Below are 113,484 nucleotides of genomic sequence, written 5' to 3' on the forward strand. Positions count from 1 at the left end.
GTGAGTAGAACTATAAAAAAAACATATTAACACTATGCTCCAATGAAATGCATCATAACACAAACATTTCACATATGGGTTGGGTGAACTTGTCACCAACTAGTCCCAGCTATCTCTGTGTCAGGCCGTAGCATGGGGTCCTGGTCTTCCTGTCATATCATACATTACTTACCATTGCCCAAGGGCCTCCTCTGGGCTCCTGGTCTTCGAGTCCCATATCCGTGCCAGGCCGTAGAATGGGGTCCTGGTCTTTCCTATCTCTGTGCCAGGCCGTAGAATGGGGTCGCGGTCTTCCTGTCAGGGACTAATTGGGTCATCCAATATTCACCCACATCAACAACAAAGGATGCAATGCGGCATATTCGTGAAATCTAATGCAATCATCCTATTGCATAATCATGATGCATGAAACATGATAAAAACATTTAATTTCTCAATTTAAAAGATTTAGTTTAGTTCCACTCACCTCTGGCTGACTCTGACAACACCGAAGCAGCTGAACTCACTGCTGGGGCCCTCGGTTCTTCGGGTCCGAACCTACACAGGTGGACTCAAATGAGGGACCAAACATACTAGAACATAACTATAAACTACTCCCCAAAAACCCCCTAAAACATCATGAAACAATCATGCAAAAACATGTAAAGGAGGGCTGAACAGGGCACTTTCGGCGGCAGGTTCGGCGGCCGAAAGTCCCTCCAGAGCCGAAAGTCAGGCAGGTTCGGCGGCACCTTCGGCGGCCGAAACTCCCAGACAGAGGCGAAACTCATGCATGTTCGGCTGCCGAAACTCCCAGACAGAGACGAAAGTCTCCTTTCGGGGGCAGGCTTCGGCAGCCGAAAGGCTTGGCTCCCCAGCCATGTTCGGCGGCCGAAAGTCCTTCGGCTGCCGAACCTAGTTTCTGCCAAAGGGCAGAAACTTGGCTCCTCTTGCCTCCAATGCCTCCCAAACCTTCCAACATGCATCAAACCTATTCTACAACACACATACACAAGCATACATATTCCTAGGGGCCTCAAACCATTATAAACCCCATCTACAACACATCAAGCATCCACATTGTTCATGAACACACATTAAACCCATAAACTCCAAAAACATATCCATAGCCTATCATGCATTTCTAACCCATAGATCTACTTAAAACTTAAAACATGCAATGAGCTTAAGATCGGCTCTTACCTCTTGAAGATAGATAGAGAGACGACCTAAACTCGGAGGTGGGAGAGATTGGGTTCTTGAACCTCCAAGCTCCAAAACTTTGCTCAAAAGCTCAAAATCTTCAAAATGAAGTTAAAACTAATGAAAATCTTGAAAGATCTAGAGGAAGAACATCAAAGATCGGTAAGGGACAGCGGAGAGCTCACCTTGGCCGAAAATGGGGAGAAAAGCTCGCCCATGTCGGCTAAGGGACCCCTTTATAGTGGCTGGCCAGGCCACGTTCGGGAGCCGAAAGTGCCTCCGCATGCATGCCATGTTTGGCGGCCGAACTTGAGGTTCGGCGGCCGAACTCGGACTTCCCTCTCTTATGCCTTCGGGGGCCTAAAGCACTCCCGAAGTGCATGCATGTTCGGCGGCCGAACCTGAGTTTTCCTCCAATGCTATCTTCATGCAAAAACTCATTTTCTTTCATGCTTAAAACACAAAAACATATTAAAACATTTTATAAAAACATGGTTCTACCCTTCTAGAGGTCTCCGACACTCGAGATTCCACCGGATGGTAGGAATTTCGATACCGGAGTCTAGCCGGGTATTACATGGACCTTCACCTCGGGAACCTGCTGAGGAAGAGGCTGCCCCTCTCCCTCTGCCTCTGCCACTGCCCTGTGTCATGGCTGGAGCTGCTGGCTGAGCCACACTACCAGAAGCCGTCTGTTGGGACTGTGCCATAAAAGGTGCCCTAGGACACTCCCGTGCCATGTGTCCCTCCTGCCCGCATCTGAAGCAGGCTGTAGTCCCATACCGACATACTCCCTTATGTAGCTTACCACACCTCAAATATTCTACACCATCTGAACCCGAGCTCCAGCCACCACCTAATCCCAGACCAGACTTCAACCAATTCCAGAACTTGTTCTTCTTTGGCTTTTTGGTGGTGCTACTCCACCTCTTGCTGTCTAAAGTTGTTGCACTCAGAGAAGAGGGATCTAGCTTTCCTCTACTTGGGGTCTTGGAACCCGAAGACTGTCCCACTGGCTGCTTAATTTTCCCCTCAATGATGGCACTAGCCTCCATCTTTCTTGCTGCATCGACTATAGCGTGGAAGCTCTCCCTATCTGTTGCAAGGATCAGGGAGGAATACCTAGAGTGGAGTCTCATGGTATACCTCTTTGCTTTCTTTTGATTTGTGTCATAGGCCTGACCCACATACGGTAGCAGCTCTAAGAACTTATTTGTGAACTCATCAACGCTCATATCCTCTGATTGCCTCAACTGCTCAAACTCAACCACCTTCAGCTCTCTCGAACTATCTGGAAATGCCCATCCAGCAAACTCATTAGCAAACTCTTCCCAGGATAGGCTATCCAGTCTTGGGTCCACATAGTTCTTAAACCATTCCCTTGCCTTCATACATTTCAGTGTGAACCCGGCCATCTGAATGACTCTATTGTCATTTGCCCCCAGCTCATCGGTTATCATTTTCACCGTTCTGAGATACTCAAACGGATCATCACCTGTTTTGTATTTGTGAGCATCCAGCTTAAGGTAGTCTGTCATCTTTACCGTGCTCCCCCCATATGAGCTAGGTTTAGGTACTTAGACTTCAGGAGCTACAGGTTCAGGGGGTGGTGGAGGAGGTGCAACATTCCCTTGATTAGGGTTTGTTACATTTGGGTATTGGGGGTATGGTGGATAGAAAGGTGGGTAAGGCATGAAAGAAGGGTAAGGGTTAAAGCTGGGGTAATCCGATATACCTCCCATCGAATACCCGAGGCCCTGTGGGAAGGGTTGATATTGGGGTGGTTGAACAAACCCCGAGGCCTGAGTGCCTCCTTGAGATTCTCCCATGCCCTCTTCAGACATGCTTACACCTAAGCTTCCATCCCTTCTTTGATCAACATCCATCTCATCCCCCTCAGCTGACACTCCTCCCTGAACTGCTCCCCTCCTACTTGCATCAAAAGAGCTTCTAGGGTCCCTTGACACTCTTTTTATGCTTGATCTACATGACATTGCCCTTGGTAAAGCAGGGGGATGGGCTTCTATGCCCTTATTCTCTAGTGGTACTCCAGTCAATCGTGCAGATCGACGAGTGCCTCTCATTCTGTTTTCTGAAACACAATATCACATAGAGAAAACATTAGCATCATATGGTTCATGTGGAAACACATGAATCCACACATACATAGCATATCATTAATGCACATGCATAAAATCATGGCATTTCACATCATCATATAGACAGGACTCTACATCCTATCCTAGTGGACATGATTTTTCCTATTGTGCTTGCCCTTCTATAACCTCTATGAGCCCGACATTCTCTACGTCTGACCATATGAACCTAGGGCTCTGATACCAATCTGTAATGACCCGAAATCAGACCGCTACCGGCGCTAGGATCCAGATCGACTTAAGGTCGCCGGGACCCGTAGCAAGCCTAACATATAACCTGTCATACCTGATAAATCCCATACATGATCATACATTAACATAAAAACTTTAAACTTTTCCATACTCCAAGCTTGACCTGAGCATGCATTAAAACATAAACATAAAACCCTTACTAGAGCCCTCATCAAATGCTCTAGTGGGTCAACATAACATATGTCAAGCTGGTTTCATAACTTATAAAGACATTATTAAAACATTTAAGATCATGTACAAAAAGGGGATTAACAACATAAACACTAGGGTCAAGCACAATACTAAACCTCAAATCATTACATTGCATTACCACATCTTTCATTACATACAATTCTTTCCATTACATTATCTTTCATGTCCGCCCTAACTATTACATAAACATAACACCTTTACTCTTGCTGACTTCCTGGTCTATCCCGAACCTGCAAACCTAGGGGTTAAGGGAAAGGGGTGAGCTACTAGAGGCCAGTGAGCAGAATAGAGAAAACAATATATTAAAATTCATGCTTTCATGAAATGCATCACATCACAAACAAATCACATCAAGGATGGACTTGTCACCAATAGCCCTCGACATAACATTCCAATGTGCCAGGGGCGTAGAATAGGCCTCACTAGTCTTTCTTTTAACATAACATAACATTCCAATGTGCCAGGGGCGTTGAATGGGCCTCACTAGTCTTTCTATTAACATCGTGCCAGGGGCGTAGAATGGGTCTCACTGCACTTCCATACCGTATCATCATCATCATAACATATCAAGGGCTAATGGGTCATCAAACATCCATCCACATCAACATCATAGTATGCAATGCAACATATTTGAGAATTCTAATGCAAACAACCTAGTATACATCATGGCATTCGTGATGCATGAACATGCTCAAAATTTATTTATTTTTAAAACATAAAGATCCATTCTACTCACCTTAGGCTGACTTTGAGCAGACTCTGAAGCAGCTATCTCACTGCTGGGGTCCTCGGTTCCTTGGGTCCAAACCTACACAGGTCGACTCAAATGGGGTACCAAACATACACTAACATAACTCTAAACAACTCCCCAAAAACCCCCTAAAACATCTCAAAACATACATAGAAAACATGCAAAGGAAGGCTAAATAGGGCACTTTCGGCGCCAGGTCCGGCGGCCGAAAGTCCCTCCAAAGCCGAAAGTCATGCACCTTCGGCGGCCGAAGGTTCCTTCCAGATCCGAAACTCATGCATGTTCGGCGGCACCTTCGGCGGCCGAAACTCCCCTTCAGAGTCGAAAATCTAAACTTTTGGGGGCGAGTTTAGGCGGCCAAACATGCCACCACAGGCAAGTTCGGCGGCCGAAAGTGCCTTCGGCTGTCGAACCTGAGTTCTTCCAGAATGGCAGAACTCAGCCCTTATGCACATCTTTTGCCTCCCAAACCTTCCAAACATGCATTTAGCTATTCTACAACATGCATAAACACATTTTCAAGCATTTAGGGGCTTAAAGCTAACCTATACCCCAACCAAACACATCTAGCATACAATAAACATACATTTCACCATTAAACTCACATAACCATAACATTTTTACAACTAACCTAAACATGCATTTCTACCCCATATACCTTCATAAAACTTGCTTAAAACATCAAAGAAGGCAAGGATCAATGCTTACCTCTTGAAGATCGAGAGAAGGTGTGACCCAACTTGGAGATTTGGGGAAAACAGGTTCCGGAGGTCTCTAAGCTTCCAAACTTCGACCTTTGCTTAATAACTTCAAAACCAAGTTAAAACTTGTTAAAAACTTGTAGGATATGAGGAGAAAACACAAGATCATCAAAGGGGTGGCGGAGACTCACCTTGCCCGAAAATAGAGAGAGAAAACTCGCCCATTTTCGGACAGGAGGCCTTTTATAGGTGGCTGGCCAGACCACCTTCGGAAGCCAAAAGTGCCTCCGCAACTCCACCATGTTCGGCTGCCGAACATAAGGTTCAGCGGCTGAACCTAGGTTTTTCTCCTTAGTCCTTTTCTTTCAAAACTCAATTTCTTTCTTTGTTAAAACCATAAAAACATGTAAAAACATTTATAAAAACATGACTTTACCCTTCTAGAGGTTTCCGACATTCGAGATTCCACCAGAAAATAGGAATTTCGATGCCGGAGTCTAACCGGGTATTACATTCTCCCCCCCTTAAGAACATTTGTCCTCGAATGTTCACAAACAAGCATAGCATGGCATAAAACACATAACAACACAAAGAAACCCACATGAAACAAAACACTAACCTTAAAAGAGATAGGGGTATTGCTGGAGCATAGACTCCCGTGTCTCCCAAGTACATTCTTCTATGTTGTGGTGGTTCCAAAGGACCTTCACGATCGGGATTTCCTTGTTTCTTAACTTTCTGATCTGAGTGTCTAGGATCTGCACTGGTTACTCAACATAGGTGAGATCTCCTAGGATCTCTATATTTGGCTCACTAAGAACCTTGCCCGAATCTGACACAAACTTCTATAACATAGAAACATGAAAAACCGGATGGATTCTCTCCATGGAAGCAGGTAAGTCCAACTTATACGATACATTCCTGATAGAGCATATTTTAGTCCATATTTTCATGATCTTATTGATGTTTATTTGCACCTATTCTACCTAATTTTGTGGTTTTAATCATGTTTTGCAAGTATTAGGTGTGAAGAAACAATTTGGAGAAAATGCTCTTAAAAATGCCAAAAGAAGCCAAAACTAGAGAAGCAACCTTCGGAGGCAACTTTCGCAAGCCAAAAATCAGTCACCTTCGGCGGCAACCTTCGGCGGCCGAAAGAGGACTCCAGAGACGAAAGTCGACCACCTTCGGCGGCACCTTCAGCCGTTGAACCTTGCATCCAGAGCCGAAAGTCCAGCCTCCGAAACTCACTTTAGGCAGCCGAAAAAGCACTTCAATGCTCTCTTTCCTTATTCAAGAAGCCATATCTCAAGTTGCCATATTTGAGGAGCCAAACAAGGGAAGTATTTTGAGATCCAAATCTTCAAGATTCACATTCAAATATTGGATTTCAAGATCAAGCTATTTAAGTAAGGCAAATCCAAAGATCACATGTTTCCCACTTAGTGTCATGCACATTCAAAATTCAAAAGGAGGCTCCACCTTCCTTATTAGTGCATGGGCAGCCTCTTAACTCTTTAGGCAACATCTTGAAGACCTTGGGCAGCAATTAAAAAGACCAAAGAGCCCCCACTTGCCTCCCAACGCATGCAACTCGTTTTTGCCTTCACACATGCACAAAGAAGGCACATATGGGACCAAGGGCACTTTGGACAGCCTCTAAAAGACTCATGGACTGCCACCAAACCCTAGGGAGCCTCTCAAGATCTATTTAAAGGCTTCAAGAAGACAAGAAGACAGATTTGGTTCTACCACTTCTCAAAGAAATTCGGCAAGGCCTCTCCAAGGCTCTCTCTCCACCTTAGTGCTTCATCTTTTGCTTTCTTTTCTTTTATTTTCTGTTTTGGTTCAGCCATGAGTGGCTGAAACCTTTATTCTAGTTGAAGTTTGGTTGAAACTAAGGTTGTTTAATGGGTTGTGAGATCTGAACAGAAAGTGTTTGCTTTTGATTTATTCAATATTCATGCAATTGTGCTTAATTCCAAGATTGCTTTGTTGTTTTGATCAAATTGGCCACTTGATTCTTAAATGCAAAGTTAATTAATTGTTGATTAGGATATTTGTTAGTCCATAATTGCTGGAAATATTCTGATCTAAGAACACTTGGTGTAAAAACCAAGGAATTGTATGATCTAGCAACATCTCATGCATTTGAGTAGCTAGGGTTTGGATCTTTCTTGTTCTTCATGCAATTGGCAGTTGTTTTGATGCCTATGGCCCAAGAACGTTCCTTGGCAATCTGTTGGTTAGTAATTGATTAGAGGACGTTCCCTAATCAGTTTGTTCATAAGAAAAGACATGGTGGTGAGAAGCGTCTTCCACTCCCATAACCAACCTATTGAATCAATCAAGATAACCATGTTTCAATGATCAACACAAACAACCAAAGTGGATCCATATCTTCAACTAGACTTTTCTCATATTGATTTCCCTCTTTTATTTTGATTACTTGCTGTTATAATTACTTTCAATAGTTGTTAGTCAAATCATCTCAAAACCCCCTTTTTACTTTCCTTGCACTTTACTTTTGTTCTATTTGCAATTACTTGCTTTCTATTGTGTTTTCCATTAGTTCTATTGGTCTTGATTGAGATAAATAAATAGGTAATCAATTCTCTGTGGATACGATCCTTCACCACTATCTGCAATTGTAAATTATAGGTAACCAAGAAGGTTATTTTTGACCGGCTTCGACAACCGCTCCTGTCAATTCCCAATCTTTTGCAAGATCTCAAAGGGTCCAATGTATCGTGGAGCTAGCTTACCTTTCCTCCCAAAACGAACCACCCCTTTCATAGGAGACACCTTGAGCAACACCATATCTCCCTCCTGGAACTCTACTTGCCTCCGGCGGACATCTGAATTACTTTTCTACCGACTCACAACAGTTCTGATTCTCTCTTTGATTATGGGCACCACCCTGCTGGTGATCTCTACTAGCACAGGACCTACTAAGGCCCTCTCTCCCACTTCTTCCTAGCAAACAGGTGACCTGCACTTCCTCCCGTACAAAGCTTCACATGGAGCCATCCCTATGCTAGCATGATAGCTGTTATTGTAGGCAAACTCCACCAAAGGTAGATGCTGCCTCCAAGAACAGCCAAAATCTAGCACACATGAGCATATCCTCTATCGTATGGATGGTCCTCTCTGACTGTCCATCAGTCTGGGGGTGGAAAGCAGTGCTGAAGTCTAGCCTGGTACCCATAGCATTTTGCAGACTCCGCCAAAACTTGGAGGTGAACTGGGGTCCCCTATCTGACACTATTAATATTGGGGTCCCATGCAACCTGATAACTTCATCCACAAACACCTACGCCAATTTGTCCACAGAGTAGTTACTCCTGATAGGGATGAAGTGAACAGATTTCATCAGTCTATCCACAACCACACATATGAAGCCTAGTCTAGTGGACGTTGCCGGTAACCCCACCACGAAGTCCATCGCTACATTCTCCCATTTCCACTCTGGAATCGGTAGTGGGTTAAGCATTCCAGTCGACTTCTGATGTTCCAGTTTCACCCTCTGACATACTTCACAGGCGGACACGAAAAATAGACTAAAAATATATATTTTTTCTACAAAATTAAATAATACTATATTAATGGGATTAATCGAGTTAAATTGTATTAAGAATAGAATTGAAGGACTAATACTATATGTAGCAGTTTTACAGGAGAATAAGGGTATATTTGGTTTAATGGTTAAATATAATTTCTAGTTGTTCCCAAAACTTTAATTCTCAATACAACATGCCAAATTATCAAATGTTTTGAAAATTTTATTATAATACAAATTATATTTTATAATTTCTTAAATCTCATTCAAAACACTTATATCTCCTTTTATGTTGAAGCCTGAATTCCCTACGCCATAGTATACTCATCAAATAGGAAACAAAGGATGTAAGCTCACCCTCTGCCAAGAGACAAGATTTTAATGTTCCATAATGTCCAATAGAAAAACACTAATATATATTCTATTTTTACTTTTTTTTCCTATAATTTGTTCACAAAAATGTATTAGAAAATAAAAATTTGACAATCGAGATTTTTAATATGAAAAATTATAACAATACCCTTTGATTAAAAATTGCTAAAACGTTTGAAAATTTGGTATGCCGTGCCACAAAATAAGATTTTAGATTAAATTATAAAATGGCATAGAATGTTTGGATTTTCATATCAACAACCCTATTTAGAGAAAAAATAGTTATTCTATATGGCATGTCAGACTACGAAAACATAATAAAGAATGACACGTGTTATACCATGCAAATACAAACACTTTTCCAGCTTTAATTTTTAAATTTAGATAAAATCAATAAATAAATGTTTGGTATTTGGCCTTTATTTTTAAGAATTAAATATTTGGATAAAATCAGAAAGACTTACAAAATTTGACTTCTCATACTAATTTTCCTATATAAAATAAATAATATGGGTATATATTACGTTATTTTTTGTTGAAATAGAAAAAGTATTAATTAATTATACAACATATATAGTAAATAAAATATAACTTATTCATGTAACAATTAATTTAAAATTAAAAAATAACATAATAAATAATAAATTCTAAAAGATAAATTTCATTTAAATAGAAAAAATAAAGTCAAATCAGCTACAGGCTCAAAAGAATTAAAAAGGACATTATACTTAGAGTCGAATTAAAATGCAGATGATAGCAACAGGCTCAATATTTTTCATGTTCTTGTTTATGTATTCCTTTTCTTGCTTCTTTAAATTTAATATTTAATTGCGGATACTCTAAATGCAAGAAAAGTTGGTCCAAAAATAATTTCGCCCTCTCTCCTCATGTGGTGACTGAGCCTAAAGGTGGGTAATGTAACTATCTTTTGCATCATCAACTAATGAGAAATGAAAGGCCCTCAGCTTAATATGTTCTTCGAAAACTCATTATGTCTCATATTGGAGCATGCAATACGGAACTCAAGCACCCATAAGGATCTTCTGTTTCACGTCCTCAAAAGATAAGGAGTAGATTAATCAATCATGACTTTAGCTTAAGTGTTGCACTTAGTTCTTAATAGTTGATACAAAGTGGTTGGGAATCAACAACATTGTTGACATCATTGATTGCTTGCTTATTAGCCATATTTTTCTCAATTTCAAATTCATTAAAAGAATTGTTTGGGTCAGATATTGTTTCTTCTGTGCCCATGATTTGTTCCCTCGACAGCAACCAATACCTCTTTGTTAGACTTGGAGGATGAAACATTTTTGTATCTCGATTTGATCTCTTTTCTCAACCTCCTCACGGTTTTCTCGATTCCTTGTTTGAAGTTGAGTCTACCCAAAGGATTAGAATGTGCCATTCAAAAGAATTACTAAAATAATTAAAACTATATCTTAGCAATGGCGCTAAGATTTAGTAGGTGTCGAGGCCACCAAAAATAAATTTCTAATTTTCTAAATCAAACTAAATTGCGATAGTGGTGAGCAGGGTTTGTCCTATAGAGATTGGAAGGAAGTTAATTCACTTGCAAGACAAAATAAAAATAAAAATAAAATGGGAGTTTTAAAAAGCAAGGAATTAAAGATTACTTTAATGAGAATTAACCTAAACCAACTAAAAGAAGTAAAGTAATTAGATTTAAGCGAGAAAATCAATATGAGATTAATTCACTGAAAGTTTAATCTCAGTTTTAGTCTTATTGGTTGATCATAGATGCAAAAATAATTTCTAATTATTTATAGATAAAATAGTTATAGATGTCGAAGAAACTTTAGTCACTCAATCTTAATTTTTAAACTAGCTAAGAGATATTCGTTAACTAGCTTTAGCTTTTGAAAAGTAGTAGGAGACGCTATTATAATTTAATCCAATTACTACATGAGGAATTAGAAGAACTTGATTCTAACTAATAACACAAAAGCTCGATTCATTTTAGTCTGATTATTTTGTTCCTTAGGAAGGCTTTACTTAAACTAATTCACCACTAATTTCATATTAAACTAAAATAATTATGAATTTAATCAACTTGAATAATAATATATTATCCTATTGATTGAGCAATGACACCTTATTGCTACTGTAATACCCGACTAATTCAGACATCGAAATTCCTACCGTCCGGTGGAATTCAGGGATGTCAGAGATTTCTAGAAGGGTATTAGAAAGATTTTCTAAATGTTTTTAAGTATTTTAAGGTTTTAAATAAGAATAGGATTGAGTTTTGAAGAGAAAAGGCTATGGGGACAAAGGCCAGGTTCGGCCGCCGAAGGTAAGTTCGTCCGCCGAAAGTGCTCAATGTTCGACCCCCGAAAGCTCAAGTTCGGCCCCCGAATATTGCATGGTTTTGCATGCGATTCAGTAGCCGAAGCTGAGTTGGACAGCCAGCTATTGTGCACTCCTCAGTCACTGTTTTGGACAGGTGTTGCCTTCAGATCATGATCAGAGGGTTAGGCCACGTCTCCCATGACTCATTTGCAAGCTTTAATCAACTCGTGCAGAGGGTTGAGTGTATTCAAAGGGTTTGAAGGTTTTGAGAGAAAAGTGAGGTTTTTGTGGTTTGAAGTTGGTGAAGAGGTGTTGGTCCATAGATCAGCTTGCAGGTTGTTCCTCTTCTGATTTCAGGAGGTAAGGGAAGTTTTTATGTTTGTTTTTAATGAGTTTTTAACAGTTTTTAAAGAGGTAAAGGGAGTTATGCATGAGTTGCATGCTTAGGTTAGTTTTTGTTTTTAATGATGAAAGTTTGTATATGTGTGTTATGTGTATTGTTTTGTTGGGGTTTTAAGTTAGTTTTGGACCCCTTGGAGCATGTACATGAGTATATGCATAGTTTGAGAGGTTGAATGCATGATTTGGGGAGTATGGAAAGAGTTGGGAGGCTGGTTGAAGCTTGAAGCTGAGTTCTTGAAGAACTCAGGTTCGGCAGCCGAAGGAGCATTCGGCCGCCGAACCCCTTACATGGTGGCTTTGGTTGCCACAGCTTGCCCCTGAGTGTTTTTGAGGTTCGGCTTTGTTTGGAGGATTCGGCCGCCGAAGGTGCCGCCGAAGGTTAGAGACTTTCGTCTCTGGAGTGTGTTTTGGCCCCCGAAAGGGTTCGGCCGCTGAAAGTGGAGATTCGGCCGCCGAAGGTGTTTGAGTTTCGGCTCGAGAGAGGACATTCGGCCGCCGAACCTGCCGCCGAAAGTGTTCTGTCCAGCCTTCCTTTGATTGTTTTGCATGCATGTTTTGAGGGGTTTTGGGGAGTTGAATAAGAGTTGTTTATCACTTGTATAGAGTATGTTTGGTACCTCATTTGAGTCCTTCATTGTAGGGTTGGACCCGAGGAACCGAGGTTTTTAGCAGTAGTAGCTGCTTCAGAGTTAGAGGTAGCCCAGAGTTAGCCAAACAGTGGCTACAGGTGAGTGGAACTAAACCTTATATTTTAATTTGAGAAATGACACGCTCTTAGCATGATCCATGCATCATAAAATGCCATGTTATGTAATAGGTTGTGTTGCATTAGAATTCACGAATATGCTACATTGCATAAGATTATATTTGTGTGGATGAATGTTGGATGATCCACAGCCCTTGATATCAGTGAGATACTATGAGATCAGATGAGATATGGCACGAGATAGCCATACCAGGTCGCTCCTGGATAGTTCAGGTCGCTCCTGGTAATATGAGTTAGACAGTTTGACCTGACTCAGATAGAGAAGTCCAGGTGAGGCCTAATCGCCCCTGGCACAGTTGGCCTTATGATTAAGTCAGGTAAGAGAAGTCCAGGTGAGGCCTAATCGCCCCTGGCAAGTTGGACATATTATTATATGTATACAGTAAAGGGCTATTGGTGACAAGTTCATCCTTGAGATGATATGTTTGTGATGTGATGCATTTCATAAAAGCATGTAATTAATAAACTGTTTTAATGTTCCTCCTCACTGGGCTCTAGAGCTCATCCCACTCCCTTAATCCCAGTTTTGCAGGTTCTGAGATAGCTATGGGAAGTCAAAGTCAGCAAGAGTACAGAGGAAAGTTATGCATGAATGTATGTTGTAATAGCATAGTGGACATGATGTAATTAAAAGATTAGTTGTAATGTAATGTATAGATTTGTACTGTCATATACTGGACAGACTTGTGCTTTCCCTAGTGTCATTGCTATAGTGTGATGTATGATTAATCCCTTGTACATGAATCCTGTTTTACGTTTCTTGATGAGAAATGTGTGAGTTAGGCTTAATGTATGGCTTCGATGAGATACCAGTGGTATGTGTTACAGATTAAAAGGGTTTCAATCCCTTGAACCTCAGCAGATAGTAGTCCCTGGTATAGGCCCTGAGGGCCATTTCAGATTGACATATCTGAGTAGCAGTAATTAAGCCTACACAGTTTTACAGGATTGTTGAGTCGTGTTGTATCATGTATGGGATTTATCAGGTACACAAAGAGTATTGTTGGCTTGCTACGGGTCCCGGCGGCCTTAAGCCGATCTGGATCCTAGTGCCAGTAATGGTTCGGGCCGTTACAGAGGGGTACCAGTTTCTGGGTCGTTACAGATTGGTATCAGAGCATAGGGCCTCAAGAGTATGATGTGTTGAGCAAAGATGCTCAAGGAGTAGAGATACCCCACATCGGAAAGAGGTGTTGTCTGGTATAGGAAGGGAAGCACAATAGGTAAAATCATGTCCACTAGGGTAGGAGGTGGAGTCCTGTCTTGCTTGATGATGTGAAATGCCATGATGAGCTGCATGTGCATTATTAATATGTTTGATTTGTGCTGAGGATTCATGTGTTCTCACATGGATCATTTGATGATATTTTTGTGTGTAATGTTGTGCTTTTCAGAGGCAGGATGAGAGGAACTCGTCGATCTGCTAGATTGGCTGGAGCTCCGCCGGAGAATGAAGGCATGGATGCCTATCTCCCTGTTCTGCAAAGGTCAACATCAGATAATTTAAGCAGAGAAGGTATATCAAGGGACCCTAGAAGGTCTGTTGATGAGAGTAGAAGGGGAGTTGTTCAGAGTGATATGTCAGGGTTTATAAGAGTCGTAGAGGAGGATGAGCAGAGCAGAGATGGTAGCTTTGACGTGAGCAGGTTAGGAGGAGATATGGGTGAGTCCCAAGGAGGCACTCAGGCCTCGAGAGTTGTTCCACCTCAGTATCCACCCTACCCGTGGGGGGCAGAGTATCTGATAGGTGGTACATCAGAGTTTCCTAGGTATAACCCATATCCCACTTTTATGTCCTATCCTCCCTTTTACCCACCATATCCACAGTATACCATGTTCCCACCTTTCTTTGGTTATCCAAGTTCAGCAAACTCTACCTCAGGGCATGTTGCACCTCCTCCACCACCAGTAGAATCAGTAGCCCCAGTTGGCCAAACACCTAAGCCTAGTTCACCTGGAGGTAGTAGAGTACAGATGACAGATTATTTGAGGTTGAATGTTCCCACATTTGAGACTGGTGATGACCCTGTTGAGTATCTTAGAATGGTTAAGTTGATAACTGATGAGTTGGGAGCCAGTGAGAGTAGAGCCATTCAGATGGCAGGGGTTACATTGAAATGTGAAAAAGCAAGGGAATGGTTCAACCAGTATGTGAACCCGAGGGTAGAAAGCTTATCTTGGGAGCAGTTTGCTCACGAGTTTGTAGGAGGGGTTTTATCAGACAGGTCAAGGGAGAGTTTCTGTGATATAGTAGATATGGCACAAAAGAGGGAAGCTAGTGCCAAACTTGCAGGGACAAGTGATGTTCATCTCTCCCCTCTGCATGAGGCTAGTACAAAGAGTAAGAAAGGAGGTAGAGGCCTCAGGAGATCAAAGAAGAATAAGTTTTGGAAGCAGATAAAGTCTGGTCTGGGAATAGGTGAGGGATCGAGCTCTGGTTTGAATAACTTCAAATGTTCAAGGTGTGGTAGACCGCACAAGGGAGTCTGTCTAGTAGGGACAACGGCATGTTTCAGGTGCGGACAGGAGGGACATATAGCACGTGAATGTTCCACCGCGACTTTGATAACACAGTCCCATCAAACAGCCTCAGACAGAGTGGCTCAGCCAGGAGCTCTAGCCATGGCGCAGGGCAGAGGCAGAGGGAGCGGGATCACTCCTTCTTCCACAGGTTTCCCAGGTGAAGGTCCATCAGTACCAGCACGGGTCTTCACTTTGACGCAGCAAGAGGCTCACACATCGGATATGGCGGTGACAGGTACTTTTCACTTCCATATGTTTTGATGTGTCTATTGTTAGAGACTCTGATGTTTCGCTTTCCTTAGGGCCTTGAGAGCCACAGAGAGTAGGGGTTTGATAGCTTCTGGGATTAGAGTGTCCTCTTAGGGTCAGTGGTGTGATCCATCAGCGGCAGAGTCAGTCTGCCAGTTGAGTTTAGTGCTAGTTGTGAGTAGGTGCCTTCCAGCTGACCTAGTGGTTCTAGAGTGACTGTTTGATGTCATTCTAGGGGTGGATGGGCTAGCTACTCATCATACTGCCTTAGAGAACAGAGGCAGAGTAGTCAGGCTTAGAGATCAGGATGGGTCACAGGGCGTCTGTTAAGGGGACAGTGTAGAGATGCCTAGAAGTTTGATGTCAGCCCTAAAGGCTCTTAAGCTGTTCATGAGAGGTTATCAAAGGTTTCTTGCTCGTGTCGAGAGCATAACAGATAGTTAGATCAGGGGGGGACCAGTTTTAGTGCCCACAGCCAGAGAAAAGATTTAGATGTTGTCCCAGACAAGTTGCCAGGTTTACCACCTGCTAAGAGAATAAAGTGAAAAAATAGGAATGGTATCTAGACCCAGCACCATTCCTAGTCTTCTTTGCAGGATGGCACCAGTCGAGTGAAATAGATAGTAAAAGCCAGATGAGTAGTTGCTAGAGTTGGTAGACAAGGATTGTATCCGACTTAGTACCTCATCCTGGAATGTTCCAGAGTTGTGATGGGAAACGAAGGATGAATCCGTGAGACTTTGTTTCGGCTGTAAGTCGTTGGACAAAGTCACTACCAGCACGTATCTGTTACTTTGGATTGATGATCTACGTGAGACCAAGTAAGAGTAGCCAGTGGTCTTTTCTGGATAGATCTGAAATCCAGGTACTATCAGGTAGGATAAGAGTAACCAAGAAAGTAAGAACAGCGTTCAGAAAGGAATATGGACACTAAGGGTTACAGGCTAGTAATGCCCTTATAGCATTCATGACTCTCATAAGTAGAGGTTTTAGTGTGAGTCTGAATCATTCCGGTATTGACAATACCGTGATGAGATCTAGAAACATAGAGGAGAGTGCCCATTATCAGAAACTGGTGTTGCAGATTTTGAGAGAACATAGCTTAGTTACTAAGTTCTTTAGATGTGAGTTCTCGTGGAGAAGTAGTGCAGTCTAGAAGAGTTCAGTACCCGAAAAGGAAATGAGATAGACCCCAGGAAAGTAAAAGTTATAGCAATTGGCTTAGACCCATCTCTGTGACAAGGATGAGTGGTTACTGGGTTTTGGCAAATTGCTACAGAAAGAGTAGTCTAAGACATCCTTAACAGATGTCACACTAATGTTCAAGAAAGACCCGAAGGTGTGTGGTCTGACTAGTGTAACAAGGGTTGTGAAGCACTAAAGTAAAACTGACGTCAGTGCGGTACAGTACAGTACAGTACAATACCAGTAGTAGCTTTGTCTACCAATATAGGCTTTCACAGTGTCTTATGATACATCCCTTGTGCAACTAGAGTATGTGGTAATGCAAGTGACAAGGTAATTGCTTATGTTTTGAACAGGAGTGGAAGAAGCATGAGTTATATTATCCTACACATGGTTTAGAGATAGTAGTTGTCTCGAGATGTGAAGGTAATACTGTATAAGATAAAAGATGAGATCTTTATCGATCTAAGAAGTGGGTAGTGATAAGTCTGAAGTAGAAAGTAGTGGAAAAGAAACTGATCAACGACTCTGAGTATCCAAACCAGTATCTATAGGATAAGGCAGATAAGATGTTAGCTGCTTTCAGTTGGAAGTCGCTTACCAGTTTATCCTATAAGCACAGGTATTATTTCAGATTGATGATCAGTTGGATCAGCTGGCAGGAGTCAGTTGTTTTCCAAGCTAGATCTGAAATTTGGGTGCTAGCTCTCATCAGCAAAAGGTAGGTCAATTTAATAGAAAGGGAGCAGAAGAGAAGAAGAAAGGCGACCAAGGATCAGAGTGGGTAGAGGAAAGTTACCATGTATTTATGGTGTCTCCAAGACATGGTGATCCAGTAAAGGTTGAGAGAAGAGGTTAAATCCTTAGAACCCTATAAAGGATTAGAGGAGTAGCATTGATCTGCTTCTCAGAAGAAATTCATTTGTTTTCCTTGTTTCTTTTATTCTGGATTAGTGTTGGATCCGATAGAGGTTTTGTATGAACCAAAGGTGGAGATCTCAGGGAATCTCACCTGTATCGCATAGTTAGAGCGGATCATACACACTTAGCTCACAGAATAGAAGAATAGAAAGATCTGAGGAGAGAAGTCCCTTAGAAGCACCCCAGGAGTGTCGTAAGGATAAGAGACCCGAGAGTTCTTACTCTAGCGATTTCTGTGTTTCTCTTTAGATAGCAGTTTTCCGCTTTGTTTGTTTTTGTTTGTATGTTTGTTAACATTCGGGGACGAATGTTTTAAAGGGGGGAAGAATGTAATACCCGGCTAATTCAGACATCGAAATTCCTACCGTCCGGTGGAATTCAGGGATGTCAGAGATTTCTAGAAGGGTATTAGAAAGATTTTCTAAATGTTTTTAAGTATTTTAAGGTTTTAAATAAGAATAGGATTGAGTTTTGAAGAGAAAAGGCTATGGGGACAAAGGCCAGGTTCGGCCGCCGAAGGTAAGTTCGGCCGCCGAAAGTGCTCAATGTTCGGCCCCCGAAAGCTCAAGTTCGGCCTCTAAATATTGCATGGTTTTGCATGTGATTCAGCAGCCGAAGCTGAGTTGGACAGCCAGCTATTGTGCACTCCTCAGTCATTGTTTTGGACAGGTGTTGCCTTCAAATCATGATCAGAGAGTTAGGCCACGTCTCCCATGACTCATCTGCAAGCTTTAATCAACTCGTGCAGAGGGTTGAGTGTATTCAAAGGGTTTGAAGGTTTTGAGAGAAAAGTGAGGTTTTTGTGGTTTGAAGTTGGTGAAGAGGTGTTGGTCCATAGATCAGCTTGCAGGTTGTTCCTCTTCTGATTTCAGGAGGTAAGGGAAGTTTTTATGTTTGTTTTTAATGAGTTTTTAACAGTTTTTAAAGAGGTAAAGGGAGTTATGCATGAGTTGCATGCTTAGGTTAGTTTTTGTTTTTAATGATGAAAGTTTGTATATGTGTGTTATGTGTATTGTTTTGTTGGGGTTTTAAGTTAGTTTTGGACCCCTTGGAGCATGTACATGAGTATATGCATAGTTTGAGAGGTTGAATGCATGATTTGGGGAGTATGGAAAGAGTTGGGAGGCTGGTTGAAGCTTGAAGCTGAGTTCTTGAAGAACGCAGGTTCGGCAGCCGAAGGAGCATTCGGCCGCCGAACCCCTTGCATGGTGGCTTTGGTTGCCACAGCTTGCCCCTGAGTGTTTTTGAGGTTCGGCTCTGTTTGGAGGATTCGGCCGCCGAAGGTTAGAGACTTTCGTCTCTGGAGTGTGTTTTGGCCCCCGAACCTTGCCCCCGAAAGGGTTCGGCCGCCGAAAGTGGAGATTCGGCCGCCGAAGGTGTTTGAGTTTCGGCTCTAGAGAGGACATTCGGCCGCCGAACCTGCCGCCGAAAGTGTTCTGTCCAGCCTTCCTTTGATTGTTTTGCATGCATGTTTTGAGGGGTTTTGGGGAGTTGAATAAGAGTTGTTTATCACTTGTATAGAGTATGTTTGGTACCTCATTTGAGTCCTTCATTGTAGGGTTGGACCCGAGGAACCGAGGTTTTTAGCAGTAGTAGCTGCTTCAGAGTTAGAGGTAGCCCAGAGTTAGCCAAACAGTGGCTACAGGTGAGTGGAACTAAACCTTATATTTTAATTTGAGAAATGACACGCTCTTAGTATGATCCATGCATCATAAAATGCCATGTTATGTAATAGGTTGTGTTGCATTAGAATTCACGAATATGCTACATTGCATAAGATTATATTTGTGTGGATGAATGTTGGATGATCCACAGCCCTTGATATCAGTGAGATACTATGAGATCAGATGAGATATGGCATGAGATAGCCATACCAGGTCGCTCCTGGATAGTTCAGGTCGCTCCTGGTACTATGAGTTAGACAGTTTGACCTGACTCAAATAGATAAGTCCAGGTGAGGCCTAATCGCCCCTGGCACAGTTGGCCTTATGATTAAGTCAGGTAAGAGAAGTCCAGGTGAGGCCTAATCGCCCCTGGCAAGTTGGACATATTATTATATGTATACAGTAAAGGGCTATTGGTGACAAGTTCATCCTTGAGATGATATGTTTGTGATGTGATGCATTTCATAAAAGCATGTAATTAATAAATTGTTTTACTGTTCCTCCTCACTGGGCTCTAGAGCTCATCCCACTCCCTTAATCCCAGTTTTACAGGTTCTGAGATAGCTATGGGAAGTCAAAGTCAGCAAGAGTACAAAGGAAAGTTATGCATGAATGTATGTTGTAATAGCATAGTGGACATGATGTAATTAAAAGATTAGTTGTAATGTAATGTATAGATTTGTACTGTCGTATACTGGACAGACTTGTGCTTTCCCTAGTGTCATTGCTATAGTGTGATGAATGATTAATCCCTTGTACATGAATCCTGTTTTACATTTCTTAATGAGAAATGTGTGAGTTAGGCTTAATGTATGGCTTCGATGAGATACCAGTGGTATGTGTTACAGATTAAAAGGGTTTCAATCCCTTGAACCTCAGCAGATAGTAGTCCCTGGTATAGGCCCTGAGGGCCATTTCAGATTGACATATCTGAGTAGCAGTAATTAAGCCTACACAGTTTTACAGGATTGTTGAGTCGTGTTGTATCATGTATGGGATTTATCAGGTACAAAAAGAGTATTGTTGGCTTGCAACGAGTCCCGGCGGCCTTAAGCCGATCTGGATCCTAGTGCCAGTAATGGTTCGGGCCGTTACAGAGGGGTACCGGTTTCCGGGTCGTTACAGCTACAATCAATAGAACAATAATAAATAATAGGTACAAAAACAATATAAATACCAAGAAACATTAAGAAAATAATAAAACCAAATAGATCTCACAACTAAATGAACTAAAACTTCAATTATCCTTCAACTCAAAAGAGAATTTAGCTACATATGTTTATGGTTGAAATGCAATAAGAAAAATGTTTTCAGGCTCTCAAAATTAATCAAGAGTAAAAGATGATGTTGTATATCAAAATAGCATCCTTGTATAATACTAAAAATCCTAGTTTAGCCTAAATACAAGTAACCAAAATTAGATGGAAAAGTGTATTTAGGTATATCCATGATTTCACTTACATTTTGTGCTTTATTTTTCCTAAAACAATTGAGTTTGATATGTTTTTGCGGATAAGGATCATCAAATTGTGTGTCAAATATGGAATTAGACTCTGATTTCTTTCGTTAGATATGTTATGCCCATAACGTAGTGCATCTGAGACTTAGAGTTTAAGCAAGACTTTGTTCCTTATTTCCTTGTGTCTTTCATTACGCCCATGACTCCCTTAATTTCAGAATTCAGAGTCTAGACATAATTTTTCTCTTTTTATTCTTCAGTCCTTTATTATCTTACTAAAACATCAAAAGTGAAAAAAATCAACCTGTTTAAGTCTTTCTCCAATAAATAATCTTTAGCTTTAAGAATTACATGAGAAATTATCTACATGTCATCATAACCACAACATGAGATTTGGATGATATAACCTATGGTACATTTTGGGAATCTAATTTTAGCTTAGAACATTCAACGTTTCCAAATACAGAGGTTCTAAAAAAATTGCTTAATACCAAATATATAAAATATTATTAGTATTTAGTTAAATTTGGTAAATTTTAGCCTTATAAAGCAGCATGTAGAAAGATAAATCAATTCATCATTCTAAAATCTTTATTAAAAATAAAAGAAGGGAGGAAGCAAAAAAAATAATGGATACTAAAATAATTTTCTCAATTGTATCTCTATTGTTCATAAATTTCTCTCTTGTTCAAGCACAGCCAGCTGTTTTTGATATAACAAAATTTGGTGCAGCACCTGATGGAAAAGCAGATGCAAGTAAGGTATAAACATATAATTCACCCATGAATATTAGGATATTAGCTAAACTTAAAATTCTTACCTTTCTCTTTCCTTTATCTTTTAGGCTATAGCGGATGCTTGGAAAGAGGCTTGCGCAGCAGCAGGATCTAGCAAAATATTGATTCCAGCAGGGAAATTCTTGGCAGGTATAGTGAATGTTACAGGTCCTTGCAAAGGGGCAATAGAGGTAGAAGTTCAGGGAACCATGCTAGCCCCACCAGAGCTTGCAGGGGGGGATGGTTGGTTTAATTTTAACCATATTGATCAATTCACACTATCCGGAAAAGGAACTTTAGATGGTCAAGGACAAGTTGCATGGAAGGGAGTATCTTGTGACAAAGATCCAAAAAATTGCAAGAAACATCCTATGGTACTTTTTTTTTAGTTTACATGATATTACAAAATCTTACTAATTTAAATTTACCATAAATTGTAATTACGTACCAAAACTTTTCTAAAATGCTTTTATTGCTTTACATTTTTCATCAGAATATAAGGTTTAACTTCATTACCAAAGGCTTAGTTCGTGACATAACGTCTCTTAATAGCAAGTACTTTCACGTCAATGTATTGGGATGTGACGACTTCACATTTGAAGGCTTCAAAGTCAGTACACCTGAAGGTAGCCTTAATACGGATGGAATTCATATTGGGCGATCAAAGGGAGTGACTATATCTAATGCCAAAATAGGCACGGGTGATGATTGTATCTCTATTGGTGATGGAACCGAAAATCTAAAAATCACAAAAGTGGCATGTGGACCTGGTCATGGCATCAGCATAGGGAGCTTGGGGAAGTATGAGAACGAAGATCCTGTTTCCGGAATTACTGTTTCCGATTGCACCCTCACCGGTACAACTAATGGTGTTAGAATTAAAACTTGGCCTGCAATGTTTCCTAATACTGCAACTAATATTCATTTCCAAGATATTACTATGGAAAATGTCTCCAATCCTATTATTGTAGATCAAATGTATTGTCCATGGAACAAATGCAATAAAAAGGTGATAACTGTTCCAAAACAATATATTATTATATGATAATTATTGTTTGTATAAATAATTATTTCTTCTCTTTTTTTTTTTTCAGGAACCATCTAAAGTGAAGATTAGTGATGTTAGCTTCAAAAATATAAAGGGAACTTCTGCAACTGCTCTTACCGTTCAACTTATATGCAGCAGTGGAGTCCCATGTGAAAAAGTGGAACTTGCGAACATTGACTTGACATATAGTGGTCCTGAAGGCCCAGCAAAATCTGAATGCATTGATGTTAAGCCAACAATTGTAGGGAAGATTCCAGAGGGATGCAAATAGAAAGTCACATCTACTGTTACATATTTTTTTGTAGTTAATTATATATAGAGGAACATTAAGTGCTCTCCTACTATTAATGTCCGACAATTATTGAGAAAAAAAATTATTTATTATTTTTTTAATCATACCTTGTTTTACAATTTTTTAACTGATAAAAAAAGAAATCAAATATTGCTATTTTTTTTAAAAAAAAAATTTGCTAATATATTTTATTATGCGGCATTCTATTTTACATAGCAAAATTATGATTAATTTTATCCGTTGTTTGAAGCTAATAATATAACCCATTATCATATATGGTGTTGATGCTAATTTAAATAAAATTAGTAGTTCAAAATAAAATAGAAAGTTTATTACTGTTTAAATTTTGTTTTAAAAGTTTTAAGTAGAATTTTTATGTGGAAGAAATTATTTAAAGGGTTTAATTTTAACTTATTTTTAACTAATAGTCAATTACAAAAGGAGAATAATCAACGGAAATAGGGTAGCATGCACTTAGGCTAAATTGTGGATGGTTGAGTTGAGTGAATTTTGAGAGAGAGAGGAAAAATAATTAGTGGCTGTAAATTATTTTTTATCTTATAGTTGACATATGTTGAATACGTTATTTTATAGAAAATTACACTTACACTACTATATTATTTCATATTAGAAATAAGTTCAATTAAGTCTATATACTTTTCCTCAAGACCAAATAAGCGCAATTCAAAATTTAGGACCAATTAAGTTCTTGTATTTTTGTTGCGGGCCAAATAAGTCCTAACAATATAATATAATATTATGTTTTAATAATTAAATATTTTTTTATAATTTAAAAAATATTAAACTTAGTTTTTTTAGTTACCATAAAATTTAAAAAATATTAAGACATAATAAATAAGTTTTAAAATTAAAAAAAATGAAGTTTTATCATATAAAAAATATTATTATTAAAAAAATATTTTGTTATTAAAAAATAATATTATATTAAATGATGGCTTATGTGATCCTTGAATAATAGTACAGAGGCTCAATTGACCTAAAATTTAAATTTGACTTATTTGGTTCTCGAGTAAAAGTATAAAGACTTAATTGAGCTTATATCCGTTTCATATTTGCCCGTTAAATACTTTAAATACTTGAAATATAATTGTAATCTATTGAATCCTTAATCTTACAAAAACTGCAAAAATTAAATATAAATTAACCATATAATGGATTATTTATAAAAAGAAGTCAGAAATAGTTTCACTTATTATTAACTGTACTTGAAAATTAGCTAATTGGACTATAAATTTTCATTAAAATGATAACAATATATTCTTCTAACTTTATCAACTTATAAAAATTTATAACACTGCTAGCAAGAATTAGTGCACAACCAACAAAATGTATGATCAATTTTTACTTTTTTTTTTTATAAACCATCGATAATATGACTAATTTGTGTTTAATTATTATCATTTTTATAAGTTTAAGTGTTGAATAGATTGCAATTTTAGTGAAGGTATTCAATAAGTTAATCTCAATTAGTATAGAGATATAAGTGTATATTGAGATATAAAGAGACAATGTTTGTTCATATGTCTTTTATGATATATAGAAAAGAAATATTCTCTGTATTGAAGTGGAAAAATAGACTAAAAATATATATTTTTTCTACAAAATTAAATAATACTATATTAATGGGATTAATCGAGTTAAATTGTATTAAGAATAGAATTGAAGGACTAATACTATATGTAGCAGTTTTACAGGAGAATAAGGGTATATTTGGTTTAATGGTTAAATATAATTTCTAGTTGTTCCCAAAACTTTAATTCTCAATACAACATGCCAAATTATCAAATGTTTTGAAAATTTTATTATAATACAAATTATATTTTATAATTTCTTAAATCTCATTCAAAACACTTATATCTCCTTTTATGTTGAAGCCTGAATTCCCTACGCCATAGTATACTCATCAAATAGGAAACAAAGGATGTAAGCTCACCCTCTGCCAAGAGACAAGATTTTAATGTTCCATAATGTCCAATAGAAAAACACTAATATATATTCTATTTTTACTTTTTTTTCCTATAATTTGTTTAACAAAATGTATTAGAAAACAAAAATTTGACAATCGAGATTTTTAATATGAAAAATTATAACAATACCCTTTGATTAAAAATTGCTAAAACGTTTGAAAATTTGGTATGCCGTGCCACAAAATAAGATTTTAGATTAAATTATAAAATGGCATAGAATGTTTGGATTTTCATATCAACAACCCTATTTAGAGAAAAAATAGTTATTCTATATGGCATGTCAGACTACGAAAACATAATAAAGAATGACACGTGTTATACCATGCAAATACAAACACTTTCCCAGCTTTAATTTTTAAATTTAGATAAAATCAATAAATAAATGTTTGGTATTTGGCCTTTAGTTTTAAGAATTAAATATTTGGATAAAATCAGAAAGACTTACAAAATTTGACTTCTCATACTAATTTTCCTATATAAAATAAATAATATGGGTATATATTAAGTTATTTTTTGTTGAAATAGAAAAAGTATTAATTAATTATACAACATATATAGTAAATAAAATATAACTTATTCATGTAACAATTAATTTAAAATTAAAAAAGAACATAATAAATAATAAATTCTAAAAGATAAATTTCATTTAAATAGAAAAAATAAAGTCAAATCAGCTACAGGCTCAAAAGAATTAAAAAGGACATTATACTTAGAGTCGAATTAAAACGCATATGATAGCAACAGGCTCAATATTTTTCATGTTCTTGTTTATGTATTCCTTTTCTTGCTTCTTTAAATTTAATATTTAATTGTGGATACTCTAAATGCAAGAAAAGTTGGTCCAAAAATAATTTCGCCCTCTCTCCTCATGTGGTGACTGAGCCTAAAGGTGGGTAATGTAACTATCTTTTGCATCATCAACTAATGAGAAATGAAAGGCCCTCAGCTTAATATGTTCTTCGAAAACTCATTATGTCTCATATTGGAGCATGCAATACGGAACTCAAGCACCCATGAGGATCTTCTGTTTCACGTCCTCAAAAGATAAGGAGTAGATAAATCAATCATGACTTTAGCTTAAGTGTTGCACTTAGTTCTTAATAGTTGATACAAAGTGGTTGGGAATCAACAACATTGTTGACATCATTGATTGCTTGCTTATCAGCCATATTTTTCTCAATTTCAAATTCATTAAAAGAATTGTTTGGGTCAGATATTGTTTCTTCTGTGCCCATGATTTGTTCCCTCGACAGCAACCAATACCTCTTTGTTAGACTTGGAGGATGAAACATTTTTGTATCTCGATTTGATCTCTTTTCTCAACCTCCTCACGGTTTTCTCGATTCCTTGTTTGAAGTTGAGTCTACCCAAAGGATTAGAATGTGCCATTCAAAAGAATTACTAAAATAATTAAAACTATATCTTAGCAATGGCGCTAAGATTTAGTAGGTGTCGAGGCCACCAAAAATAAATTTCTACTTTTCTAAATCAAACTAAATTGCGATAGTGGTGAGCAGGGTTTGTCCTATAGAGATTGGAAGGAAGTTAATTCACTTGCAAGACAAAATAAAAATAAAAATAAAATGGGAGTTTTAAAAAGCAAGGAATTAAATATTACTTTAATGAGAATTAACCTAAACCAACTAAAAGAAGTAAAGTAATTAGATTTAAGCGAGAAAATCAATATGAGATTAATTCACTGAAAGTTTAATCTCAGTTTTAGTCTTATTGGTTGATCATAGATGCAAAAATAATTTCTAATTATTTATAGATAAAATAGTTATAGATGTCGAAGAAACTTTAGTCACTCAATCTTAATTTTTAAACTAGCTAAGAGATATTCGTTAACTAGCTTTAGCTTTTGAAAAGTAGTAGGAGACGCTATTATAATTTAATCCAATTACTACATGAGGAATTAGAAGAACTTGATTCTAACTAATAACACAAAAGCTCGATTCATTTTAGTCTGATTATTTTGTTCCTTAGGAAGGCTTTACTTAAACTAATTCACCACTAATTTCATATTAAACTAAAATAATTATGAATTTAATCAACTTGAATAATAATATATTATCCTATTGATTGAGCAATGACACCTTAATGCTACAATCAATAGAACAATAATAAATAATAGGTACAAAAACAATATAAATACCAAGAAACATTAAGAAAATAATAAAACCAATTAGATCTCACAACTAAATGAACTAAAACTTCAATTATCCTTCAACTCAAAAGAGAATTTAGCTACATATGTTTATGGTTGAAATGCAATAAGAAAAATGTTTTCAGGCTCTCAAAATTAATCAAGAGTAAAAGATGATGTTGTATATCAAAATAGCATCTTTGTATAGTACTAAAAATCCTAGTTTAGCCTAAATACAAGTAACCAAAATTAGATGGAAAAGTGTATTTAGGTATATCCATGATTTCACTTACATTTTGTGCTTTATTTTTCCTAAAACAATTGAGTTTGATATGTTTTTGCGGATAAGGATCATCAAATTGTGTGTCAAATATGGAATTAGACTCTGATTTCTTTCGTTAGATATGTTATGCCCATAACGTAGTGCATCTGAGACTTAGAGTTTAAGCAAGACTTTGTTCCTTATTTCCTTGTGTCTTTCATTACGCCCATGACTCCCTTAATTTCAGAATTCAGAGTCTAGACATAATTTTTCTCTTTTTATTCTTCAGTCCTTTATTATCTTACTAAAACATCAAAAGTGAAAAAAATCAACCTGTTTAAGTCTTTCTCCAATAAATAATCTTTAGCTTTAAGAATTACATGAGAAATTATCTACATGTCATCATAACCACAACATGAGATTTGGATGATATAACCTATGGTACATTTTGGGAATCTAATTTTAGCTTAGAACATTCAACGTTTCCAAATACAGAGGTTCTAAAAAAATTGCTTAATACCAAATATATAAAATATTATTAGTATTTAGTTAAATTTGGTAAATTTTAGCCTTATAAAGCAGCATGTAGAAAGATAAATCAATTCATCATTCTAAAATCTTTATTAAAAATAAAAGAAGGGAGGAAGCAAAAAAAATAATGGATACTAAAATAATTTTCTCAATTGTATCTCTATTGTTCATAAATTTCTCTCTTGTTCAAGCACAGCCAGCTGTTTTTGATATAACAAAATTTGGTGCAGCACCTGATGGAAAAGCAGATGCAAGTAAGGTATAAACATATAATTCACCCATGAATATTAGGATATTAGCTAAACTTAAAATTCTTACCTTTCTCTTTCCTTTATCTTTTAGGCTATAGCGGATGCTTGGAAAGAGGCTTGCGCAGCAGCAGGATCTAGCAAAATATTGATTCCAGCAGGGAAATTCTTGGCAGGTATAGTGAATGTTACAGGTCCTTGCAAAGGGGCAATAGAGGTAGAAGTTCAGGGAACCGTGCTAGCCCCACCAGAGCTTGCAGGGGGGGATGGTTGGTTTAATTTTAACCATATTGATCAATTCACACTATCCGGAAAAGGAACTTTAGATGGTCAAGGACAAGTTGCATGGAAGGGAGTATCTTGTGACAAAGATCCAAAAAATTGCAAGAAACATCCTATGGTACTTTTTTTTTAGTTTACATGATATTACAAAATCTTACTAATTTAAATTTACCATAAATTGTAATTACGTACCAAAACTTTTCTAAAATGCTTTTATTGCTTTACATTTTTCATCAGAATATAAGGTTTAACTTCATTACCAAAGGCTTAGTTCGTGACATAACGTCTCTTAATAGCAAGTACTTTCACGTCAATGTATTGGGATGTGACGACTTCACATTTGAAGGCTTCAAAGTCAGTACACCTGAAGGTAGCCTTAATACGGATGGAATTCATATTGGGCGATCAAAGGGAGTGACTATATCTAATGCCAAAATAGGCACGGGTGATGATTGTATCTCTATTGGTGATGGAACCGAAAATCTAAAAATCACAAAAGTGGCATGTGGACCTGGTCATGGCATCAGCATAGGGAGCTTGGGGAAGTATGAGAACGAAGATCCTGTTTCCGGAATTACTGTTTCCGATTGCACCCTCACCGGTACAACTAATGGTGTTAGAATTAAAACTTGGCCTGCAATGTTTCCTAATACTGCAACTAATATTCATTTCCAAGATATTACTATGGAAAATGTCTCCAATCCTATTATTGTAGATCAAATGTATTGTCCATGGAACAAATGCAATAAAAAGGTGATAACTGTTCCAAAACAATATATTATTATATGATAATTATTGTTTGTATAAATAATTATTTCTTCTCTTTTTTTTTTTCCAGGAACCATCTAAAGTGAAGATTAGTGATGTTAGCTTCAAAAATATAAAGGGAACTTCTGCAACTGCTCTTACCGTTCAACTTATATGCAGCAGTGGAGTCCCATGTGAAAAAGTGGAACTTGCGAACATTGACTTGACATATAGTGGTCCTGAAGGCCCAGCAAAATCTGAATGCATTGATGTTAAGCCAACAATTGTAGGGAAGATTCCAGAGGGATGCAAATAGAAAGTCACATCTACTGTTACATATTTTTTTGTAGTTAATTATATATAGAGGAACATTAAGTGCTCTCCTACTATTAATATCCGACAATTATTGAGAAAAAAAATTATTTATTATTTTTTTAATCATACCTTGTTGTTACAATTTTTTAACTGATAAAAAAAGAAATCAAATATTGCTATTTTTTTTAAAAAAAATTTGCTAATATATTTTATTATGCGGCATTCTATTTTACATAGCAAAATTATGATTAATTTTATCCGTTGTTTGAAGCTAATAATATAACCCATTATCATATATGGTGTTGATGCTAATTTAAATAAAATTAGCAGTTCAAAATAAAATAGAAAGTTTATTACTGTTTAAATTTTGTTTTAAAAGTTTTAAGTAGAATTTTTATGAGGAAGAAATTATTTAAAGGGTTTAATTTTAACTTATTTTTAACTAATAGTCAATTACAAAAGGAGAATAATCAACGGAAATAGGGTAGCATGCACTTAGGCTAAATTGTGGATGGTTGAGTTGAGTGAATTTTGAGAGAGAGAGGAAAAATAATTAGTGGCTGTAAATTGTTTTTTATCTTATAGTTGACATATGTTGAATACGTTATTTTATAGAAAATTACACTTACACTACTATATTATTTCATATTAGAAATAAGTTCAATTAAGTCTATATACTTTTCCTCAAGACCAAATAAGCGCAATTCAAAATTTAGGACCAATTAAGTTCTTGTATTTTTGTTGCGGGCCAAATAAGTCCTAACAATATAATATAATATTATGTTTTAATAATAAAATATTTTTTTATAATTTAAAAAATATTAAACTTAGTTTTTTTAGTTACCATAAAATTTAAAAAATATTAAGACATAATAAATAAGTTTTAAAATTAAAAAAATGAAGTTTTATCATATAAAAAATATTATTATTAAAAAAATATTTTGTTATTAAAAAATAATATTATATTAAATGATGGCTTATGTGATCCTTGAATAATAGTACAGAGGCTCAATTGACCTAAAATTTAAATTTGACTTATTTGGTTCTCGAGTAAAAGTATAAAGACTTAATTGAGCTTATATCCGTTTCATATTTGCCCGTTAAATACTTTAAATACTTGAAATATAATTGTAATCTATTGAATCCTTAATCTTACAAAAACTGCAAAAATTAAATATAAATTAACCATATAATGGATTATTTATAAAAAGAAGTCAGAAATAGTTTCACTTATTATTAACTGTACTTGAAAATTAGCTAATTGGACTATAAATTTTCATTAAAATGATAACAATATATTCTTCTAACTTTATCAACTTATAAAAATTTATAACACTGTTAGCAAGAATTAGTGCACAACCAACAAAATGTATGATCAATTTTTACTTTTTTTTTTTATAAACCATCAATAATATGACTAATTTGTGTTTAATTATTATCATTTTTATAAGTTTAAGTGTTGAATAGATTGCAATTTTAGTGAAGGTATTCAATAAGTTAATCTCAATTAGTATAGAGATATAAGTGTATATTGAGATATAAAGAGACAATGTTTGTTCATATGTCTTTTATGATATATAGAAAAAAATATTCTCTGTATTGAAGTGGAAAAATAGACTAAAAATATATATTTTTTCTACAAAATTAAATAATACTATATTAATGGGATTAATCGAGTTAAATTGTATTAAGAATAGAATTGAAGGACTAATACTATATGTAGCAGTTTTACAGGAGAATAAGGGTATATTTGGTTTAATGGTTAAATATAATTTCTAGTTGTTCCCAAAACTTTAATTCTCAATACAACATGCCAAATTATCAAATGTTTTGAAAATTTTATTATAATACAAATTATATTTTATAATTTCTTAAATCTCATTCAAAACACTTATATCTCCTTTTGTGTTGAAGCCTGAATTCCCTACGCCATAGTATACTCATCAAATAGGAAACAAAGGATGTAAGCTCACCCTCTGCCAAGAGACAAGATTTTAATGTTCCATAATGTCCAATAGAAAAACACTAATATATATTCTATTTTTACTTTTTTTTCCTATAATTTGTTTAAAAAAATGTATTAGAAAACAAAAATTTGACAATCGAGATTTTTAATATGAAAAATTATAACAATACCCTTTGATTAAAAATTGCTAAAACGTTTGAAAATTTGGTATGCCGTGCTACAAAATAAGATTTTAGAAAATTATAAAATGGCATAGAATGTTTGGATTTTCATATCAACAACCCTATTTAGAGAAAAAATAGTTATTCTATATGGCATGTCAGACCACGAAAACATAATAAAGAATGACACGTGTTATACCATGCAAATATAAACACTTTCCCAGCTTTAATTTTTAAATTTATATAAAATCAATAAATAAATGTTTGGTATTTGGCCTTTAGTTTTAAGAATTAAATATTTGGATAAATCAGAAAGACTTACAAAATTTGACTTCTCATACTAATTTTCCTATATAAAATAAATAATATGGGTATATATTAAGTTATTTTTTGTTGAAATAGAAAAAGTATTAATTAATTATACAACATATATAGTAAATAAAATATAACTTATTCATGTAACAATTAATTTAAAATTAAAAAAGAACATAATAAATAATAAATTCTAAAAGATAAATTTCATTTAAATAGAAAAAATAAAGTCAAATCAGCTACAGGCTCAAAAGAATTAAAAAGGACATTATACTTAGAGTCAAATTAAAATGCAGATGATAGCCACAGGCTCAATATTTTTCATGTTCTTGTTTATGTATTCCTTTTCTTGCTTCTTTAAATTTAATATTTGATTGCAGATACTCTAAATGCAAGAAAAGTTGGTCCAAAAATAATTTCGCCCTCTCTCCTCATGTGGTGACTGAGCCTAAAGGTGGGTAATGTAACTATCTTTTGCATCATCAACTAATGAGAAATGAAAGGCCCTCAGCTTAATATGTTCTTCGAAAACTCATTATGTCTCATATTGGAGCATGCAATACGGAACTCAAGCACCCATGAGGATCTTCTGTTTCACGTCCTCAAAAGATAAGGAGTAGATAAATCAATCATGACTTTAGCTTAAGTGTTGCACTTAGTTCTTAATAGTTGATACAAAGTGGTTGGGAATCAACAACATTGTTGACATCATTGATTGCTTGATTATTAGCCATATTTTTCTCAATTTCAAATTCATTAAAAGAATTGTTTGGGTCAGATATTGTTTCTTCTGTGCCCATGATTTGTTCCCTCGACAGCAACCAATACCTCTTTGTTAGACTTGGAGGATGAAACATTTTTGTATCTCGATTTGATCTCTTTTCTCAACCTCCTCACGGTTTTCTCGATTCCTTGTTTGAAGTTGAGTCTACCCAAAGGATTAGAATGTGCCATTCAAAAGAATTACTAAAATAATTAAAACTATATCTTAGCAATGGCGCTAAGATTTAGTAGGTGTCGAGGCCACCAAAAATAAATTTCTACTTTTCTAAATCAAACTAAATTGCGATAGTGGTGAGCAGGGTTTGTCCTATAGAGATTGGAAGGAAGTTAATTCACTTGCAAGACAAAATAAAAATAAAAATAAAATGGGAGTTTTAAAAAGCAAGGAATTAAAGATTACTTTAATGAGAATTAACCTAAACCAACTAAAAGAAGTAAAGTAATTAGATTTAAGCGAGAAAATCAATATGAGATTAATTCACTAAAAGTTTAATCTCAGTTTTAGTCTTATTGGTTGATCATAGATGCAAAAATAATTTCTAATTATTTATAGATAAAATAGTTATAGATGTCGAAGAAACTTTAGTCACTCAATCTTAATTTTTAAACTAGCTAAGAGATATTCGTTAACTAGCTTTAGCTTTTGAAAAGTAGTAGGAGACGCTATTATAATTTAATCCAATTACTACATGAGGAATTAGAAGAACTTGATTCTAACTAATAACACAAAAGCTCTATTCATTTTAGTCTGATTATTTTGTTCCTTAGGAAGGCTTTATTTAAACTAATTCACCACTAATTTCATATTAAACTAAAATAATTATGAATTTAACCAACTTGAATAATAATATATTATCCTATTGATTGAGCAATGACACCTTAATGCTACAATCAATAGAACAATAATAAATAATAGGTACAAAAACAATATAAATACCAAGAAACATTAAGAAAATAATAAAACCAATTAGATCTCACAACTAAATGAACTAAAACTTCAATTATCCTTCAACTCAAAAGAGAATTTAGCTACATATGTTTATGGTTGAAATGCAATAAGAAAAATGTTTTCAGGCTCTCAAAATTAATCAAGAGTAAAAGATGATGTTGTATATCAAAATAGCATCTTTGTATAGTACCAAAAATCCTAGTTTAGCCTAAATACAAGTAACCAAAATTAGATGGAAAAGTGTATTTAGGTATATCCATGATTTCACTTACATTTTGTGCTTTATTTTTCCTAAAACAATTGAGTTTGATATGTTTTTGCGGATAAGGATCATCAAATTGTGCGTCAAATGTGGAATTAGACTCTGATTTCTTTCGTTAGATATGTTATGCCCATAAGTAGTGCATATGAGACTTAGAGTTTAAGCAAGACTTTGTTCCTTATTTCCTTGTGTCTTTCATTACGCCCATGACTCCCTTAATTTCAGAATTCAGAGTCTAGACATAATTTTTCTCTTTTTATTCTTCAGTCCTTTATTATCTTACTAAAACATCAAAAGTGAAAAAAATCAACCTGTTTAAGTCTTTCTCCAATAAATAATCTTTAGCTTTAAGAATTACATGAGAAATTATCTACATGTCATCATAACCACAACATGAGATTTGGATGATATAACCTATGGTACATTTTGGGAATCTAATTTTAGCTTAGAACATTCAACGTTTTCAAATACAGAGGTTCTAAAAAAATTGCTTAATACCAAATATATAAAATATTATTAGTATTTAGTTAAATTTGGTAAATTTTAGCCTTATAAAGCAGCATGTAGAAAGATAAATCAATTCATCATTCTAAAATCTTTATTAAAAATAAAAGAAGGGAGGAAGCAAAAAAAATAATGGATACTAAAATAATTTTCTCAATTGTATCCCTATTGTTCTTAAATTTCTCTCTTGTTCAAGCACAGCCTGCTGTTTTTGATATAACAAAATTTGTTTAAAAAAATGTATTAGAAAACAAAAATTTGACAATCGAGATTTTTAATATGAAAAATTATAACAATACCCTTTGATTAAAAATTGCTAAAACGTTTGAAAATTTGGTATGCCGTGCCACAAAATAAGATTTTAGATTAAATTATAAAATGGCATAGAATATTTGGATTTTCATATCAACAACCCTATTTAGAGAAAAAATAGTTATTCTATATGGCATGTCAGACCACGAAAACATAATAAAGAATGACACGTGTTATACCATGCAAATATAAACACTTTCCCAGCTTTAATTTTTAAATTTAGATAAAATCAATAAATAAATTTTTGGTATTTGGCCTTTAGTTTTAAAATTAAATATTTAGATAAAATCAGAAAGACTTACAAAATTTGACTTCTCATACTAATTTTCCTATATAAAATAAATAATATGGGTATATATTAAGTTATTTTTTGTTGAAATAGAAAAAGTATTAATTAATTATACAACATATATAGTAAATAAAATATAACTTATTCATGTAACAATTAATTTAAAATTAAAAAAGAACATAATAAATAATAAATTCTAAAAGATAAATTTCATTTAAATAGAAAAAATAAAGTCAAATCAGCTACAGGCTCAAAAGAATTAAAAAGGACATTATACTTAGAGTCAAATTAAAATGCAGATGATAGCCACAGGCTCAATATTTTTCATGTTCTTGTTTATGTATTCCTTTTCTTGCTTCTTTAAATTTAATATTTGATTGCAGATACTCTAAATGCAAGAAAAGTTGGTCCAAAAATAATTTCGCCCTCTCTCCTCCTGTGGTGACTGAGCCTAAGGTGGGTAATGTAACTATCTTTTGCATCATCAACTAATGAGAAATGAAAGGCCCTCAGCTTAATATGTTCTTCGAAAACTCATTATGTCTCATATTGGAGCATGCAATACGGAACTCAAGCACCCATGAGGATCTTCTGTTTCACGTCCTCAAAAGATAAGGAGTAGATAAATCAATCATGACTTTAGCTTAAGTGTTGCACTTAGTTCTTAATAGTTGATACAAAGTGGTTGGGAATCAACAACATTGTTGACATCATTGATTGCTTGATTATTAGCCATATTTTTCTCAATTTCAAATTCATTAAAAGAATTGTTTGGGTCAGATATTGTTTCTTCTGTGCCCATGATTTGTTCCCTCGACAGCAACCAATACCTCTTTGTTAGACTTGGAGGATGAAACATTTTTGTATCTCGATTTGATCTCTTTTCTCAACCTCCTCACGGTTTTCTCGATTCCTTGTTTGAAGTTGAGTCTACCCAAAGGATTAGAATGTGCCATTCAAAAGAATTACTAAAATAATTAAAACTATATCTTAGCAATGGCGCTAAGATTTAGTAGGTGTCGAGGCCACTAAAAATAAATTTATACTTTTCTAAATCAAACTAAATTGCGATAGTGGTGAGCAGGGTTTGTCCTATAGAGATTGGAAGGAAGTTAATTCACTTGCAAGACAAAATAAAAACAAAAATAAAATGGGAGTTTTAAAATGCAAGGAATTAAAGATTATTTCAATGAGAATTAACCTAAACCAACTAAAAGAAGTAAAGTAATTAGATTTAAGCGAGAAAATCAATATGAGATTAATTCACTAAAAGTTTAATCTCAGTTTTAGTCTTATTGGTTGATCATAGATGCAAAAATAATTTCTAATTATTTATAGATAAAATAGTTATAGATGTCGAAGAAACTTTAGTCACTCAATCTTAATTTTTAAACTAGCTAAGAGATGTTCGTTAACTAGCTTTAGCTTTTGAAAAGTAGTAGGAGATGCTATTATAATTTAATCCAATTACTACATGAGGAATTAGAAGAACCTGATTCTAACTAATAACACAAAAGCTCGATTCATTTTAGTCTGATTATTTTGTTCCTTAGGAAGGCTTTACTTAAACTAATTCACCACTAATTTATATTAAACTAAAATAATTATGAATTTAATGAACTTGAATAATAATATATTATCCTATTGATTGAGCAATGACACCTTAATGCTACAATCAATAGAACAATAATAAATAATAGGTACAAAAACAATATAAATACCAAGAAACATTAAGAAAATAATAAAACCAATTAGATCTCACAACTAAATGAACTAAAACTTCAATTATCCTTCAACTCAAAAGAGAATTTAGCTACATATGTTTATGGTTGAAATGCAATAAGAAAAATGTTTTCAGGCTCCCAAAATTAATCAAGAGTAAAAGATGATGTTGTATATCAAAATAGCATCTTTGTATAGTACTAAAAATTCTAGTTTAGCCTAAATACAAGTAACCAAAATTAGATGGAAAAGTGTATTTAGGTATATCCATGATTTCACTTACATTTTGTGCTTTATTTTTCCTAAAACAATTGAGTTTGATATGTTTTTGCGGATAAGGATCATCAAATTGTGTGTCAAATATGGAATTAGACTCTGATTTCTTTCGTTAGATATGTTATGCCCATAACGTAGTGCATCTGAGACTTAGAGTTTAAGCAAGACTTTGTTCCTTATTTCCTTGTGTCTTTCATTATGCCCATGACTCCCTTAATTTCAGAATTCAGAGTCTAGATATAATTTTTCTCTTTTTATTCTTCAGTCCTTTATTATCTTACTAAAACATCAAAAGTGAAAAAAATCAACCTGTTTAAGTCTTTCTCCAACAAATAATCTTTAGCTTTAAGAATTACATGAGAAATTATCTACATGTCATCATAACTACAACATGACATTTGGATGATATAACCTATGGTACATTTTGGGAATCTAATTTTAGCTTAGAACATTCAACGTTTCCGAATACAGAGGTTCTAAAAAAATTGTTTAATACCAAATATATAAAATATTATTAGTATTTAGTTAAATTTGGTAAATTTTAGCCTTATAAAGCAGCATGTAGAAAGATAAATCAATCCATCATTCTAAAATCTTTATTAAAAATAAAAGAAGGGAGGAAGCAAAAAAAAATAATGGATACTAAAATAATTTTCTCAATTGTATCTCTATTGTTCATAAATTTCTCTCTTGTTCAAGCACAGCCAGCTGTTTTTGATATAACAAAATTTGGTGCAGCACCTGATGGAAAAGCAGATGCAAGTCAGGTATAAACATATAATTCACCCATGAATATTAGGATATTAGCTAAACTTAAAATTCTTACCTTTCTCTTCCCTTTATCTTTTAGGCTATAGCGGATGCTTGGAAAGAGGCTTGCGCAGCAGCAGGATCTAGCAAAATATTGATTCCAGCAGGGAAATTCTTGGTAGGTATAGTGAATGTTACAGGTCCTTGCAAAGGGGCAATAGAGGTAGAAGTTCAGGGAACCGTGCAAGCCCCACCAGAGCTTGTAGGGGGATGGTTGGTTTAATTTTAACCATATTGATCAATTCACACTATCTGGAAAAGGAACTTTAGATGGTCAAGGACAAGTTGCATGGAAGGGAGTATCTTGTGACAAAGATCCAAAAAATTGCAAGAAACATCCTATGGTACTTTTTTTTTAGTTTACATGATATTATAAAATGTTACTAATTTAAATTTACCATAAATTGTAATTACGTACCAAAACTGTAATACCCGGTTAGAGTCCGGCATCAGAATTCCTGTAGTCCGGTGGAATCTCGGGTGTCGGGACCCTCTAGAAGGGTAATACATATGTTTTTAAGCGTTTTAAAGTATGTTTTAATGTTTTAAGTATAAAGGAAAATGAGTTTTTCAAAGAAAAGCAACAAGGGAGAAAATGGCAAGTTCGGCCGCCGAAAGTGAGTTTCGCCGTCGAACCTTGCATGGTTTCGGATTCACGTTCGGCTGCAGAAGGTGGTCTGGCCAGCCACCTATAAAAGGGCCAAAGGTCGGTGGTAGGATGATATTTTGCTTCCATCTTCAGCCAGAGGTGAGTCCAAGCCCTTCCCAAGTTGACTTTCATGATCTTCATGTTTTTCACCAAATCTTTCAAGGTTTTTAAGAGTTTTGATGTTGTTTTGATGTTTTGAGCAAAGAAGGTAAGTTTGGAGGTTTGGAGATTTTGAGAGAGGATTCCTTCATATCTCCACGTTGGGATCGTTTATTCTCTTGTTTGGAAGAGGTAAGTGAAGATCCTGAACTTCCTTTCTTGATTTTTGAAGGTTTTATGGAAGTTTTATGGGTAGTATGCATGATTTGGTTCAGGTGAGGCTTTTGAAGATTTTTGTGTATAAGCATGTTTAAGTGTTGTTTGATATGTTTTTTTGAGGTTTTAGGATAGCTTTGGACCTCTTTATGCATGATATATGGTATATGCTAGTTGGGAGTAGTTGATATGCATGTTGGGTAAGTTTTGGGTGAGTTTTGCATGAAACAGAGCAAGTTTCTGCCCAACAGGCAAAGTCAGGTTCGGCCGCCGAAGGAAGGTTCGGCCGCCGAACCCCTTGTGGAGGCAGTTTCGGCTGCCAAAGCTTGCCTCCAAAAAATTGGACTTTCATCTCTGGAGGCAAGGTTCGGCCGCCGAAGGTGCCGCCGAAGGTTAAGTTTCGTCTCTGGACGAGACTTTCGGCTGCCAAAGGTGCCCCCGAATGTTAGTAAGAGACTTTCGGCCGCCGAAAGAAGAGGTTCGGCCGCCGAAAGTGCATGAGTTTCGTCTCTGGACAGGACTTTCGGCCGCCGAACCTGCCGCCGAAGGTGCCCTGTCCAGCCTTCTTTTGCATGTTTTATGTGATAGTTTTAGGATCTTTTAGAGGGGTTTCGGGGAGTTTCTTAGAGTTGTTCTTGTGTTAGTTTGGTCCCTCATTTGAGTCCACCTGTGTAGGAACGGACTAGAGGAACCAGAGAGATCAGCAGTGAGCACTGCTTCTGAACCTGCAGAGTTAGTTTAGAGTCAGCCAAGGTGAGTGGAACTAAACTTAACTATTTTAATATGAGAAATTAAATGCTTTTAGCATGTTTCATGCATCATGACCATGTTATAGGTTGATTGCATTAGTTACCACGAATATGTCGCATTGCATACTATGTTGTTGATGTGGGTAAATGCTGGATGATCCAATAGTCCCTGGCAAGATGTCCAGTGAGCCTTTGACTACGCCCTGGCATATGTTATGTTTACAGAAAGTCCAGTGAGCCTTTGACTACGCCCTGGCACAAAAAGGGACGCCAAGACCAGGTGCCTAATAAGGCCCTGGGGCAGTGTAAGTTATGTTATGTTACAGGAAGTCCAGTGAGCCTTTGACTACGCCCTGGCATATGTTATGACGATGGGACTACTTGGTGACAGGTTTACCCTTGATGTGGCTTGTCTGTGCTATGATGCATTCCATGAGATCATGTTTTGATCACCTGTTTTATAGTTCTGCTCATTGGGCTAGTATAGCTCATCCCTCTCCCTTAACCCCAGTTTTGCAGGTTCAGGGTCCAGAAGTGTCAGCAGGGAACAGAGAAAGAGAAGAGATATGTAATAGTTAGTGTGGACATGTATTTGTTAAAGAGATAGTGTATAATGTACAGTGTATAGAATGGTGCTTGATTATAAGAGTTGTAATCCTTTTGTATACATGATATTTTTATGTAAATGTTTTATTGTATAGGTATGAAAACCAGGCTTAACACAGTATGAGTTTAGCCCACCTAGAGCAAAGTTGAGAGCTCTAGTAGGGGTTTACAGTTCAGAGTGAGTGCATGCACAGGTTAAGCCTTAGAAAAGAAGAAAGTTTTAAATTTTTACTGAAAATGTATGATCATGTATGGGATTTCACAGGTTCACAGAGTTCACAGCAGGCTTGCTACGGGTCCCGGCGGCCTTAAGCCGATCTAGATCCTAGCGCCGGTAGCAGTTCAATTTCCAGGCTGTTACAGAGTGGTATCAGAGCACAAGGTTCACTTGGTCGGACCTATAGAGAGAGAGTCGGGCTCATAGAGGTCACAGATGGTCAAGCACTATAGGAAAACATGTCCACTAGGATAGGATGTCAGTCCTGTCTTTATGATGATGTGAAATGCCATGATTCATGCATGTGCATTATATTATATGTGATGTATGCTTGAGGTTCATGTGTTCCCACATGGACTATATGATGCTGATGTGCTATGTTATGTGCTGTTTTCCAGTGAGTTAAGATGCAAGGAACTTGTCGATCTGCAAGATTGACTGGAGTCCCACCAGGAAGTGAGGGTACAGCTGCTCGTCCTCCTGCATTGCCAAGGGCAAGATCTTACAGGTCAAGCAGTGAGGGAACGTCACGAGACCCTAGAAGGTCTTTTGACGAGAGCAGAAGAGGGGTAGACAGAGGAGGAAGATCAGAGGAAGTGAGAGAGGCTGTGGATGTTGACCAGAGTAGAGATGAAAGCATGGGTATGGAAAGGTCTGAAGAAGGTATGGGGGAGTCCTAGGGAGGCGCACAGGCCTCGGGGTTTGGCTATCCACCCTTTCCACAGGGCCCCGGGTATCCGATGGGAGGTACGTCGGATTACTCCAGCTTCGCCCCATATCCACCCTATATGCCTTATATGCCTTATCCATCCTTTTATCCACCATATCCCATGTATCCACCCCCACCTTTTCAATCAAGTCCAGCACAACCTGAATCCAGAGAAACAGTACCTCCACCTCCACCACCTAAACCAGCAGCCCCTGTTGTTGAAGCACAGCAACCTAGTTCTTCAGGGGGAAACAAGGTGAAGATGACAGAGTACTTGAAGTTGGATGCTCCTAAATTCAACACGGGAGACGATCCCTTTGAGTATCTCAGTGCAGTCAGAATGATAACTAGTGAGTTGGGAGCTGAGGACAGCAGAGCCATTGAGATGGCAGGGTTCACATTGAAGTGCAAGAAAGCTAGGGAATAGTTCAAGAACTATGTGGACCCCAGAATAGACAGTATGACGTGGGAAGAGTTCGCCAATGAGTTCGCAGGGTGGGCTTTTCCTGACAGTTCCAGGGAAATGAAGGTTGTGGAGTTCGAGCAGTTGAGACAAACAGAGGAGATGAGCGTAGATGAGTATACGGATAAGTTCCTGGAATTGTTACCATACGTGGGTCAGGCGTATGATACCGATCAGAAGAAGGCAAGGAGATATGCCATAAGGCTTCATCCCAGGTATTTCTCCTTGATCCTTCCAGCAGAGAAAGAGAGTTTCCACTCGATAGTGGATGCAGCTAGGAAGATGGAAGCCAATGCCATTATACAGGGAACAGTGAAATAGTCTAAGGCACAGTCTTCTGGTTCTAAGCCAGTTTCCTCCTCACAGAGTACAGCAGGTGCGAGCAAGAAGAGATGGGATAGACCAAGGGGTAAGAAGGGCAAGTTCTGGAACAGGATTAGATCTGGTCTGGGAATGGGTAGTGGCTCCAGCTCTGGCACAGACAGTCAAGTATGCAAGAAATGTGGGAAACCACACAGAGGAGTTTGTCTGATGGGAACTACAGCCTGCTATAGATGTGGGCAGGAGGGACATATTGCACGGGAATGTCCTCAGGCGACCTTAATGGCACCATCCCAGCAGATGACCTCAGGCAGTGTGGTACAGCCAGTAGCTTCAGCCGTACCTCAGAGTAGTGGCAGAGGCAGAGGAAGAGGGTCAGCCTCTTCATCAGGGATGGGTTCCTGAGGTGCAGGTCCGTCAGCCCCAGCACGGATTTTCACCATGACTCAGCAGGAAGCGGACACGTCGAACACAGTGGTGTCAGGTAATCTCATCATTGGGTGTTCCGAGGTGTATGCTTTGATGGACCCCGGTGCTTCTCACTCTTTCATTGCTTCTAGAGCCGTAGAGAGATTGGGTTTGATAGTCTCTGAGTTAGAGTGTCCTCTTTGGGTTAGTGGACCCAAGTGTGATCCATCCTTGGCAGAGTCAGTCTGTCGGTTCAGTCCAGTATGCATAGAGAGTAGATACCTTCCAGCTGACCTAGTGGTTCTAGAGTTGACGGATTTTGATGTCATTCTAGGGATGGACTGGTTATCTACGTATAATGCTACCTTGAACTGCAGAGACAAGGTAGTCAGTTTCAGAGACCAGGATGGGTCAGAGTGTGTCTTCAGAGGAGACAGAAGGGGGACACCTAGGGGTTTGATATCAGCCCTTCAGGTTCGTAGGTTGTTGAGGAGGGGTTGTCAGGGGTTCCTAGCTCATGTGAGGCAGCTAGACAGTCAGGTTAGAGAACCATCCTCTGTGCCAGTTGTTAGAGAATTCCCAGATGTGTTTCCTGAAGAACTTCCAGGACTACCACCTGATAGGGAAATAGAGTTCGAGATAGAGTTGATGCCTGGTACCAGATCGATCTCTATTCCTCCCTACAGGATGGCACCAGCAGAGCTGAGAGAGTTGAAAGGGCAGTTACAGGAGTTGGTAGATAAGGGTTTCATCAGCCCGAGTACCTCACCTTGGGGTGCTCCAGTACTGTTCGTCAGGAAGAAGGATGGATCTCTTAGACTTTGTATCGACTACAGGCAGTTGAACAAAGTCACTACCAAGAACAAGTATCCTCTACCTAGGATCGATGATCTATTCGACTAGCTGGCAAGAGCAGGTTGTTTCTCTAAGATAGATCTGAGGTCCGGATACCTCAGTTGAGAATCAGGGAAGAAGATGTATCCAAGACAGCTTTCAGGACCAGATATGGGCATTATGAGTTCCTGGTAATGCCGTTCGGGTTGACTAACGCCCCTGCAGCATTCATGGATCTCATGAACAGAGTTTTCAGGGAGTACCTGGATCACTTTGTGATTGTCTTTATAGATGATATCTTAGTGTACTCCAAGAATGCAGAGGAGCATGCCCAGCATCTGAGGATAGTCTTACAGACTTTGAGAAAGAATGGCTTGTATGCCAAGTTCTCTAAGTGTGAGTTCTGGCTGAGGAGCATTTCCTTTTTGGGGCATGTAGTATCAGATGAAGGCATAGCAGTGGACCCCAAGAAGGTAGAGGCAGTAGCCAACTGGCCTACTGATAGGCGGTTGTCGAAGCCGTAAAAAATAAACCTATTAAACGATCAACAATAAACTTGTAGATAGTGGCAATAGGGTCGAACCACAGGGAATTGACACTATGAATTTTCCTAATAATGACTTGGTCAAGTAAATAACAAGTAAATAAAACAGGGGGGTTTGAGTTGATGGATTAACACTAAATAGCAAAAGAAAGCAATAATTTAAAGATGAGTAAATCAATAAGAGAAAAGCTTCTAGTTGAAGTATGGTTCTTATTTCAGATTGTTTAGAATTGATCCTTGATTCTTTAACTCTCCTATTTATTCCAATAAATTAGTTTTGGATGTGGAAGACGCTTCTCACAATCCAAATTCCTCCTTAGTTCTAGTTTGATTAGGAAACGTTCGCTAATCAAACACTAGTTAACAAGTTGCCAAGGAACGTCCTTGGGGCATTATAGCATCGAACAACTGTTAACTGCATTAAGACTTAGATAAACCTAATTCTAACCTTGCCAACCGCGTGGTCAAGTTTAGATCATGCAATTTGATTAAATGTGAGTTTAAATATTCTAAGCAATTACGGACCAAAATTATTTAAACAATTATTACTCAAGCAATTAAAAGCAATGGGCCCTTATTGATTCTAAAAGTAAAGCAACAATTATAGCAAGATCAAATTGCATAAATATTGGAAATAAATAGAAGTTTAACAATGGAGATTTAAATCTCCCAATTCATCACAAAATCTGAAATTCACCAACTTCAACTAGAATAGAAGGAGTTTAGCCACTCATGGTGGACTAAATACACAAAAAGATGAAAAGAAAAGAAAAGTGAAGATGCTGGAGAGTTTCTGGCGAGTTGAATTGCTGATCAGAAGATGCTTTTGCTGGTTTGGAGGCTCTCCTTTTATAGCTGCAGATTTCCATCCATCTAGGGTTTTAAAATCCCTTTTTGATTTGGTGTTTGACTCCTCTTTTGATGTTGAATTTAATTGCAATTGGAATTCCTTGGATGAGAAGTTCTTTTCGTGGCTCTTGGATTTGTATTGATAGTGATTGAGTTGGATTTGGACTTCTGAAAATTCGGATTTCTGTTTTCTGCCCAATTTCCCGCTCTGCTGTCAGTTTCTGCTGTGAAAGTGATTTGCCCGGTGATTTGACCAGTTTCTTCAAGTGATTGGGCAAATCACAGACCTGATCACGTTTCTACGAGTCAGTTCTCTCTGTCTTCTGCGAGTGATTTGGCCAGTGTCTTCGAGTGTCCTGGGCAAATCACTGCCCATATCACTTCTGCCTGTTGCCTCCAGGTTTCTGCTTCAGCTTGATCTGGGCAGATCACTGGGCAAATCACTGACCCAATCACTTTTCTATCAATTTTCTGCACTTTTTCTCCAATTTTCCAATTTCTTCCTTTTCTGTAAAAACAAGATAGAAACCATAAATTAAACTAAAAAATGTGTAAATAAACAATAAAAAAGATAATAAAAATGTGACTAATTTATGCTTGGTCAAATACCCCCACACCTAGCTTTTTGCTTGTCCTCAAGCAACAAATAACTTAGCCAATCAAGCCCCCTTTTTCCTTAGAGCCTAAGTACCACTTAATCAGCCCCCCCTAGACTCCTAATCTGAATTATCACAGTATAGAGTACATGCACTAAGGTCATCCTCTCCTTTCCTTGTTTCCTTTCACCTACCATGGTCAAGAGAAAGGTTTTTGAATCAATCATGCTTATTCCTTTATGTTAGTTTTAATGCAACCCCTAGGAGTGACTTGCCACCTTCTCTCTTTCTCTTTTTTATTTAATTTATATTTTTATTTTCAGCAGCACTTATTCTTATCCTTGCCTGAAAAAGTCACTAACCTTTTTACGCGATTGTGTACATGGGTGATACACCCCCGGTTACTCAGTTAGTCACTTGTTCAAGTGGCTACTAGCTCTGTTCATAGTCTAGACCATCGAAACTTATTTGCTTGAAAAAGTTACTGACCTTTTTACGCGATTGTGTACATGGGTGATACACCCCCGGTTACTCAGTCAGTTACTTCTCCAAGTGGCTATTAGGCTCAGTTCATAGTCTTAGACCATTGGAACAAGTTTGTGATTTGTGCTTTGTGCTGGTTTTTCATGATAATTTGGGCAAATCAGCTCATAGGGAGTTACACTAACTTTGTGTTTGCATGTATTTGTATTTTTATTTCCCTTGACCTTAGCAAATTTAAGGATTCAATTCAAGAGAAAAACTCCCTAAGTGAAGGTAACATACTGTGAATGATTCAATTTAGGCTTAAAGGGGTGGTAGATCAATGGGGTCATGAGATAAGGAGACTCTTTTAACCTTGTTATCTATGTTGAGTAGAGCAAAAGCTAAGACAAAAATTCTGTGTGTGTGTGCAAAAAGGGGTAAGAATAATGCAAAAAGAAAAAAGAATAATGCAAAAAGAAAAAAGAAACAAAAAGAAACAAAAAGAAATCAAAAGATGGTGTGATCAGTGAATAAATACTCTCCAGTACCCCCACACCTATCCCAAATATTGTCCTCAATGTTTGAATATATATATATATATATATAGAGAAATGAAGAAGAAAAGGGAAAGGGACTTCCTGGCCTGTGGGTGATTTGACCAGTGACTTGGGCAAGCACTGGTCAAATCACTGGGCAGATCGCTATCTGTCATGGTGCTGGGGCAGAAAATGGTCCACCAGCAGGTCCAACAAGTGCTCCATCCTTTGCATTCGGTCCTCAATCCTACTGAGACGAGCCTCTACTGTCTGGTTGGGGGTTTCGTCTTCAGGTGGCTGAGGAGCATCCTGCTGTGGGGCTGCTGGAGGTGGTTCATTTGCTGGTTCCTGCCCTATTGCCTGTGTTGTCCCCTCTGCTGGTGCTGCTGTGGAGGTCGGCTGCTGAGTGCTGGTGCTTATGGAGGTTTTTTTCCTTTTGAAAATGCGCTCATGGCGAGGTGTTATTGGACCTGCAGGTGCAATGGAAAAAATGTCCCCCACCTTGCAAAGCAACCCCATGTCATCTAATGTGCGTAGGTCCAAGGGGGTTGTCTTGGAAGTGGGGGAAAGGTCAGTATGTGCTGGGTGCAATAATTTGAGATTCACTGCAATGGCAGTGATCAAGGGGCCAAAAATCAGTGGTCTGTTATACTGAATGATGCTGGATAGTTGGGTGGCAACCCAGTATCCAAGATGTATTTTCCTGTGTGTGTTCATGCACCAAAGGATGTATAACTCAGTCCTGGTCAGGATGTTGGAAGCATCCTTCCTCCCAGAAAATGTATAAGCCAGGAATCTGTGGAGGTATTTCATGCTGGGGTTTCTGAGGTATAGGTCCTTGGACCTGGTGGGTGAGTATGAGTCTGGTGGATTATCACTTAATTCCAAGTACACAGAGCTTGGATCAAACTCAGCAGGGAAGTCCCAGGAGGACTGTGGGCATTCACAGCCCATGGCGATGCCAAATTCTTGCAGGGATAAGCGAAATCGCTGACCCAGTAGCCTAAATCCAACGGTGCCTGGTGTGTGTAGATTGTGCATGGCAGCCTTATCAAAATAAAATGTGGTGAAGAACTCATGTGTGAGTTCAAGGAAAGAGGGCATGCGTAGGAAGAAAAAGGTGTCCCAGCCAATAGCAGATGTAACGACCCGGGAATGGACCGTCACCGGCGCTAGGATTCAGGTCGGCATAAGGCCGCCAGAACCCGTAGCAAGCCTGCTATACTCTCTGTGTACCTGTAAAAACTCATACATGATCATATATTTTCTGTGAAAATAAAAACTTTTCTTTCTCTGAACTATGGCTTAACCTGTGCATGCACAATCTCTATACTTTGTACTCTGTACCCCTGACTAGAGCTTGCTCTAGATGGGTTAAATCATACCTGTTAAGCCTGGTTTTTCACCTGTTTGTAAAACAGTTATATAACTTGATCATGTATACAAAAGACTTATAAAATAGAATAACTAAGTCAAGCACACTTTAACTATTTACACAACTAATACATCTCTTTAATATTACATATCCACTCTAACTATTACAAGCTCTCTTTTTTTTTTTATGCACCTCTGACTTGCCCTTGTACAACCTGTATACTGAAACCTGCAAAACTGGGAATAAGGGAGAAGGATGAGCTCTATAGCCCAGTGAGTAGAACAATAAAACCTGTCATTAAAACATGATCTTATGGAATGCATCATATCACAGACAATCCACATCTAGGGTAAACCTGTCACCACATAGTCCCAGTATCTAATCCGTGCCAGGCCGTCGACTGTGGTCTTCCTGTAATGCATACATACATCCATACATACATACACACATATTTTAAATTTCCAGGCCAGTGATGAGGTCCTGGATTTTTCCTGTATAAATAATAAATCTGCCAGGCCATCACATGGGGTCCTGGACTTCCTGTATAAAAACAAACCTGTCAGGCCGTAGAATGGGGTCCTGAACTCTCTATACCTGCCAGGCCGTAGAATGGGGTCCTGGACTTCCTGTCTGGGACTATTGGATCATTCAGCATTCACCCACATCAACAATTAACTATGCAATGCAACATATTCGTGATTTCTAATGCAATCATCCTATGCATACTCATGATGAATGAAATATGCTAAAAACATTACATTTCGTAATTCAAAGAATTAAGTGTAGTTCCACTCACCTCTGACTGACTCTGACTGACTCTGCAGGCTCCTGAAGCGGTACTCACTGCTGAACTCTCTGGTTCCTCTGGTCTGTGCCTACACAGATAGACTTAAATGAGGGACCAAACATACTCTAACATATCTCTAAACATCTCCCCAAAAACCCCTTAAAACACCTTAGAACAACCATGGAAAACATGCAAAGGAAAGCTGGACAGGGCACTTTCGGGGGCACCTTCGGCGGCCGAATGTGCATGACAGATCCGAAAGTCCAAATGTTCGGGGGCAACCTTAGGCAGCCAAAACTGCCTTCAGAAGAGGTTCGGCGGCCGAACTCCCACATTCGGCGGCCGAACCTGAGTTCATCCAGAACTCAGCTTCGTGCACAACCATGCCATCCAAACACTAACCCTCCAAACATGCATCCCACCTCTCCAAACATGCTCTAACACTTAATCATGCATATAGGAGTCTTAAACCACATTAAAACTCCAACCAACAACACACATCAAGCATACATATAGCATAAACGATTTATGCACCCTACTATGCACAACTTATGCATACACATGCATAACTCCCCTTCTCCTTCATCAAGCTTATGTAAAACATGATAAAAACTAAGGATTCACACTTACCGCTTGAGGAACAAAGGCTGGTGTGACTCCAAACTTGAAGAGATGGAGATTCAAGCTTCACACGTTCTTAAACTCCACAACTTCTCAAAACTATCTTAAACTCACTTTAAACTTGTTTTTCTTTGAAAGATTTGATGAGAAACTAGGTAAGTCACTAAGGGGAAGCATGAACATGTCTCTGACCCAAAGGAAAGCTTAAGCACCTCCTTTCTCGGCCAAAAGCACCTTTAACAAAGAACCACCGCTTCACATTTGGTGGCTAAAGCTACATGCAACACCTCACCACCTTCGGAGGCCGAACATTAGAGTTTATGGGGCCGAACATGGGGTACTTTCGGCGGCCGAACTTCAACTTTCGGGGGCCGAAAGTGGCAAAGACTTCCTTAGCCTTTTCTCTTCAAAACTCATTTCTTTTCTAAAACAAAAGCGTAAAACATGTAAAAACATTTTAGAAAACCTTCACTCTACCCTTCAGGGATGCTTTGACATCCTAGATTCCATCGGACGGTAGGAATTTCGATGTCTGAACATGCCGGGTATTACAGCAGAGATGAGGGAACATACCTGGGAATGGAGTCTCAGTGATCCAAGGGTGCCATGGTGGATGTGCTTACCTGGGTGGTAGGGTATAGATGAGATTTTAATCAGCCTGGTGCGTTCAGAGACTTTGTTGAATGTTAGTGCTCGGACGATATGATCTGGGTGTGATGGCTTGGGCAAATCGTTGGGCAGATCACTGGGCATATCGCTGAGTGTGTCGCTGGGCACATTGCTGGGCATACCATTTGGCAAGTACGTGGGCGCATCAGTGGGCACATTGCTGGGCACATCGCTTGGTACATTGCTGGTGAAATCACTGGGCGTACTAGTGGGCGCATCAGTGGGCAAATTGCTGGGCACATCGCCTTCCTCATGACCTGCGGGATGTGTGGCAATGGTGGTTTCTGGTTCTGGCTCTGATCTCGGCGGTGGAGGTGGCGACTGAGTTCTTGGCCGTTTCTGGTCGTGGCCAGAGGAAGGGGTGGCTTCTGGTGGCGTTTCGCCTTTAGGGTTCGCCGTCGGGACTATTGTGGATGGTGGTGGCGGCGTTCTTTGCCGTTTCTTTTGCCAGCGATATGTCTGGACGGCCGGTGAGTCGGTGCGTCCGGTCGCTGGTTCAGTATCCGGTGGCGTTTCGGTGCTGGTGGTGGCTGGTGGAGTGGTGTCCCACGCCTCATCGTCACTGTCGGAGGGGATGGGTTTCAGCAGCCCTAGTTTCTTCCACATGAACGGTCCGCCGGTGGCCTTCATCTTAATTCTTACCATGGTGGTCTTGGGTTTGCCGATGGGTCAGTGGTGGTCGGAGGAGAGAAATCTTGAAGAAGAAAAGATAAAAGACAATAAGTAGCGTAAAAAGTAAAAAATAAAAGAAAAGAACTACTTAAAGTGATTTGGGTATGTGAACTGCCCTGATCATTTAATGCTGGTCCTCTGGATTCTTGACAGGGTGATTTGACCAGTGATTTGGGTAAGCGATGGGCAAATCACTTGGCCAGATCGCTTCTCCTTTGCAGTTGCTGGGCTGGTACTGTTCACGCCCTTTTCTGATGATGTGCTTGATTTTGCGATTGGACCGGTGATCTTGGTCAAATTATCTGGGCAATTGGGCAAATCACTGCCCCGATCACTTGTAACTATGGTACATTCAGTCGATTTGCCCAGCGATTTGGGCAAGCAGTGGGCAAATCACTGGGCAAATCACTACATCTGGGCTGCCTCCCAGTAGCGCCCTGTTTTCTGTCTTGGGTTGGACTTCAGTGTTTTGCTCAGCAGTCTTGGGAAGGGGGATCCAAGGGAACCTCCTCCACAACATGGACAGTAAAACCTTCATAGAATCTCTTCAAACGATGCCCATTAACTTTGAAAACTTTGCTTGTTTGTGGACTCCGTATGTCAACAGCTCCATGTGGATAAACACGCTCAACCAAGAATGGCCCAATCCACCTAGACCAAAGCTTTCCAGGGAATAATTTGAACCTGGAATCAAAAAGCAAGACCTTATCACCAACTTGGAAGTGTTTTCTGGAGATATTTTTGTCATGGAAGACTTTGGTCTTTGCTTTGTAATCCCATGAAGCTTCATATGCATCACGCCGAATCTCTTCAAGCTCTTGAATTTGCAATTTTCTGTGGACTCCATCCTCTTTTTCATCAAGATTACAGCTCTTCACAGCCCAATAGGCTTTATGTTCAAGTTCCACAGGTAGATGGCAGGCTTTCCCATAAATCAGCCTATATGGAGACATCCCAATTGGAGTTTTATATGCTGTCCTATATGCCCATAAAGCATCATTGAGGCGTACACTCCAGTCCTTGCGATTTGGGCAGACTGTTTTCTCCAAGATGGACTTGATCTCCCTATTTGACACTTCAGCCAGCCCATTTGTTTGAGGATGATATGTGGTAGAGGTTCTATGGATGACATGGTGCTTCTTTAGGAGAGTTTCTACCACCTTGTTGCAAAAATGGGTGCCTCGATCACTGATTATGGCCTTGGGCAGTCCAAATCTTGAGAAAATGTGGGATTTTACAAAATCACACACTGTTTTTGCATCATCAGCCCTTGTTGCTTTGGCCTCAATCCACTTGGACACATAATCCACAGCAAGAAGTATGTAGGTGTTGCCAAAGGAAGGTGGGAATGGTCCCATGAAGTCTATGCCCCATATGTCAAAGATTTCACACACCATGATGGGGGCTTGTGGCATTTCACTTCTTTTGCCAAGGTTTCCTGTTTGTTGGCATCTTGCACATGACCTACAAAATAAATAAGCATCTCTAAATATGTTAGGCCAAAACAACCCACTTTCAAGAACTTTCAAGGCTGTCTTGCGTGGCCCAAAGTGTCCCCCACAACTGTAAGAGTGGCAGAAAGTTAGGACAGAAGTGATCTCGTGATTTGGGATGCATCTCCTTATGACTTGGTCTGCACAATGCTTCCATAGGTAAGGCTCATCCCACACATAATACCTTGTCTCTTTCTTGATCTTGTCTCTTATGTGTTTGGGCAAATCAGTGGGCAAATCACCTGTGGCAAGGAAATTAACAATATCAGCATACCATGGTTCCTCTTCTTGGATAGCAAAGAGGTGCTCATCAGGGAAGGTTTCATTAATGGGGTATGGCTCCATTTCTGAAAGAATTCTACTGAGGTGGTCAGCCACGAGGTTCTCCTTTCCCTTCTTGTCACGAATCTCCAAGTCAAACTATTATAGCAACAATATCCAACGTACTAACCTTGGTTTGGACTCTTTTTTCTTTATTAAATACCTCAATGCAGCATGGTCTGAGTATATGATCACCTTGGTCCCAAGTAGATAGGACCGAAACTTCTCCAATGCAAAGACAACAGCCAGCAACTCTTTTTCTGTGGTTGAATAATTGCATTGTGCAGCATCTAGGGTGCGTGAGGCATAGTGAATGACATGAGGAGAGTTACCTACACGCTGTCCCAACACTGCACCAACAGCAAAGTTGCTGGCATCGCACATGATCTCAAATGGAAGAGTCCAATCAGGTGGCTGGATGACTGGGGTAGAAATTAGCAGTGATTTGATCAAATCAAATGCTGTTTTGCAGCTGTCATCAAAGTTAAATGGCACATCCTGCTGTAACAACCTGCACAAAGGCTGAGTTATTTTGGAAAAATCCTTGATGAACCTCCTATAAAAACCAGCATGTCCAAGGAATGATCTAATCTCCCTAATGCTGGTTGGATAGGGCAGATTTTTGATGGTGTCAATTTTGGCTTTGTCTACCTCAATCCCTTTTGCTGAAACAATATGGCCCAAGATTAAGCCATGGCTGACCATGAAGTGGCACTTCTCATAATTGAGAACCAAGTTTGTCTCCAAACACCTTTGAAGTATATTCTCCAGGTTGGCTAGGCATTCATGGAATGAGTTGCCATACACCGTAAAGTCATCCATGAAGACTTCAATGATCTTCTCCACATAGTCAGAAAAAATGCTCATCATGCACCTTTGGAAAGTGGCTGGTGCATTGCAAAGACCGAAGGGCATCCTCCTAAATGCGAAGGTGCCAAATGTACATGTAAAGGTGGTCTTCTCTTGATCTTCAGGTGCAACGGGAATTTGATAAAATCCCGAATATCCATCTAGGAGGCAATAATGACTTTTTCCAGCAAGTCTTTCAAGCATTTGATCCATAAATGGCAAGGGAAAGTGGTCCTTCCTTGTGGCTGTGTTGAGCTTCCTGTAGTCCATGCAAACTCTCCACCCATTTTGCACACGAGTGGGTACTAGCTCTCCTTCAGAATTAGGGATAATGGTAATCCCAGTCTTCTTTGGTACCACATGAATGGGACTCACCCATTTACTGTCAGAAATGGGGTAGATGACCCCAATATCTAGGAGTTTCACTATCTCCTTCTTCACAACCTCCATCATTGGTGGATTCAGCCTTCTTTGTGCCTCACGAACAGGTTTGCACTCATCCTCCATAAGTATCCGATGCATGCATGTTGATGGTGAGATACCCTTTATGTCCTCCAAGGTCCACCCAATTGCTTTCTTGTGCTTCCTCAACACATCAAGGAGCTTTTCCTCTTCTTCTTGGCTGAGCTGGTTGGAAATAATTACTGGAAGTGTATTTCCAGCTCCTAAGTAGGCATATTTGAGGTGGCTAGGCAAGGGTTTCAAATCTGGTGCTTCCTCTATCTGCTGGTTTTCTGTCTGTTTGCTGTCTGATTTGGGCTGTGATTTGAGCAGATTGTCTGGTGAAGTGGGCAAATCACTGGGCAAATCACCCACATCCAGCAAGTTACAGCAGTCTGCTATTTTTTCTGCTTCAGTGATGTTGCTGTCCACTTCTCCTTTCCTGCAAAGACCATCATAAAGTAAATTTTCTTGATCAAAATCAAAAATTTCTTGACTTAAATCATCAATAACATCAAGGCCATAAACAGGAGAAACATCATTGGGGAATTTCATGGCATCATAAACATTAAATTTGATAACTTCCCCTTCAAACTGCATAGTCAATGTGCCATCATGCACATCAATTTTTGTTCTTGCTGTACTCAAGAATGGTCTTCCAAGTAGGATATCAGAGGTGGTGTTGCTCTTGTCTTCCTCCATGTCAATAACATAAAAATCTGCTGGAAAGACTAATTGGTCCACTTGCACCAACACATCTTCAAGAACTCCTTTAGGTTAGACAATGGATCGGTCAGCCAATTGGATTACAATGCTGGTGCCCTTGAGTGTACCTGCATTCAACAAGTTAAAAATGGAAAGTGGCATAACATTGATTGATGCTCCAAGGTCACACATGGCCTTCTTTATTCCCACATTGCCTATTTTGCATGAAACCGCGAACATTCCTCTATCCTTGCATTTGGTTGGAAGTTTCCTTTGGATGACAGCTGAAACACACTCCCCCACACTTACCTTTTCACGTTCAGCAAGTTTCCTTCGGTTGGTGCATAGCTCTTTGAGAAACTTGGCATACCTTGGAATTTGCTTCACAGCATCAAGTAGGGGTATGTTGATTTCTACCTTGCGAAGTGTCTCCAATATCTCTTTTTCCTCTTTCTCCTTTTGGGACCTTGCAAATCTCTTTGGGAAGGGAGGAGGTACCTTGAATTTCTCCATAGGTTGCTGTTTCTGCCTTTGGCTGGATTCTGCCTTTTCTGGTGATTTGAGCAGATCACTTTCTGCCTTCTCTGGTGGTTTGGGCAGATCACTGCCGGACAGCTCAGTTTGACCAGCGATCGGGTCAGTTTCTACTAGTGAATTGGGCAAATCACTGCCCTGATCACTTTCTGGCAGAATTTCTTCCATGGCCTGTTTTTGTGATTTTTCAACCCTATTGTCTTGCAACTCCTTTCCACTCCTCAATGTGATGGCACTAGCATTTTGCCTTGGATTTATCTCAGTTTGGGAGGGTAGCTTCCCTTGAGATTCATATTTGCTCATGTTAGTGGCCATTTGGCTCACTTGTTTCTCAAGATTTTTGTAACGACCCCAAAAAGGACCGTCACCGGCGCTAGGATTCAGGTCGGCTTAAGGCCGCCAGAACCCGTAGCAAGCCTGCTATACTCTCTGTGTACCTGTAAACCTCATACATGATCATACATTTTCTGTACAAATAAAACTCTTTTCTGACCCAAAGCTTAACCTGTGCATGCACTATCTCTGTACTCTGTACTCATGTACTCTGTACTCTGTATCCCTGACTAGAGCTTGCTCTAGATGGGCTATCTCATACCTGTTAAGCCTGGTTTTCACATACAGGAAAACATACAGACATATACAGATCATGTATAAAACATACATCACTAGGTCACTAGGTCAAGCAACAACTATTACATCTCTTTAATATTACATGTCCACTCTAAGTTATTACAGATCTCTTTACTTTTCTGTACTCTGCTGGACTGTCCCTGTACACTGTACACTGAACCTGCAAAACTGGGGTTAAGGGAGTGGGATGAGCTCTATAGCCCAGTGAGTAGAACAGTAAAACATCTCAGTAAAATATGATCTCATGGAATGCACCATATCACAGACAAGCCATATCAAGAGTAAACCTGTCACCACATAGTCCCAGTAACTCTGTGCCAGGGCGTAGAATCGAGCACCTGGTCTTCCTGTCATATATGTATGTGTATATAACACCTGTGAACTTACCATTGCCAGGGCGTAGTCAAAGGCTCCTGGACTTTACTATATACCTGCCAGGGCGTAGTCAAAGGCTCCTGGTCTTTGCTATACGTGCCAGGGCGTAGTCAAAGGCTCCTGGTCTTCCTGTCTGTGACTATTGGATCATTCAGCATTTACTCACATCATCAAATACCAATGCAATGCAACATATTCGTGAATACTAATGTAAACAACCTATGGCATAAACATGATGCATGAGATATGCTAAAAGTAGTTTGTGATTCAATTAAAAGTCATAAGTTTAGTTCCACTCACCTCTGGCTAACTGGACTGCCTGACTCTGCAGGTTCTGAACCTCTGGAGCAGGACTCACTGCTGCTCTCTCTGGTTCCTCTGGTCTGTACCTATACAGATGGACTCAAATGAGGGACCAAACTCACTTATCAATACCTCTATTAACCTCCCCAAAAAATCCCCTGAAACTCACTTAACTAGCCATGCAAAGCATGCAAAAGAAAAGCTGAACAGAACACTTTCGGCGGCAGGTTCGGCGGCCGAATGTCCTCTCCAGAGACGAAACTCAAGCACCTTCGGCGGCACCTTCGGCGGCCGAATCCCCCAAACAGAGCCGAACATGCAAAACACTCGGGGGCAAGCTGTGGCAGCCTAAGCCACCATGCAAGAGGTTCGGCGGCCGAATGAACCTTCGGCTGCCGAACCTGAGTTCATCCAGAACTCAGCTTCACGGCAAACATCTCCTCCCTCCCGTTCACCACTCCAAACATGCATATACCAACTCCTCAACACACATATACATAAGTATATGATCACAGGGGTCCAAAACGAGCTAATAACCCCAAACAACAAATCAAACATAACACATAACCATGTAGCCATGCATAACTCATCCAAACTATCATGCATAACCTAAGCATGCATCTCCTTCCACAAATCCCCCTAAAACCTTCAGAAAACATAAAACATAGGCAAGACCATCACTTACCTCCTGGAACAAGAAGCTAAACACTCTGAACAAGGGAAAACGGCTCACCTCTTCTCACACTCTCAAACTCTCTCAAACTCACGTTTTGCTTCAAACCCTTCAAACCTTGGTGAATGAGCAAACTCCTGCATGAGCTGCTCAAAGCACTTGCAGATGAGTCATAGAAGACGTGGCTAAATCATGGCAAGAATCTGAAGCCAACATCTGTCAACACACATGACTCAGCTCACTAGCCAACTCAGCTTCGGCTGCTCACTCACATGCACAGGCATGCAACCTTCGGGGGCCGAACTTCCCTTCGGAAGCCAAACACTTTCGGCGGCCGAACTTACTTTCGGCGGCCGAACTTGGCTCAACTGCCTTAGGTCATTTCAACTCAAAACTCAAACCTAAAGACCTGTAAAACCATAAAACACCGCATAACACATAGAAACCATAACTCCTATCCTTATATAGAATCCCAACACCCCGGAGTCCACCAAACAACAGGAATTCCAGTGCCGGATTCTAGCCGGGTATTACATTCTCCCCTCCTTAAGAACATTCGTCCTCGGATGTTCCTAAAACATACAAAAACAAAACATAAAGAGGAAACTAACCTCAAAACAAATATGGATACTGCTGGAGCATAGACGCCCGTGTCTCCCATGTGCACTCTTCTAGGTTATGGTGGTTCCATAGGACTTTCACCATTGGAATCTCCTTGTTCCTTAGCTGTCTGATCTGCGTGTCCAGAATCCGCACTGGCTGCTCGATATAGGTGAGATCTGTCTGAATCTCCACCTCAGGCTCACTCAGAACCTGATTCGGATCTGCCACAAACTGTCGTAGCATAGAAACATGAAATACCGGGTGAATTCTCTCCATAGAAGCAGGTAAATCTAGCTTATACGACACATTTCCGATCCTCTGCAACACCTCAAAGGGTCCAATGTACCGTGGAGCTAATTTACCTTTCTTCCCAAACCGAACCACTCCTTTCATTGGAGACACTTTCAGCAATACCCAAGTACCCTCTTGAAATTCTAACTGTTTTCTGCGAACGTCTGCATAACTTTTCTGTCTACTTTGAGCTGTTCTGATTCTCTCTCTGATCATGGGCACCATTCTACTGGTAATGTCTACTAACTCTGGCCCTGCAAGAGCCTTCTCTCCTACCTCTTCCCAACAAATAGGGGATCTGCATTTCCTCCCATATAAGGCTTCATAAGGAGCCATCCCGATGCTAGCATGATGACTGTTATTGTAGGCAAACTCCACCAAAGGTAGATGCTGCCTCCAAGAACCGCCAAAGTCTAACACACATAGGCGAAGCATATCCTCTATGGTCTGGATGGTCCTTTCTGACTGTCCATCAGTCTGTGGGTGGAAAGCAGTACTAAAATCTAACCTTGTGCCCATTGCACTTTGCAGACTCCGCCAAAAGCGAGAAGTAAACTGAGGTCCTCTGTCTGAAACTATAGACACTGGAACTCCATGTAATCTCACTATCTCATCCAGATAGACCTGAGCCAACTTATCCACAGAATAGTTACTCCGTACTGGAAGAAAATGAGCAGATTTTGTGAGTCTGTCCACAATCACCCATATCGAGTCTATCCTGTTGGACGTTACTGGTAAACCCACTACAAAATCCATGGCTATGTTCTCCCATTTCCACTCTGGAATCGGTAATGGGTTAAGCATTCCGGCTGGTTTCTGATGCTCTAATTTCACCCGCTGACAAACCTCACAGGCTGTCACGAACTGCGCCACTTCTTTTTTCATGGCTGGCCACCAATAGACCCTTTTCAGATCCTGATACATCTTGGTAGCTCCTGGGTGAACGCTATACCTCGCATTATGAGCTTCACTCATAATGTCTTCCTTCACACTGCCCTTATCTGGTACACACAGTCGACTCCCATAGCGAAGGATCCCTTTGCTGTCAAATCTAAACTCTGTGTTATTGCCTGACTGCACAGTCCTGGCAATTTTCATCAACTCAGGGTCCTCATGCTGTCTCTGAGCTATCTGCTCCAGAAACACAGGTGTCACTCTCATCTGTGCTATCAATGCACCTGTACCAGACAACTCTAGCTGTAATCCCTCGTCAAAGAGCTTATACAGCTCCATCACAACTGGTCTCCGCTCTGCTGCTATATGGGATAAACTGCCTAGTGATTTCCGGCTTAGGGCGTCTGCGACAACATTCGCCTTACCCGGATGATACTGGATCTTACAATCATAATCACTGAGCAATTCGACCCATCTTCTCTGCCTCAAATTCAGCTCTCTTTGACTTAAGATGTACTGTAAACTCTTGTGATCAGTGAAGATCTCGCATTTCACTCCGTAGAGGTAATGCCGCCACATCTTAAGTGCAAAGATAACTGCTGCCATCTCCAGGTCATGGGTGGGGTAATTCAACTCGTGCTTCTTCAACTGTCTAGAAGCATAAGCTATTACTCTATCACTCTGCATCAATACACAACCCAATCCCACTCGAGATGCATCACAGAACACTGTGAAGTCCTCATTACTCACAGGCAGAGCTAACACTGGTGCTGTGGTCAATCGCCTCTTGAGCGCCTCAAAGCTCTCTTCACAATGGTCTGACCAGATAAACTTCTGGTTCTTCTGCGTCAATTTGGTCATAGGAGCTGCTATCTTCGAGAAGTTCTGAACGAACCTCCTGTAGTAACCTGCCAGTCCCAGAAAGCTTTTAATCTCAGTCACTGTCGTGGGTTTGGGCCAGTTAGCTACAGCCTCTATCTTCTTGGGGTCTACCTGAATACCCTCTGCTGATACCACATGTCCCAAGAAGGCAATGCTCCGTAACCAAAACTCACACTTCGAGAACTTGGCATATAACCCATGCTCTCTCAGTGTCTGCAGTACTATCCTCAGATGCTGGGCATGCTCCTCTGCATCTCTGGAATACACTAGAATATCATCGATAAACACAATGACAAAGTGATCCAGAAACGCACTGAATACTCTGTTCATGAGATCCATAAATGCTGCAGGGGAGTTAGTCAACCCGAACGGCATCACTAAGAACTCATAATGCCCATACCTGGTCCGGAAAGCTGTCTTAGGCACATCTGCCTCTTTGACTCTCAACTGATGATACCCAGATCTCAGATCTATTTTCGAGAAACAACCTGCTCCAGCTAGCTGGTCAAATAGATCATCAATCCGAGGTAAGGGATATCTATTCTTGATAGTGACCTTGTTCAACTGTCTGTAGTCGATACAAAGTCTAAGGGATCCATCCTTCTTTCTGACAAAGAGCACTGGAGCACCCCAAGGTGAGGTACTAGGGCGGATGAAACCCTTATCTACCAAGTCCTGCAACTGTTCTTTCAACTCTGTTAACTCAGCTGGCGCCATCCTGTAGGGAGGAATAGAGATAGGTTTAGTACCTGGCAGTAATTCAATTTCAAACCCTATCTCCCTATCAGGTGGTAGTCCTGGCAAATCATCTGGGAATACATCGAGAAACTCTCGAACTACTGGTACTGTGGCTGGTTCCCTCACCTGACTGTCTAGCTCTCTCACATGAGCTAGAAACCCCTGACAACCCCTCCTAAGCAAACGACGAGCCTGAAGGGCTGAAATCATACCTCTGGGTGTACCTCTCCTGTCTCCTCTGAAGACACACTCTGACCCATCCTGGTCTCTGAGACTCACTAGCTTCTCTCGACAGTCCAACGTAGCACTATATGCAGATAGCCAATCCATCCCTAGAATGACATCAAAATCTGTCAAGTCTAGAACCACAAGGTCAGCTGGAAGGCATCTACCCGCTATGAACACTGGACTGAAACGACAGACTGACACTGCCACTGATGGGTCACATCTAGGTCCACTGACCCAGAGAGGATACTCTAACTCAGAACTGATCAAACCCAATCGCTCTATGGCTCTCGAAGCAATAAAGGAATGAGAAGCACCGGGGTCCATCAAAGCATACACATCTGAACACCCAATGATGAGATTACCTGACACCACTGTGTTCGACGTGTTAGCCTCCTCCTGTGTCACTGTGAAAATCCGTGCTGGGGCTACCGGATTTCCACCTCGGGAACCTGCTGCTGAAGTAGAGGCTACCCCTCTCCCTCTACCTCTGCCACTAGTCTGAGGCATGACTGGAGCTGCTGGCCGTACAACTGGCTGTACCACACTGCCTGAACTCATCTGCTGGGACGGTACAAAAGTCATCTGCGGACAATCCCGAGCAATATGCCCTTCCTGTCCACATCGAAAACAAGCTGTAGATCCCAACCGACAAACTCCTCCATGTGGTTTTCCGCATCGTCTGCAGACTGGAGCTGTGCCAGAGCTTGAGCCACTACCTATTCCCAGACCTGACTTGACTTTATTCCAGAACTTACTCTTTGTTCCTTTCGCTCTATCCCATCGTTTACCACTTGGTGTGGGGGCTTTAGAACCCGAAGCCTGTGCCTGTGACTGTTTCTGAATATTGGCACTAGCTTCCATTTTCCTGGCTGCATCTATAATCGAGTGAAAACTCTCCTTTTCTGCGGGAAGGATCAAAGAAGAATACCTGGGATGCAGTCTCATGGTATATCTCCTCGCCTTCTTCTGATCAGTATCATAGGCTTGACCCACGTACTGAAGCAAATCCAGGAACTTATCTGTGAATTCATCAACACTCATCTCGTCTGTCTGTCTCAGCTGTTCAAACTCTATGACTTTCATCTCCCTGGAGCTGTCAGGAAAAGCCCACCCTGCAAACTCATTGGCGAACTCTCCCCATGACATGCTGTCCATTCTAGGCTCTACATAATTCTTAAACCATTCTCTGGCTTTCTTGCATTTTATTGTGAAACCTGCCATCTCAATGGCTCGCCTATCATCTGCGCCCAATTCACTGGTTATCATCCTAACTGCTCTGAGGTAGTCAAATGGATCATCTCCCGTGTTGTATTTCGGAGCGTCCAATTTCAAGTACTCCGTCATTTGGACTTTACCTCCAGAGGAGCTAGGGTCATGTCTATCAACAACAGGGGCTACTGGTTCTGTTTGTGGTGGTAGAGGTACTGGTTCATTTGGCTCTAGGTGTGCTGCACTTGGATGTATAGGGGAAGATGGATACATAGGGTATGGTGGATATGATGGGTAATACTGAGGATATGGCATATATGGCATATATGTAGGATATGGGTCAAATCGAGAGTACTCCGACATCCCCTCCATCGGATACTCTGGCTCCTGAAACAAGGATGGATAGCCATAACCTGAGGCCTGAACGCCTCCCTCGGAATCGCCCATACCTTCATCCATAGACGGATCAGTTTCCATAGCCTCCCTTTCTTCCTCTGATCTACCTCCCCTAACTGTTCCTCTTCTGCTCTCGTCGACAGACCTTCTAGGGTCTATGGACATACCTTCCCTGCTAGATCTCTGAGACCTTGCCCTTGGCAATGCAGGAGGACGAGCAGCTGGTCTCTCATTCTCTGATGGGACTCCAGTCAATCGAGCTGATCGACGAGTTCCTCGCATCTTACTCTGGAAACACAACATATAACATACCATTTTAGCACATAAACATCACATAGCATACACATACAATACTCATGGCATATCATAGCAGATAGGACTCAAGACCCTATCCTAGTGGACATGATGTTTCCTATTGTGCTTGACCACTTCTACCCTGTCTGAGCCCAACACTGTCTCTATAGGTCCGATCATGTGAACCTAGGGCTCTGATACCAATCTGTAACGACCCCAAAAAGGACCGTCACCGGCGCTAGGATTCAGGTCGGCTTAAGGCCGCCAGAACCCGTAGCAAGCCTGCTATACTCTCTGTGTACCTGTAAACCTCATACATGATCATACATTTTCTGTACAAATAAAACTCTTTTCTGACCCAAAGCTTAACCTGTGCATGCACTATCTCTGTACTCTGTACTCATGTACTCTGTACTCTGTATCCCTGACTAGAGCTTGCTCTAGATGGGCTATCTCATACCTGTTAAGCCTGGTTTTCACATACAGGAAAACATACAGACATATACAGATCATGTATAAAACATACATCACTAGGTCACTAGGTCAAGCAACAACTATTACATCTCTTTAATATTACATGTCCACTCTAAGTTATTACAGATCTCTTTACTTTTCTGTACTCTGCTGGACTGTCCCTGTACACTGTACACTGAACCTGCAAAACTGGGGTTAAGGGAGTGGGATGAGCTCTATAGCCCAGTGAGTAGAACAGTAAAACATCTCAGTAAAATATGATCTCATGGAATGCACCATATCACAGACAAGCCACATCAAGAGTAAACCTGTCACCACATAGTCCCAGTAACTCTGTGCCAGGGCGTAGAATCGAGCACCTGGTCTTCCTGTCATATATGTATATGTGTATATAACACCTGTGAACTTACCATTGCCAGGGCGTAGTCAAAGGCTCCTGGACTTTACTATATACCTGCCAGGGCGTAGTCAAAGGCTCCTGGTCTTTGCTATACGTGCCAGGGCGTAGTCAAAGGCTCCTGGTCTTCCTGTCTGTGACTATTGGATCATTCAACATTTACTCACATCATCAAATACCAATGCAATGCAACATATTCGTGAATACTAATGTAAACAACCTATGGCATAAACATGATGCATGAGATATGCTAAAAGTAGTTTGTGATTCAATTAAAAGTCATAAGTTTAGTTCCACTCACCTCTGGCTAACTGGACTGCCTGACTCTGCAGGTTCTGAACCTCTGGAGCAGGACTCACTGCTGCTCTCTCTGGTTCCTCTGGTCTGTACCTATACAGATGGACTCAAATGAGGGACCAAACTCACTTATCAATACCTCTATTAACCTCCCCAAAAAATCCCCTGAAACTCACTTAACTAGCCATGCAAAGCATGCAAAAGAAAAGCTGAACAGAACACTTTCGGCGGCAGGTTCGGCGGCCGAATGTCCTCTCCAGAGACGAAACTCAAGCACCTTCGGCGGCACCTTCGGCGGCCGAATCCCCCAAACAGAGCCGAACATGCAAAACACTCGGGGGCAAGCTGTGGCAGCCTAAGCCACCATGCAAGAGGTTCGGCGGCCGAATGAACCTTCGGCTGCCGAACCTGAGTTCATCCAGAACTCAGCTTCACGGCAAACATCTCCTCCCTCCCGTTCACCACTCCAAACATGCATATACCAACTCCTCAACACACATATACATAAGTATATGAGCACAGGGGTCCAAAACGAGCTAATAACCCCAAACAACAAATCAAACATAACACATAACCATGTAGCCATGCATAACTCATCCAAACTATCATGCATAACCTAAGCATGCATCTCCTTCCACAAATCCCCCTAAAACCTTCAGAAAACATAAAACATAGGCAAGACCATCACTTACCTCCTGGAACAAGAAGCTAAACACTCTGAACAAGGGAAAACGGCTCACCTCTTCTCACACTCTCAAACTCTCTCAAACTCACGTTTTGCTTCAAACCCTTCAAACCTTGGTGAATGAGCAAACTCCTGCATGAGCTGCTCAAAGCACTTGCAGATGAGTCATAGAAGACGTGGCTAAATCATGGCAAGAATCTGAAGCCAACATCTATCAACACACATGACTCAGCTCACTAGCCAACTCAGCTTCGGCTGCTCACTCACATGCACAGGCATGCAACCTTCGGGGGCCGAACTTCCCTTCGGAAGCCAAACACTTTCGGCGGCCGAACTTACTTTCGGCGGCCGAACTTGGCTCAACTGCCTTAGGTCATTTCAACTCAAAACTCAAACCTAAAGACCTGTAAAACCATAAAACACCTCATAACACATAGAAACCATAACTCCTATCCTTATATAGAATCCCAACACCCCGGAGTCCACCAAACAACAGGAATTCCGGTGCCGGATTCTAGCCGGGTATTACAATTTTGCACAGTACTTGCTAAATTCTTCACAATCTCTTCAAGAGATGCATTGGAGTTCTGAGGTGCGGCTTGAGCTTGATTCCTTTGCTGGTAGCTTGGATATTGGTTTCCCCTTGCATAACTGAAATTTGGATGGTCCCTCCAATCTGGATTATAAGTATTTGCATAGGGATCATACCTTCTTTGCCCATTGAAGCCTCCAACAGCATTGACTTGCTGGTCCTCCTCTTGAAGGGAAGGACATAGATCAGTTGGGTGGTTGTTGGTACATATTCCACATGTCTTGGGCTGCTGAATCTGCTGGACTTGTTGGGTTTGACTCACAACAAGGCTACGGACAGCATTGGTGAGTTCAGAAAGTTGGGATGATAAAATGGAATTACTCACCTCATTTACATTCCTTGTTGGCAGCTCTTGGTCTCCAAATTGTTGAAAAGCTGCAGCCATGGAGGAAATTAAGTCCCTCATCTCTCGAGGTGATTTTTTTTCAATTGTTCCTCCACAGGCTGCGTCAATAAATTTTCTCTCTGAGGGTAGCAAACCTCCATAGAAGTACTCAATGAGAGATTGGTCAGAAATATCATGCCGAGGGCAGCTTGTGCACAACTTTTTGAACCTCTCCAGTACTCATACAAGCCTTCAGAGTGCTTTTGCTTTATGCCACTTATTTCTCGACGGATGCCTATGGCTTTTGAGGTTGGAAAGAATTTTCTCAAGAATGCTCTTACCATATCAGCCCATGATGTGATGGATCCGGGTGGCAGGTAGAATAGCCATTCTTTGGCATAGTCTTCAAGGGAAAAAGGGAAGGCTCTAAGCTTGATATCGTCTTCTGGAATGCCTTGAGGTCTCATGGTTGAGCACACAACGTGGAATGCCTTCAAATGCTTGTGAGGATCTTCATTTTCTAGGCCTCTGAATTTAGGAAGGAGATGAATCAGACCTGTCCTTAGCTCGAATGGTGCTGTCAATAGGGGATATTCAATGCATAAGGGTGCTTGATCTCCTGCTGGTTCAGCTAACTCTCCGAGAGTTCTTTCCCGTGGCTGAGGTGCTTGGATGGGCGCGTTTCCAGCTTGTATTTCAGCTTCTACATGTGCAGCAGGTGGTGCTGTCATTGCTGGATTTTCTGCCATAACCAGAAGTTCAGTTTCTGGTGCAAATTCAGCAGTAGTAGGTGCGGTGATGGAAGTTTCTGCTGGTGCAGAAATTTCTTCAGCAGGGGCAGTAGGTGGTCTGTGAGATGGTGTTGTTGATGAAGATGGTCTTGAGGCTTGGTTCCTCAAATTTGCTTGCTTCCTTAAGCTCTTGGCAGTCTTTTCAATCTCCGGGTCATAAAGAAGAGTGTCTTTACGGCCAGACCTGGTCATAAAGGGAAAATACGTTAGTTTAAATCAATTCCCCGGCAACAGCGCCAATTTTTGATAGGCGGTTGTCGAAGCCGTCAAAAATAAACCTATTAAACGATCAACAATAAACTTGTAGATAGTGGCAATAGGGTCGAACCACAGGGAATTGACACTACGAATTTTCCTAATAATAGTAAGCCTTCTGTGAACTCTATGAACCTGTGAAATCCCATACATGATCATACATTTTCCGTAAAAATTTAAAACTTTCTTTTCTTTTCCAGGGCTTAACCTGTGCATACTCTATTGATTCGATGTTAAGCCTGGCTTTCATCACATACATCTCATAATCATCTCATAAAACATTTATATCAAAGATCATGTACATACTCAAAGGGATAGCAACTCTAATACATCAAGCACCATCTAATCCTGTACATTACTATCTCTTTACAATTACATGTCCATTCTATCTATTACATCTCTATACATTCTTCCTGTACCCTTCTGACATTCCTCTGCAATTATGAACCTGCAAAACTGGGGTTAGGGGAGAGGGGTGAGCTTCTATAGCCCAGTGAGCAGAACCTATATAAAACAATTTTGAAGACATATGCTTTTATGCCATGCATCACCTCACAACAATACACATAAAGGAAGAAGTTGTCACCTATAGCCCTCCACATAATTGACTCATATCTAACACTTAATCATGCACAGTGCCAGGGGCGATTAGGCCTCTCCTGGACTTCTTTGTTCCTGAATTGTGCCAGGGGCGATTAGGCCTCTCCTGGACTTCTTTGTTCCTGAACATTGACTCGATGCCAGGGGCGATTAGGCCTCACCTGGGCTTCACGTTCATAGACTCATCATACTTGACTTGTTACATCATTCATATCATGTCATAGCATACCATACTGAGGGCTAAAGGATCACTCAACATTCATCCACATATCATCAAATCTATGCAATGCAACATCTTCGTGGATTCTAATGCAACAACCTAATATCTCATGGCATTCATGATGCGTGTTACATGTTCTCCTACTTGTAAAACAGTCATTTTAAAATATGCATCGTTAGTTCCACTCACCTCTGGCTGACTCTGGACTAACTCTGCAGGTTCTGTAGCAGTGCTCACTGCTGATCTCCCTGGTTTCTCTGGTCCGTTCCTACACAGGTGGACTCAGATGAGGGACCAAACTTACATACTAAAAACTCCCCCAAAGACCCTCTACAACTTCCTAAACCAATCACATAAAACAGGCAAAAGAAAACTGGACAGGGCACTTTCGGCGGCTGGTTCGGCGGCCGAAACCCCCCTCCAGAGACGAAACTCATGCATGTTCGGCGGCACCTTCGGCGGCCGAATGTCTCATCCAGAGACGAAACTCACATACTTTCGGCGGCCGAACTTCTTCTTTCGGCGGCCGAAAGTCCCTTCCTCAACCGAAAGCCTAGCTTTCGGGGGCAACCTTTGGCAGCCGAAACTGCCTCCTCAAGGGGTTCGGCGGCCGAACCTTCCTTCGGCGGCCGAACCTGGTTTTGCCCGAAGTGCAGAACCTTGCTCTGCTTCATGCAAATTTGCCCAAAAATCCTACAACATGCATATCAACTACTCCCAACTAGCATATACACATATATATGCACAAAGGGGTCCAAAACTAGCCAAAAACCCCAAACAAACATCACATAACATGCTTGAACATCAAAATCAACCAAAACCTCCTCTAAACCTAAACATGCATACTACCCATACAAACTTCATAAAACCTTCAAAATCATAAAAAGAGGTTCTGGATCTACACTTACCTCCTTAAAAACGTGAGAATACAGGATCCTAACGTGGAGTTATGGAGAAATCCTCTCTCAAAGCTCCAAACTTCAAACTTTGCTCTTTTTGCTCAAAAACTTCCAAAATACATAAAAACTCATCAAAACCTTGGAAGATTTAAGAAAAACACAAAACCAATCTAAGGAAGAGCAGGATCTCACCTAGGTCTGGAGAAAGGGGAAGCAAACGTACCCATTTGACCGACCTAGGGCCCTTTTATAGATGGGTGGCCAGTCCACCTTCGGCGGCCAAACGTGAGATCCGAAAGCCATGCAAGTTCGGCGGCCGAAAGTGACCTTCGGCGGCCGAACCTTTGCATTTCTTCCTTATTGCTTTTCTTTCAAACCGTTAGTCCTTAAACCTTTTTCCAAACATTTTAAAACACCTTAGAAAACATATGTATTCCCCTTCTCGATACTTCCGACACCCGAGATTCCACCGGACTACAGGAATTCCGATGCCGGACTCAAGCCGGGTATTACATTCTCCCCCCCTTAAGAACATTTGTCCCCGAATGTTCCGAAACAAACACATACGCATAGAAGTACATAGAAAAAGGGGAACCTAATCTTAGAACAGATATGGATATTGCTGACGTATGGACTCTCGTGTCTCCCAAACCTCTTGTTTCTCAACTTCTTGATCATTCCTCTTATCGTGAACTTTCACTTACTATGGAGACACCTTCAGCAATACCATATCTCCTGCCTGACACTATATACCTGACATCACGAGCTCTTCTCACACTGATGTCCTCTGCTCCACATAACTTGTTCCTGTACCAACGAACCCGTCGTGGTCAAAACTAAACTCCTCACTCTTACTCCACTAAACCATCCTGACAAACTGGCCCAACTCTGTACCCTTCTACTGTTTCTGAGCGACCTGCGCCAGAAACACCAGTATCACTTTCATCTATGCCATCCAGGCACCCGTACCCGATAATGCTAACTCTCAGTCCGTCATCATCTGTCCCCTAAGCTTGGCAAGCTTTCGCTGCGCACTCTGATCTTTGCCCTTCTCTCTTCATCTCTTCTTCCTTGACTTCCTTTCGACCTCTGAACAGGTAGTATCCCCGTGCAACTGCGTTCAATTGTACTCTTAACTCTCTTAGCTCTACTGGTGCCAAACGTTACCTGATTCTCTTACTTTCTCTCATGCACTAGAAACCCCTGATCACCCCTTCCTGAGCAACCTACGAGCCTGTAAGGCTGAAGTGAAACCTCTAGGCATCCTACACTGTCCCTTCTTAGGGACTACCTCTGATCCATCTGTACTCTAGACATATATACCTGGTCTCTGCAGACTCGGTAATACTACGAGTAGCTAGCCAATCCATCACTAGAAGGACATCAAAACAGTCCACTCTAGAACCATAAGGTCAGATAGAAGGCATCTACTCACTGCTAACTGACTCGACCATCGATGGATCACACTTAGATTTACTGATTTAAAACGACATTCTATGCCCAGAAGCTATCAACCCACTTTCTTAATGGCTCTTGAAGTAACAAAGGAAAGAAAACATCGGGGTCTAACCACACATACACATCAAAACACCCAAAGATGAAATTACCTGACACCCTGGTGTTAAACGTGTTTGCCTCTTGCTGTGTCATAGTAAAGATCCGAGCCGGAGCTGATGGACCTTCACCTCGGGGACCCACATATGAAGAGGTTGACCCTCTTCCTCTGCCTCTACCCTGTGGCGTGGCTGGAACTCCTAGTCGTGGTACACTTCCTGAAGCTGTCTGATGGGACGGTGCTGGGAAAAATGCCTGAGGGCACTCACGAGCCATGTGTCCTTCTCGTCCGCACCTAAAACATGCTGAAGTCCCAAGGAGACAAACTCCTCTGTGCAACTTACCACACTTCCCACACACAGGAACCTCTAAGCTTGCGCTCGAGCCACTTTCTGAACCCAGACTTGTCTTCAGCTTATTCCAGAACTTACCCTTCTTTGATTTCCTCAGACCTCTTCCTCCCTTTTTACTCTTCGTATCTACTTCGTTTAAAGAGGAGAGATCGACATCACCTATCTCCAGGTTCTTGGGATCTGAAGACTGTGCCACAGATTGCTTGACTGTCCCTTGAAAACTGACACTTGCCTCCATCATCCTTGCTGCATCCACAATCGAGTGAAAACTCTCTTTATCAGCTGCCTGGATCAAAGAGAAATACCGAGGGTGTAACCTCATGGCATATCTCCTAGCTTTCTTCTTCTCAGTGTCGTATGCTTGTCCCACATATTGAAACAAGTCCAAAAACTTGTCCGTATACTCATCAACACTCATTCCCTCCGTTTGTCTCAACTGTTCAAATTCCACCATCTTCATTTCCCTGGAACTATTAGGAAAAGCCCACCCTGCAAATTCATTGGCGAACTCGTCCCATGTCATACTATCGATCCTAGGGTCCACATAGTTCTTAAACCATTCTCTAGCTTTCTTCCATTTTAATGTGAACCCTGCCATTTCTATGGCTCTGCCCTCATCAGCTCCCAACTCACTCGTTATCATCCTAACTGCACTGAGATACTCAAAGGGATCATCTCCTGTGTTGAATTTAGGAGCGTCCAACTTTAAGTAGTCAGTCATCTTGACCTTATCTCCCTTAGATGAGCTGGGCTGCTGCTGTGTTTCCACAACAGGGGCTACTGGTTCTGGTGGTGGTGGAGATACTGTTTCTCTTGGTGCAGGATGTGCTGAACTTGGATGATGAGGTGGGGGTGGATACATGTGATATGGTGGATAAAATGGAGGATAGGGCATATAAGGCATGTAGGGTGGATATGGGACAAAGCTAGAGTAATCCGACGTACCTCCCATCGGATACCCTGGGCCCTGTGCACCTCCCTGCGACTCCCCCATACCTTCCTCCGTCCCTCCTATGCCCATACTCTCATCTCTACTCCGGTCAACATCCATAGCCTCTCTAACGTCCTCTGATCTTCCTCCTCTAGCTACTCCCCTTCTGCTCTCATCAGAAGACCTTCTAGGGTCTTGTGACGTTCCCTCCCTGCTTAACCTATGTCTCCTTGCCCATGGCAATGCAGGAGGATGAGCAGTTGTACCCTCACTTCCTAGTGGTACTTCAGTCAATCTTGCGGTTCGACGTGTTCCTCTCATCTGCACTCTCTCTGGACCACAACATATAACAAAACACATAAACATACATCACATATCATATCAGGCACATGCATATACCATGGCAGTTCACAGCATCATCAAACAGACAGGACTGACATCCTATCCTAGTGGACATGTTTTCCTATGGTGCTTGACCTACTAAAACTTCTATGAACCCATCTCAAACCATTTAGGTCCGACCATGTGAACCAAACTGCTCTGATACCACTCCGTAACAGCCCGGAAACCGAACTGCTACCGGCACTAGGATCCAGATCGGCTTAAGGCCGCCTAGACCCGTATTAAGCCTTCTGTGAACTCTATGAACATGTGAAATCCCATACATGATCATACATTTTCCGTAAAAATTTAAAACTTTCTTTTCTTTTCCAGGGCTTAACCTGTGCATACTCTATTGATTCGATGTTAAGCCTGGCTTTCATCACATACATCTCATAATCATCTCATAAAACATTTATATCAAAGATCATGTACATACTCAAAGGGATAGCAACTCTAATACATCAAGCACCATCTAATCCTGTACATTACTATCTCTTTACAATTACATGTCCATTCTATCTATTACATCTCTATACATTCTTCCTGTACCCTTCTGACATTCCTCTGCAATTATGAACCTGCAAAACTGGGGTTAGGGGAGAGGGGTGAGCTTCTATAGCCCAGTGAGCAGAACCTATATAAAACAATTTTGAAGACATATGCTTTTATGCCATGCATTACCTCACAACAATACACATAAAGGAAGAAGTTGTCACCTATAGCCCTCCACATAATCGACTCATATCTAACACTTAATCATGCACAGTGCCAGGGGCGATTAGGCCTCTCCTGGACTTCTTTGTTCCTGAATTGTGCCAGGGGCGATTAGGCCTCTCCTGGACTTCTTTGTTCCTGAACATTGACTCGATGCCAGGGGCGATTAGGCCTCACCTGGGCTTCACGTTCATAGACTCATCATACTTGACTTGTTACATCATTCATATCATGTCATAGCATACCATACTGAGGGCTAAAGGATCACTCAACATTCATCCACATATCATCAAATCTATGCAATGCAACATCTTCGTGGATTCTAATGCAACAACCTAATATCTCATGGCATTCATGATGCGTGTTACATGTTCTCCTACTTGTAAAACAGTCATTTTAAAATAAGCATCGTTAGTTCCACTCACCTCTGGCTGACTCTGGACTAACTCTGCAGGTTCTGTAGCAGTGCTCACTGCTGATCTCCCTGGTTTCTCTGGTCCGTTCCTACACAGGTGGACTCAGATGAGGGACCAAACTTACATACTAAAAACTCCCCCAAAGACCCTCTACAACTTCCTAAACCAATCACATAAAACAGGCAAAAGAAAGCTGGACAGGGCACTTTCGGCGGCTGGTTCGGCGGCCGAAACCCCCCTCCAGAGACGAAACTCATGCATGTTCGGCGGCACCTTCGGCGGCCGAATGTCTCATCCAGAGACGAAACTCACATACTTTCGGCGGCCGAACTTCTTCTTTCGGCGGCCGAAAGTCCCTTCCTCAACCGAAAGCCTAGCTTTCGGGGGCAACCTTTGGCAGCCGAAACTGCCTCCTCAAGGGGTTCGGCGGCCGAACCTTCCTTCGGCGGCCGAACCTGGTTTTGCCCGAAGGGCAGAACCTTGCTCTGCTTCATGCAAATTTGCCCAAAAATCCTACAACATGCATATCAACTACTCCCAACTAGCATATACACATATATATGCACAAAGGGGTCCAAAACTAGCCAAAAACCCCAAACAAACATCACATAACATGCTTGAACATCAAAATCAACCAAAACCTCCTCTAAACCTAAACATGCATACTACCCATACAAACTTCATAAAACCTTCAAAATCATAAAAAGAGGTTCTGGATCTACACTTACCTCCTTAAAAACGTGAGAATACAGGATCCTAACGTAGAGTTATGGAGAAATCCTCTCTCAAAGCTCCAAACTTCAAACTTTGCTCTTTTTGCTCAAAAACTTCCAAAATACATAAAAACTCATCAAAACCTTGGAAGATTTAAGAAAAACACAAAACCAATCTAAGGAAGAGCAGGATCTCACCTAGGTCTGGAGAAAGGGGAAGCAAACGTACCCATTTGACCGACCTAGGGCCCTTTTATAGATGGGTGGCCAGTCCACCTTCGGCGGCCAAACGTGAGATCCGAAAGCCATGCAAGTTCGGCGGCCGAAAGTGACCTTCGGCGGCCGAACCTTTGCATTTCTTCCTTATTGCTTTTCTTTCAAACCGTTAGTCCTTAAACCTTTTTCCAAACATTTTAAAACACCTTAGAAAACATATGTATTCCCCTTCTCGATACTTCCGACACCCGAGATTCCACCGGACTATAGGAATTCTGATGCCGGACTGAAGCCGGGTATTACAACTTGGTCAAGTAAATAACAAGCAAATAAAATAGGGGGGTTTGAGTTGATGGATTAACACTAAATAGCAAAAGAAAACAATAATTTAATGATGAGTAAATCAATAAGAGAAAAGCTTCTAGTTGAAGTATGGTTCTTATTTCAGATTGTTTAGAATTGATCCTTGATTCTTTAACTCTCCTATTTATTCCAATAAATTAGTTTTGGATGTGGAAGACGCTTCTCACAATCCAAATTCCTCCTTAGTTCTAGTTTGATTAGGAAACGTTCGCTAATCAAACACTAGTTAACAAGTTGCCAAGGAACGTCATTGGGGCATTATAGCATCGAACAACTGTTAACTGCATTAAGACTTAGAGAAACCTAATTCTAACCTTGCCAACCGCGTGGTCAAGTTTAGATCATGCAATTTGATTAAATGTGAGTTTAAATATTCTAAGCAATTACGGACCTAAATTATTTAAACAATTGTTACTTAAGCAATTAAAAGCAATGGGCCCTTATTGATTCTAAAAGTAAAGCAACAATTATAGCAAGATCAAATTGCATAAATATTGGAAATAAATAGAAGTTTAACAATGGAGATTTAAATCTCCCAATTCATCACAAAATCTGAAATTCACCAACTTCAACTAGAATAGAAGGAGTTTAGCCACTCATGGTGGACTAAATACACAAAAAGATGAAAAGAAAAGAAAAGTGAAGATGCTGGAGAGTTTCTGGCGAGTTGAATTGCTAATCAGAAGATGCTTTTGCTGGTTTGGAGGCTCTCCTTTTATAGATGCAGATTTCCATCCATCTAGGGTTTCAAAATCCCTTTTTGATTTGGTGTTTGACTCCTCTTTTGATGTTGAATTTAATTGCAATTGGAATTCCTTGGATGAGAAGTTCTTTTCGTGGCTCTTAGATTTGTATTGATAGTGATTGAGTTGGATTTGGACTTCTGAAAATTTGGATTTCTGTTTTCTGCCCAATTTCCCGCTCTGCTGTCAGTTTCTGCTGTGAAAGTGATTTGCCCAGTGATTTGACCAGTTTCTTCAAGTGATTGGGCAAATCACAGACCTGATCACGTTTCTGCGAGTCAGTTCTCTCTGTCTTCTGCGAGTGATTTGGCCAGTGTCTTCGAGTGTCCTGGGCAAATCACTGCCCATATCACTTCTGCCTGTTGCCTCTAGGTTTCTGCTTCAGCTTGATCTGGGCAGATCACTGGGCAAATCACTGACCCAATCACTTTTCTGTCAATTTTCTGCACTTTTTCTCCAATTTTCCAATTTCTTCCTTTTCTGTAAAAACAAGATAGAAACCATAAATTAAACTAAAAAATGTGTAAATAAACATTAAAAAAGATAATAAAAATGTGACTAATTTATGCTTGGTCACCTACACCCACTACAGTGACAGAGATCAAGAGTTTTCTGGGTTTGGCAGGCTACTATCGGAGGTTCATTCAGGACTTCTTGAGGATTGCTGCTCCCATAACCAGACTGACCAGGAAGAATCAGAGGTTTGTATGGTCAGAAGAATGTGATGAGAGTTTTGAAGAGTTGAAGAGACGGTTGACTTCAGCACCGGTGTTAGCTCTGCCGATCAGTGATGAAGACTTCACAGTGTTCTGTGATGCATCCCGAGTGGGATTGGGTTGTGTGTTGATGCAGAAAGATGGAGTGATAGCTTATGCTTCTAGACAGCTGAAGAAGCACGAGCTGAACTACCCGACACACGATCTTGAAATGGCAGCTGTTACCTTTGCACTTAAGATGTGGAGGCATTACCTCTATAGGGTAAAATGTGAGATCTTCACGGATCATAAGAGCCTACAGCACATCTTGAGCCAGAGAGAGTTGAACTTGAGGCAGAGACGGTGGGTAGAATTGCTCAGTGATTATGATTGCAAGATCCAGTATCATCCGGGTAAGGCTAATGTTGTAGCTGACGCCTTAAGCCGGGAGTCACTAGGCAGTTTATCCCACATTACCGCAGAGAGGCGGCCGGTGGTGAAGGATTTTTACAGGCTCATGGAGGAAGGGTTACAGTTAGAGTTATCTGGTACGGGTGCTTTGATCGCACAGATGAGAGTTACACCAGTGTTTCTGGAGCAAGTGGCTCTGAAACAGCACGAGGACCCTGAGTTAGTGAAGATTGCCAGGACTGTTCAGTCAGGCAACAGTGCAGAGTTCAGATTTGATAGTGAGGGGATTCTTCGTCACGGGAAGAGATTATGTGTACCAGATGACAGCAGTTTGAAAGAAGACATTATGAGAGAAGCTCATAATGCGAGGTATAGCGTTCACCCTGGAGCCACCAAGATGTATCAAGATCTAAGAAGAGTGTATTGGTGGCCAGCGATGAAGAGAGAAGTGGCACAGTTTGTGTCAGCCTGCGAGATTTATCAAAGGGTGAAGCTAGAGCACCAGAAGCCGGCTGGAATGCTTAAACCACTGCCGATTCCAGAGTGGAAATGGGAGAACATAGCTATGGATTTTATAGTGGGATTACCGGCAACGTCCAACAGGCTAGACTCCATCTGGGTGATTGTGGATAGACTGACTAAATCTACTCACTTCATTCCAGTCAGGAGTAATTATTCTGTAGACAAGTTAGCGCAAGTGTATGTAGAAGAGATAGTGAAGCTACATGGAGTTCCAGTGTTGATAGTATCAGACAGAGGACCACAGTTTACCTCCAAGTTTTGGCGGAGTTTGCAAGCTGCTATGGGCACAAGGGTGGATTTCAGCACTGCTTTCCATCCACAGACAGACGGTCAGTCAGAGAGGACCATCCAGACCATTGAAGATATGCTCAGAATGTGTGTGTTAGACTTTGGCGGTTCTTGGAGGCAGCATCTACCTTTGGTAGAGTTTGCTTACAATAACAGCCATCATGCTAGCATAGGGATGGCCCCTTATGAAGCTCTATATGGGAGGAAGTGTCGAACACCTATTTGCTGGGAAGAGGTAGGAGAAAAGGCTCTTGCAGGGCCAGAGTTAGTTGAGATTACCAGCAAGTTAGTGCCTATTATCAGAGAGAGAATCAGAACAGCTGTTAGCAGACAAAAGAGCTATGTAGACATCCGTAGGAAATAGATAGAGTTCCAGGAGGGGGATATGGTATTGCTAAAGGTGTCTCCGATGAAAGGAGTGGTTTGCTTTGGAAAGAAGGGTAAACTAGCTCCACGGTACATTGGTCCCTTTGAGATCTTGCAGAAGGTCGGGAATGTGTCGTATAAGCTGGATTTACCTGCATATATGGAGAGAATTCACCCGGTGTTCCATGTTTCTATGTTAAGGAAGTTTGTGTCAGATCCGAGTAAGGTTCTTAGTGAGCCTGATGTAGAGATCCTAGGAGATCTCACCTATGTAGAGCAGCCAGTACGGATTCTTGACACCCAGATCAGGAAGTTAAGGAATAAGGAGATCCCGATGGTAAAAGTTCTGTGGAACCACCATAATCTAGAAGAGTGCACCTGGGAGACACGGGAGTCTATGCTCCAGCAATACCCATACCTGTTTTAAGGTTAGTTTTTCCCCTTTTTATGTGTTTTGTTGTGTTAGGAACATTCGGGGACGAATGTTCTTAAGGGGGGAGAATGTAATACCCGGCTAGAGTCCGGCATCGGAATTCCTATAGTCCGGTGGAATCTCGGGTGTCGGGACCCTCTAGAAGGGTAATTGTAATACCTGGCTAGAATCCGACATCAGAATTCCTGTCGTCCAGTGGAATCCGGGGTGTCGGAATTCTATAAAAAGGGTAGGAGTTATGTCTTACTAAAGTATTATGAATTTCTAAGGAATTGTTGTATGTTTTAATGGTTTAAGGTTAAATGGAATTGAGTTTTGAGTTGAAATGAACCAAGGCAGATGAGCCAAGTTCGGCCGCCGAAGGTTAAGTTCGACTGCCGAAAGTGCTTAATGTTCGGCTTCCGAAGTTTAAGTTCGGCCCCCGAATGTTGCATGATTTTGCATGCGATTCGGCAGCCGAAGCTGAGTTGGCCAGCCAGCTTTTGGGCATCCTTAGTCAGCATTTTGGACAGGTGTTATGTCCAACTTGTTGCCAGAAGCTTGGCCACGTCTCCCATGATTTATTTGCCAAGTTTGAGCAGCTCATGCAGGAGTTTGCTAGTGTTCAAGAGATTTTGAGAGTTTTGAAGCAAAAGTTAAGCTTTTGAGAGTTAGTAAGGTTGAAGAAGAGTTTATCTGTTTTCCTTGGATTCAGAACGTTCACCTTCTTGTTTGCAGAGGTAAGTGAAGATCTTGAACTTGTTTATATGTTTTCTGAAGGTTTTATGGGGTTAAAGGAAAGCAATGTGTGTTTAAGGGAAAAGTGATGTTTTTGGTGATTTTATGCATGTAGCATGATTCTGTGTTATGTTTGTGTTGTTTGTTGGGGTGTTTAGGTAGTTTTGGACCCCTATGATCATATACTTGAGTATATGTATGTTGAGGAGTTGAAGTATGCATGTTTTGAGAGGTTGAAGGGGAAGAGGAGGCTGTTTGCCGTCGGGGCTGAGTTCTGGATGAACTCAAGTTCAGCAGCCGAAGGTTCATTCGGCCGCCGAACCCCTTGCATGGTGGCTTCGGCTGCCACAGCTTGCCCCCGAAAGTTTTGAGGTTCGGCTCTGTTTGGGGGATTCGGCCGCCGAAGGTGCTGCCGAAGGTTAGAGACTTTCGTCTCTGGAGTGTGTTTTGGCCCCCGAAACTTGCCCCCGAAAGGGTTCGACCGCCGAAGATTGAGATTCGGCCGCCGAAGGTGCTTGAGTTTCGTCTCTGGAGAGGACTTTCGGCCGCCGAACCTGCTGCCGAAAGTGTTCTGTCCAGCTTTCTTTTGCATGCTTTGCATGAGTTTTAGAGTGAGTTTAAGGGGATTTTTGGGAAATTTAATAGAGTTATTCTTAAGTAAGTTCGGTCCCTCATTTGAGTCTTTCTGTGGTTACACAGATCAGAGGAACCAGAGAGAGCAGCAGTGAGTACTGCTCCAGAGTTTACTGAACCTACAGAGTCAGTCCAGACAGCCAGAGGTGAGTGGAACTAAACTGATTACTCGTTTTAATTAAGACATTAACTGCTTTTAGCATCTTTCATGCACCATATTTATGTCGTAGGTTGATTGCATTAGAATCCACAAAGATGTTGCATTGCATAGTTATATTGTTGATGTGAGTAAATGCTGAATGATCCAGTAGTTCCAGACAGGAAGTCCAGGAGCCTTTGACTACGCCCTGGCAAGTATAGTAAAGTCCAAGAGCCTTTGACTACGCCCTGGCAATGGTAAGTACAGGTGTTATATACACATATAGATATATGAGACAAGAAATCCAGGTGCCTTTGACTACGCCCTGGTATAGAGATACTGGGACTATGTGGTGACAGGTTTACTCTTGATGTGAATTGTCTGTGTTATGATGCATTCCATCAGATCATATTTTAATAAATTGTTTTATTGTACTACTCACTGGGCTATAGAGCTCATCCCACTCCCTTAACCCCAGTCTTGCAGGTTCATTGTACAGTGTACAGGGGAAGTCCAGAAGAGTACAGAAAGAGAAAAGAGACTTGTAATAGCTTAGAGTGGACATGTAATATTAAAGAGACGTACTAGTTGTCTATTCAGTTAGACTTGTGCTTGCCTTAGTAGTTTTTGTTGTAAATCTTTTGTTATGTACATGATCTGTATATGTGTATGTTTTACAGAGTTTGTAAAAAACCAAGCTTAACAGGTATGAAACAACCCATCTAGAGCAAGCTCTAGTCGGGGGTACAGAGTACAAGGTACAGAGACAGTGCATGCACAGGTTAAGCCTTGGTACAGAGAAAAGAGTTTTATTTTCACAGAAAAATATATGATCATGTATGAGATTTACAGGTACTAAGAAAGTATAGCAGGCTTGCTATGGGTTCTGACGGCCTTAAGCCGACCTGAATCCTAGCGCCGATGACGGTCCATTTTGGGGTCGTTACAGATTGGTATCAGAGCCCTAGGTTCATATGATCGGACCTATAGAGAGAGTGTCGGGCTCATAGAGATTACAGTTGGTCAAGCACAATAGGAAATCATGTCCACTAGGATAGGATGTTGAGTCCTGTCTTTTTGATGCTATGAGATGTATATGCATGTGTATTATGATTGAGATATATGTTTGTGTGCTGATATGCTATAGTATGTGTTGTTTTTTCAGAGAGTTAAAATGCGAGGAACTCATCGATCAGCTCGATTGACTGGAGTCCCATCAGATAGTGAGGGATTAGCTGCTCGTCCTCCTGCATTGCCGAGGGCAAGGTCTCAGAGATCTAGCAGGGAAGGTATGTCAATAGACCCTAGAAGGTCTGTAGACGAGAGCAGAAGAGGGATAGTTAGAGGAGGTAGATCAGAGGAAGAGAGGGAGGCTATGGAGACTGATCCGTCTATGGATGAAGGTATGGGAGAATCTCAGGGAGGCATTCAGACCTCAGGTTTTGACTATCCAGCTGTTTCCCAGTATCCAGAGTATCCGATGGAGGGTATGTCGGAGTACTCTCGAGTTGACCCATATTCTTCATACATGCCATATATGCCTTATCCTTACTATTACCCACCATATCCTATGTATCCACCCTCCCCTATCCATCCAAATGTGGCACACCCAGAAATAAATGAACCAGTATCCCACCACCACAAACAGAACCAATAGCCCCTGTTGCCCAAACACTTCCACCTAGTTCATCTGGAAGCAAGGTAAAGATGATTGAGTACCTGAAACTGGATGCTCCTAAGTTCAATATAGGAGATGATCCATTTGAGTACTTGAGAACTGTGAAGATGATTACTGAAGAGTTGGGTGCAGATGACAGTAGAGCCATTGAGATGGTAGGGTTTACACTAAAGTGTAGGAAGGCTCGGGAATGGTTTAAGAACTATATAGAGCCTAGGATGAACAGTATGTCGTGGGGAGAATTTGCTAATGAGTTTGCAGGATGGGATTTTCCTGATAGCTCCAGGGAGATGAAGATAATAGAATTTGAACAGTTGAGACAAACAGATGAGATGAGTGTTGATGAGTTTACGGATAAGTTCCTGGATTTGCTTCAGTACGTGGGTCAGGCCTATGATACTGATCAGAAGAAAGCAAGAAGATATACCATGAGACTTCATCCCAGGTATTCTTCTTTGATCCTTCCAGCTGAAAAGGAAAGTTTTCACTCTATTGTGGATGCAGCCAGGAAGATGGAAGCTAGTGCTAACATTCAGAAACAGTCAAAGGCACAGGCTTCGGGTTCTAAGGCCCCCAGTTCAGGCACTACAGGCAATAAGAGATGGGATAGAGTGAAAGGAACAAAGAATAGGTTCTGGAGTAAAGTCAAGTCTGGTCTGGGAATGGGTAGTGGCTCAAGCTCTAGCACAGCTATTCCAGCATGTAGGAGATGTGGAAGACCACACAGAGGAGCTTATCAGTTGGGATCTTCAGCCTGTTTTAAATGTGGACAGGAAGGGCATTTTGCTAGAGAGTGTCCTCAGGTGACTTTTGCACCATCCCAGCAGATGAGTTCAAGCAGTGTAGCACAGCCAGGAGTGCAGCCAAGAGCTCCAGCCATGCCTCAGAGCAGTGGCAGAGGTAGAGGGAGAGGGGCAGCCTCTACTTCAGCAGCAGGTTCCCGAGGTGGAAATCCTGTAGCCCCAGCACGGATTTTCACTGTGACTCAGGAGGAGGCTAATACATCGAACACAATGGTGTCAGGTAATCTCATCATTGGGTGTTCAGATGTGTATGCTTTGATGGACCCCGGTGCTTCTCATTCCTTTATTGCTTCGAGAGCCATTGAGAGATTGGGTTTGATCAGTTCTGAGTTAGAGTATCCTCTCTGGGTCAGTGGACCCAAATGCGACCCATCAGTGGCAGTGTCAGTCTGTCGTTTCAGTCCAGTGTTTATAGAGGGTAGATACCTTCCAGCTGACCTTGTGGTTCTAGATTTGACAGATTTTGACGTCATTCTAGGGATGGATTGGTTATCTACATATGGTGCTACCTTGGACTGCAGAGACAAGGTAGTTAGTCTCAGAGACCAGGATGGGTCGGAGTGTGTCTTCAGAGGAGATAGGAGAGGTACACCCAGAGGTCCGATTTCAGCCCTTCAAGCTCGTCGTTTGCTTAGGAGGGGTTCTCAGGGGTTTCTAGCTCATGTGAGAGAGCTAGACACTCAGGTTAGGGAACCAGCTTCGATACCTGTAGTTCGAGAGTTTCCCGATGTGTTCCCAGATGACTTATCAGGATTACCACCTAGTAGGGAGATAGAGTTTGAAATTGAATTATTACCTGGTACCAGACCTATCTCTATTCCTCCCTACAGGATGGCACCAGCAGAGTTAAAAGAGTTGAAAGAACAGTTGCAGGACTTGGTAGATAAGGGTTTCATCCGTCCTAGTACCTCACCTTAGGGTGCTCCAGTACTCTTTGTCAGAAAGAAGGATGGATCCCTCAGGCTCTGTATTGACTACAGACAGTTAAACAAGGTCACTACCAAGAATAGATATCCTTTGCCTAGGATTGATGATCTATTTGACCAGCTAGCTGGAGCAGGTTATTTTTCTAAAATAGATCTGAGATCCGGGTATCATCAGTTGAGAGTCAGAGAGGCAGATGTGCCTAAGACAGCGTTCAGGACCAGATATGGGCATTATGAGTTCTTAGTGATGCCGTTTGGGTTGACTAATGCCCCTGCAGCATTCATGGATCTCATGAATAGAGTTTTCAGCGAGTTTCTAGATCACTTTGTGATTGTCTTTATTGATGACATCTTAGTGTATTCCAGAGATGCAGAGGAGCATGCCCAGCATCTGAGGATAATTCTGCAGACACTGAGAGAGCATGGTTTGTATGCCAAGTTCTCAAAATGTGAGTTTTGGTTAAGGAGTATTTCCTTCTTGGGACATGTAGTATCAGCTGATGGGATTAAGGTAGACCCCAAGAAGATAGAGGCTGTAGCTAATTGGCCCAGGCCCACTACAGTGACAGAGATTAAAAGCTTTCTGGGACTGGCAGGTTACTACAGGAGGTTCGTACAGGACTTCTCGAAGATAGCAGCTCCTATGACCAAACTGACCCAGAAAAACCAGAAGTTTATCTGGTCAAACCAGTGTGAAGAGAGCTTTGAGAAGCTCAAGAGGAGATTGACGACTGCACCAGTGTTAGCTCTGCCTGTTAGTGATGAGGATTTCACAGTGTTCTGTGATGCATCTCGAGTGGGATTGGGTTGTGTTTTGATGCAACAGGATAGGGTGATTGCTTATGCTTCTAGACAGTTGAAGAAGCACGAGTTGAATTACCCCACCCATGACCTTGAGATGGCAGCAGTTATCTTTGCACTCAAGATGTGGAGGCATTACCTCTACGGGGTTAAATGCGAGACCTTTACTGATCACAAAAGTTTACAGTACATCTTAAGCCGGAGAGAACTGAATTTGAGGCAGAGAAGATGGGTAGAATTGCTTAGTGATTATGATTGTAAGATCCAGTATCATCCGGGTAAGGCGAATGTTGTGGCAGACGCCCTAAGCCGGAAGTCACTAGGCAGTTTGTCTCATATAGTAGCAGAGCGGAGACCAGTAGTGATGGAGCTTTATAAGCTCATTGAGGAGGGGTTACAGTTAAAGTTATCTGGTACAGATGCGTTGATAGCACAGATGAGGGTGACACCAGTGTTTCTAGAACAGATAGCTCAGAGACAGCACGAGGACCCTGAGTTGATGAAAATTGCCAGGACTGTTCAGTCAGGCCACAGTGCAGAGTTTAGATTTGACAGCCAGGGGATCCTTCGTTATGGGAGTCGACTTTGTGTACTAGATAGTAGTGGTCTGAAAGAAGATATTATGAGGGAAGCTCATAATGCAAGGTATAGTGTTCACCCAGGAACCACCAAGATGTATCGGGATTTGAAAAGGGTATATTGGTGGCCAGCCATGAAGAAGGAAGTGGCGCAGTTTGTGACAGCCTGTGAGACTTGTCAACGGGTGAAATTAGAACATCAGAAGCCAGCCAGAATGCTTAACCCACTGCCGATTCTAGAATGGAAATGGGAAAACATAGCTATGGATTTTGTAGTGGGCTTACCAGCAGCGTCCAATAGGATAGACTCTATATGGGTGATTGTGGACAGACTCACGAAATCTGCTCATTTCATTCCAGTTAGGAGTAACTATTCTGTGGATAAGTTGGCATAGGTTTATCTGGATGAGATAGTGAGATTACATGGAGTCCCAGTGTCTATAGTTTCAGACAGAGGACCTCAGTTCACCTCCAGATTTTGGCAAAGTCTGCAGAGTGCGATGGGCACAAGATTAGAGTTTAGTACTGCTTTCCACCCACAGACTGATGGACAGTCAGAGAGGACCATCCAGACCATTGAGGATATGCTCAGAATGTGTGTGTTAGACTTTGACGGTTCTTGGAGACAGCATCTACCTTTGGTGGAGTTTGCCTACAATAACAGTCATCATGCTAGCATTGGGATGGCTCCTTATGAGGCACTATATGGGAGGAAGTGCAGATCACCTGTTTGCTGGGAAGAGGTAGGAGAGAAAGCTCTTGCAGGGCCAGAGTTGATAGAAATTACCAGTAAAACAGTGCCTGTGATCAGAGAGAGGATCAGAACAGCACAGAGTAGACAGAAGAGTTATGCAGACATTCGCAGGAAACTGTTAGAGTTTCAGGAGGGAGATTGGGTATTGCTGAAAGTGTCTCCAATGAAAGGAGTGGTTCGTTTTGGGAGGAAGGGTAAATTAGCTCCACGATACACTGGACCTTTTGAGATTTTGCAGAGAATCGGAAATGTATCATATAAGCTGGATTTACCTACTTCTATGGAGAGGATTCACCCGGTGTTTCATGTTTCTATGCTACGGAAATTTGTGTCAGATCCAAATCAGGTTATCAGTGAGCCTGATGTGGAGATTCTAGGGGATCTCACGTATGTAGAGCAGCCAATACGGATTTTAGACACACAGATCAGGCAGCTAAGGAACAAGGAGATTCCGATGGTGAAAGTTTTGTGGAACCACCATAATCTGGAAGAGTGCACTTGGGAGACGCGAGAGTCTATGCTCCAACAGTATCCACATCTATTTTGAGGTTATTTTCCTCCTTTTGTTGTGATTGTTGTTTGTTTTAGGAACATTCGAGGACGAATGTTTTTAAGGGGGGGAGAATGTAATACCCGGCTAGAATCCGACATCGGAATTCCTGTCGTCCAGTGGAATCCGGGGTGTCGGAATTCTATAAAAAGGGTAGGAGTTATGTTTTACTAAAGTATTATGAATTTCTAAGGAATTGTTGTATGTTTTAATGGTTTAAGGTTAAATGGAATTGAGTTTTGAGTTGAAATGAACCAAGGCAGATGAGCCAAGTTCGGCCGCCGAAGGTTAAGTTCGGCCGCCGAAGGTTAAGTTCGGCCGCCGAAGGTTAAGTTCGGCCGCCGAAAGTGCTTAATGTTCGGCTTCCGAAGTTTAAGTTTGGCCCCCGAATGTTGCATGATTTTGCATGCGATTCGGCAGCCGAAGCTGAGTTGGCCAGCCAGCTTTTGGGCATCCTTAGTCAGCATTTTGGACAGGTGTTATGTCCAACTTGTTGCCAGAAGCTTGGCCACGTCTCCCATGATTTATTTGCCAAGTTTGAGCAGCTCATGCAGGAGTTTGCTAGTGTTCAAGAGATTTTGAGAGTTTTGAAGCAAAAGTTAAGCTTTTGAGAGTTAGTAAGGTTGAAGAAGAGTTGATCTGTTTTCCTTGGATTCAGAACGTTCACCTTCTTGTTTGCAGAGGTAAGTGAAGATCTTGAACTTGTTTATATGTTTTCTGAAGGTTTTATGGGGTTAAAGGAAAGCAATGTGTGTTTAAGGGAAAAGTGATGTTTTTGGTGATTTTTTGCATGTAGCATGATTCTGTGTTATGTTTGTGTTGTTTGTTGGGGTGTTTAGGTAGTTTTGGACCCCTATGATCATATACTTGAGTATATGTATGTTGAGGAGTTGAAGTATGCATGTTTTGAGAGGTTGAAGGGGAAGAGGAGGCTGTTTGCCGTCGGGGCTGAGTTCTGGATGAACTCAGGTTCGGCAGCCGAAGGTTCATTCGGCCGCCGAACCCCTTGCATGGTGGCTTCGGCTGCCACAGCTTGCCCCCGAAAGTTTTGAGGTTCGGCTCTGTTTGGGGGATTCGACCGCCGAAGGTGCTGCCGAAGGTTAGAGACTTTCGTCTCTGGAGTGTGTTTTGGCCCCCGAAACTTGCCCCCGAAAGGGTTCGGCCGCCGAAGATTGAGATTCGGCCGCCGAAGGTGCTTGAGTTTCGTCTCTGGAGAGGACTTTCGGCCGCCGAACCTGCTGCCGAAAGTGTTCTGTCCAGCTTTCTTTTGCATGCTTTGCATGTGTTTTAGAGTGAGTTTAAGGGGATTTTTAGGAAATTTAATAGAGTTATTCTTAAGTAAGTTCGGTCCCTCATTTGAGTCTTTCTGTGGTTACACAGATCAGAGGAACCAGAGAGAGCAGCAGTGAGTACTGCTCCAGAGTTTACTGAACCTGCAGAGTCAGTCCAGACAGCTAGAGGTGAGTGGAACTAAACTGATTACTCGTTTTAATTAAGACATTAACTACTTTTAGCATCTTTCATGCACCATATTTATGTCGTAGGTTGATTGCATTAGAATCCACAAAGATGTTGCATTGCATAGTTATATTGTTGATGTGAGTAAATGCTGAATGATCCAGTAGTTCCAGACAGGAAGTCCAAGAGCCTTTGACTACGCCCTGGCAAGTATAGTAAAGTCCAGGAGCCTTTGACTACGCCCTGGCAATGGTAAGTACAGGTGTTATATACACATATAGATATATGAGACAGGAAATCCAGGTGCCTTTGACTACGCCCTGGTATAGAGATACTGGGACTATGTGGTGACAGGTTTACTCTTGATGTGAATTGTCTATGTCATGATGCATTCCATCAGATCATATTTTAATAAATTGTTTTATTGTACTACTCACTGGGCTATAGGGCTCATCCCACTCCCTTAACCCCTGTCTTGCAGGTTCATTGTACAGTGTACAGGGGAAGTCCAGAAGTGTACAGAAAGAGAAAAGAGACTTGTAATAGCTTAGAGTGGACATGTAATATTAAAGAGACGTACTAGTTGTCTATTCAGTTAGACTTGTGCTTGCCTTAGTAGTTTTTGTTGTAAATCTTTTGTTATGTACATGATCTGTATATGTGTATGTTTTACAGAGTTTGTAAAAAACCAGGCTTAACAGGTAGTATGAAACAACCCATCTAGAGCAAGCTCTAGTCGGGGGTGCAGAGTACAAGGTACAGAGACAGTGCATGCACAGGTTAAGCCTTGGTACAGAGAAAAGAGTTTTATTTTCACAGAAAAATATATGATCATGTATGAGATTTACAGGTACTAAGAAAGTATAGCAGGCTTGCTACGGGTTCTGGCGGCCTTAAGCCAACCTGAATCCTAGCGCCGGTGACGGTCCATTTTGGGGTCGTTACAGTAATACATATGTTTTTAAGCATTTTAAAGTATGTTTTAATGTTTTAAGTATAAAGGAAAATGAGTTTTTGAAAGAAAAGCAACAAGGGAGAAAATGGCAAGTTCGGCCGCCGAAAGTGAGTTTCGGCCGCCGAACCTTGCATGGTTTCGGATTCACATTCGGCTGCCGAAAGTGGTCTGGCCAACCACCTATAAAAGGGCCAAAGGTCGGTGGAAGGATGATATTTTGCTTCCATCTTCAGCCAGAGGTGAGTCCAAGCCCTTCCCAAGTTGACTTTCATGATCTTCATATTTTTCACCAAATCTTTCAAGGTTTTTAAGAGTTTTGATGTTGTTTTGAAGTATTGAGCAAAGAAGTTAAGTTTGGAGGTTTGGAGATTTTGAGAGAGGATTCCTTCATATCTCCACGTTGGGATCGTTTATTCTCTTGTTTGGAAGAGGTAAGTGAAGATCCTGAACTTCCTTTCTTGATTTTTGAAGGTTTTATGGAAGTTTTATGGGTAGTATGCATGATTAGGTTTAGGTGAGGCTTTTGAATATTTTTGTGTATAAGCATGTTTAAGTGTTGTTTGATATGTTTTTTTGAGGTTTTAGGATAGCTTTGGACCTCTTTATGCATGATATATGGTATATGCTAGTTGGGAGTAGTTGATATGCATGTTGGGTAAGTTTTGGGTGAGTTTTGCATGAAACAGAACAGGTTTCTGCCCAACGGGCAAAGTCAGGTTCGGCCGCCGAAGGAAGGTTTGGCCGCTGAACCCCTTGTGGAGGCAGTTTCGGCTGCCAAAGCTTGCCTCCGAAAAATTGGACTTTCGTCTCTGGAGGCAAGGTTCGGCCGCCGAAGGTGCCGCCGAAGGTTAAGTTTCGTCTCTGGACGAGACTTTCGGCCGCCGAAAGTGCATGAGTTTCGTCTCTGGACATGACTTTCGGCTGCCGAACCTGCCGCCGAAGGTGCCCTGTCCAGCCTTCTTTTGCATGTTTTATGTGATAGTTTTAGGATCTTTTAGAGGGGTTTCGGGGAGTTTCTTAGAGTTGTTCTTGTGTTAGTTTGGTCTCTCATTTGAGTCCACCTGTGTAGGAACGGACCAGAGGAACCAGAGAGATCAGCAGTGAGCACTGCTTCTGAACCTGCAGAGTTAGTTCAGAGTCAGCCAAGGTGAGTGGAACTAAACTTAACTATTTTAATATGAGAAATTAAATGCTTTTAGCATGTTTCATGCATCATGACCATGTTATAGGTTGATTGCATTAGTTACCATGAATATGTCGCATTGCATACTATGTTGTTGGTGTGAGTAAATGCTGGATGATCCAATAGTCCCTGGCAGGAAGTCCAGTGAGCCTTTGACTATGCCCTGGCATATGTTATGTTTACAGAAAGTCCGGTGAGCCTTTGACTACGCCTTGGCACAAAAAGGGACGCCAAGACCAGGTGCCTAATAAGGCCCTGGGGCAGTGTAAGTTATGTTATGTTACAGGAAGTCTAGTGAGCCTTTGACTACGCCCTGGCATATGTTATGACGATGGGACTACTTGGTGACAGGTTTACCCTTGATGTGGCTTGTCTGTGCTATGATGCATTCCATGAGATCATGTTTTGATCACCTATTTTATAGTTCTGCTCACTGGGCTAGTATAGCTCATCACTCTCCCTTAACCCCAGTTTTGCAGGTTCAGGGTCCAGAAGTGTCAGCAGGGAACAAAGAAAGAGAAGAGATATGTAATAGTTAGTGTGGACATGTATTTGTTAAAGAGATAGTGTATAATGTACAGTGTATAGAATGGTGCTTGATTATACGAGTTGTAATCCTTTTGTATACATGATCTTTTTATGTAAATATTTTATTGTATAGGTATGAACAACCAGGCTTAACAAGTATGAGTTTAGCCCATTTAGAGCAAAGTTGAGAGCTCTAGTAGGGGGTTTACAGTTCAGAGTGAGTGCATGCACAGGTTAAGCCTTGGAAAAGAAGAAAGTTTTAAATTTTTATTGAAAATGTATGATCATGTATGGGATTTCACAGTTTCACAGAGTTCACAGCAGGCTTGGTACGGGTCCTGGCGGCCTTAAGCCGATCTGGATCCTAGCGCCGGTAGCAGTTCGGTTTCCGGGCTGTTACAAAAACTTTTCTAAAATGCTTTTATTGCTTTACATTTTTCATCAGAATATAAGGTTTAACTTCATTACCAAAGGCTTAGTTCGTGACATAACGTCTCTTAATAGCAACTACTTTCACGTCAATGTATTGGGATGTGACGACTTCGCATTTGAAGGCTTCAAAGTCAGTACACCTGAAGGTAGCCTTAATATGGATGGAATTCATATTGGGCGATCAAAGGGAGTGACTATATCTAATGTCAAAATAGGCACGGGTGATGATTGTATCTCTATTGGTGATAGAACCGAAAATCTAAAAATCACAAAAGTGGCATGTGGACCTGGTCATGGCATCAGCATAGGGAGCTTGGGGAAGTATGAGAATGAAGATCCTGTTTCTGGAATTACTATTTCCAATTGCACCCTCACCGGTATAACTAATGGTGTTAGAATTAAAACATGGCCTGCAATGTTTCCTAATACTGCAACTAATATTCATTTCCAAGATATTACTATGGAAAATGTCTCCAATCCTATTATTGTAGATCAAATGTATTGTCCATGGAACAAATGCAATAAAAAGGTGATAACTGTTCCAAAATAATATATTATTATATGATAATTATTGTTTGTATAAATAATTATTTCTTCTCTTTTTTTTTTTTTTTCCAGGAACCATCTAAAGTGAAGATTAGTGATGTTAGCTTCAAAAATATAAAGGGAACTTCTGCAACTGCTCTTACCGTTCAACTTATATGCAGCAGTGGAGTCCCATGTGAAAAAGTGGAACTTGCGAACATTGACTTGACATATAGTGGTCCTGAAGGCCCAGCAAAATCTGAATGCATTGATGTTAAGCCAACAATTGTAGGGAAGATTCCAGAGGGATGCAAATAGAAAGTCACATCTACTCTTACATATTTTTTTTGTAGTTAATTATATATAGAGGAACATTAAGTGCTCTCCTACTATTAATATCCGACAATTATTGAGAAAAAAATTATTTATTATTTTTTAATCATACCTTGTTGTTACAATTTTTTAACTGATAAAAAAAGAAATCAAATATTGCTATTTTTTTAAAAAAAAAAAAATTTGCTAATATATTTTATTATGCGGCATTCTATTTTACATAGCAAAATTATGATTAATTTTATCCGTTGTTTGAAGCTAATAATATAACCCATTATCATATATGGTGTTGATGCTAATTTAAATAAAATTAGTAGTTCAAAATAAAATAGAAAAGTTATTACTGTTTACATTTTGTTTTAAAAGTTTTAAGTAGAATTTTTATGAGGAAGAAATTATTTAAAGGGTTTAATTTTAACTTATTTTTAACTAATAGTCAATTATAAAAGGAGAATAATCAACCGAAATAGGGTAGCATGCACTTAGGCTAAATTGTGGATGGTTGAGTTGAGTAAATTTTGAGAGAGAGAGGAAAAATAATTAGTGGCTGTAAATTGTTTTTTATCTTATAGTTGACATATGTTGAATACGTTATTTTATAGAAAATTACATATGTTGAATACGTTATTTTATAGAAAATTACACTTACACTACTATATTATTTCATATTAGAAATAAGTTCAATTAAGTCTATATACTTTTCCTCAAGATCAAATAAGCGCAATTCAAAATTTAGGACCAATTAAGTCCTTGTATTTTTGTTGCGGGCCAAATAAGTCCTAACAATATAATATAATATTATGTTTTAATAATAAAATATTTTTTTATAATTTAAAAAATATTAAACTTAGTTTTTTTTAGTTACCATAAAATTTAAAAAATATTAAGACATAATAAATAAGTTTTAAAATTAAAAAAATGAAGTTTTATCATATAAAAAATATTATTATTAAAAAAATATTTTGTTATTAAAAAATAATATTATATTAAATGATGGCTTATGTGATCCTTGAATAATAGTACAGAGGCTCAATTGACCTAAAATTTAAATTTGACTTATTTGGTTCTCGAGTAAAAGTATAGACTTAATTGAGCTTATATCCGTTTCATATTTGCCCGTTAAATACTTTAAATACTTGAAATATAATTGTAATCTATTGAATCCTTAATCTTACAAAAACTGCAAAAATTAAATATAAATTAACCATATAATGGATTATTTATAAAAAGAAGTCAGAAATAGTTTCACTTATTATTAACTGTACTTGAAAATTAGCTAATTGGACTATAAATTTTCATTAAAATGATAACAATATATTCTTCTAACTTTATCAACTTATAAAAATTTATAACACTGTTAGCAAGAATTAGTGCACAACCAACAAAATGTATGATCAATTTTTACTTTTTTTTTTTATAAACCATCAATAATATGACTAATTTGTGTTTAATTATTATCATTTTTATAAGTTTAAGTGTTGAATAGATTGCAATTTTAGTGAAGGTATTCAATAAGTTAATCTCAATTAGTATAGAGATATAAGTGTATATTGAGATATAAAGAGACAATGTTTGTTCATATGTCTTTTATGATATATAGAAAAAAATATTCTCTGTATTGAAGTGGAAAAATAGACTAAAAATATATATTTTTTTCTACAAAATTAAATAACACTATATTAATGGGATTAATCGAGTTAAATTGTATTAAAAATAGAATTGAAGGACTAATACTATATGTAGCAGTTTTACGGGAGAATAAGGGTATATTTGGTTTAATGGTTAAATATAATTTCTAGTTGTTCCCAAAACTTTAATTCTCAATACAACATGCCAAATTATCAAATGTTTTGAAAATTTTATTATAATACAAATTATATTTTATAATTTCTTAAATCTCATTCAAAACACTTATATCTCCTTTTATGTTGAAGCCTGAATTCCCTACGCCATAGTATACTCATCAAATAGGAAACAAAGGATGTAAGCTCACCCTCTGCCAAGAGACAAGATTTTAATGTTCCATAATGTCCAATAGAAAAACACTAATATATATTCTATTTTTACTTTTTTTTCCTATAATTTGTTTAAAAAAATGTATTAGAAAACAAAAATTTGACAATCGAGATTTTTAATATGAAAAATTATAACAATACCCTTTGATTAAAAATTGCTAAAACGTTTGAAAATTTAGTATGCCGTACCACAAAATAAGATTTTAGATTAAATTATAAAATGGCATATAATGTTTGGATTTTCATACCAACAACCCTATTTAGAGAAAAAATAGTTATTCTACATGGCATGTCAGACCACGAAAACATAATAAAGAATGACACGTGTTATACCATGCAAATATAAACACTTTCCCAGCTTTAATTTTTAAATTTAGATAAAATCAATAAATAAATGTTTGGTATTTGGCCTTTAGTTTTAAGAATTAAATATTTGGATAAAATCAGAAAGACTTACAAAATTTGACTTCTCATACTAATTTTCCTATATAAAATAAATAATATGGGTATATATTAAGTATTTTTTGTTGAAATAGAAAAAGTATTAATTAATTATACAACATATATAGTAAATAAAATATAACTTATTCATGTAACAATTAATTTAAAATTAAAAAAGAACATAATAAATAATAAATTCTAAAAGATAAATTTCATTTAAATAGGAAAAATAAAGTCAAATCAGCTACAGGCTCAAAAGAATTAAAAAGGACATTATACTTAGAGTCGAATTAAAATGCAGATGATAGCCACAGGCTCAACATTTTTCATGTTCTTGTTTATGTATTCCTTTTCTTGCTTCTTTAAATTTAATATTTAATTGCAGATACTCTAAATGCAATAAAAGTTGGTCCAAAAATAATTTCGCCCTCTCTCCTCATGTGGTGACTGAGCCTAAAGGTGGGTAATGTAACTATTTTTTGCATCATCAACTAATGAGAAATGAAAGGCCCTCAGCTTAATATGTTCTTCGAAAACTCATTATGTCTCATATTGGAGCATGCAATACGGAACTCAAGCACCCATGAGGATCTTCCGTTTCACGTTCTCAAAAGATAAGGAGTAGATAAATCAATCATGACTTTAGCTTAAATGTTGCACTTAGTTCTTAATAGTTGATACAAAGTGGTTGGGAATCAACAACATTGTTGATATCATTGATTGCTTGCTTATTAGCCATATTTTTCTCAATTTCAAATTCATTAAAAGAATTGTTTGGGTCAGATATTGTTTCTTCTGTGCCCATGATTTGTTCCCTCGACAGCAACCAATACCTCTTTGTTAGACTTGGAGGATGAAATATTTTTGTATCTCGATTTGATCTCTTTTCTCAACCTCCTCACGGTTTTCTCGATTCCTTGTTTGAAGTTGAGTCTACCCAAAGGATTAGAATGTGCCATTCAAAAGAATTACTAAAATAATTAAAACTATATCTTAGCAATGGCACTAAGATTTAGTAGGTGTCGAGGCCACTAAAAATAAATTTCTACTTTTCTAAATCAAACTAAATTGCGATAGTGGTGAGCAGGGTTTGTCCTATAGAGATTGGAAGGAAGTTAATTTACTTGCAAGACAAAATAAAAATAAAAATAAAATGGGAGTTTTAAAAAGCAAGGAATTAAAGATTACTTCAATGAGAATTAACCTAAACCAACTAAAAGAAGTAAAGTAATTAGATTTAAGCGAGAAAATCAACATGAGATTAATTCACTGAAAGTTTAATCTCAATTTTAGTCTTATTGGTTGATCATAGATGCAAAAATAATTTCTAATTATTTATAGATAAAATAGTTATAGATGTCGAAGAAACTTTAGTCACTCAATCTTAATTTTTAAACTAGCTAAGAGATATTCGTTAACTAGCTTTAGCTTTTGAAAAGTAGTAGGAGATGGTATTATAATTTAATCCAATTACTACATGAGGAATTAGAAGAACCTGATTCTAACTAATAACACAAAAGCTCGATTCATTTTAGTCTGATTATTTTGTTCCTTAGGAAGGCTTTACTTAAACTAATTCACCACTAATTTCATATTAAACTAAAATAATTATGAATTTAATAAACTTGAATAATAATATATTATCCTATTGATTGAGCAATGACACCTTAATGCTACAATCAATAGAACAATAATAAATAATAGGTACAAAAACAATATAAATACCAAGAAACATTAAGAAAATAATAAAACCAATTAGATCTCACAACTAAATGAACTAAAACTTCAATTATCCTTGAACTAAAAGTTCAATTATCCTTCAACTAAAAAGACAATTTAGCCACATATGTTTATGGTTGAAATGCAATAAGAAAAATGTTTTCAGGCTCCCAAAATTAATCAAGAGTAAAAGATGATGTTGTATATCAAAATAGCATCTTTGTATAGTACTAAAAATCCTAGTTTAGCCTAAATACAAGTAATCAAAATTAGATGGAAAAATGTGTTTAGGTATATCCATGATTTCACTTGCATTTTGTGCTTTATTTTTCCTAAAACAATTGAGTTTGATATATTTTTGCGGATAAGGATCATCAAATTGTGTGTCAAATATGGAATTAGACTCTGATTTCTTTCGTTAGATATGTTATGCCCATAACGTAGTGCATCTGAGACTTAGAGTTTAAGCAAGACTTTGTTCCTTATTTCCTTGTGTCTTTCATTACGCCAATGACTCCCTTAATTTCAGAATTCAGAGTCTAGACATAATTTTTCTCTTTTTATTCTTCAGTCCTTTATTATCTTACTAAAACATCAAAAGTGAAAAAAATCAACCTGTTTAAGTCTTTCTCCAACAAATAATCTTTAGCTTTAAGAATTACATGAGAAATTATCTACATGTCATCATAACTACAACATGAGATTTGGATGATATAACCTATGGTACATTTTGGGAATCTAATTTTAGCTTAGAACATTCAACGTTTCCGAATACAGAGGTTCTAAAAAAATTGCTTAATACCAAATATATAAAATATTATTAGTATTTAGTTAAATTTGGTAAATTTTAGCCTTATAAAGCAACATGTAGAAAGATAAATCAATCCATCATTCTAAAATCTTTATTAAAAATAAAAGAAGGGAGGAAGCAAAAAAAATAATGGATACTAGAATAATTTTCTCAATTGTATCTCTATTGTTCATAAATTTCTCTCTTGTTCAAGCACAGCCAGCTATTTTTGATATAACAAAATTTGGTGCAGCACCTGATGGAAAAGCAGATGCAAGTCAGGTATAAACATATAATTCACCCATGAATATTAGGATATTAGCTAAACTTAAAATTCTTACCTTTCTCTTTCCTTTATCTTTTAGGCTATAGCGGATGCTTGGAAAGAGGCTTGCGCAGCAGCAGGATCTAGCAAAATATTGATTCCAGCAGGGAAATTCTTGGCAGGTATAGTGAATGTTACAGGTCCTTGCAAAGGGGCAATAGAGGTAGAAGTTCAGGGAACCGTGCAAGCCCACCAGAGCTTGTAGGGGGGGATGGTTGGTTTAATTTTAACCATATTGATCAATTCACACTATCTGGAAAAGGAACTTTAGATGGTCAAGGACAAGTTGCATGGAAGGGAGTATTGATAGGCGGTTGTCGAAGCCGTCAAAAATAAACCTATTATCAACCAACAAAATAAATTTATAGATAGTGGCAATAGGGTCGAACCACAGGGAATTGACACCAAGGATTTTCCTAATAATGACTAGGTCAAGTAAATAACAAGTAATTAAAAGAGGGGGGTTTGATTTGATGAATTAAAACTAAATAGCAAAAGAAAGCAATAATTTAAAGATGAGTAAATCAATAAGAGAAAAGCTTCTAGTTGAAGTATGGATCTTATTTCAGATTGTTTAGAATTGATCATTGATTCTTTAACACTCCTATTTATTCCAATAAATTAGTTTTGAATGTGGAAGACGCTTCTCACAATCCAAATTCCTCCTTAGTTCTAGTTTGATTAGGAAACGTTCACTAATCAAACACTAGTTAACAAGTTGCCAAGGAACGTCCTTGGGGCCTTTGGCATCGAACAACTGTTAACTGCATTAAGACTTAGAGAAACCTAATTCTAACCTTGCCAACCGCGTGGTCAAGTCTAGATCATGCAACTTGATTAAATGTGAGTTTAAATATTCTAAGCAATTATGGACCTAAATTATTTAAACAATTGTTACTCAAGCAATTAAAAGCAATGGGCCCTTATTGATTCTAAAAGTAAAGCAACAATTATAGAAAGATCAAATTGCATAAATATTGGAAATAAATAGAAGTTTAACAATGGAGATTTAAATCTCCCAATTCATCACAAAATCTGAAATTCACCAACTTCAACTAGAAAAGATGGAAATTAGCCACACATGGTGGACTAAATACACAAAAGATGAAAAGAAAAGAAAAGGGAAGAGCTGCAGAGTTTCTAGCGAGAGGAAGAGGAGGCTCAATAGCTGATTAGAAGATGCCTCTTTTGCTGGTTTGGAGGCTCTCCTTTTATAGCTGAAGAATTCTATCTATCTAGGGTTTTGAAATCCCTTTTTGATTTGGTGTTTGACTCCTCTTTTGATGTTGAATTTAATTGCAATTGGAATTCCTTGGATGAGAAGCTCTTTCGTGGCTCTTGGTTTTGTGTTGGTAGTGATTGGGTTGGATTTGGACATCTGAAAATTCAGATTTCTGTTTTCTGCCCAATTTCCCGCTCTGCTGTCAGTTTCTGCTGTCAAAGTGATTTGCCCGGTGATTTGACCAGTTTCTTCAAGTGATTGGGCAAATCACTGACCCAATCACTTTTCTGTGAGTCAGTCCAGTTTTCTGCTCTCTGTCTTCTGCGAGTGATTTGGCCAGTGTCTTCGAGTGTCTTGGGCAAATCACTGCCCATATCACTTCTACCTGTTGCCTCCAGGTTTCTGCTTCAGCTTGATCTGGGCAGATCACTGGGCATATCACTGACCCAATCACTTTTTTGTCAATTTTCTGCACTTTTTCTCCAATTTTCCAATTTCTTCCTTTCCTGTAAAAACAAGATAAAAACCATAAATTAAACTAAAAAATGTGTAAATAAGCAATAGAAAGGATAATAAAAATGCGGCTAATTTATGGTTGATCAAATACCCCCACACCTAGCTTTTTGCTTGTCCTCAAGCAACAAATAACTTAGCCAATCAAGCCCCCCTTTTCTCTTGAGCCTAAATACCACTTAATCAGCCCCCCTAGACTCCTAATCTGAATTATCACAGTATAGAGTACATGCACTAAGGTCATCCTCTCCTTTCCTTGTTTCCTTTCACTTACCATGGTCAAGAGAAAGGTTTTTGAATCAATCATGCTTATTCCTTTATGTTAGTTTTAATGCAACCCCTAGGAGTGACTTGCCCCTTTTCTTCTCTCTTTCTTTTTATTTTTATTTTTAGCAGTACTTATTCTTATCCTTGCCTGAAAAAGTCACTAACCTTTTTACGCGATTGTGTACATGGGTGATACACCCCCGGTTACTCAGTTAGTCACTTGTTCAAGTGGCTACTAGCTCTGTTCATAGTCTAGACCATCGAAACTTATTTGTTTGAAAAAGTCACTGACCTTTTTACGCGATTGTGTACATGGGTGATACACCCCCGGTTACTCAGTCAGTCACTTCTCCAAGTGGCTATTAGGCTCAGTTCATAGTCTTAGACCATTGGAACAGGTTTATGATTTGTGCTTTATGCTGGTTTTTCATGATAGTTTGGGCAAATCAGCTCTTAGGGAGTTACACTAACTTTGTGTTTGCATGTATTTGTATTTTTATTTCCCTTGACCTTAGCAAATTTGAGGATTTAATTCAAGAGAAAAACTCCCTAAGTGAAGGTAACATACTGTGAATGATTCAATTTAGGCTTAAAGGGGTGGTAGATCAATGGGGTCATGAGATAAGGAAACTCTTTTAACCTTGTTATCTATGTTGAGTATAGCAAAAGCTAAGACAAAAATTCTGTGTGTGTGTGCAAAAAGTGAAAAAAAATTCTGGTGTGTGCAAAAAGGGGTAAGAATAATGCAAAAAGAAAAAAGAAACAAAAAGAAACAAAAAGAAACAAAAAGAAACAAAAACAAATCAAAAACAAATCAAAAGATGGTGTGATCAGTGAATAAATACTCTCCAGTACCCCCACACCTATCCCAAATATTGTCCTCAATGTTTGAATATATATATAGAGAAATGAAGGAGAAAAGGGAAAGGGACTTCCTGGCCTGTGGGTGATTTGGCCAGTGACTTGGGCAAGCACTGGGCAAATCACTGGGCAAATCGCTATCTGTCACGGTGCTGGGGCAGAAAATGTTGAACCAGCAGCTGCAACATGCTTTCCATGTGCTGCATCCTGTCTTGAGCCTCCACCGAATGGTCTTAAGGTGCCTTTTATGTCCTCCAAGGTCCACCCAATTTCTTTTTTGTGCTTCCTTAACACATCAAGGAGCTTTTCTTCTTCTTTTTGGCTAAGCTGGTTGGAAATATTTACTGGAAGTGTATTTCCAGCCTCCAAGTATGCATATTTGAGGTGGCTGGGCAAGGGCTTCAGATCTGGTGTATCTGCTGTCTGCTGTCTGCTGGTTTTCTGTCTGCTTGCTGTCTAATTTGGGCTGTGATTTGAGCAGATTATCTGGTGATCTAGGAAAATCACTGTCTGTCAAGTCTGTCTGCTCCAGTGATTTGGTCTGTGATTTGAGCAGATTATCTGGTGATCTGGGCAAATCACTGGGCAAATCACCCACATCCAGCAAGTTACAGCAGTCTGCTGTTTTTTCTGCTTCAGTGATGTTGCTGTCCACTTCTCCTTTCCTGCAAAGACAATCATAAAGTAAATTTTCTTGATCAAAATCAAAAATTTCTTGACTTAAATCATCAATAACATCAATGCCATAAACAGGAGAAACATCATTGGGGAATTTCATGGCATCATAAACATTAAATTTGATAACTTCCCCTTCAAACTCCATAGTCAATGTGCCATCATACACATCAATTTTAGTTCTTGCTGTGCTCAAGAATGGTCTTCCAAGTAAGATATCAGAGGTGATGTTGCCCTTATCCTCCTCCATGTCAATCACATAAAAATCTGCTGGAAAGACTAATTGGTCCACTTGCACCAACACATCTTCTAGCACTCCTTTGGGGTAGACAACGGATCGGTCAGCCAATTGGATTATAATGCTGGAACCCTTGAGTGTACCTGCATTCAACAGGTTAAAAATGGAAAGAGGCATGACATTTATTGAAGCTCCAAGGTCACACATGGCCTTCTTTATTCCCACATTGCCTATTTTGCATGAAATCGCGAACATTCCTCTATCCTTGCATTTGGTGGGAAGTTTCCTTTGAATGACAGCTGAGACACACTCCCCCACACTTACCTTTTCATGTTCAGCAAGTTTCCTCCGGTTGGTGCATAGTTCTTTGAGAAACTTGGCATACCTTGGAATTTGCTTGATAGCATCAAGTAGGGGTATGTTGATTTCCACCTTGCGGAGTGTCTCAAGTATCTCTTTTTCTTCTTTCTCCTTTTGGGACCTTGCAAATCTCTTTGGGAAGGGAGGAGGTACCTTGAATTTCTCCATAGGTTGTTGTTTCTGCCTTTGACTGGATTCTGCCTTCTCTGGTGATTTGGGCAGATCACTGCTGGACAGCTAAGTTTGCCCAGCGATCGGGTCAGTTTCTACTAGTGACTTGGGCAAATCACTGCCCTGATCACTTTCTGGCAGAATTTCTTCCATGCCCTATTTTTGCAATTTTTCAGCCCTATTGTCTTGCAACTCCTTTCCACTCCTCAATGTGATGGCACTAGCATTTTGCCTTGGATTTATCTCAGTTTGGGAGGGCAAACAACAACTTACCTGTGCTAGCAATCTGGTTGTGCTGGATTCTCTAGGGGGCTGGTTTGTTTCAGAAATTTCAGCATATTTTGGTTCAGTTGGGGCACTTCCAGCAGTTGCTGGTTTATGGACAGCAGCAGGGCATGTAACAGGTACTTCGGCTGGTGCTGATTTGCGGGCAGCAGTGGTTGTGGCAGGTTGACAGCAGTTGCTGTCTCTATTTTCAGCAACTTGGACAGCAGCAAATTCTGTAATTTCTAGTGTAATTTTGGCAGTTTCAGCAAGTGCAGCAACTTCTGGTTCAGTTGGGGCAATTTCTGAGGTTGCTAATTTTTGGACAGCAGGTGCTGTTTTTGCAGCAGGAGCTTCGGTTGGTGCTGATTTTTGGACAGCAGCAGGTTCTGCAGTGGTGATTTGTGCCGCAGACTCAGCAGCTTGGTCTGTTTCTTCGTCATCGTCCCATAGATCTTGAAGCTCTTCCTCTCTTCTTAATATGTGCGCGTTCATTGAGTTGACCGCTTGATCCACTTTCTGTTGGAGAATTTTTCCAGAAATTTCCAATTTCCTTACCATCACTTCAAGTTCCATATTGGAGTTTTGAGGTGTTGCTTGGGCTTGATAGTTTTGGTAGTAGTCAGCCCTTGCATAGCCATAATTCGGATTGTCCCCCCAACATGGATTGTATTGCAGATCTCTTTGGTAGTCATGGTAGTGGTCTGTCCTAGCATAGCCATAGCTCAGATTGTCTCCCCAACCTGTATTGTATGTGTCAAGGTAGGGATTATGTCTTGACTTTCAATAGAATCCTTCAAATGCATGTGCTTGTTGAAGTTGTTGAACTTGTCGAGCTTGACCATAATTTCTCACAATAGAGGTTAGTTCAGAAATTTGAGAAGAGAGAAAAGACATACTTACCGTAGCCATGCTTGTAAATCAGCCCTGGTCATAAAAGGAAAATACGTTAGTTAGATCAATTCCCCGGCAACGGTGCCAATTTTTGATAGGCGGTTGTCGAAGCCGTAAAAAATAAACCTATTATCAACCAATAAAATAAATTTGTAGATAGTGGCAATAGGGTCGAACCACAGGGAATTGACACCAAGGATTTTCCTAATAATGACTAGGTCAAGTAAATAACAAGTAATTAAAAGAGGGGGGTTTGATTTGATGAATTAAAACTAAATAGCAAAAGAAAGCAATAATTTAAAGATGAGTAAATCAATAAGAGAAAAGCTTCTAGTTGAAGTATGGATCTTATTTCAGATTGTTTAGAATTGATCATTGATTCTTTAACACTCCTATTTATTCCAATAAATTAGTTTTGGATGTGGAAGACGCTTCTCACAATCCAAATTCCTCCTTAGTTCTAGTTTGATTAGAAAACGTTCGCTAATCAAACACTAGTTAACAAGTTGCCAAGGAACGTCCTTGGGGCCTTTGGCATTGAACAACTGTTAACTGCATTAAGACTTAGAGAAACCTAATTCTAACCTTGCCAACCGCGTGGTCAAGTCTAGATCATGCAACTTGATTAAATGTGAGTTTAAATATTCTAAGCAATTACGGACCTAAATTATTTAAACAATTGTTACTCAAGCAATTAAAAACAATGGGCCCTTATTGATTCTAAAAGTAAAGCAACAATTATAGAAAGATCAAATTGCATAAATATTGGAAATAAATAGAAGTTTAACAATGGAGATTTAAATCTCCCAATTCATCACAAAATCTGAAATTCACCAACTTCAACTAGAAAAGATGGAAATTAGCCACACATGGTGGACTAAATACACAAAAGATGAAAAGAAAAGAAAAGGGAAGAGCTGCAGAGTTTCTGGCGAGAGGAAGAGGAGGCTCAATAGCTGATTAGAAGATGCCTCTTTTGCTGGTTTGGAGGCTCTCCTTTTATAGCTGAAGAATTCTATCTATCTAGGGTTTTGAAATCCCTTTTTGATTTGGTGTTTGACTCCTCTTTTGATGTTGAATTTAATTGCAATTGGAATTCCTTGGATGAGAAGCTCTTTCGTGGCTCTTGGTTTTGTGTTGGTAGTGATTGGGTTGGATTTGGACATCTGAAAATTCGGATTTCTGGTTTCTGCCCAATTTTCCGCTCTGCTGTCAGTTTCTGCTGTCAAAGTGATTTGCCCGGTGATTTGACCAGTTTCTTCAAGTGATTGGGCAAATCACTGACCCAATCACTTTTCTGTGAGTCAGTCCAGTTTTCTGCTCTCTGTCTTCTGCGAGTGATTTGGCCAGTGTCTTCGAGTGTCTTGGGCAAATCACTGCCCATATCACTTCTGCCTGTTGCCTCCAGGTTTCTGCTTCAGCTTGATCTGGGCAGATCACTAGGCATATCACTGGCCCAATCACTTTTCTGTCAATTTTCTGCACTTTTTCTCTAATTTTCCAATTTCTTCCTTTTCTGTAAAAACAAGATAAAAACCATAAATTAAAAAAATGTGTAAATAAGCAATAGAAAGGATAATAAAAATGCGGCTAATTTATGCTTGATCAAGTATCTTGTGACAAAGATCCAAAAAATTGCAACAAACATCCTATGGTACTTTTTTTTTAGTTTACACGATATTACAAAATGTTACTAATTTAAATTTACCATAAATTGTAATTACGTACCAAAACTTTTCTAAAATGCTTTTATCGCTTTACATTTTTCATTAGAATATAAGGTTTAACTTCATTACCAAAGGCTTAGTTCGTGACATAACGTCTCTTAATAGCAAGTACTTTCACGTCAATGTATTCGGATGTGACGACTTCACATTTGAAGGCTTCAAAGTCAGTACACCTGAAGGTAGCCTTAATACGGATGGAATTCATATTGGGCGATCAAAGGGAGTGACTATATCTAATGCCAAAATAGGCACGGGTGATGATTGTATCTCTATTGGTGATGGAACCGAAAATCTAAAAATCACAAAAGTGGCATGTGGACCTGGTCATGGCATCAACATAGGGAGCTTGGGGAAGTATGAGAATGAAGATCCTGCTTCCGGAATTACTGTTTCCGATTGCACCCTCACCGGTACAACTAATGGTGTTAGAATTAAAACTTGGCCTGCAATGTTTCCTAATACTGCAACTAATATTCATTTCCAAGATATTACTATGGAAAAATTCTCCAATCCTATTATTGTAGATCAAATGTATTGTCCATGGAACAAATGCAATAAAAAGGTGATAACTGTTCCAAAACAATATATTATTATATGATAATTACTTATTGTTTGTATAAATAATTATTTCTTCTCTTTTTTTTTTTCCAGGAACCATCTAAAGTGAAGATTAGTGATGTTAGCTTCAAAAATATAAAGGGAACTTCTGCAACTGCTCTTACCGTTCAACTTATATGCAGCAGTGGAGTCCCATGTGAAAAAGTGGAACTTGCGAACATTGACTTGACATATAGTGGTCCTGAAGGCCCAGCAAAATCTGAATGCATTGATGTTAAGCCAACAATTGTAGGGAAGATTCCAGAGAGATGCAAATAGAAAGTCACATCTACTGTTACATATTTTTTTGAAGTTAATTATATATAGAGGAACATTAAGTGCTCTCCTACTATTAATATCCGACAATTATTGAGAAAAAAATTATTTATTATTTTTTTAATCATACCTTTTTGTTACAATTTTTTAACTCATAAAAAAAGAAATCAAATATTGCTATTTTTTTAAAAAAAAATTTGCTAATATATTTTATTATGCGGCATTCTATTTTACATAGCAAAATTATGATTAATTTTATCCGTTGTTTGAAGCTAATAATATAACCCATTATCATATATGGTGTTGATGCTAATTTAAATAAAATTAGTAGTTCAAAATAAAATAGAAAATTTATTACTGTTTAAATTTTGTTTTAAAAGTTTTAAGTAGAATTTTTATGAGGAAGAAATTATTTAAAGGGTTTAATTTTAACTTATTTTTAACTAATAGTCAATTACAAAAGGAGAATAATCAACGGAAATAGGGTAGCATGCACTTAGGCTAAATTGTGAATGGTTGAGTTGAGTGAATTTTGAGAGAGAGAGGAAAAATAATTAGTGGCTGTAAATTGTTTTTTATCTTATAGGTGACATATGTTGAATACGTTATTTTATAGAAAATTACACTTACACTACTATATTATTTCATATTAGAAATAAGTTCAATTAAGTCTATATACTTTTCCTCAGGACCTAATAAGCGCAATTCAAAATTTAGGACCAATTAAGTTCTTGTATTTTTGTTGCGGGCCAAATAAGTCCTAACAATATAATATAATATTATGTTTTAATAATAAAATATTTTTTTATAATTTAAAAAATATTAAACTTAGTTTTTTTAGTTACCATAAAATTTAAAAAAATTAAGACATAATAAATAAGTTTTAAAATTAAAAAAATGAAGTTTTATCATAGAAAAAATATTATTATTAAAAAAATATTTTGTTATTAAAAAATAATATTACATTAAATGATGGCTTATGTGATCCTTGAATAATAGTACAGAGGCTCAATTGACCTAAAATTTAAATTTGACTTATTTGGTTCTCGAGTAAAAGTATAAAGACTTAATTGAACTTATATCCATTTCATATTTACCCGTTAAATACTTTAAATACTTGAAATATAATTGTAATCTATTGAATCCTTAATCTTACAAAAACTACAAAAATTAAATATAAATTAACCATATAATGGATTATTTATAAAAAGAAGTCAGAAATAGTTTCACTTATTATTAACTGTACTTGAAAATTAGCTAATTGGACTATAAATTTTCATTAAAATGATAACAATATATTCTTATTGTAATACCCGGCTTGTTTAGGCATCGGAATTCCTACCGTCCGGTGGAATCTCGGATGTCGGATCCTTGTTGAGGGGTATAGCAAGGGTAAAATGAAGTTTTTCTAAAAAGGTTTCTTAAAATGTTTTAAGTGATTTTATGGTTTTGAAGGGAAAGGAAATGAGTTTTGAAGAGAAAAGGTCAAGGAGGGAAAAACAAGGTTCGGCCGCCGAAGGTAATGTTCGGCCGCCGAAGGTGGTGCAGTTTTGGCCCCCGAACCCCATGTTCGGCCACCGAATGTGGTAGAGTTGCGGGTGCAAGTTTGGCAGCCGGAAGTGGTTGACCAAGCCACCTATAAAAGCCCTTTAGGTCGGTTCAAGAGGTAAGCTTTCTTCCTCTTCCCACCCAAGGTGAGCTCATGTCCTCCTTGATATGATTTCATAGTTTTTACAAGTTCTTTCATGGTTTTTGATGAGTTTTATCCTTGTTTTGAAGAGTTGTGAGCTTTGAGCAAGGTTTTGGAGTTTGAAACTTTTGAAGCTTGGTTTCTCCATGTTTTGAAGTTAGGATCACACCAACTCTAGTTCTTCAAGAGGTAAGTGTTGATCCTTATGTTTTATGGTGTTTTAAGCAAGTTTTATGGAGGGAAAGGGTAGAAGTTGCATGGTTTGCATGAGTTGTGCATGAAGGGGTTTATGCACCCTTTATGCCTTTGTTTGCTATATGTGGTTATGTGATGTTGTGTGTTGGAGTTTAAGGTTGTTTTAAGCTCCTATATGCATGTTTAAGGGTTTGTGCATGGTTTTAAGAGGTTATATGCATGTTAAGAGGGTTAGGAAGGTTTAGGGAGGCTTGTTGGTGCATGGATCTGGGTTCTGGAGGAACTCAGGTTCGGCCGCTGAAAGGAGTTTCGGCCGCCGAACCCTTGAGGAGGTGGTTTCGGCTGCCTAAACCTGCCCCCGAAGGATTGGACTTTCATCTCTGGAGGGGAGGTTCGACCACCGAAAGTGCCGCCGAAGGTTGAGTTTCGGCTCTGGAGAGGACTTTCGGCCGCCGAAAGTGCCGCCGAAGGTGTAACGACCCGGAAACCGGTACCTCTCTGTAACGGCCCGAACCATCATTGGCACTAGGATCCAGATCGGCTTAAGGCCGCCGGGAGCCGTAGCAAGCCGACTATACTCTCTGTGTATCTGATAAATCCCATACATGATACAAAACTACGCAATAATCCTGTAAAACACTGTAGGCTTAACTACTGCTACTCAGATATGCCAATCTGAAATGGCCCTCAGGGCCTATACCAGGGACTACTATCTGCTGTGATTCAAGGGATTGAAACCCTTTTTAATCTGTAATACAATCCACTGGTATCTCATCAAAGCCATACGTTAAGCCTATCTCACACATTTCTCATCAAGAAACGTAAAACAGGATTCATGTACAAAGGGATTAATCATACATCACACTATAGCAATGACACTAGGGAAAACACTAGTCTATCCAATATATGACAGTACATATCTATACAACACATTACATCTAATCTTTGAATTACATCATGTCCACTATTCTATTACAAACATACACTCATGCAGATCTTTCCTCTTTATTTTTGCTGACTCTGCCTTCCCATAGCTATCTCAGAACCTGCAAAACTGGGGTTAAGGGAGTGGGATGAGCTACTACAGCCCAGTGAGAAGGAACAGTAAAACATTTCATTAATTACATGCTTTCATGAAATGCGTCACAACACAAACAAATCATCTCAAGGATGAACTTGTCACCATAGCCCTCTATGTAGTATGTCCAACTGTGCCAGGGGCGATTAGGCCTCACCTGGACTACTCTGAAGTAACTTATATCATAACATGTCCAACTGTGCCAGGGGCGATTAGGCCTCACCTGGACTACTCTTATCTCTGATCTGACAGACTGTCTATCTAACTCATAGTACCAGGAGCGACCTGGACTATCCAGGAGCGACCTGGTATGGCTACCACATGCCATAACTCTGTATCTGATCTCTATCAAGGGCTAAGGATCATCCAACATTCATCCACACAAATATCATCTTATGCAATGCATCATATTCGTGAATCGAATGCAAAACAACCTAATACCAAATATGACATTTTATGATGCATGGATCATGCTAGAAGCGTGTCATTTTTGAAGTTAAAATATAAAGTTTAGTTCCACTCACCTGTAGCCACTGTTTGGCTAACTCTGGGCTACCTCTAACTCTGAAGCAGCTACTACTGCTAAACTCTTCGGTTCCTCGGGTCCAATCCTACAATGGAGGACTTAAATGAGGTACCAAACATACTCTATACAACTGATAAACAACTCCCCAAAACCCCTTTAAAACACCTCAAAACATGCATGCAAAACAAGCAAAGGAAAGCTGGACAGGGCACCTTCGGCGACCGAATGTGCATGACAGATCCGAAAGTCCAATCTTTCGGGGGCAACCTTAGGCAAGCTTCGGCAGCCGAAGCCACCTCTTCAGCACGTTCGGCGGCCGAATCCTTCTTCGGCTGCCGAACCTGAGTTCATCCAGAACTCAGCTTCGTGCATAAACATGCCTTCCAGTCCCTCCAATTCTTCCTAACATGCATCCAACCTCTCTAACTCCTCTATATCCCAAAACAACAAGCATATAGGAGCTTAAGACAACTTAAACTCCAACAAACAAGTTCAACAAACAAACACAAAGCACAAAGGGTCCATAAACCCTAATATGCACAACTCCTTCAATCTCACTCAAGCATGCACCTAACACAACACCACAAGCATATACCCAAGTACATGCACAAAGGGGTCAAAAACTACCTTAAAACCCTAACAACTAACATCATACAACACTTAAACAGGCTTTCATGCATAAACCCTCAATATGCATATCCTATGCAAAACCATGCATAAACTCACTTTCCCTCCATAATCTTAGTTAAAACATTATCAAAACCAAGAATCAACACTTACCTCTTGAAGAACAAGGGCTGGTGTGATCCAAACTTGAAGATATGGAAGATCAAAGCTCCACAAGCCTCCAAGTTCATCAACTTCGTTTAACTTCAAAACTAACACAAAACTCACTTAAAACTTGTTTATCCTTAAAAGATTTAAAAGAAAACCATGAAAAATCACTAAGAGAATGCATGAACTCACCTCTGTTGTAATACCCGGCTGGAATCCGGCACCGGAATTCCTGTTGTCTGGTGGAATCCGGAGTGTTGGGATTCTATAAAAGGGTAGGATTTATGTTTTCTAAGTGTTATGATGTGTTTTAAGGTTTTAAAGTTATATAGTTTTGAGTTTTGAAGAGAAAATAGCTCATGGAGACTTTAGCCAAGTTCGGCCGCCGAAAGTGCTCAATGTTCGGCTTCCGAAGTTCAAGTTCGGCCCCCGAATGTTGAGTGGTCTTGCATGTGATTGGGCAGCCGAAGCTGAGTTGGCCAGCCAGCTGAGTCATGTATTTTGATAGATGTTGGCCTCAGATTCTTGCTATAGAGCAGGCCACGTCTCTCATGACTCATCTGCAAGTGGTATTAGCTGCTCATACAGAAGATTAGTGTGTGTTTTCAAAGGTTTTGAAGGTTTTGAAGTTAAAACTAAGTTTTTGTGGTTTTGGGAGTTGTAAGAGAAGTTGGACCATTTTCCTTTGTTCAGATCGTTCATCTTCTTGTTTACAGGAGGTAAGTGAAGATCTTGAACCTGTTTTTATGTTTTCTGAAGGTTTTATGGGAGTTATGAAGAGAGATGCATGTTTAGGTGATAAATGGCAGTTTTGAGGATTTATGCATGTATACATGTTTATGTGTTATGTTTGTGTTGTTGTTTAGGGTTATTAGATAGTTTTGGACCCCTGTGATCATATACTTGAGTATATGTATGTTGAGGAGTTGAAGTATGCATGTTTTGAGTGGTTGAAGGGAAGGGGGAGATGGTTTGCCGTTGGAGCTGAGTTCTGGATGAACTCAGGTTCAGCAGCTGAAGGTTCATTCTGCCGCCGAACCTCCTGCATGGTGGCCTTGGCTGCCACAGCTTGCTCCCGAGTGTTTTTGCATGTTCGGCTCTGTTTGGGGGATTCGGCCGCCGAAGGTGCCGCCGAAGGTTAGAGACTTTCGTCTCTGGAGTGTGTTTTGGCCCCCGAAGCTTGCTACGGAAAGGGTTCGGCCGCCGAATATTGAGTTTCGGCCGCCGAAGGTGCTTGAGTTTCATCTCTGGAGAGGACATTCGGCCGCCGAACCTGCCGCCGAAAGTGTCTTGTTCAGCTTTTCTTTTGCATGTTTTTGCATGAGTTTTAGAGTGAGTTTAAGGGGATTCTTCGGAATTTTAATAGAGTTATTTTTAAGGTAGTTTGGTCCCTCACTTGAGTCTTTATATGTTTATACAGACCAGAGGAACCAGAGAGAGCAATAGTGAGTACTGCTCCAGAGTTTTACTGAACCTGCAAAGTCAGTCTAGAGCCAGAGGTGAGTGGAACTAAACTGATTACTCATTTTAATTAAGACATTAACTGCTTTTAGCATATCTCATGCATCATGATTATGCAAGTAGGTTGATCGCATTAGTATTCACGAATATGTTGCATTGCATAGTTATTTGTTGATGTGAGTAAATGCTGAATGATCCAGTAGTCTCTGAGTTAAGACCAGGAGCCTTTGACTATGCCCTGGCAGGTATAGTAAAGACCAGGAGCCTTTGACTACGCCCTGGCAATGGTAAGTACAGAGGTGTTATACACATATACATATATGACAGGAAGACCAGGTGCTCGATTCTACGCCCTGGCACGGAAGTTACTGAGGCTATGTGGTGACAGGTTTACTCTTGATGTGGCTTGTCTGTGATATGACGCATTCCATGAGATCATATCTTATGACTGATTTTATCATTCTACTCACTGGGCTATAGAGCTCATCCCACTCCCTTAATCCCAGTCTTGCAGGATTTCAGTGTACAGTGTACAGAGGGAAAGTCCAGAAGAGTTCAGAAAGAGAAAATGAGACTTGTAATAGTTTAGTATGGACATGTAATATTAAAGAGATGTACCAGTTGTGTTGTCAGTTAGAATTGTGCTTGACTTAGTAATGTTTGTGTTGTAAATCTTTGGTTTATGTACATGATCTATATATGTATGTGTTTTACAAAGTATGTGAAAAACCAGGCTTAACAGGTATGAGACAACCCACCTAGAGCAAGCTCTAGTCAGGGGTACAGAGTACAGAGTACAGAGTACTGAGTACAGTGATAGTGCATGCACAGGTTAAGCCTTGGTTTAGAAAAGAGTTTTATTTTCACAGAAAATGTATGATCATGTATGAGATTTACAGGTACACGGAGAGTATAGCAGGCTTGCTACGGGTTCCGGCGGCCTTAAGCCGACCTGAGTCCTAGCGCCGGTGACGGTCCATTTTGGGGTCGTTACAGATTGGTATCAGAGCCCTAGGTTCATATGATCGGACCTATAGAGAGAGTGTCGGGCTCATAGAGATTACAGTTGGTCAAGCACAATAGGAAATCATGTCCACTAGGATAGGATGTTGAGTCCTGTCTTTTTGATGCTATGAGATGCATATGCATGTGTATTATGATTGAGATATATGTTTGTGTGCTGATATGCTATAGTATGTGATGTTTTTCAGAGTTAAAATGCGAGGAACTCGTCGATCAGTTTGATTGACTGGAGTCCCATCAGATAGTGAGGGATTAGCTGCTCGTCCTCCTGCATTGCCGAGGGCAAGGTCTTAGAGATCTAGCAGGGAAGGCATGTCAATAGACCCTAGAAGGTCTGTAGACGAGAGCAAAAGAGGGATAGTTAGAGGAGGTAGATCAGAGGAAGAGAGGGAGGCCATGCAGACTGATCCGTCTATGGATGAAGGTATGGGAGAATCCGAGGGAGGCATTCAGGCCTCAGGTTTTGGCTATCCATCCTTGTTTCAGGATCCAGAGTATCCGATGGAAGGTATATTGGAGTACTCTCGTTTTGACCCATATCCTACATACATGCCCTATATGCCATATCCTCACTATTACCCATCATATCCACCATATCCTATGTATCCACCCTCCCCTATTCATCCAAATGCAGCACACCCAGAAATAAATGAACCAGTGCCCCCACCACCACAAACAGAACCAGCAGCCCCTGTTGCCCAAACTTTTCCATCTAGTTCATCTGGAAGTAAGGTAAAGATGACTGAGTACCTTAAACTGGATGCTCCTAAGTTCAATACAGGAGATGATCCATTTGAGTACTTGAGAACTGTGAAGATGATTACTCAAGAGTTGGGTGCAGATGACAGTAGAGCTATTGAGATGGCAGGGTTTACACTAAAGTGTAAGAAGGCTCGGGAATGGTTTAAGAACTATATAGAGCCCAGAATGAACAGTATGTCGTGGGGAGAGTTCGCCAATGAGTTTGCAGGATGGGCTTTTCCTGATAGCTCCAGGGAGATGAAGATAATAGAATTTGAGCAGTTGAGACAAACAGATGAGATGAGTGTTGATGAGTTCACGGATAAGTTCCTGGATTTGCTTCAGTACGTGGGTCAGGCCTATGATACTGATCAGAAGAAAGCAAGAAGATATACCATGAGACTTCATCCCAGGTATTCTTCCTTGATCCTTCCAGCAGAGAAGGAGAGTTTTCACTCTATTGTGGATGCAGCCAGGAAGATGGAAGCTAGTGCTAACATTCAGAAACAGTCAAAGGCACAGGCTTCGGGTTCTAAGGCCCCCAGTTCAGGTTCTACAGGCAATAAGAGATGGGATAGAGCGAAAGGAACAAAGAACAGGTTCTGGAGTAAAGTTAAGTCTGGTCTGGGAATGGGTAGTGGCTCAAGCTCTGGCACAGCTGTTTCAGCATGTAGGAGATGTGGGAGACCACACAGAGGAACTTGTCAGTTGGGATCTACAGCTTGTTTTAGATGCGGACAGGAAGGGCATATTGCTCGAGAGTGTCCTTAGGTGACTTTTGTGGCACCTTCCCAGCAGATGAGTTCAGGTAGTGTAGCACAGCCAGTAGGGCAGCCAAGAGCTCCAACCATGCCTCAGAGCAGTGGCAGAGGTAGAGGGAGAGGGGCAGCCTCTACTTCAGCAGCAGGTTCCCGAGGTGGAAATCCTGTAGCCCCAGCACGGATTTTCACTGTGACTCAGGAGGAGGCTAATACATCGAACACAGTGGTGTCAGGTAATCTCATCATTGGGTGTTCAGATGTGTATGCTTTGATGGACCCCGGTGCTTCTCATTCCTTTATTGCTTCGAGAGCCATAGAGAGATTGGGTTTGATCAGTTCTGAGTTAGAGTATCCTCTCTGGGTCAGTGGACCCAAATGCGACCCATCAGTGGCAGTGTCAGTCTGTCGTTTCAGTCCAGTGTTTATAGAGGGTAGATACTTTCCAGCTGACCTTGTGGTTCTAGATTTGACGGATTTTGATGTCATTCTAGGGATGGATTGGTTATCTACCTATGGTGCTACCTTGGACTGCAGAGACAAGGTAGTGAGTCTCAGAGACCAGGATGGGTCAGAGTGTGTCTTCAGAGGAGATAGGAGGGGTACACCCAGAGGTCTGATTTCAGCCCTTCAGGCTCATCGTTTGCTTAGGAGGGGTTGTCAGGGGTTTCTAGCTCATGTGAGGGAGCTAGACAGTCAGGTTAGGGAACCAGCTTCGATACCTGTAGTTCGAGAGTTTCCCGATGTGTTCCCAGATGACTTATCAGGATTACCACCTGGTAGGGAGATAGAGTTTGAAATTGAATTGTTACCTGGTACCAGACCTATCTGTATTCCTCCCTACAGGATGGCACCAGCAGAGGTAAAATAATTGAAAGAGCAGTTGCAGGACTTGGTAGATAAGGGTTTCATCCGCCCTAGTACCTCACCTTGGGGTGCTCCAGTACTCTTTGTCAGAAAGAAGGATGGATCCCTCAGGCTTTGTATTGACTACAGACAGTTAAACAAGGTCACTACCAAGAATAGATATCCTTTGCCTAGGATTGATGATCTGTTTGACCAGCTAGCTGGAGCAGGTTGTTTTTCTAAAATAGATCTGAGATCCGGGTACCATCAGTTGAGAGTCAGAGAGGCAGATGTGCCTAAGACAGCCTTCAGGACCAGATATGGGCATTATGAGTTCTTAATGATGCAGTTCGGGTTGACTAATGCCCCTGCAGCATTCATGGATCTCATGAACAGAGTTTTCAGCGAGTTTCTGGATCACTTTGTGATTGTCTTTATTGATGACATCTTAGTGTATTCCAGAGATGCAGAGGAGCATGCCCAGCATCTGAGGATAATTCTGCAGACACTGAGAGAGCATGGTTTGTATGCCAAGTTCTCGAAGTGTGAGTTTTGGTTAAGGAGTATTTCCTTCTTGGGACACGTGGTATCAGCAGATGGGATTGAGGTAGACCCCAAGAAGATTGAGGCTGTAGCTAACTGGCCCAGACCCACTACAGTGACAGAGATTAAAAGCTTTTTGGGACTGGCAGGTTACTACAGGAGGTTCGTACAGGACTTCTCGAAAATAGTAGCTCCGATGACCAAACTAACTCAGAAGAACCAGAAGTTTATCTGGTCAGACCAGTGTGAAGAGAGCTTTGAGAAGCTCAAGAGGAGATTGACTACAGCACCAGTGCTAGCTCTGCCTGTTAGTGATGAGGATTTCACAGTGTTCTGTGATGCATCTCGAGTGGGATTGGGTTGTGTTTTGATGCAACAGGATAGGGTGATTGCTTATGCTTCCAGACAGTTAAAGAAGCACGAGTTGAATTACCCCACCCATGACCTTGAGATGGCAGCAGTTATCTTTGCACTTAAGATGTGGAGGCATTACCTCTACGGGGTTAAATGCGAGATCTTTACTGATCACAAGAGTTTACAGTACATCTTGAGCCAGAGGGAACTGAATTTGAGGCAGAGAAGATGGGTAGAATTGCTTAGTGATTATGATTGTAAGATCCAGTATCATCCGTGTAAGGCGAATGTTGTGGCAGACGCCTTAAGTCGAAAATCACTAGGCAGTTTGTCTCATATAGCAGCAGAGCGGAGACCAGTAGTGATGGAGCTTTATAAGCTCATTGAGGAAGGGTTACAGCTAGAGTTGTCTGGTATGGGTGCATTGATAGCATAGATGAGAGTGACACCAGTGTTTCTGGAGCAGATATCTCAGAGACAGCATGAGGACCCTGAGTTAATGAAAATTGCCAGGACTGTTCAGTCAGGCAACAGTGCAGAGTTTAGATTTGACAGTAAAGGGATCCTTCGTTTTGGGAGTCGACTTTGTGTACCAGATAGTAGCAGTCTGAAGGAAGACATTATGAGGGAAGCTCATA

At 39.8% G+C, this 113,484-nt stretch overlaps 3 protein-coding genes and 1 pseudogene across 3 annotated transcripts; all 4 read left to right on the plus strand.

Moving 5' to 3' along the window:
- The first annotated feature begins 15,391 nt into the window (after positions 1-15,391).
- On the plus strand, positions 15,392-22,742 carry LOC122724639 (exopolygalacturonase-like). The gene is made up of 5 exons (XM_043960173.1): positions 15,392-15,404; positions 21,341-21,408; positions 21,492-21,797; positions 21,917-22,432; positions 22,518-22,742. Exons 1-5 carry the CDS (start codon positions 15,392-15,394, stop codon positions 22,740-22,742), a joined length of 1,128 nt encoding a protein of 375 aa, XP_043816108.1.
- A 5,075-nt stretch (positions 22,743-27,817) lies between these two features.
- On the plus strand, positions 27,818-29,285 carry LOC122724640 (exopolygalacturonase-like). The gene is made up of 4 exons (XM_043960174.1): positions 27,818-27,949; positions 28,033-28,338; positions 28,458-28,973; positions 29,059-29,285. The coding sequence occupies exons 1-4, from the start codon at positions 27,818-27,820 to the stop codon at positions 29,281-29,283; spliced, it is 1,179 nt and encodes a 392-aa protein (XP_043816109.1). The 3' UTR covers positions 29,284-29,285.
- Positions 29,286-37,453: 8,168 nt separating this feature from the next.
- LOC122724641 lies at positions 37,454-89,487 on the plus strand (annotated as a pseudogene).
- Positions 89,488-94,617: 5,130 nt separating this feature from the next.
- LOC122721264 (exopolygalacturonase-like) lies at positions 94,618-102,860 on the plus strand. The gene is made up of 7 exons (XM_043960175.1): positions 94,618-94,749; positions 94,833-94,914; positions 94,956-95,105; positions 99,426-99,548; positions 99,696-99,760; positions 102,031-102,546; positions 102,636-102,860. Exons 1-7 carry the CDS (start codon positions 94,618-94,620, stop codon positions 102,858-102,860), a joined length of 1,293 nt encoding a protein of 430 aa, XP_043816110.1.
- Positions 102,861-113,484: the final 10,624 nt, after the last annotated feature.

This window comes from Manihot esculenta, chromosome 9 (assembly GCF_001659605.2).
Source record: "Manihot esculenta cultivar AM560-2 chromosome 9, M.esculenta_v8, whole genome shotgun sequence".
Lineage (NCBI taxonomy): Eukaryota > Viridiplantae > Streptophyta > Magnoliopsida > Malpighiales > Euphorbiaceae > Manihot > Manihot esculenta.

What these genes read in the sequence shown, in the direction of transcription:
- LOC122724639 (XM_043960173.1), top strand. An exon ending in GAAAAGCAGATGCAAGTAAG is followed by an intron (nt 21,409 to 21,491) that starts GTATAAACATAT and finishes TTTATCTTTTAG; the next exon opens with GCTATAGCGGATGCTTGGAA. An exon ending in ATTGCAAGAAACATCCTATG is followed by an intron (nt 21,798 to 21,916) that starts GTACTTTTTTTT and finishes ATTTTTCATCAG; the next exon opens with AATATAAGGTTTAACTTCAT.
- LOC122724640 (XM_043960174.1), top strand. Translation starts at nt 27,818, where the DNA reads ATGGATACTAAAATAATTTTCTCAATTGTATCTCTATTGTTCATAAAT. An exon ending in GAAAAGCAGATGCAAGTAAG is followed by an intron (nt 27,950 to 28,032) that starts GTATAAACATAT and finishes TTTATCTTTTAG; the next exon opens with GCTATAGCGGATGCTTGGAA. An exon ending in GGAACAAATGCAATAAAAAG is followed by an intron (nt 28,974 to 29,058) that starts GTGATAACTGTT and finishes TTTTTTTTCCAG; the next exon opens with GAACCATCTAAAGTGAAGAT.
- LOC122721264 (XM_043960175.1), top strand. Translation starts at nt 94,618, where the DNA reads ATGGATACTAGAATAATTTTCTCAATTGTATCTCTATTGTTCATAAAT. An exon ending in GGCAGCAGTGGTTGTGGCAG is followed by an intron (nt 99,549 to 99,695) that starts GTTGACAGCAGT and finishes TTTGGACAGCAG; the next exon opens with GTGCTGTTTTTGCAGCAGGA. An exon ending in CAGCAGCAGGTTCTGCAGTG is followed by an intron (nt 99,761 to 102,030) that starts GTGATTTGTGCC and finishes ATTTTTCATTAG; the next exon opens with AATATAAGGTTTAACTTCAT.